We start from the raw sequence: 144,086 nt of genomic DNA on the forward strand, positions 1-144,086 counted from the left end.
TCAAATGCTTAGTGGATTTCAGCAGTGAAGGCTTTTTATTTGGGTGGGGGACCTTATTACTGATTCCATTTTATTGATCTTTGGTCTGTTTAGGGTTTTCTACACCATTTTAACCTCAGAAATTCTGTAATTTCTTCTAAGATATCAACTATGTTTAGCTATTCACAATTATCTCTCCATTTCTGCATATCAATTGTAACATCTCCTTTATTTCCTCTGATTCTGAGTACTGTTGTGCCCCCTTTCATACCCCCAGCTTGTTCATTTTACTTGCTTGTTAAACTATGTCTTCATTTGTTTCCGCTCTAATCTTTATTATTTCTTTCCCTTTACCAATCTGGAGATTGTTCTCTTTTAGTTACTTTAGGTGTAACAATTAGTTGAGATCTTTCATGACATAGATACTAGTCACTATAAACTCATTAGTACTATTTGTTTTAGTATGTGATTACCATTTTTGTTTTGTGAAATTTTAAATTTTCTTAATCTCTTCCTTAATCTCTTGGTTATAGTATAAATTCTTTAATTTCCATGTGCTTGTATAGTTTGTAACATTTTTGTTATTATCTCTAGTTTTATTTCATTATGGTTGACAAAGACATGACTTCCAACTTTTAAAGAAAATTTGCTGGCCATCTGTTTTGTAAACTACCATGTTATTTACTCTGAAGAATGTTTCGTGTTCTGCTGAGAACATGTATTCAGCAGGTTTTGGATGGAACAGTCTGTAAATGTGTTGTTTGGAGTGGTTTAACACTGTTTGGTGCATTTTGGTCTAAGTATTCTAGATTATTAAAAGTTCCCCTATTGTCTTTGGTGACCTATTTCCTTACTATTTATGTATCTGGATGTTCTGATACTGAATCCATTTATACTCATAGATACATTCGGGGTTATTTCCTCTCACCAAATTTATCCTTTTAGTATTTACAACTTTCTCACTCCTTGTGATTTTCTATTCTGAATCAGGTAGGTCCATTCTTGCTTTCTTTTTCTGTTCATATTGGACACTTTTTTCACCACCACCACCACCCTTCAGTTTCTGTCCTAAGTTTCTTAAGCAGTATATATTTGAATCTTGTGATTTTATCCACTAAACAACTTACATTTCATTATCAAGTCAGACTCTACTGTTGCTATTTTGTTTTCTAGTTGGGTAGTAGTTTCTATCTTCCTTCCTCACTTCTTTCCATAACCTTCCTGTGGTGAGGTCATTTTACTAAGGAAGGTATTTCGGATTCCTTGCTTCTTCTTGTTGGATTTTTTAATTTTTTGATATATGTGTGTAGTCGATTTTTACTTTATGGATAACATGACTTACAGAACTTTTAAAATTATAACCTATATTGAAACGATAGGAGCACAGCATCAGTTATTAAGGAAAAGAAACCCAGATACCATCAAAAAAAGTAACTTGGCTATCAAAGTGGCTATGGGTAAAGATGCTTGCTACCAAGCCTGATAACCTGAGTTCAAGTCCCAGGACTCACATGTAAAAAGAGAACTGCAAGTTGTTCTGACCCCAATGAATGTGCATGCACTCATACAAAACTACAAAGAAAATCTCTTCCATCCTTTGCTCCCCACATTTTGTATTTTTCATTTTTATGCATTACCTATTGCTTATTATCTTCAGTCTTCATACTTAAGTACGGTTTATATACCAAGATACTAGATTATTTTGAATGTCCAGACCCTTTTAAATTCTAACTCTTTAGCATCTTTCAGTATAACTTATTTGGGGACAGGCTAGGAATGCTAGTGACAAATTATAATTGGTGCCTGAGATTATTTTCCTTTCTTTCACTTATAAGATAGCTTTGTTAGGTGTAGTATTTAGTTTTTCCTTCACCAGGCTTTTTTTTTTTTTTTTTTTTTTTTTTTTGGTCATCTCTGCGTAATCATCCCAAATTTTTGGTAATATAAACTCCTAACGTCCCAATTGGCTTCATCCTTTCACACCATCCCCCTTCAATCTTAAAATATCCTATCTTCAAGTTGTTTTATATATTCTGCTGCCTGTTTTTATTGTTTAATCAAGTACAATTTTCTTGTGGTTCATTTACTTTAAAAATTGAAAGCTCACATTTATCAGTTGCTAAATGGTCATTTCTGATGCCCATTTTATTTATTAAAGTCATTCCAGAAAGTTCTTGATGTCTGTTGGCATGCAATGTCAGCCACATGTGAAAGATTGAGGCTTTCATTCTCATTTTAACAATCTGGTTTTATTTGTGCCTGTTGTTCAATTAGAAGCAGGCTAATTCTTTTTTTTTTCCTTTTATTTTATTTTACAATACCATTCAGTTCTACATATCAGCCACAGATTCCCTTGTTCTCCCCACTCCTGCTCCCCTCCCCTTCCCCCCAGCCCACCCCCCCATTCCCACCTCCTCCAGGGCAAAGCCTCCCAAGGAGGACTGAGATCAACCTGGTAGACCCAGTCCAGGCAGGTCCAGTTCCCTCCTCCCAGACTGAGCCAAGCGTCCCTGCATAAGACCCAGGTTTCAAACAGCCAACTCATGCAACAAGCACAGGACCCGGTATCACTGCCTCGATGCCTCCCAAACAGATCAAGCCAATCAACTGTTTCACCTATTCATAGGGCCTGATCCAGTTGGGGGCCCCTCAGCCTTTGGTTCATACTTCATGTGTTTCCATTCGTTTGGCTAATTGTCCCTGTGCTTTATCCAACCTTGGTTTCAACAATTCTTGCTCATATAAACCCTCCTCTTTCTCGCTAATTAGACTCCCGGAGCTCCACCCGGGGCCTAGCTGTGGATCTCCAGATTACTCAGTCCTTGGATGGGGTTTCTGGCACGACTATTAGGGTGTTTGGCCATCCCATCACTAGAGTAGGTCAGTTCCGGATGTCTCTTGACCATTGCCAGCAGTCTATTGTGGGACTCTCTAGCACTTTGTTTCAAGAAGCAGGCTAATTCTTAACTTGTAGTCACTTCTGCTGCTTCAGCACTAGCTGGTATCTTCAGTAGTTTTCAGTTGTCTCAAACCACCAGAGGCCATCTGGCGCTCCTTTGTTTCAAAGAGCAGTTATGGAATGTAACACAAATCTTAAAGGGTCTTAATTTAAAAAAAAAAAAAGTAGCCAGATATTGGGGTGAAAGCTGAAAGATCAGAGAAGCAGAACAAGCCACAGCCAACTTAGCTCACCAACTCCTCAGCCGATTCTGTTTCCATGAATCCTCGGACTGAAAGTCACCCTGGGGGTCTCAATTGAACTGCTGCTTAGTTCCTGTCTCCTCCTCACACCTTATATACCGTTCTCCACCCAGCCATGTCACTTCCTGGGATTAAAGGTGTGTGCGCTTTCCAAGCAAGCAAAGGCATCAGATCTCAAGTGCTGGGCTTAAAGGCGTGTGCCACCACTGCCTCAGTTCCCAGTGTAGCCTTGAACTCGGAGATCCAGACAGATCTCTGCCTCCCAAATAATAGGACTAAGGGTGTGTGCCACCACTGTCTGGCCTCTATGTCTAATCTAGTGGCTGGCTCTGTCCTCTGATGCTCAGATAAGTTTATTAGGGTACCCAATATACCACCACAATGGAATCATTCAGAATTAACTGAAAAGAACTCACCCCAAGCCTTTGTCTGAGGCTGGAGGTCAATGGTATCTCATTCGCCTGTGATGAGGCATTGTAATCCTTTCTCTGGGCCATATGTGGATGGATTAGCCCCAGACTCAACTTGCCTTTTTCTCCAAAGAACTAATCCACCTTGTACTATCAAGGATGGAGAGATATCAAACAATCCTATGGCCACCAACTCTACAATGCTCAGTCTGAGCACAAAGCCCATTGTCACAAGAGCATGAAGGTCAGCACCAATGTAAAAATTTTACTGAATGCCTTGGTCCTGTGGCATTCTCAACCCAAGAACAAAACCAGACATAGTGATGCTAGCCATAAAAATCCAACTGGCTGGGACATCTGATCCTCACACTGAGCTTGATAAACCTAGTCTGGATGCCAAATTCCAAGATTCAGGTATTTGGGACATCAACCTCTCCCCACTGAATGCTTTGCTAATAGCTAAACCACAAAGCCTTTCCCTGAGAGCTTGTTAATGTTTCCATTATTCCCTCAGGGTTAAGCAAACTTTCTGGACTCCATCCCCTGCCCCGTGGCCCCCCCTCCCCCGCCCCAACACATGTGAAACACTGAATTTCCTCTGCAAGAAACTTAACTTCTATTATAGGGTAATGAATTTCTCACTATACAAACAAAACCTTAATATTTAAGTCAAATCTCCGAGTTCATGGCCAGCCTGGTCTACCTAGTAATTTCCAGGACAGCCAAGGACACAAAGCGATTGTCTCAAAAGACAAAGAGCAACAAATGCTAGTTCTTAACAATTTAATGTCTAAAGTCTAGGCTAACTTCACTGACCAACCTATAACCTATACCCCATATAGGTCACAAAGCAGCTAGAAATCACCAAGCACCAGCAATATGTTTCTCCTGAAACAATACAAAAACCTTCACAACTCCTTCATCTGATGCCATTATATGCACACCCTGAATTCTCATTTGTTCTAGCTGTCAACTTGATACAAGGTATCTAAAAAGAGGGAACCTGAGTGAGAAAATACTCCCATTAGATTGGTCTGCAATAAAGTCTGAGGCATTAAACATTAAATTGGGAGAGCCCAGCCTAGTCTATTTTAGGAGGTACCACCCCTAGGTTAGGTGGTCCTAGGTTGTTTAAACAGGCTGAGCAAGTCATCAAGCAGCATTCTTCCATGGCCTGTTTCAAGTCCTGCTTTCATGTTCCTGATTTTACTCAGTGGTAGGTGGAGTAACATGAGAGTTTTCAGCTGAAATAAACCCACTTTTCTACTCAAATATTGTCATGGTCTCTATTACAGCAACAGAAAGCAAACTAAGGCTGTTCAACCTCCTTACCCCAAATGGTAATTGAACACATTACTAGTAGTCAAGTTACCCTGAGATCCCAGACTTGGCAAATAAAGAGGGGAAGTATTTTGCTTGTGCAAACTCAAAGATTCAAAGGTGTTAAGCAAATGTAAGCACATTTAGTCATACATAATACAAAGTTATACAAATGTTTACAAAATAGGAAACACTGACTATTGAATTACCTTTAGTAATCCATCTGTGAATAATGATATTAGTTACTAATGAAAAGTGAAGTTAATAAATCTTTAAAACAAATAATGATTTGGTGTCAGGTATAGTGGGGCACACTTGCAATCCTAACATTTGAGTAGTGGTATAGGTTCAAGGCCAGCCTACACAATACTGGGTGAGGTAGACACAGCACAAAATAGAAAAGCACAAGTTTTAAAGTATGTCATATTTTTATTGAAAATGCTAGTCTACTATCCTAACAACTATTTTCATTTATATTGTCAAGTTACACGCTGTATAATGAGCCATCCAATGCAACATTTCCCACACTATACAGGAAACATAAATTTTACATATTTACAGTATTAAAGCCAAATATCCAGTTGTGTTAAATGCTTTTTCAAATATAATACAGGAATAGCCAACCTCTCCGTGTCACAAAGAAAATTAAACAAAAGATGAATATGAAAACGCTGCTTTCCAAAACCTCCCACTGACCCAAATATAAGATACATAAACAGCTAAAGTTTACTTTGGAAATCTCAATTTCTCATTAGATGACTATAATGGACACTGGTGGCATGCTGCTGTTTACTAATCATCAGTGCAAACACTGTCTTCAGGATGCCTGCACTGTTTCCACTTACGAGAATACCTGCAGGAAGAACTCTCTTACACCAAGTCAAGGCAGAGAGGAAATGGTACGGTGGTATAATAAGGCCCTAAGAAAGGCAGCAGGTCGTATAGTTACCTCCTTGTGGGCAAAATCCCTGCCCTAAAACTATGCAACCTACTACCTCTTCCTAGGAACCCATTTTATTCTTGCTGGTCTTCTACGTGGCAGATGCTTCAAGCACGTTAACCCAGGCCTTTAAGTCGCTTCAAAATTCAACCACTTAAGACTTCTTTCACTGGTGTTCTTAAAAGTCCTTGGCCACCTGATCTTGGCAAAAGCCAAAAGGCATCAATTAAAAAAAAATCAAATTTAAGTTACAAAATTAAAATCCAATTAAATGAGGATTTAAAAAAAAAAAACAAGTCTAACACTTGGGCCACTGCATACTAGTCACTTACATTTAAAACAATTATCAAAATTCAAATAAAGTCTCACAAATGGCCTCTTGGTAACTAGAAAATTACCTGATAATATATATATAAATCTTGCTTGTAATCTATCAATTAAAACAAATGAACTTAAAGCTTGTCCCATATATAGGCCACATGCTTCTCACTTATAGTTAGCATCTCCATTGACCCAAGGAATTATTTCAATTTTTGATGCCTGAATTTAAACAGAAGCAAATTCTGGTCATGACTTTTGCCACTAGCAAAGACCAACTTTAAGAAATCATCTCTCCATAGTCACTTTTAAGTGGTTTTACAAAATACACCAGTTCTCCAAGTTCCATCTACTTGAAGGATGTTAGACCTCACACAATTAATAACAAAAATATAAAGTGCTGTCTCCAGGCACTTTATACTCCAGTATATTTCAAAACTATAAACTAGTAGATTTCCATGGTAGAAGGAGCAGAAAACCACAAAATTCCTCAGCTACTTGCAACACATCCAATGGGTCATACATATTGTCAATTTAAGATTAAGCAAAAAAGAATGTCTTAAACATTTCCACTTTTGGGGGAGCATTATTAAATTAGCTGTGTAAGTTCCCCTGCTCCTCAATGTTTTATACATCAAATTTAGAACAAAGACCAATTTTCCAAAGTGCCTGTCTACGCGATATATAAAAAGTTGGAGTCTGGTTCAGGATAATCACTTGGATTGAGCTTACTCAAAGGACAGTTTTGTTTCATGTAAAGATCATACTGACTATGGCACTGCTTTGCAGTTATAATCAGATATTATAATTGCTCATGCCTTCCACATTCTGCCTTTCCCCTACTTCACTCCAAATAATTTGAACAGCAAATACTTAAAACCTGGAGTTTTTTGGCTCTGCTTAAAAGGCCCCAGATAGTTTGATCACTAGAAAAAGTTGGGACATGAGCCCATTGATGGTGCTAACATTCAAATAACCTTTTCTAACACCCCTCTCATGTTTCCTTAAAGCTACAATTATGGACTTTGCCACCTGTGTTTTGGGTGATTCTTTTGTTTTGTGGGCAAAACCAAGGTATTAGCAGAGCAAGGGCAGAAGCCAGAGCCCCTCTTTCCTTTTTGTTGGCCAGTCAAGTCTATCCAAACCAACATACCAATAAAGTAGTATTAATACCTATAGCATTCTAAGTATGGAAATAAGCAACTTGATTTCAATCTAGCCCAGAAGTTCCCTTTCCAATTGCTATGTCCATTTACCCAAGACTTCTCTCCCTAGACACAAATGTAGAGCAATGAATCAATTCATTATCCCAAAAGGCCTGGTCCTAGATACTTACTTTCCCCATTCAGATATGTCTAAACTTCTTGAAACATGAACACTAAAAATATTACATGACAATGTTTATTGCACATTGAGGAAATTATCTGTAAAACAAAAAAGTCAAAATTCACCTAAGTTTTTTAATATCCTCTAGATAAAAACAATGCAGCAAGTCTACTCCTCAGGGAAGGCAATAGATTGTATAGTTATCTCCTGAACAGGGTAAAATCACTACCCCACAACTATACAATCTACTACCTCACTCTGATAGAGCAATTTTTTCTTCTTGAATAATCATCAATCTCTTTCAAGAAAGGTTAATTACATTATCAGCATCAATCAAAATTAAATCCTCATTTACACTGACATAGAAAACACGTAAGTAAAAATTTGTCCCATTCCCATTTTCTACTTGTTAATTTTTTTAATCACTAAAAGACATGCACATTATAAATAAATGCCTTTTAAGGCAAGTTACACTTTAAAAACACTACAGTTAGTTCTTGATCTTCTATAAAACCACACGAATGCAGACTTTTCCATCACCTTAGGAAAGACAGTAGATTGTATAGTTATCTCCCAGTGGTGGGTGTGACCCTAAAACTATACAACCTACTACCTCATCCCACAGTGAAGAGGACATCCACGGTGAATGTTGTAATCACAGTTGAGTTTGCCAGGAAGCCGTTCTCCTTCGTAATCCTGGTTCCCTGCGTAATGAGGAAAAAGAAATATGAAGTTTAAGTGAACACTGTTACATGTATGACCTATGTTGTAGTTTTATTATGACTTTATACAATACACTTGGGCATCTATAAACACCTAATTCAGTATGTTACAAGATCCAGAATGTCCCCAATTCAAAAGCCTAAAGTTTTCAAAGTACCAATATGAGGTCATCAAATGAAAAACTTTATAGCTGACCACATACATATGTGGTATCATAGCCAAAATATGGGCACGTTAAATATACATGAAATTATCTTTAAGCAGTAGATAAATGTGTTTGAGACATAAATGCATTGTGTTTAGACTTGGATTCCCTTCCCAAGATCTCATTATATATATGCAAATAATCTAAAAGACTTCAAGTAATAATCTAAAAAACCCTTCAAAGTCCCAAGTATCTCAGATAAAGAACCAGTTTTATCTGTCTTAGCAACTTTTGCTTTTTTCGCATAACTGCTACAAATAAAAAAAAGGCTTTAATACTTAAGCAGCTATTATAAAAGTTTCAGTAGGCACTAAATTAAACACTACAGATTTTGTAGTGGACTTAGTGAAGACTCATTTTATTACAAATATAAGCAAAAACATAATTTAATGTCATAAAAGTTTAAAGTTCAGAAATAAAGCCATATACTAGGTAGAGTCAACAGATTTTCAGTGAGAGTACCAAGGAGGCTGGGGCAGGAGGACTGCCACAAATGAGGCCAAATCAGGCTACAAAATAAAATTGCATCTCAAAAGCCAAAGCCAGGCAAGACTAGTCAATGGAGTAAGAACTGTCTTGCCAGTGCGGGGACAGTTACTTATCTAGAAGCAGAGATTAACCTGGACCCCTACCTACCACCACGTACAAAAGTAACAGCATTAAGTAATTTAATGAAAGGACAATTTTATTATTGCAAAGATATGGCTCATAAACAAATACCCAATAAGTACATAAAAAGATCCTCAACATCATTCATCAGTCATTAGGAAAATGCCTATCCAAAACACACCATCTCACATCCATTAAAGCTACTAATCAAAAGGAAATGAAGACTAGAGATATATAAGGAGTAAGGGCACCAATCGACAAGCCTGAAGACCTAAGTTCAATCCTCAGGATCCACATGGCTGAAGAACTGATTTCCACAAGACACAGACACACAGGCACACACACAAGCAGGCGCGCGCGCGCGCACACACACACACACACACACACACACGCACACGCACACACACACAACGTGTTTTTTTTTAAAATAACGTTACCAACAAGTGCTAGCAAGGATGTACATCAAGTGGAATCTTACAGACTTCTGTTGAGAATAGTGAAACGGCAAAGCTGCTTTTAAAAATTCACTAAAAATTTAAACTCTCATCAAATATCAAATTTTAGTATTGGTCCCAAGTTAGTGATCCTGAAATACTGCACCTAAATTCCTCCCCAATTTCCCAAATGATGACTGTGATTTAATACCAAAAAGATGATGCATGACCAGGGGCCTCCCTCCAGATTACTTTCAGAATGGGAGCTGGTCACCAGAAAAACCAAGGTCTTACAGAATCTGAACTTTCAGCCTCACTTCTCATACAAGGAAGGAAGCTGGAAAGTTAGTCACAAAATGGCCAGTGGTGTAAACCAATCATGCCTCTTAAGTAATGAACAACCTTAAAAGGGATGACATGTTTCAGAAAGCTTTCAGTCTAGAAACATCCTCATGCAAATATGGCTTCTGACCACCAGGACAAAAGCTCCAGCTAGAAACACTCTGGGCATCATCACTTTAAATATCTTTTAAGATAAATCAGTGATGGTTTAAGATATCTTACCTGAGTTCTAGGAATCATTATAGCAAATTATTGAGCTTCAGGAATGAGTTTTGGCAAGCCTGTGAATTCACAGCCAGAGTTTAAATTCAGGTAGGACCCTAACATACTAAAGTAGATTCTCAAGTGGGACAGGCAGTCTTATAGCAGCTGTATTAACCACAACTGGTGTTCAGAGTTAAGAGAATTGACTGTCAGTGTCAAAAAACAATGCCAAGTTGGTCAGAACTGATTTTTTAATGAGTAAAAACAGTTTACCATTAAGACCTAGCAATTTCCTTCCTAAGCATACACTTAAGAAAAGCAAGGCAAGGTGGTGGTGGCACACACCTTTAATCCCAGCACTTGGGAGGCAGAGGCAGGCGGATCTTTGTGAGTTCGAGGCCAGCCTAGTCTACAGAGCGAGATCCAGGAAAGGTGCAAAGCTACACAGAAGGGGGGGGGGCCCCCGCAACACAAAAATTCTATATACAAATGTTCAGAGCAGCATTCTTATTTGAAGTAACACCTCAAATTCTCCTAATCATTCTCTTCAAACTGAAACCTTGTACAATTAATTCAGCCTTTCAAGCTTCTCAGTTTTCCTAGTTGTAATATTAACACAATAAACAAAACAATCTATGAACAGAGGGAAATATTTACCACACACAAATTTCCATTATTTCTAAGGAAAAGTTGGTACTAAGTTTACCAGCTTGCCCCAAATTGGAGCAGAGCTCATTTCAATTCTACAAGGCCAAGATATGCATTTATAAACATATCTCTAGAAAAGTCAAACCCAGGGCTGGAGATAGCTTAGTGGTAAAGATTATTTGTTGTTCTTTCAGAGGACCTAGCACCTATATTGTGTGGCATACAACCACCTCTAACTCCTGGCTCCAGGGACTTAGAGGTCCTGAGCATGTACACACACATACATACATACAAATAAATCTTTAAAAAAATAAATAAATAAACAAAGCAAGCCAAGCCTCTGTAAAAAACAGCACCATCCCCCAGATCCAAGACTGTTCTCTGTTCCAAGTCCAACACTAACCTCCAACCAACTTCCTCATTTAAAGCATGCTTGGGGCTGGAGATGCAGTTCAATGGTAGAATATGTCTAGCATATTTCAAGACCCTGAGTTCAATCCTTCCCAACACTGCACAAAACAGTGTAAATTCTTATAACATAAAATGTTCTCTCTCCCTCCGTGTGTGTGTGTGTGTGTGTGTGTGTGTGTGTGTGTGTGAGAGTGCATGTGCATATGAGTGGTGCTGAAAAAACCCAGGACTTGCTAAGCAAGTGTTATAACATTTAGAAATACACTGAGCCCTAAAATGCATTATTCTTCAATCCTGATGAGTGCAGCATGCTTACTTTATACTGTTTCTTCAAGCCAATAATCAATTTAGTAATTGGAGACATTGCTTAGCAGTTAAGGGCACTTTCTTCTTTCTCGAAGAGAAAAAAAAAGTTCAATTCCCAGCATTCACAGAGGCTCAAAACCATCCTAACTCCAGTTCCAGAGGACTGAATGCTCTCTTCTGACCTCTGTAACACATGTGAGTGAACAACTCATGTACATAACCTAAAAACGTTATTTTTTAAAATTCACCAATTTTTATAAAGTATTTTTTAAAGTTGTGTTGAAACAAGGGGCACAGAAATCTACTACATGGAATCATATTTATTATAGTTATTTCCACCTTTCCCAACCCAACAGCAAGAAATATTTTTCTATCTTTTCTGTTATATGTGAGATAAGGTCTCACAGCTTAGGCCCAAAATTCATCAACAATCCTCCTGCTCCAGATTTCCAGTGCTGAGATTACAGGTGTGAGCCATCACTCAGCATCTATAATTCTAAACAGTTCTGACCCGTTTATACAAAAAATAATACTGTTCACAAATCAATATAAACCCTTAACTCCTGTATATAATTATAATCACAAACTGATTGTAGTAATAACTGTTCCCGGTCTGCTATTTAGAAATTCATTAGGGCAAACACTGGAAACTAAAATATAATCTAAAAGCTGAGGGGAAACAATCTTCAGTTCAAGCAAAGTTAGAGAAACAGTCGGGAAAACCCATCTTACTCCATATACAAATTAAAACAGCTGACAACTATGTAACACTTGCATACGGTGAGTCAGAAGTAACTTTGTAGTACATTAGGTTCTTGGTATTTTCTTGTGTCTACAGAGTAGCCCAGAAGGCTACTTTTTTGTATAAATTTTTCTTGGGCCCAACTTTCTTACAAGTAGAACAAAGTGTTTCCTCTAGTTGCACCTCCAGTTTCACTTACTTTTCATACACAATTCAAAATTAGAATACTAGCCACTTACAATTTCCCTCTATCTCAAATATTCAATTGAGTATGAATGAAACGAACTGCTGATGCTTCCTCAACATAACATTACTAAACAAACTCTCCAATGGTATTTTTGTTTTCCTTTCATAAAGCACTTTCATTATTTCTAGCAATGATAATTTATGAGCACTAAACTTTGATTTGATTCCTGTTTCTCTAATCAAAGTTAACCCAATTCCACGATCTCTACCACCCTATTAAATACACTGCACTAACGCCGAGGTTCATGTTAAGTTTTAAATAGCCAAGTATTTACTAGGTCACATTTCCCCAAAAGGACCATTTCCTTTCTTAGACATATGGCAAATATTTAAGACATTCTTTTTATTAAATCAATATAACTAATTAAATTCTGAAAACTGTTAAAAGGTAATCAATGCCAAGTCAATCCTCAGTGCTCCCTTTTAAGTTTCTCATTATAAAATGGAACATTAAGCCAAATCTTCTATCATACACAACCAAGTTCTATGTTATCCCTATATACCTAAATACACTCTGCTCTAAAGCCTAAACATTGTGCAGTTAGGGCAAGGTAGTGACTCCAACCTGGGTGACTCTAAAATCTTCTACCTTCCTTCCCTACATTCAAAAACTCTGCACAGTCACCATTATCTTTAACCTAATCCTAGTTATTTAATAGAGATCACAAAACTTGCTAAAATGAACTATTCTTAACAGACAATTCCTTCAGTCTAAATTCCTTTCTAGGCACTAGCCAATCACAGAAGCCAAAATAAAAGATATGGGGCTGGGCATGGTGGCACACACCTTTAATCCAGGAACTTAGGAAGCAGAGGCAAGAGAATTTGTGTTCCAGGCTAGCTAGGGATGCACAGAGCTGTCTCAAAACTAGATAAAAAAGAAAACAAGGTATGGAGATTCGATCAAGGTTTTGTCAATCTTTCCTTCCCAGGTCTTCAATGTACTATCACTTTACTGAAATATGCCAGGTGAAATCGAAAAGGGTAACAAAAAATGCTCCCAAACCATATCCACAATACTCATCAATTTAAAGCAAATTATCTAAAATGTCTCAAAATAGTCCTAGCAAAAGTAACAAAGGGATACCTTTCAGTTGCCTTAGAGAATATAAATCTATCTTGTATCTGGAAAAAGCCTTATCTGAGATAAGGCTGTGGACAGAAAACCTCTATCTATCTTTACAGCCATTTCCAGCTATCAAAATCTGATTTTTGAAAAGCAGCTAAACACATCACAGTTGCATTATTCATTAAGAAACAACTACTTATCAACAATACACATCTGAAACCTGAGCAACTCAAAATGATAGACGGTGCAACTAAAATATACTCCGGCTGTAAATGTGAAATACTAAGTACTAATAAAATACTTTATCTAGTTAATGAAGTCCACTCCTGAGTGATTACATAATGTATAGAACACCTACACAAGCAAAGATCACGTTAAGGATCTGGAGACCCCTCACTACTCTAGTCTTGAGATAATCTGAGGGCAAAAACAAGAAAAATTGACGATTAGCATTCTGAGAAGATCTTTTATAATGTAAATAAAAGTTTCTAAAGGCATTGATTGAAACACATGCTAGCCTTGAGTGGTAAAATATACTTACCAACTCATGCACACTTAAGTTAGGGTACAAATTTCACTGAATATGAACGACTATAGAGCGTTGTCACTAATACTCCTTGGAGACTAATGTTAGAGAGGAAATGTACCCTCCAGGAGGACATTAATCTTTCTTTGCTACACATAAATTGGTACTTTGCAAGTATACAAATGCATGCAGCTGAATTAGTTCGTTATTTCACGCTTTTCCAAAAAAAAAAAAATTCTGATCACACAGTAAAGTGATACAGGATTTGGAAAACTGGTATGGTTTTCCCCCATCTCCCTTTCTTTTGAAACAGGGTCTTATATAGCCCAGGCTATCCTGGAACCCTCTATGTAGTTAAGGATAACTTCTAACAATGCTGAGATTACAGGCACAAGCCACCATGCCTAACTACAGAGTTCTGGGGATAGAACCCAAGGCATCAGGAATACTTGGCACTCTACCAGCTGAGCTCCAGCTCTGTAGTCTTAAAAGAATTCTTTTAGCCGGGCAGCGGTGGCGGCACATGCCTTCAACCCCAGCACTCAAGAAGCAGAGGCAGGCCTATCTCTGTTGAGAACAAGGCCAGCCTGGTCTACAGAACTAGTTCCAAGACAGCCAGGGCTATGCAAAGACAAGAGAAACTCTGTGGTGGTCAGATTATTTTACAATTACTTTGTGTTGTGTCCACACCAATGCAGAGGTCAAAGGGTAACTTGCATGAGTCAGTTCTCTCCTTCCACCATGTGGGTAAGTGAGTCTCTGGGATCCAAACTCAGGTCACTGTCAGGCCTGTATCACTGTCTGTCTCCACTCCCTGGATTTGTGTTAACACCAATTAGTTTCCTTGATGGTGAGGGAGGGTTATTGGGGATACTCCCACGAACCTTATGTATTAAGATGAGACCCACTTAATTCACAACGACCAACTACACATTTAACTATTAAAAGCACTTATTTTATTAGTACTGGAAACCCAACCCACTAATTCAGGCATGCTAGACAAGCTTTCTACCACTGAGCAACAATTCCAGCCAAGACCATTTGTTCAATACTTCACTGTGAACTCAGTAAATTACTTGGGGGGGGGGGGGTTGAGACAGCGTTTCTGTGTAGCCCTAGCTGTCCTCAAACTCGGGGATCTGTATCCCTCTGCCTCCCGAGTGCTGAGATTAAAGGAGTGGGCCACCACCGCCCTACATGTTCTTTATAACTATGTTTTGCTTTCCTCTGCTTTTCCAACTTGCAAAATTACTGAGTCTCAGAGTCAGCACAACTTCAATTTACACTGAGGGAGGGCACAGTCTGTTTCAGGACTACAAAAGCTATCAATTTCTACAATAAAATTACCCATAAGGGTAAAATGCACACCCCACTTACCAAACTTTAAAAATATTTTTCAGTCTTGACTTTATTTGGAAGATTTCTATCCCTAATAGAGTTCTGACGTTTCCAAGTGATATTTTTAATTGTTAGACTCACAATATTCAAATTTTCCAAATTTCTACTGCTTTGGCTGAGACTAGAAAATAAAAGGAAGCCAGAATGCAGAAAAATCTGGATTAAACTGTGTTTTCTTATAAAGTTGCTTAACGTGACATTCATAAAAAATGAGAACGTTAACTGTTCTTTAAGAACAGGGTGCCAAGGCTGCAACATTTTTCAATAGTTAAAGAAATCTGTCATTATCTTTCTCCATTCTTAACTGTTTCTCAAGTTTTTCTTTCCCCTCTTTACCCTTGGACGACGATACTTTTCACACAAAAAGTTTGGAAGTACAATATACACGACCCCCTCTAACACAGACCCCACACTAGCAAGCTGGGTCCCCGAAGGGCACTGCTGGCCAAGGACATAAAGGTTAACGTTGCCTCCGCTAAAGAGCGCCGACAAGTTGATCAGCCAGCCTTCCGAGAGGCCCTCGGTCCCGGGAGTTTGCAGCCTCCCAGTCAAAAGGCCACACTCGTTTCCGGTGCCACCGAGCTGCAAATCTCCTGCCCCATGCCCTGGGATACAGTTTCCTCCCGCTCCCGGCTCCCCTCCCCCTTGCCAAGGACGGGCCGCCGCAGCGGACCTCCAGCCCCAGCAGCTGCTGCAGGCCGGCAGGCCGCAGTTGGCCGGGCGGAGAGCAGGGGCAAGCAGCCAGCGCTGGCTCGGGCGTCCCTCCCCGCCAGCGCCTTCCCGCCCCGTCCCTCCCTCCCCCCTCCCGCACTTCCTACCTTCCTTCATCCCAACCCCCAAAGCCAAGGTCTCCCCGGCCCACAAACCTGGTGGCGGAAGTGACGTCACGGGCCACGGCGCCGCCCGCAGCCAGTCACGCCACAGCGGGAGGCGGGCGCCGGCCTACCGGCGCGGGCCGGGGGGCGGGACTTCCGCCCGCCGCAAGTTTGATTGAAGCGGGAGGGGGAGGGGCGAGGTGAGGAATGTGAAGAATGACCCCCTCCCCCGCCCGGTCGCCGAGGAGCTGGGCGGGAAGCAGAGGGGGCTGGGGCAGGCCGGCGGCCACGCGGCACCCCTCCCCCGCCCGCGGCCCGCGGCCCCGGCGCGCCGCCAGCCCCGGGGACCCCCGCCTGCCCGCGGCGGCCGGGGCAGCCCACGGGTCCCGGGGTGCGGCGCGCCGGCCCACAAGTCTTCCCTCCTGCCCGCCCGCCCGCCCGCTGCCGCCGCGAGTCCGAGGGGGGGAAAATGGCGACGGCCCCGCGCTCGCCCTCTCGCCCGCGGTACCCACCTCAGGCTGGCGGAGAAGACCTCCGGCCGCCGCCGCCGCCGCCGCGGGAACGGTCCGGCCTTCCCCACCGCGGCCCGCCGCCGCCGCCGCGCCCGGAGAGCAGCGCGCGAGAACCCGGATGGAAGCGCGGGCGGGCGCCGCCTCGGCGGCCTGAGGGAAGGCTACGCGCGCGCCGGGAATCCGATGCGGGGGCGGGCGCCGCGGGCAGCGCGCGCTGCCCATTGGCGGGGGCTCTTGAGTGACGTGCGCCTCACCCTCTCGCTGCAGCCGGTCGGGGCTCACCCGGACCCCACTGGAGGGTGGCGGCGGCTGGGCCCGCCCCGCACTGGGCGGCCGCCGCGGAGAAGGCGGGGCGAGCCCGCCCCCCGTGACGGCTCCTCTCTCCCGACTGGAGAACCGGGAGAATAGCGAGGACCGGCCCCGCGGCCCCGCCCTCCGCGGTGATGGACAGGCCACATCACGTGGCCGCGGTTCGCTCGCCCGGCAGCGAGGCGGGAGGGGCCGGAGTGTCCCCGGCGGTTTTCACGTGCGCACACGGTGTTGGGTCCCCCAGAATCTTCCCTCTCGTCGGCCCGGAGGCCTGGGGCCGAAGCTGCCCTGTGCCTCAATTCACCCATCTGTCACATAAGTAGTTTTGTCACCTATAGTGTAACTTACCGATTTTATTATTTTTTCCATACCATGTATCGATTTTTTTTTTGTACTATTTTAAAGCAGTCCTTAATTATCCTGTTTTTAAATCAGTGCAAAAGTACTTCTCCATTCCTATTAAAACTTTCCATACTAGGACTTTAAAGTCTCAAGACCTGTGCTCTGTTTTTTACTAGTTTTAAAAGAAAAAAACAAAATGCAAGCACTTATCTGCCATACAGCCAGGGGACATCGCACTGTAGACTTCACTAATGTGCTTATATTATGAACTCAGACTGGCAGCTCTCCTTAGTCTCGTCCAAAGTAAATGGCAAAGGAGTTAAGATGGAGGGCTTTGGTCTATAGGAAACTAGAGGAGGGGAATGAACTTGAGCTTGTGGGGTGGGCAGGATTTGGGAGGGCTTCAACCCTCAGTGTGTATGTACTGTGAGAAAGAGGATGATAAAGAAAATATAAAAAATGATGGCGTAAACTGTTACCTTTATACAAAAATAGACTTCTCGCAGTTTTCCTTCATAGACATAGCTGTGTCTCTCGTGTGTGTGTGTGTGTGTGTGTGTGTGTGTGTGTGTGTGAAACAGAAACCTAGTTTGAAGGTGATAACAGACCCAAAATGCCTAAATGTAGCCATGTGACTGAAAATGGGTTAAGTTTCTGGTTTCTGTCCTAGGAGAGAGGGCTTTCCCTGGGCTTCTTGAGGGGCATTCCAGACTAAGGGAATCAGGATCTTAAAAACAGGAATAACCCATGGAGAAGCAACCCACTGGGCCCAGAATGAACTGGGTGCATACTGAGACCAAAGATGAACGAATTCCTGCTCTTGGAGTGAACGGCCCCGTGCCGATCCTTTGACCTCTCAGTTCCCACTCTACTTCGGGCAGATGGAGGCCCTCTCCAACTTTCTCAAACTAGACAAACAAATCAGCGTATGTAACCAAAACTATCAAAATAAAGCATACATACTTCTGGAAATGTTTTCTGGCCTCTGCCTCAGCCCTTCCCTTGTTAAATTTTCTTTGTCTTTGTGTCTTCTGTTCCCCTTTGGCTCTACATTCATTACATGGCTTCAAAATGATCAGTTTACCTCTTGAATTCCCTACTGTTCATAGGTTAGACTGCATCTTTATCCTGGCTGTAATGGGTCATTTTAATGTGTCAGTTTGAGCCACCATGTACCAAGATACCTTGTGAAATAATATTTCTGGATGTATCTATGAAGATGTTTCTAGAAGAGATTCTCATTTAAATTTGTAAACTGAGGAAAAACAGATGGCCTTCCTCAATGCGAGTTGGCCTCATCTAATCCATCCAAGGTTTGAAGAAACCAAAGTGGTACAGGGACACAGGTGGTTGAATTCTCTGCTTTCTGATTCCTAGGCCCTCAGATTACACCAGCAGCAGCTTTCCTAAGTTTCCAGCTTGCACATGGAAAATTATGGGACTTGGCCCAGCTAGATGGCTCAGCAGATAAAGACACTTGCCTCCAAGGCTGATGACTAAGTTCACTTCCCAGAATCGACATGGTAGAAGAGAACCGAGTCCTGCCAAGTTGTCCTCTGACCTCCACACAGACACTAACTGAATAAAGGAAAAAAATTTTTTTCAAGAAAATTGTACTTCATAACATTTGAGCCAACGATGAACATGCACATTTACATGTAGATGTTCTTTGGCTTGTGATCAAGTTTGGACCTAATAAACTACTGTTATAAGTTAAACCGTCATCGGTTGGGGGCATTGCGATTCTGCTTTCCTGGTGGATACTGACTAATACACTGGATCTTCTTTTGCAGTTTGCCTGGGCCCTCTTATGGCATGGCTTGGCTGACAAGAGAATGGTATCACACAGTGAGTGTTATCCACAACCTCAACCCACTCCATATGCCCATGACTCCTGAAGGGCCTGAAAAGCTACTTCACAACAGAAAGAAATTCCACGAAAACACCTCAGGCAAAGTGGGACACTTCTCTCCTCAGGATTGTCCTTGGGATGGGGTGGACATCTGTTATATTATCTATCTTACATTATCTTCCTCTACCAGTTTACAAATGGGTCACGGCCCAGGGTCCCATGTAGTTCCCAGAAATGCTTTGTTACTCTCAGGCAATGTTTTGAATCTATTTTAAATTGGCTGATAGCATTCAAAAGAATCAAGACATTAAATGTAAAAATATCTGGACTTCTTGGTTTTCTCAAAAAAAAAAAAAAAAGAATTGGAATCTCTGCATTCAGTCTGCATTCCAACATGCATTCTTTATGTGACACGTGAGCCATGCAACTTGTCAGTCACCTATGAGCCTGCTTCTTTTTTTTTTTTTTTTTTTTTTTTTTGAGACAGGGTTTCTCTGTGAAGCTTTGGAGCCTGTCCTGGAACTCACTCTGTAGCCCAGGCTGGCCTGGAACTCACAGAGATCCGCCTCCCTCTGCCCTCCGAGTGCTGGGATTAAAGGCGTGCGCCACCACCGCCCGGCGAGCCTGCTTCCTTTTTTATTACAAGCCTGGTCCTTGAAGTCACTGAATGATTCCTCTGGACTTAACGCACAGACTTGTCTTTGGGGGGTGGGGTTCCTGACCCATTTCAGTTGTGAGGTTTTGGTCTTAGCTATTAATTCTCTTGGCCTTCCCCACAGAGGTGCACGTTGGTGCAAGCTGAGCAGTCCCACCGAAGTCCTACAAAAGTACCTAGAGGAGGTCAGTTAGCGTCCCTTCCTGAGAGTGTATTGAAAGGGAACTAGGAGAAGAAAGCCCTGGAACTCAGCCCCAAAGCTGCAGTGACCGATTCGAGGAGGCCCATCTGCAGACAAGATACAAGCAGGAGGAGCAAGGGGACAGGGGACATGGCTCAGCGTGCAGAATGCTTGCCACACAAGCAAGAGGACATTAGTTCAGTCAGTCCTGGCACTCACATAAAAAGCCAAGTGTGGTACTCTGCTGGGGAGGACAGGAGAGGAGGATTCCTGGCCAGCCAGCCCAACAGAATCAGTGAGCTCCAGGTTCAGTGAGAGACCCTGTCTCAAAAAAAAAAGTGAAGAACAATTGAAGACACCTGACATTGACCTCTGACCTCCACCGGTATACACACATACACACGCACATGCTACACATGTATACACAGGTGTGTAGAAACAGCTGAAAGACTGAGAGAGGGGGTTGTAACAGAAGATGACTCCCGAGGTCACAGTGACGAACCAGCCTGCCTCCATCTTGGGTTTGAAAGCCATCTTATAGTAAAGACAAACTAGGTTCACTCCTGTTGATAATTAAATCTATTTCTCAAGGCTTGGGCTGTGCCCCACCTGTAACTTTAACTATAAATGGTTCTGCAGTGCCTGTTCCAAGAAACCACAAGCATGCCTTTGTTTCAGAAAGCTGCAATGACCATCTTGCAACCTTACTTTTGTTTCAAAAGGTTATTATGACTACCTTGTTATGTTCTGCTCCTTTAACCCTGCCTATTTTGCCTGCCAAATCACGCATTTGGAAAGCCCCTACACTTGAGCTATAAAACTCTTGTCTTCCTTGTGGTGATATATTGTGTACCCTAATAAAATTTGCCTGAAGATCAGAGAACAGAACAAGCCACTAGATTAAACATAGAGGCCAAACCCGTGGTAGCACACACCTTTAATCCTAGCACTTGGTAGGCAGAGATCCGTTTGGATCTCTGTGAGTTCAAAGCCACCCTGGATTACATGAGCTTGACTCAGTCTATGAGAGAAACAGAGCCAGGCAGTGGTGGCACATACCTTCAATCGCAGTACTTGAGATCTCCTGCCTTTGCTTGGGAAGCACACACACCTTTAATCCCGTGAAGTGACGGCCAAGTGGAGAAAGGTATACAAGGCATGAGGAGACAGGAACTAGGGTTTTTTTCAGGCTGAGGAATCCTAGAGGTAGTATGTGGCTTGCTTGTTCCTTTGCCTCTCTGATCTTTCAGCATTTACCCTAATATCTGGTTTTGGGGTTTTTATTAATAAGACCTTTTAACATTCGAGCTACACTTCCTCATGTCCAATGCTGATCTCTTTTAGGGAGAGACAGCCGGTGTACACGAATAAAAAAAATCTTGCTTTAATTAATTTGGCTGTGATGATTTGGGTCAGTAGTCTTTCTCCTCCAATCTTTGGGATTAACAACTGCACCTTTCCCCAGTGTCAGACACATTTCTCTATAGAAACTACATGGAGTTTCCATGAGTCATGCTCAATTGTTGTTTGTTTTGATTTTTTTTCGGGGGGGGGGGCTGCCACCCAGCTCCCAAATAAATCACACACATAGGCTTATTTTTACTTATAAATGCCTGGCCTTAGCTTGGCATTGCCTTAACTTTAAATCAGCCCCACTGCCTTTTGCCACTGGGCTTTTTCCATTCTCTTACTTCTGTAAATCTTACTCATACTCCGTGGCCTGCTGTGTAGGTAGCTCCCGATGTCCTCCTCCTCTGGCTCCTAGATTCTCCCAGAGTTCTTCTGTTTATCCTCTCTGCCTGCCAGCCCCATCTATTTCTCTCTCCTGCCTCATTATTGGCCTTTCAGTTCTTTATTAGACCATCAGGTGTTTTACACAGGCACAGTAACACAGCTTCACAGAGTTAAACAAATGCAACATAAACAAAAGTAACACTCCTTTCAATACTATTCCCCAACACCCAATGGTAAGGGAGTTAGGAGGAGGAGGGGCATAAGAAGATTAAGGATCCACATTTCCACCATCTAATAACTGTAGTTTGGGATATATTGTTGATTTCCTTAGACCTCAGATACTCTCATATTTACTTACTCCTGCATTGTGGGGTCCCCAAAATTCAGTTGGTGGAGTACTTGCCTAGCAGGCAGGAAGGTGAATCAATGAATAAAATCTACACCCCATAAACTGAACTAGATGGTGCACACCTTTAATCCCAGCACTTGGGAAAGTGGAGGCAGGATCAGGAGATTCAAGCCATCTTTGTTCAAGTTGAAGACCATCCTGGGATTCGTAATTCAATGTGTGTGCATAGTGGGCACTCACAACTACTGAATTTCATGGTAGTTGTTTAACAAAAACCGATAGACTGGAATTAAAGAATGAACTCCTCCGAAGAACTCTGGCAGTGTTCTTTAAGAGGATACAGGGGGTAGCCTAAAACTCAGGCCCAGGCCAGGTTGGATTTGCACATAGTTTGCCATTTAAAGAAGTGTGCCACCTTGGGCCTGTTATTTAAATTCACTGTCCTCTGAGTTTGCTTCTAGAAGATAAAAATAGGAGATAAACTTATCTTCTAGAAGATAAGTCTTAGTTCTTCAAGTTATTTCCAAAACTAAATTAAATCCTTAATAAAAATGTACCTAATGGTGCATAGTAAACATTCACTAAACTGCAGTTATTATTGTGATGGGAAAAAGAACAAGCTTCCCTTCAAGGAAAATAATGTCTATTGTAATTTTGTGTCTGCACTCCATTGAGTTAAAACGGGCATAGTAAGTAATCGGAGACCCTGTTATCCTGTGTAATTGCCCCAAGAACTCACCATGCCACCACTAGACCAGGTGGGCAGTGATGGATACTGCAGGTTGCAGAAGAATCAGGAGTCATAGTTACCTTTTTAGAGCTTTATTGGGAGAGAGAGAGAGAGAGAGAGAGAGAGAGAGAGAGAGAGAGAGAGAACAGATGGAAGGAGAGAGCAGAAAAGAGAATGCATAGAGGGCACACGTGCTTTTTAGGCTGGGACATTGCAGGCTGGTGATGTAATTAAGGACATAATCCTTACAAGCAGGCCCAGAATTTCCAGGGTATTGAAGCCTCTTTAAGAAGCAACAAGCCATGCTGAGTGTGGTGGCACATGCCTTTAATCTCAGCAGAGGCAGGAGGAGCTCTGTGAGTTCAAGTCAGCCCAGTCTATAGAGCCAGGGCTACACAAAGAAACACTGTGGTCTACAGAGCTACACCAAGAAACCCGCACAAAAACTCACCAAAAAAAAAAGGAGAAGGAGAAGAAGAGGAGGAGGAAGAGAAGGAGAAGAGGAGAAGGAGGAGGAGGAGGAGGAGGAGGAGGAGGAGGAGGAGGAGGAAGAGGAGGAGAAGAAGAAGAAGAAGAAGAAGAAGAAGAAGAAGAAGAAGAAGAAGAAGAAGAAGAAGAAGAAGAAGAAGAAGAAGGCGGCTTCTTAATAAGTAGGTTTCCCCTACAAAGGAAGAAGCCTTGGATATCAGTTACCAGATGGGTGACCCGCATGGAGAGAGAAATCACAGAAATCACAACGTGGAAGTATCCCCCTACCCCCACCCCCACTCCATGAAGTTGAAGTGTAGCTACTTTCTAATTGCAGCCAAAATAATCAAAGCTGTTGACATTCTGGGGCCCCAAACAGGACTTTACACCATGGACTCCATGGCCCCAAGCCCACTTCCCTTTGCAGAGGGCACCTTAGTGGAGGAAGCAGAGGAGGCAGAAGGTGGGCTCGGTAAGCCAGGCGGCTTCCTCGAACTTTGGCAGGGAGCCGGCACTGACAGGCACAGAACTTCCTCCAGCACTGCACGGCCCACCCACGCCCTTGCTCCCCCAGCCTGCTGCACAGGACTCCGGAAGCCCAGCCTCCTGGAGCCAGGCCCCGGTACTGGGTCCTGCACACACCGCGGCCGGACCTAATCAGTGGTGTCTGTTCCTATGGACACTTCAGGAGCCTCCTCCAGTCAGCCATGTCCTAGCGCAGTGGCTGTGCTGCGTTCCAGTGTTTCGGCACGGCCTCTTCATCTGCTGGAGAGCTGGCGCCAAGCCTGGAGGCGGCCAGCTGGAGCCGCTCCAACGAGGAGAGCTCCAGCTCCCACTCTTGCGAGGCAGCCCTCCCGCGCTGGATGCCCGTGAGCAACCATTTTGCCTGTGTCTCCAGTTCAGCACGTGTGGTGGTGGCTGGCTGGTAGAAAGTTCCAGACAAGCCTGTTTCTGCTGAAGGGAACAAGAGTATCTCCTTAGAAAAGATATCCAGGGAGATAGCAGGAGGCCACAGGCTTGCTTCTAGGATGGGAGGCCCAAGGCATGCAGGCACCGTTGGCCATCTGCCCAGGATCTATTTGTCAACTCTTTCCTACCCAAAGAGCCCTGATTCTTTGGGGGCAGCAATGTGGGTAGCTAAAAATATTACATTCATTTCCTGTTTCCTTTATAGTCGGGGTGCAATAGAAGCAGATGCAGACATCCTGGGATGGAGCTTCTAGGAACGCTCCTGAAAGCTGGTAGTGCCTCTGGGAGAAATGTGGACGGACCCCTGGCCTTCCTGGTCACCCATAGGACCTGTGGACCAGTTGCCTGTATGGGTCAGCAGTCTTTCTAACCTGTGGGATGATTAGAAGATGTTGAGACCCCAGGGTGGGGAGCATCTGGGTCCCCCAAGTCAACCACTGGAGACATTAAGTCAGAACAGCCAGCCCAACACACACTTCTTTTTTGAATCCCTGTCATTTACTTCTGCTGTAGCCAAATGCAGATCTTTACTGAAAGAATTCTTAACAGAAGAAATTACCAAAATATTTTGAAGAAGATGGAATCTCAGATATTCCCCGTGTAATATTCTACAACCAAAACAAAAACAATAACCAAGGTCTTCCACTCTGGGTTGTCTGTAGTCAACATCAGCCTGTCTGATCCAGTGGACCTGTGGTCTGGAGTTCAGAGGTCAGGCCTTCCCTACTGTGCCCAGCAAAGGCAGGGGAAGTACACCCAAGACAATCCATGTTGTGTCCTGAGGGGTCTGGCTTGTAGTGGCTGTGAGCCCTGCATTTCAGGTTCCTGCCTTGTGGAAAAGGGTTCCTGTATCTGAAGAGTAATAAATGAGATGGCGGATATGCAGACCCAGGGACTGAGCCCGGCACGCAGTAAGCACTTGAACCAATTCATCCCTTTGCCCTTCTGTGATTTTGCTTCCTTCTGGATAACAATGTGCTCTTTCATTTATCAGCAAGGAGATATGTTCTACTGCCCACAGTAGATCCATGAAGCTGGATATAGTATCCCATATCAAACTCTGTGTGGACTATGTTTTTCTTTCCTGTACTTACCAATGGTAAAGTTTTAATTCATAAAAAAGCATAATAAGATTAACAACAATAATAAAGTAAGACAATTCTAGCACTATGTACAAGCTATGAGAGGGCGGTCCCTCTTAAAATGCCCTATTGTATTCATTTTTCCAGTTCTTGGAATGATGGTTAATTATCTTGCAATGATAATTAAAGAAAGCACTTTGCAGCTTCTTATGGGGCCATCACTGAGTAAAATCAGGGTTTCCTGAACAATAAGTCCTGCAGTACCACAGCAGTCTGACTGATGGCTGAGGTGCTACAAAGGGACTAACAGGCAGATAGTATACACAGTGTGGCTACACAGGCAAAGGGATAATTCACATCCAGGGTGGTGTGGAATGCCCAACATGAACACGCTTCATGTCATCCAGAGTGATGCCCAATTTAAACTTACGAACTGTTTTAGGAATTTTTCCTTCAATATTTGCAGATTGCAGCTGAAACCATGGGAAACAAAACCAGAGAAAAGGGGAGATTAATGTATATGCATCCTATTATCTTGAAACCATACTGTGATTTCATTTGATGAGAATTTGAATCATAGTTCAAAATAGTATGAGAAGAATATTGTAATGTTCTATGTAAACTTTGACCTCACATGGGGAACAAGGGGAAGACCAGGTCTAAAATGCTTGCTGAGAACTCCAGCTCTGTAGTGAAGCAGAGTAAGCCCCATGGGAGCTACCACTGCGGTCAGGCCAGAGATGAGAGCAAGTCCTGAGAGGAAGCCCTAGCAACAGGGAAAAGAGGCAGTCTGGCAGCATCTACACTGATGTTGTCAGGACTCAGAGTGAACGCAGTGAGGGCCTAACCCATCTTGATCAGGAGCTCTGTCCTGGTCATGTGTATACTGAATCACCATCATAGAATATATGACCTGATAGGCCCACACAGGAAGGAAGGGAGGGAGGGAGGGAGGGAGGGAGGGAGGGAGGGAGGGAGGGAGGGAGGGAGGGAGAGAGGGAGGGAGGGAGGGAAAGAAAGAAGGAAAGCAGACAGGCAGGCTGGCTATACTTCATTTACTGATAATATATATGCTTGTTCAAGTTCAGTAAGCCGGATTCTTCACATCCCTTAAACTGTTTTTAAAACTGCCCTGTTAAGTAGAAATGATGTATGAGAGCCAAGAGTTTTAAAGCTCGTGTTGTTTTAAAATACATTTGTGCCAGGCAGTGGTGGTTCACACCTTTAATCCCAGCACTCTGGAGGCAGAGGCAGGCAGATCTCTGTGAGTGTGAGGCCAGCCTGGTCAACATGAGGAATTCCAGGATAGCCAGTGTAGCTGGAAGGTTTCTCCAGTCCCACACAGCCCCCACAGTCCAGACAAATCTCTCTCGGCATGGTCCTGCCGCTGCTTGGTCCCAAGTAAACACACAGAGGCTGATATTACTTACAAACTGTATGGTCTATGATAGGCTTCTTGCTAGCTAGCTCTTATGTCTTAAATTAATCCATTTCTATTAATCTATGCATTGTCACGTGCCTTTGTGGCTTCTCTTTCACATCTTGCTTCTCCTGGCAGCCGCTTCCAGCTTCACCCCTGACTCCACCTTTCTCCTTCCTGTCTCTCTCAGATTTCCCATCTGCCTCTAAGCTGCCTTGCCATAGGCCAAATCAGCTTATTTATTAACCAGTGGGAACAACATATATTCACAGCATACAGAAAGACGATCTCACAGCAAGCCAGGGCTGTTACACAGAGAAACCTGTCTCGAAAAAACAGAACAAACCAACCAACCAACCTCATTTGATGTTTTGAAAACATCACCACAAACTTAAAAACAGACATACATATCTTTTCCAAAAATGTCCCCACACTCTTTTAAAAAATTGTATGAGTGTTTGCCTACAAGTATAAGTGTATACCACATGCATGCTTGAGGCCCATGGAGGTCAGAAGACAGGGAATAAGATCCCCTGGAACTGGAGTTGTGAGCCACAGTGTGGGTACTGGGAATCAAACCCAGGTGTGGGTACCATGGGTACTGTGGGTGCTGGGAACCAAACCCAGGTGTCTTAGTTAGGGTTTCTATTGCTTTGAAGAGACACCATGACCACAGCAACTCTTAGAAAGGAAAACATTTCATTGGGGTGGCTTACAGTTCAGAGATTCAGTCCATTATCATCATGGTGGGGCATGGCATGGTAGACATGGTGCTGTTGAAGTAACTGAGAGCCCAACATCTTGAAGGCAACCGGAAATGGTTTGTGACACTGAGGGAAGCTTAAGCAAAGAGACCTCAAAGCCCGTCCCACAGTGACACACTTCCTCTAACCAGACCACACCCACTCCAACAAAGCCACACCTCCTAATAGTGACACACCCTATGAGATCATGGGGGCCAATTCCATTCATACTACACCAGATCTTCTGCAAGAGCAAGAGCTCTTAATGGCTGAGCCAACTCTCCAGCACCCCCTTTTATAACTTCCTCCTTCCTACCCATTCTCAACCTCCCCTCCCCTAGCATTCACACTTGTTCTTCCTCTAATTCAATATTACTTCACAGTTTCGGGAATTTATATTAGTAGAAATCCCACTCTTTTTTGTCTAGCTTCTTATACCCAGAAATTTTGAGATTAATAAAAGGTTCGTGTATGTATCAACTCATTTATCCATTCATCCAAATAGTTCTATTGTTTCCAGAGCACATTTTTATTATAAGATAGCAAACAACTACTTAAGCCAGTCCAAGAGATGCAGGCCTGTGGTCTTAATTACTCAGAAAGCTGAGAGGAGAAATAACAAGTTCAATTTCTGCCTGGGATAGAGTGAATTCAAGGCCAGTCAGAGCAACTGAATGAGACCCTGTCTCAAATTTGTAAAGCTAAGAGAGGGCTAGAATGTAGCCCAGTGGTATAAGACTTGCCAGTGGGTAAGGCCCTGGATTTGATCCCTAGCTTGACAAACAAAACAAAAACTTACTTTGGTTTGATCAAATTTGGTGTGTGTGTGTGTGGTTTTTTGTTATTGTTGTTTGCTTGTTATTGTTGTTGTTTTTTTTCAGAAATGATGTTATTGAAGAAACTTTTAGTTCTGACTTCTCTCACTATATTATTCTATTTCTTTTTCCTGCCTGATTGCATTGGCCAGACCATTAGTGAAATGCTGACTGGCCGGATGCTGACTGGATGAAAGCCAGCATCCAGTCTTCTTTCTGGTCTTAGATCAAGGAATTCAGTGTTTTAAGAGTAAGTGTGAGCTTTCTTATTGGTTTTCCTAGATGCCTTTTATCACATTTTTCCGTGGTATAATGAGAATTACATTTTTGATCTTTGTCTCTAGTTCCTGATCCAGAGCTCCTAAAAGCTTTGGGGTCCCCTGAGTGACTGTGACATCTTTTGTTATTTATAAGAAGTGCCTTTTCATTAAACCTGACTGAGCTATGAGGTGAGTCTTAGTGGGCCCCTGTCTTTTAAGGGTGGGGTTTCTATTGCTACAACAAAACACCATGACTAAAGCAACTTGGGCGGGAAAGGGTTTATCTGGTTTACACTTCCAAAGCACTATTCACCACCAAAGGAAGTCAGGACAGGAACTCAAACAGGGCAGGAACCTGGAGGCAGGAGCTGATGCAGAGGTCATGGAGGGATGCTATTTACTTGCTTGCTCTCCATGGCATGTTCAGCCTGCTCTCTTATAGAACCCAGGACCACCAGCCTAGGGATGGCACCACACACAATGGGCTGGGCCCTTCCCCATCAATCACTAATTAAGAAAATACCTTACAGGCTTGCCTACAGCCCCATCTTATGGAGGCATCTTCTTAATTGATGTTCCTTCCTCTCAGATGACTTTAGCTTGTGTCAAGTTGATATAAAGCAATGCAGCAGAACCTCTATATAGCTTCAGGATAAGGGCTGGTCACCAGAAAGCTACAGCTGGTAGGCTGGAACTTTCAGCATCACCCACCACTTTAACTTCCAGAGAGAGAGCAGAGAGGAGAGCTGGAGACTGAGTTTATCACCAGTGGATAATGATTTGATCAATCATTCCTACATAGCATAAGTCTCCATAAAATCCTCAAACAATCAGGTTTGGTAAACACTTCGTTTTGGAAAGGAAGCTGCAATTTCTTAATGTTTATGTCTCCTCAAAATCTGTACATTGAAACCTTAATGCTGGTCTTACAGAGTAGGTGAGGAAGTAATACCATGCCTTCAGCTTTCTGGACATCTGTGTGTATGCTTTGGTATTGCTTCTCCCTAAATGTTTGGTAGACTTCACCAGTGAAACTCTTCCCTGGTTTTCATTGTGAAATACACATACATACACACACACACACACACACACACACACACACACACACACACACATACACACATACACACACACACAAACACACACACATATATATATATATATATATATATATATATATATATATATATATTGACATGGTCTCATTATGTAGGTTAGGCTGGCCTGGAACTTGCTATGTAGACCAGGTTACCCTAAAATTCACAGAGATCTGCCTGCCTCTGCCTTCCAAATTCTAGAATTAAAGGCATGCACCGCCACACCCAGCTATGAAAAAAATTTTAACGGAAAAATCCACTTTACTAGGTAAATGACTATTATGGGTATTTATTTCTTTTTTTTTTTTTTTTTTTTTTTTTTTTTTTTTTTTTTTTTTTTTTTTGGTTTTTTCGAGACAGGGTTTCTCTTGTGTAGCTTTGCGCCTTTCCTGGAACTCACTTGGTAGCCCAGGCTGGCCTCGAACTCACAGAGATCCGCCTGGTTCTGCCTCCCGAGTGCTGGGATTAAAGGCGTGCGCCACCACCGCCCGGCTGGGTATTTATTTCTTAATGGAAAAAAATTTTTATAGTTTGCACCCTCCGCAGAATTTAATCTAATTCGTGATTTTTTGCATTTAGTTTATTTTTAAAGTGTTTTAAGATTTAAGTTGTTATTTATTTTATTGTTGTTGGTAGTGTAGTCCCCACAGTTCTAGGGGTGCAGGTGCCAGCAGCCATTAGAGGGCAGCTTTGTACGGTCAGTCCTCTCCTTGCGCCTTCCTGGAGCCATCTCGTGGGTGCTTCCTGAACTGTGTGTTTGATACTGAGGCCTTGGTTTCTTACTCACCTGACAAATGCCACTCAATAGGCGCCCGGAGGACTTTTGAGTCCATGTGATTACTGATCTAGCTAGCCCTGAGTTCTGTCACTTCGTCATCTGTTTTGATGGAGCTCATGCCTCTTGGTTCCTTTTTCCTTTTTAAAATCTTCCTCAGGGTTAACTGAGTGTTTGTTTATTTCGATTCCACTCAGTCTCATTATATATCATTGATCTACCCTGGTCCACCAGGTGACACCACACCTTTCCATGTGCAACATATGGCTTATGGTAGTGTGCTGATACATCACATGTCCAGGGCTTTGTTCTGTTACCATACATTTGCGTAACACAGTTTCTAAACTCCATCACAGGCTGTTGTCTTAAGCAGTCCGCTGGATATTTAAATGATATGAAAACAGTTTATTCATTCTGCTCCTAGTTTCCAGGCTGGTGCTCCCCATGTGTTGTGCAGATCCAGATTTCCTCCAACCAAAGGATGACTTCTGACTTTCTTGTCTGGCAGACCTGCTAGCAATGGATTCTTCCCGCTTTGTTTGTCTGAGAATGTTCTCTTCACTGCAGCATGAAATTCGAGTTAGAAATCCTCTTCTAATTCATGTTTTTATGATTTTTGTTTCATTGTTTTCTTATTTATATTGTTTCTAAGGAGAAATATGATACTTCCTTATGTTTGTTCCTCTGTGAGTGAAAAGCCTTCCTTTAGACAGAGGCAGACAGACAGACAGACACACACACACACACACACACACACACATACACATACACATACACACACACACACAGAGAGAGAGAGAGAGAGAGAGAGAGAGAGAGAGAGAGAATATGTCAAGCTTTAAAATCTCAAAATCTGCCCAATGGCATACGCCAGCCAGGCTCCACCTCCTAAAGGTGCCATAACCTTCCCAAACAGTGCCACCTGCTGGAGACTAAGTGTCCAAACACACAAGCCTGTGGGGGATATTTCATATTCAAACTACAACACCATATTTATGGATGTGAGTTTATGTTTTCATTAAATTTGGAAAAGTTGTTTTGTTTTGATTTGGCTTGGTTTGGTTTTTCAAGACAGGGCTTCTCTGTGTAGCCCTGGCTGTCCTGGAAGTCACTCTGCAGACCAGGCTGGCCTTGAACTCAGAGATTCACTCCAGAGTGTAAGTGCTGGGATTAAAGGCGTGAGCCAATACCACCCATTTTGGAAAGCTTTTTATTGCTTTGATATTAGAAGTTTATTTTGGTTTCTGTTCAATGACATGAAACTACATTGAGCAGCATTTACAAAGCTCAGTAAATATTACAAACTGAAAAATACTATATACTGAAAGTCATGTTTCATCAGAATATAGAATCTCAGTAGATATTATCCCACAGTAAGCTTTAAAAATAAATTGCCGGCCGGGCGGTGGTGGCGCATACCTTTAGTCCCAGCACTCAGGAGGCTGGGGCAGGTGGATCTCTGTGAGTGTGAGGCCAGCCTGGCCTACAGAAGTTCCAGGATAACCAAGTCTACACAAAGAAACCCTGTCTTACAAAACCAATAAATAAATATATAAAAATAAAAAATAGAGCTGGGCGGTGGTGGCGCACGCCTTTAATCCCAGCACTCGGGAGGCAGAGCCAGGCGGATCTCTGTGAGTTCGAGGCCAGCCTGGGCTACCAAGTGAGTCCCAGGAAAGGCGCAAAGCTACACAGAGAAACCCTGTCTCGAAAAACCAAAAAAAAAAAAAAAAAAAAAATGGAAAAATAAAAAATAGAATTAAACAATTATGATTAAGTTACAAAAGCATGAAAACGTAAGACATTGCTGAATGGTGGCAGTCTGCAAATTGGGCAAACACAAAGGAGACAGTTCCAACACTCAATCACTTATTTAACAAAGTAGTCTGGTGAATTAAACTAATTCCTATTTGGGCTGCTTCTGTTGGCATTTGCCTTATACAGGTGAGGCTCACAGTCTTTACAGGTGAGTTTCGAAATCAAAATATTTAAGAAACTCGTATCTGACTTGTGGAGCTGAGTGAACTGAGAGACACCCTTGGTCCTGGAGATTCAGTAATTAAATCTCAAATCTCTTTACAGAATTCTTTTTTTTTTTTTTTTTTTTTTTTTTACCCCGAGGAAAGGTTTCTCACTGTAACAGCCCTGGCTGTCCTGAAACTCCCTTTGGAAATCAGGCTGGCCTTGAAATTACAGAGATCCTCCTGCCTCTGCCTCCAGAGTGATGGGACAGACTAAAGACGTGCACCATCACCACCGGGCTTCTTTATAGAATTCTTAAAAGTTGATTCTTAACCTTTTCAGAGAACATCCTGGCAGAGCCATGGAGTGTGTTCTCCAGCAAACCCTCCTCCAAGTTCCCTGACTTACATCGTGTGATGTGGTCCAGCTTCCAGCACACACTAGGCATTATGTTCCAGCTTCCAGCACACACTAGGCATTATGTTCCAGCTTCCAGCACACACTAGGCATTATGTTCCAACTTCCAGCACATGCTGTGGGATGGTCTGTATGTCAAATTGCTCTGATTGGTCAATAAATAAAACACTGATTGGCCAATGGCTAGGCAGGAAGTATAGGCGGGACTAACAGAGTGGAGAAAAGAAAGAACAGGAAGGTGGAAGGAGTCACTGCCAGCCACCATGAGGACAAGCAGCATGTGAAGACGCTGGTAAGCCACGAGCCATGTGGCAAGGTATAGATTTATGGAAATGGATTAATTTAAGCTATAAGAACAGTTAGCAAGAAGCCTGCCATGGCCATACAGTTTGTAAGCAATATAAGTCTCTGTGTTTACTTGGTTGGGTCTGAGCGGCTGTGGGACTGGTGGGTGATAGAGATTTGTCCTGACTGTGGGCAAGGCAGGAAAACTCTAGCTACAAGCACACACTGGGCATTTTATATCAACCTATCCCAGAGAAGAAGATGGACAGCACCATTAGGACTTGAGGACGTACTGAGTCCTATCACCAAACGTCTCATTACAAACTATTGTGGGGCACTGAGAAGATGACTCAGTCAGTGAAGAGCTTGCCACATAAGCATGAAGATGTGAGTTCAAATCCCAGGACTCATACACATTTTTTAAAAAGTCCAGGTTATGGCACGCATCTTTAATCCCAGCACTCAGGAGGCAGAGGCAGGTGGAGCTCTGTGAGTTCAAGGTCAACCTGGTCTACAAAGTGAGTTCCAGGACAGTCAGGGCTACACAGAGAAACCCTGTCTCAAAAAAAAACCAAATGAACAAAAAGTTCCTATCTGGTGGTATGCTCCTATAACCCCAGCACTCAGATGATGAAGATAGAGAGTCCCTGGAGCTCATTGGGCAGCTAGTCTTGCTGAATGGGTCAACTGTGAGTTTAGTGAGACACCCTATCTCAAAAACTAAGGTGGCATGCGGTAGAGGAAGACCACCAGTGTCAGCCTCTGGCCTGCATATGTATGCACACATCCAAACATGTGCACATGTGTGCATCACAAACACACATGCATCCCACATACCATCATGAGGAAACACATCAGCATATATAACTGTCAGGTCTTACATTTGGAGAACTTTTGACCATATTTTTCTTTAAATAATCTTCTGTCAGTTCTATCTCTTCCTTCGGTGACTCCACATACCCTAATATTTGTTAAGAGGCAAAAAAGTTACAAGACATGAAGAGAAAGCAGATTATACACCCGTGTGTTTGGAACATTTGTAGTTATCACCCACAGCACCAGCGGTCTGCTCCAACAAAAACAAAACCCTTGTTTTCCTCCGTTTCATCCTGTGTAATTCTACTGTTAGATCTTCAAGTTCATTCTTCTTTTCTCTTACAGTAGCTGACCTGCTGTTAACCCCATCTGGCGTATTTTTCAAGACACTGTAGTTTTCATAAAAACAACAACAACAAAAAAAATAAACCTCAACCTAAATTTTTGGGAAGAGGGGCGTGGTAAGTAAGTAAGTATATCTGTAGTATATGTGTGTATGTTGTATATATATATGTGTGTGTGTGTGTGTGTGTGTGTATGTGGTATATGTGTGTATGTGTGTGCAGGTGTACTTGCCTATGTGTATATGTGCAAGGCTAGAACATATTGAGTATCTTGCCAGATCACTCTCCACCTTATTGAGACAGGATCTCTTACTAAATGTAGAGCTTTCCATCCATTCCAGCTAGACTGCTGACCACTGAGCCCTGGGATCTGCCTGTCTCTGCCCCACCCCCCGCATTGGCGTTACAGGCATATGCCATGGTTCCTGCCTTTCCTGTGGGTGCTGGGGAATCTTTCGGTTCTCATGCTTGCACAGTGAGCACGTCATCCACTTTACAAGCATCTCTCCAGCCTTCCACCTAGATAGTTATCTTTCATGTCTCCAGCTGCTGTTTAAAAATCTATGCAATACAATTGTGATAATTCTTAATTGTGTTATGTTTTATTTTCTTTATTGTGTGTATGTATGTGTGTGGGCACCTGTATGCCACGAGCACATGTGGAGATCAGAGGAAACATTGCAGTGTCTGTCCTCTCCATCATGGGTTCTGAGCACTCAGGTGGTCAGGCTTGATGGCAAGTGCCTCTGTCTGAGGAGCTAGCTCCCCAGCCGCCAGTTACAATTCTTAATGTCTTTGCCTGCGAATTCTACCATCTGTCCGTTCTGACTTGGATGTGAGCCTGTGGTTATTGTCCTCATGTTTCCCTACTTTGTAGCCTGCCTGATTGTCTTTGATTAGATGCCAGACACAGTAAATTTTACTCTGTTGGATGCTGGGTATTTTTACATTCCTACAAGCCTTACGTTTTGTTCTGGGATGCAGTTGAATGGCTTAGAAATGGTTTGTTAGGGGCAGAGCAATGGTCAGCACAGGGCAGATTATTTCCACTCCTGAAATAAGACCCAGCAAGTACTTCCCGGGGCTTTCCATTAACACTGGTGGGGCAGGCACAGCTCTAGGCCTGCTCCATCTTCTGTGTGCTCCCTTTCCTCACAGACCTGTGACAGAGCCACGGCACTCTGTGCGCTCTCTTCTCGCGGGACTCTTCCTGTGTGACCTAATGCTTTGGTCTCCCCAGACTCTCAGCTCTATCTCTGGAACTCAGAGAATCTGTCACACCTTTCACGAACTCCCTCTGTCAGTTCCAAGGCTGGAGAACTCTCTCGAGGTGACAAGGTGGAGAACTTGTACATCCGCCTTGTTTGATTTCTGTCTCAGGCACTGTCTTTGGTAAACACAGATCCAGTGCCTTTAAAAGTGTTGTTTGTTATGTTTTTTGCTATTGTTTCAAAAGGCAGAGGAAATCCAGTCCCTGTTACCCCAACCTGGATAGAAGAAGAGGTAATGTAACAGACTCCATTTCAACCGGCATTGTCTAGTACGGAAGAAAGATATACAGAGGTTGACACAGGTATTGCCAGCCCAGATTTTCTTTCCCAGTCGGGCCTGCTGTGCTGTGGTCTCATCAGCTTCCAGCCACCAGATCCTGCAGGCTCCCCCAACTATGCCCTCCCCAGCCACTTCCCCTCAGCACCTGCCCACTCCAGCCCCACATGGGTCCTTTTATGGACAGTGCTGGGTTTCTTGCAACCCAAATCCTCAACTTCTGCTTCCAGAAAACCCAGTGTATGCTGCTAACTCACAAATAGTCCTCTTGGCCCAGACAACATCCCCAGGACCTCTTCCCTGGCCATTCTATTAATATCATTGTCCATAAGAGCCAAAATTTTGTTTCCAAATGACCATCTAGTTTTTTAGTGTGTGTATTTGCACACATACATATATGTGATTTAGAAACTTTTGCTCTCTTGGCAAGTGTACCCCAAAATTAACCCTTAAAATATATACTGCAGGGGCTGGAGAGATGACTCAGCAGTTCAGAACCCTGGCTGCTCTTCCAGAGGACCCGGGTTCTATTCCCAGCACCCACATAGGGGCTCACAACCATTTGTAACTTCAGTTATACAATATCTGATGCCATCTTCTGGCCTCTGCAGGCACTGTACATACATGGTACACATACATGCAGGCCAAACACCCACACACATAAAATAACATAATTTTTTATTTTAAAAAATGTGTATTATAGAAAAAATATCAGGAATGAGGGGAATGGATCATAGGTGCTGAGACACGCCTTACTCATAAGATGCTAAATGCCATACTTCCAGTTTTCCAGACTTCCATATTCCCTCTGTGGGCACTGTGGATTCCCTCAGTCCCCAAAGCAACAGGACCAAGAGTGCATGTACTGAAACCTCCAACACTGTGAGCCAAAAAGTCTTCTCTTCTAGTAAGTTGGTTTTCTCAGGTCTTTTGTGATGTGTACTCTCTCCAGTGATGGAGAGTTCACACAGACAGATGGGACAAGGTCTGAGGAGCAGAGACCAGAAAAGAATCTGCTCCTACATGCCTCTGGGGGTGGGGTGGTGGAAACCAGGGTCTCTGACTTTCCTACATAGCACACGGCAGAAGTGCAAGTGTCTTCAGCATTACTCTGGTAGACCAGGATTGTCTCTAGGCTCTGTCTGCAGTAATGGCAGGAGAGCAGCAGAAGCAGGGCATGAATAGCATCCTGCATGGGACAGGTCAGTTCCATTCCAGTGGCCCAGTGGCCCAGTGGCCCCCATATGCTAACATGCCTGTTCTCCCAGCTTTGAGAACAGTCGAGGAATTCCACTCAGGGAGATAGGTCTTTGTAGAAGCCTGGAAAGAGCTTCAGACACTCCAGGGAGAGCCGGAACATGTCAGGGAGCCAGCCACCCAACCTAGCCCGCCACTCTTAGCTGAGGATGGGCCTCACCTTCTTAAGAAATGGAGAAAACAAATAACAAAACAAAATGAAACAGAATAGAAACAACAAGGCTATCAGGAAGAAACCACCTGAGCTCCCAAGTCTAAAATACTCACTTGCTGGGTGTTTTTCCTTCTTTCACTTCTTTACTTTCTTTGTTTCTTTTGTGTATCTGGAGGCCTGAAGACAGTCTTGGCTGTCCTTCCTCAGGTTTTACCCACCCCTCATTGGCCTAAGATTCCCCAAGTAGGCTAGACTGGCTGGCCAGTGGCTGCCTCTCCTCTCAGTGTAGGGTTACGACACAACAGGCTTTTTTCCCTTTTCTTTTCTTAACATAAGCTCTAAGGGTTGAACCCAGACTCTTATATCCTTATGCAAGCACTTTACCTACTGGGCCACCTCTCCAGTCCTTACCAGCTGGCTCTTTCGACAGCTTGTGGTCCCTTATAATCTAGACGATAAACATGGCTGGACATTTGCCCCTTCTGTGCACAGTCATTCCCACGTCTGCAGTAAGTTTGGAAAGGGAGACTCATGGAGAGTGGGCAGAAACCTCGGCTCCATGTTCCAGCTGCCATCTGCTGACTGGACCTGACCATCTTGGGCCAGGCGTCTCCAGCTCTCCTGTTTATTCACCCATGATCTGCAAAACATGGCCATCTTGGATCCCTTTTGGTTTCTAATTCTGTATAACTATGGTCCCTGGCTTGTTATTTTACCATTCCTAGCATCACTGTGTGTCTTATGTTCAAGAAGATCTTTGAACTATGGTAGCTGTCTTATGATTAAGAAGTCAAGCCCTGGGCTGGAGAGATGGCTCAGCGGTTAAGAGCACTGGCTGCTCTTCCAAAGGATCTAGGTTCAATTCCCAGCACCCACATGGCAGATCACACTTGTCTATAATCCAGCTTGAAGTGATTTAACAGTCTCATACAGACAGAAATGCAGGCAAAACACCAATGCACATACTATAAAAATAAGTAAATCATGAGGAGGAGGAAGAGGGGGAGGAGGAGGAGGAAAAGGAGGAGGAGGAGGAAGAGGAAGAAGAAGAAGAAGAAGAAGAAGAAGAAGAAGAAGAAGAAGAAGAAGAAGAAGAAGAAGAAGAAGAAGAAGAAGAAGAAGGGCCCCCAGATCTACCAAGATTGTAACCTTAACTGTGAGTCAGTGAGCTGAGGGAGAACTCTGGAGACTCCTTGCTAGAAACTTCCACAGTAAAGAGGCACATCTTTCTAGTTTAGGCCTTGGCAGTTCTTGTGTTCACTCTTGGCTGGTTCACAGGCTTAGTGAAGGACTTAGTGTTTGAGCAGAACTTGAAGGATGAGTCATGTTTGGACACGCAAATGTGAAGGGAGAAGGTGCCTATTCCAGGAGAGCAGTCATTAGTGTGCAGCAGAGGCATGTGACCCACCGTGAGGCCCCATTGAGAATGGAGAGTCCAGAAGAGAGCCTTGCCAAGGCTAGCAGTCAGGGCCAAAGACAGACACTTGCCTCAAAGACCCAAGCCCACAATGACAGTGAGAATGATCCTTTTTATAGAAACATGGATCCTGGGATAAGTCCAGGTTCTCATCTGCATTGCTGACCACTTATTGCCCACCCCCACCTGCCTCAGTGTGTCCCAGCCTTCCTAGGGCCTTATGATCACTCAGGTCCTGGAATACAGGACAACAAAATGAAGGCTGACCTCTGCATCCTTTGTCCTCAGCCTGCTGTGACACAACCCAGGACTGAGGAAAGCTGCCTTACAGGCCCTTGTGGGACTTTTTTGGATCATATTGATAGTCAGGGATGGACCTGGATTTACAGTTCAGTTTAGATCAGGGCTGTTCAAAGTAAAGTCCCTTTACTGTCCAAAGTAAAAGGCTAGTTTAAAACAAACATCTAACATAACACAGAGTGATATTTTTTATTTTGGGCATGTGTGTGTGTGTGTGTGTGTGTGTGTGTGTGTGTGTGTGTGTGTGTGTATGGACATGTTCATTATACATGCATGCATATATATGTACCAGGAGGTCTTTGACTTTGGATGTCTCCTATTTCTCTTCACATTATGAGACATGCTCATCCTGAAGCTTGGGAGTTGGCTAAACCCACTGGCCAGCACACTTTACTTACTGAGCCTTCTCTCCAGGCCCTGGTGTTTTTTGTTTTTGTTTTGTTTTTTTGGGTCTGGTTTTTGAGAGAGAATCTTGCTGTCTCTCCCAGGACAGGCTCAAACTTTCCATCTTCCTATCTCAGCATCCCAAGTTCTGGGATTACAGATGTGCACCACCACTCAAAATCCATGCTTTTCGCCGGGCGGTGGTGGCACACATCTTTAATCCCAGCACTCGGGAGGCAGAGCCAGGCAGATCTCTGTGAGTTCGAGGCCAGCCTGGGATACAGAGTGAGTTCCAGGAAAGGCGCCAAAGCTACACAGAGAAACCCTGCCTCAAAAAACCAAACCAAAACAAAAACAAACAAAAAACCCAAAACCATGCTTTTATAAGATGTAATCAAAAATAAATTAGGGGGAGTGTGTCCAACATACAACATATGTTTATGCAAAGGTATCTTCATGTAATGCATAAAATGAATGTATTCAATGATTTATAAATACATATATATTTAATGAAATAATATATTGAATGAAATTTTAAAATAAAATGCTGCAAAATAAAAAATAAACAAAAAGGATAACTAGAATACAAACCCAACTTTGAAATTATTCTAGCCATCAGACATTGTCAGATCGGTGCTGTTTCTAAATTCACATCCCACTGTCTACACCCTGTACTCCAAGGTGAGCATCCTTCGAGTACACTGGCCTGGCCTGTTTCACACCTATGTCCCCTGTGGGACACCATTCATGGGGCACTGGAATAGAGGCAAAGGGTTCTGCTCCTGCACAAACAATCACCTGCTGCTGTGTGCTCCAAGAGGGGAGGATAGATTGTGCTTTGTGACACGTTTCCTCTATGTGGCCCAGGCTAGCCCTGAACTCACAATCTTCCTGCCTCAGCCTCCCGAGTGCTGGAATTTCAGGAATGACAAACCATGTCAAACTGGACTGTACCGTGTAATAGAGCATGTCCCCCAGGGAACTGGAGAGCTGGGATGGAGGATCTTGACAGTTTTTTGAACTCCATTGGATGCTGAGCACTGCATTCAGCCTTCCTCTGGCACTGTCCCACTCATCACAGGGCCACCACATGAAACTGGCACCAATTTCCTTTCACTTCAGAAGACTTGCCAAATCTTCCGCTAGTGTAAGGAACCAGGACAGTGGCTCTGAGTGGTGGAGATGAGCAGGGATCTGGCTGGAGCCTGCTTTGGTACTTTTCAGGCAGTTCTGGAAACTCTGAGGCTTGAAGCGGGGAAGTGGTATGCCGAGACTTCAGCCTGTTCAGGGGCTGCACAGAGGGCTGGGGATGTAGCTCAGTTGATAGAGTGCTTGCCTTTCCAACACGAATAAACCCAGCATAGAGGGTGTCTCTGTGAGTCCCATACAAGACGGAGGCAGGGAGATTGGAAGTTCAAGATCATCCTTGGCTGTGTAGTGAATGCAAGGCCAACCTGAAATACATGAAGCCTTGGTCCCACCCAACCTGACAACAGATCTTTGAGCCTGGGCTGTGTTTAACAGCATATCTAGAATTGTGGAGGTCCCAGACTCTGTCTCGTGTGGAATGAGGGCATCTGGAGGTCAAGGTTTTGCTTTCACCTCTTGGTCAGAGCACAGACATCTGTCCTTTAGAGAGGCTGGTTTCCAGAAAGGACTCTAGACTTTTGAGGAAACGATGTGTATACGTTCCTACTATGCTGGAGGTCTCTGCCTGAGCCCAGGTGAGCAGCAGGAGCGCGGAGGTAAGGAACTGAAGCAATGTCTAGGGCCACCACAGTCCTGAGCCTTGGCTCTGTCTCGGAGGTTCGGAAGACTAAGGAATTTCACCAGCCTAGAGGGGCATGGTGGGGGGCCCTGAGACAATATCGGGTTGACTTAAACACTGAGATTAAAGACTTCCAACACTGGATTTTAAAAAAAAGGGGGGCTGGGCTTTAGTGGCGCATGCATTTTATGTCAGCATTCAGGAGGCAGAGGCAGGAAGACCTTTGTGAGTTTGAGGCTAGCCTGGGGTACATAGTAAAATTCTGTCTCAAAACAAACAACCTGGGAAATACGGATCTTGGACATTTGTCACCAGAATGTCCCTCTGTCTTCATTTGATTCTGAATCTCATCTTCTATGCAGGGACAGAGAATTATTTAGACTTCTCGGAACACAGGAACAAAGAGCGCACATTTAGTGTTCCCGTGTCCAGAAAGTGGGTCCTTCTGTCTCGTGAGCACAGCAGGCCCCTCCGTTGATTTGCCTGTGTTTCCGGGACTTGGCTTGGCATGTCCCAGGGTAAAGACCCATCCTGCCTGGGGCTGCTGTCTGTCCCCAAGTTCACCCCTCCTTTGTGGTGGGCTGCTCAAGGGCAGAAAGCGTTTCTGTGTCCCTAACCTGGAGGGGGGGTCTTCCTAACCCCCTCCAGGTTTACTTCCAGTGAGGCCTGAAGGAGCCGATGCTGCTTCAGACCCCGATGTGGAGCTCCAACAAAGGAAGGCCTTCTGAAGCCGCCACGGTCCTCATTAGCCCAAAGGTTTCTTTTTCAGGCAGCTTTTCCTCCATGACTCAGTTTCTGGGCCTCAGCCAGGAGGCCTTGTGTCGGAATTCCTGCGGAGGAGGCCTCGGGGCCTTGGCCTGACCTCCCTCCCAGGCCTGCAGAAGACAGTTCGCCTGTACCCTGTTTTCTTCCTCAGTGAGGTCGGGGAGTTGGCATTCTTGTGCCTTCAAATTAAAATGATGTCAACATTTTAAATCATCGACCCAAAGAAGAAAATCCGAAATGATGTGGCTATGGCAGCTCCCTCTCCTCTGTGTGTTTTAAATATAGAAAGCAGGAAGCCAGACATCTGGCAAGAGAGGTTGTGTGCAGAGTGTGTGGTGGCCAGAAAAACCGAGAAGAAGAAAAAGCATTAGTCAGAGTCTAGGAAAACCATGGTTTACTTTTACTAAGTAATATTTAGAGACAGGACTGCGGGAGGATGGAAGGCAGCTGTTACAGCTCTGACTGTTGTTTTCCAAAGTCAATCCTTCAGAAATTCTCAAGGAAGAAAAAAAATACCTTAAGAAATAAATTTCAACTTAAAGACATTTTAGAGTATAAAATGAAATAACCCAAGCCTCCTATTGCCAATATAGAGCAACTTGCAGAGGTCCCCTGGAAGTCCAGAATCGACAGGCACCCGAGTTCAGTTAGAAGGTCTACTGCTTTTTAACTTAGGAAAATAATAACAGGAGGCAATGGCTCGGTCAGGACGAAGCTCGCCGTGGAAGCGGAAGGGCTCAAGTTCAGATTTTCTAGCACCCACATTTACAACAACACAGGCCAGGCATCGTGTGGCTGTGACCCCAGTGCTTGGAGGCAGAGGCAGTAGGTTCCGGGGACTCAGAGGCCAACCAGTCTAGCCACATTCATGAGCTTCAGGTTTTCCGTGAGAGACCAGCCCCATCGTAAAAGATAAAGGGGAGAGTGATTCAGAAGACCCCCAGTATCAGCTTCTAGTTTCCACGCATACACTTGGGCATGTATGTACACACGGGGGAGGCAGGTGGGGGTGGCAACTTTAAAAAAATACCAAGAAGGATTCACCATACCAGGAATAACTAAAGATATAAGGAAACTTAAACTCTGATATTGCCAGTGGGAAGCACAATGACCCAATCACTCTGGAACATAGTCTTATAAGACATTAAAACACTTAAATGTGGAGCCACTGTGTGATCCAGCTATTCCTAGATATCTCTCCAAGAAGAAAACAAAACATGTACCTACAAAGACTTGAACACAAGTGCTCATGACATCAGGAACACCGGAAGCAACACCAATGTCACTCATGAGCAGGTGAGTGGATAAACTGTTATGGAATAAGCTGGGCATAGTGGCGCACGCCTTTAACCCCAGCACTTAGGAGGCAGAGGCAAGTGGATCTATGACGATTCAAGGCCAGCCTGGTCTACAGAGTGAGTTTTTAGGGCAGCCAGGGCTATAATATAGAGAGACTCTATTTGAAAAAAACTAAACCAAGGTGGAATCCACTGGGGACAATACCCTTCAGCAATAAAAGGGATAAGCTGCAGGTACCTACGATAACAGGAATGAACTTCAGCCGAATGATGAGATGGAAATCTGACAGAAAAAGAGAATGTTTTGTCTGATTCCATTTACGTAAAACTGCAGACAGTACACAGCCCTCCTAGCACAGAAGTCAGGTTTGTAGCTGCTTGGGCTGGGAGGGAGGTCTTGCTAAGGTGCTTCAGGAGAGTCCTGGAGACACCCAATGTGCTGACTGTGGTGTTGATTTCCAGGCTGTGTACTGTGCAAAGCTCACTGAATTAGGGTTAGAGATGTCGCTCCTTGAAAAATCACATGCTTGGTGTGCGGCAGGCCCTGAGCTGGATCCCTGGTACCACACACAAGAAAACCATACTGAATTGCCAAACATTGTGTGATAATTCTATCTAAATGAGTAATGTTTATAAATGAGGAAGAACATGTTCTATCCCAGGACCACACAGTAACAGTCTGGAAGGATCACTCAAAAGGTGCTGTTGGTCTAAGCCATGTCAGGTCCTTTCCCTTCCCATATACACTTGAAAATCAGTTTTCAACTTCTAGAAGAAAAGGCTGCTGGATTTTGCTTAGCACTATACTGGAATATAAATCAGCGAGGGTGTAACATTTTGATAATCTGGAGTCTTCCCACTTATATATAAATAAGGTATGTCTTTCACTTAGCTAATAGCTGTCTAATTTGTGTTGTGGTCTTTCATAGTTTCCAGTTACAGTCTGAGTAAGGTGAACCATGACCATCACCAAAGCATGCATGCCATCATTAACCTCATCTCCAGGACCTGGATATGACTTCATCTGATAAAAAAAAAGGGGGGGGGGAGGTCTGCAGATATAGTTAAGTATCTTGGGAGAATCATTCTGGGTTATCCAGATGGCACAAAGCCATAAAGTTCATATATGGATGGTGGTGGTGGCGAGACCAGGAGAGGGCCGGAACCAGGGAGAAGAGGGGCTGTGAAGGCTGCAGCTATGGAGACAGACTGGAGCTAATCAGTGTTTTAGCAGCAAGCCACACAGCACAGGCTCTTGGTTGCCAGTGATGGTGGAAGAGCATTCAAAGGGGCCGCAGCCCTCGTAACTGCTGGTCAGACTGCAGAACTGACAGCGTCAGTCCCGGCAAGTCACAGGTTTGACGGTTTGTTGCAGCTGCCCTGGCACTCCTACAACAGGCCATTCACACTCCTGGGCTTCGCGTCCTGTATCTTACCTGTCAGATGCCAGGACAAACGGCATGGCCTTTGCAATTTCAAGTTTGGATTGCTGGCATTTGTAAATACAATGGAAGGTTAGGCATGGTGGTGCCTCTGAATTCATGATGCTTAGGTGGTTTCAGGTCACCCTGGGCTATAGAGAGAGACACTCTCTAAAACCCAGAAAAACGAAGAGAAAACAAGGCGGTAAGAGAGATGAGGGAGAGGAAGAAGGAAGATGGGAGACAACTGATTTTTATATATTTCTTCCTCTCTGCTGAACTCAGTTCTTTTATTTATTTATTTATTTTCATTTGTGGAAACTAGATTCTTTTCCCATAAACTATATCTTGATTAATTTCCCCTCCTCCTCCTCCTCCTCCTCCTCCTCCTCCTCCTCCTCCTCCTCCTCCTCCCAGTCCCTCTCCTCTGCCCCCCTCCCCTCTGGATCCACTCCTTTTCTGTCTCTCATTAGAAGAGGCTTTGAGGAAATAATAACCAAACATGACAAAATGTAGTAAATAAAAATATATGTAAATAAATACCTATAAAATATAATAAGTTATTTTATAACAAAAACCACTGAAGCTGGACAAGGCAACCCCAAACCCATTTCTTAGTTATGTTTTGTTTTGTAGATCTTATCAAATTTTCGTGCGTGCGTGCGTGCGTGCGTGTGTGTGTGTGTGTGTGTGTGTGTGTGTGTGTGTGTTTACACCAGAGGCCAACATCAGGTGTCTTCATCCTTCATGCTCCACCTTATGTTTTTGAGGCAGGGTCCCTCACTGGATGCAGACAAATTCAGTGAGAGAAGCAAATGCTTTCTCTTTCCAAGCCCTTCCCTCCTCCTTTCTGCTCAGTCGCACTAGGTGGAATCTCCAACACAGCGTCTACTTGGTGTGGAGAGAGTGACATTCATGGTTTGTTCCGGGTCCTGTGGAAATGGCATGCAGTCTGTGAGGCACGCTATGTGAGACAGCGTTTCTGTAGATGTCCTCAGTGGGTTAAAAGGCTTTTTTCTAATTCAGGTTCACGGAGTTCAAGCTGAGAATGGCTGCTGGGTCTGCCTGGCACTTCTCCTGCATCTCTGGAGATGAGGCACCACTTCCTCCCTCTTCATCATCAATTAATCCCCCAAAGGACGGTCCCCGGGATTCTGCCTGTACACCTCTCCCTCCGAGATTCCCTGAGAACTCTCTCGAGGCAGTAAGCTGTGGCATTTGGATGTTTGTGGCCTTTCCTTGAATGAGGAGCAGGGTTTGAAATAGCACTTCTGGTAGTGTTGGTGTATGTAGTGTATACGCACATGTACCTGTATGTGCTTACGCATATGTGTGTGGGTGCTCGATGTGCATGTGTGTTTGCACATGTGTAGGTGTGTGTACATGCATGGGAGCATGTCTATGCACCTGTGTGCACATGTGATTATTTCCAGGAGGTACATCTGGTCTCCATTACTCTGTTTTGATTGGAAGAGGTTATAGATAGCTTTAAGTTTTACAAAATATGTGATAATGCTGCCTTTAAAAAGGTGTTATTTTATGTTATGTATATGAGTGTTTTGCTTGCATGTATGTCTGTGCACTTTGTGTGTGCCTGGTGTCCACAGAGTCCTGAAGACAGTACTAGCTAGAGTCCCTGGAACTGGAGTTATGAACAGTTAGGAATTGTTGTGAACTTCTATGTGAGTGCTGGGAATTAAATCCATGCCCTCTGGAAAAGCTCTAACCTCTGAGCCCTCTCACCAGCCCACATACGCCCTTTAAAGCTTTATATTATGAAACATTTCACACGCACACAAGTATCTCCATATCACCTTAATTGAAAAATAGTTCATCTATGGTCATTTTTGTTCCATCTGTAATTCTTCTCACTTGCTGATGGGCAGATCTTAAAGGGACACTTTAAAAAAATGATCACTAAGTACATGTATATGTGTGTGTCTGTGGACGAGCTTGTACACATGGGTTCAAGCCTACAGAGGCCAGAGGAAGATGCCAGATTGCCCTGGAGCTGTGGTTACAGGAAGTTATGAGCTGCCCCCTGAATTCAAGTCCCCTGCCAAGAACCACTCACCCATCTCTGTAGCACAAATTGTTAAACGGTCTTATTAATAAAAACAAACCCGGAGCCAGGTATTGGGGTGAACGCTGGAAGATCAGAGAAGCAGAACAAGCCACAGCCATCTCACTTTGCCAATTCCTCAGCTGATCCTGTTTCCTCAGACTGGAAGCCTCTGAGTCCTCATCCAAATGGATCTCAGCTGAACTGCTTCTTGAAAACCTGAAAGCTTAATCTGCCTAGTTTCTGGTTTTCACACCTTATATACCTTTCTGCTTTCTGCCATCACTTCCTGAGATTAAAGGCGTGTGTCATGATGCCTGGCTGTTTCCAGTGTGGCCTTGAACTCACAGAGATACAGACAGATATCCGTCTTTGGAATGCTAGGATTAAAGGCATGTGTGCCACCATTTTCTGGCCTCTATATCTAGTGGCTGTTCTGTTCTGACCCCAGATAAGTTTATTAGGGTGCACAATATTTTGGGGAACACAATATCACCACACATCTCTCCAGACCACAAGGACACTTTTTAACTTACTAGATAATTTCTTTGAATTGAAGGCATTGGTTAGGATGAAAGACCCTAACCCTTCAGGCTTACACCCCCCAAGCTCCAGGAAAATGAGGAACTAAAAATCTAGTTCCAAGGGCAAGCTGACTCAACCATTACTCAATCACCCCTGCCACAATGTAACAATGTAAAGAGATTTCTATTAAGAGATGCGCTCAACTGTGACTGGGATAGTTGCAAGTGTTCCAGGAAGGACCACTGTGACCTTTGTGTAAACTTCACTCCCGCCCTGATACCCCCTTGAGGTTTCGGGAAGAATGTGCATGCGGACGTGACTGTACCCACTCTGTGATCAGGCCATGATCTTGTGAAATTAGCCTCTAGACATAAATCAATTGAAACGAAATTGTATGGGAATTGTAATCTTATGGCTTTTGTGGGTTTTTCCTTTAAAAATATCCATGTGGCTGCAGTGGGCGCAACTCTTGCTCTCAGGGCAAGAGTAGCCCGACTGTACAGAGGCATCAATAAACCTCTTGCTGTTTGCATCAACTGGACCGGGTTCTTTGGGCACCCACCCGAGAAGGTAGTATCCTGGGTCTGGGGTCTATCAAGGAGTGGTGGCATCTGCCAGCAATGCCAGCTCTTGGGCAATGGAGGCAGGAGGATCAGGAGTTCAAGGTCATCCTCAGCTAGAAAATGAGTTTGAAGTGAGCCTGGGTTATGTTGAGACTCTATTTTAAAAACAAACAAACAAAAAACAAACTAAAAAATCCACAGCAAAAAAAAACTCAATGGAGTACTATTTTTTGAGAGAGAGAGAGAGAGAGAGAGAGAGAGAGAGAGAGAGAGAGAGAAAGAGAAGGTCTCACTCTGTAGTACAAGCTGGCCTTGAACTTATAGAGATCCACCTGCTTCCGCCTCTCAATTGCTGGGATTACAGACACGTGCCACCCTGTCTAGTTAAAATTTAAGACATTTGACATTTGTAAAGAAATAAGGTGGGAGGCAGGAGATGAGAGGAGAGGAGGATCTGTGGTTGGTATGTAAAATGATTAGAAAATTTCTTAATAATAAAAGGAAAAAAGAAAAAAGAAATAACTAAGATTGGGAGTAGTGACATGAGGATCTCTGTGAGTTCAAGGCCAACCTGGTCTACATAGCAAGCTCCAGGCCAGCCAGGACTACATAATGAGACATTGTCTCAAAAAAAAAAAAAACAAAAAAACAAAAAAAAAAAAAAAACCAAAAAACAAAAAACAAAAAAAAGGAAATAACTCAGTTGGTATTTCTAAAATATATAAATTTTGAGCCTGGAGAGATGGCTCAGTAGTTAAGAGCATTTCCTGCCCTTTCAGAGGACCTGGGTTTGGTTCCCAGCAACCACATCAGATGGCTCATCACCATCCAGCTCCAGAGGATCTGACACATTCTTCTGGCCTCCATAGGCACCTGCATATATGCAGTGGATATACACATTCTGAGGTATATAGACATACATATAAAAACTTGAAACTGTATATGAATTTGGGCCTGTGAGAAGGCTCAGCAGGTAGAAGTACCTGGTACGAAGTCCGATGGCCTGAATTTGATCCTCACTTCCCACATGGTGGAAAGGATGACTCCTGCAAGTTGTCACCTGACCTTCACGTGACCATGCCCCACCCCCTTACTAAAGATAATTAAAAATATATGCATTTAAAAAAATCTCAATGCTTCCCTGCATCTCCAGATCTACTGTGGACATTGCCATCAACATTTTATGATAGTTTATTCACATCAGGATCAAAACCAGGTCCACACAGGTTCTTTTCAATCCACAGATTCCTCTCCCATTTTCTCTTGTGATTTGTTCACTGAAGGAAATAGGTCCTTGGTCCTGTAGTTTCCCATTGCATGGATATCTACATATTGTCTCCAATACAATTTCCGTGACTCAGATATAGTATCTTCAGGAATTCATAATGTCCTTTTTGCATATGTATAGAATTTGTGCATGGGTGTGTGCACGTATGGAAGGGCTTGAGGTTATATTGGACCACCCCACCTTACATATTGAGGCAGGGGCTCTTCCCAAACCCAGAACTTTGTTTTGAGTAGCCACACTAGCCTGTTTGCTCTGGGGAACCTCCTGTCTCCATCTCCCAAAGAGCTAGGATTACAGGAGCCCCACCCCCACCCCCCCACCCCCCGACTCGAACACCCAAACCTAACAAGATGCTGACTTCCAGCACTAGGACACCTTCAGCAAATTGATGGCTAACAGGTTTTGTTTTCCTTGTAAATATTGGTCTTTTTGTCTGGTTGTCCAAAAATTTCCCTTTTCTCTTTAAAATCTGATAACTTTTCTAGACTATTACTCACTGTTAGTCAAATAGATTGATTTTTCTTATTTAAGTGGACTGATTTACAGTATATCTACAGTTTTAAGTCTTACTTCACAATTATGAATTTTTTTTAAAGTTAATGTATGTATGGTGTGTGTGTGTGTGTGTGTGTGTGTGTGTGTGTGTAGGCATGTGCATGCCATGGTGTGCATACACATGACCATCAGAGGACAGTATCTGGTGTTGTTCTATAGTCACTGTCCACCTTTTGTCTGACGGTCTCTTCCTGGCTTGGGAGTCACTAAGCGGGCTGGCTATGGAGATGCAGGGACCTGCCCACCCCTGCCTCCCCAGCACTAGGAGTAAAAGCACACGCCACCATGCCCAGCCTCAGGTCCTTGTGCGTGCACATCAAGCACGAAACGGAGCTGTCTCCCAAGCCCCAGATCTAGGACTTCAGACTCCTTCAAGCTATCTGTAAGGCTAACTTTGCCCTTTTCAATGCTCATGAATGTACCATGGAACTTTCCAGATGCAGCGTGACATGTGACACTATCACAGATTGCAGGAAAAGGCAGCTAGCTATGAGAATCCAGCTGTCTTTTCTTAAATAAGATACTTGGAAATTTTGTAAGTAATTCTGCTGTCAGCATTCCATCGCTGGGGAAAAATATCTGACAGGATCACTGTAAAGGAAGAAAGCTTTATGGACCCAAAGGTTGACAGTGCAGAGGTTTCCCTCTGTGGGGGCTCGGCCCCATTAGCTGGGTGTGTGGTAGCACAGTGCCCTGGTGGGAGTGGTGAAGGGGGGTCTGTTCGCCTTGTGAGCAGGATGTAGAGACCGAGGAAGTGGAGGCCGTCTAGAGTCCCAGTTATCGCTTCCAGAGCTATGGCCCCAATGCCCTAACTTCTTTCCACCAAGTCGCACCTCCTAAAAGTTCTCCACACCCCCAACAGTGCCACCACTAGGGAGGATGCTTGCAACGATGGCATCTCCACAACCATAGCCAGTGAGGGTGAGAAGTGGATGAGTGAGAGGCTGGAGGTGAACCTGAGCAGCAGTCTGGGGACTGAGGCATCCGGTTCCTTTCAAGCACTTAGGGCTAGGGACACAGTGCCTCGGGAGATCTCCGAAACCCTCCAGGACATCTTCCCTGGGTTTTGGTGAATGGTGCCAGGCTTCCTCTGGCCATACTGAGCTTCTTGTTAAGGGTGCCTGGCTTGAAGCTCTGTGTTCTGCTTCCCTCCTTCTCTCTTCTAAATTCTGTTTAGAAAAATCTCTCCCCTTGCTTTACTAAAAGCAGCTAAGAGAAGCCAGGCAGAATCTGGAACACTTTGGGGCTTGGAGATTTCTATGACAGAAGAAACCTGCTGAAAATACTAGTCTGTCAGCCTTTAGTTCTGACTCCTAGAAACTTTTTCTTTTTGTTGTTTTGTTTTTTGGTTTTTCGAGACAGAGTTTCTCTGTAGTTTTGGTGCCTGTTTTGGATCTCGCTCTGTAGACCAGGCTGGCCTCAAACTCACAGAGATCTGCATGGCTCTGCCTCCGGAGTGCTGGGATTAAAGGTGCACTGACTGGCTCTTTAGAAACTTTTAGAACAGACATGATGCTAAACGCTTTGCCACTTTGTAACAAGGATGGCCTTTCCCCTCATTTCCTTTAAAATGCTCCTTTACACCTGTGGCCCCTCCACATCAATCGGAGATCAAAAGCCTGTTGTTTTTTTTTATGTTGTTTTGTTTTTAATTTTTCTTTCTCTGTTTGAGGAAGTGTCTCTCAAGTGAATCCAGAGCTGCAGATACAGCTAGTTTGGCTAGCTAGCTTGGGTGGGTCCTGTCTCTACCCTCTGAGCACTGGAAACACAGGAGGACCTGCATGCCCACCTGAATTTATATGGGATTAGGGGACTTGAACTCTGGCCCTCGGGCTTATATGGCAAGTGCTTTAACCACTGGGTATTTCCCAGCCCCTGTCTTAAGAAGAACGTGAGAAAAATTCACAAGAAATCAAAGGGTAGAGGGCAGGAGAGATGGCTCAGCACTTAAGAATCTATACTGCAGCTTGGGAGATGGCTCTGTGGTTAAAAGCACTGACTGCTCTCTTCCAGAGGTCCTGAGTTCAATTCCCAGCAACCACATGGTGGCTCACAACCACCTGTATTGAGACCAGATGCCCTCTTCTGGCCTGCAGGGACACATGCAGGCAGAACACTGTATACATAATAAATAAATAAATAAATCTTTAAAAAAAAAAAAAAAGAATGTATACTGCTCTTATAGAGGACCTGTGTTTGGATTTCAGCACCCATGTAGTTAGTGGTTCACAACCTCCCGTAACTCCAATTCCAGGGGATCTGATGACTCTTCTTGCCTCTGCAGGTATTGAACTCATGTTCGCGCACGCACACACACACACACACACACACACACACACACACACACACACAACACACAAAATCTTGTATTAAAAAAAAATGTTAGGGGCACTTGCCTAGCATGTACACAGGCCTGGGCGAGCACAGTGCACATGGGGGCACAGTGCTCCATGCACTTGGGAGGTGTGGAGGGGAACTCCTGGGAAGAAGCTGTGTCTGCAGAGACTGACTGGACTACAGCGCTGTGGAGACTGGAAAGCTGCGTGTCCAGGGGTTAACGACTTTATCTTGGGCTAAGTTCTGGCCCTCGAGAACAGTCATTCCTTGTCCCACCTCTGCTGGAACTTAAATCTTGTAACTAACAGATAAAAGCCTTTTAGAAAACTATTAACTTAGCAGACCATGAGCTTGCACCAACCCAGAAGCTAAAGATGTCATCAGATAGCATCTTAGATCTATAGAAAATCTCCCCCATCTTGCTGAACCTGACTCTCTGAGGTACCCACCAATGTACTTTCAACTTGCCTTGATTTGTGAATTTCTTTGTTCTTTAAAATGATAAAACTTCATGCAACTGCTTCCACGCTGGGTCACAGAATTTGGAGTTCCATGTTAGTGACTCATGAACTGCCACTGAGACCTCTCCTCAGCCCTTCTCCCTCTCCTGAAGCCAGACCACAGGGGAGGCACGGCACACCTTCAGGCCCGTCTGTGTCTCCTCGCCTCTAAGGATCTCAGCATTTCTGGACAGACAGTTCACTGCAAACTGGCACAGATCCTAGAAACTTCAGCATCTGCCCTCTAGACTCCTATGCGTGCCTGTAACAACACGGCACATGCACATAAAACTGGGGAGCTGGTTGAAGACCTGACTAAGTAAATCAGCATAGAATTTGAGTTATGCAAAAAAACAAAACCAATTCTGCAGCAGGAACAGTAATTCTTCCCAGAGGGCAGTTAGCGAGTCTTAGAAGTAAGGGGGCCTGACAGAAAGGCCCTGCGTTCCTCTCTGGGTGAGGTCTGCTGGATGGAGACCACCAGCTAGTGCTGGCTCAGCCTTTTCCAGGCATGTGCTGTTGCCTCTGAAGTTAGGGAAAACAACGGGCACTCTCTCCTGGAATCTGGTGCCTGGGGGGCTCTGGGGTCAATGACTGGTGTCCTGAGGGTGCTCCAGACTGGGAAGGTCCACTGCAGGGTGGGCAGGGGTCCCAGTGGGGAGTCTGCCTGGCTTGTGTCTTCATCAAATGAACACCCTATGCTTTTCAGGGTGCTCAGAGGAGTGAGGCAGCGCCTGGCCACACACGTGAGGAGTTCTCAGTATGGCGTGCTCTCCGCTGCTTCTTCTTCAGCAGAGTTTGCACCCTTAAATCTTCTCCAACGTGTGAAAATTTCATCCTTTTGGCTAGAAAGAACTCGTTCGTCATTTAGATAAGGAAGGCTGGAATCTTGTCTGAGTGGATTTTTTTAACCATTTCTCTCAGAACCCACTCTCCAACCTGGTCACTCCAACTGAAGGTGAGCATGGCTAGCTAACTCAGCTACTCAATCAGTCAGGAGCCATGGCTTGCCAATACTCCGGCGTGTACACAGTGCCCAGGAACTTATGGTGAAGAAGCACACGTCCGGGTCAGTGGTTGTTCTTTTGACCTTTATTCAAATAAACACAATACCTGTACAGAGCCTGACTGTGTCTTCTCAGGCTGGTGTATTTGGATTTTCTGACATGCAGAGGCGTGGTCGCATGACTGTTCTAGAACTTAACCCAGTGCTCCAGCTGCACGGGTGCAGCTGGCTTTGAGCATGAGGGTGGCGAAGTTCCATGGCATCACCGCCCATTCGAGGCTGACAGAGATGAAGACAAACATTCTCTTTGAACGTCAGATTTCAGAACGTACCACAGGAGATAGAATGCAACCATTTCCTGCTGCTAGGCTAGGCACTTAAAAAGACATTTCCACACTGGGTAAGCCAGTTCATTAACAACTATTATATTTCATTTCCTAAGAAGAACATTCCGGGTGAAGAAAACTGTACTTAGCCTTTGCCATCAGAGTTGGTGAGACCAATGATTAAAATAGTTTTTGATATAATTCAGAAATGCATGAATTAGAGAAATTTCTGTTGTTCTAATTCAGTCTTGCTTCTTTCCAAAATTCCAAGAAGCTAAGAGTTACTTTAGTTTGAATTGGTCTGGTTGTCACCTCTATCAAGACACTCCTCTTTATGGCATGGGTTCTGCTGCTTCTATATATTAATTTAATGTAAATAAAGTAAGGCTTCAATTGCGGATTAATAGTTTAATCTAAAGGAACAAGTTTGAGCAGTCAACTGTTCTCATTTGAAGCTAGTTAAGGTGAATGCAACCTGGGGTCAAATTCAATTTAAAAATTACAGTCCTCAAAGGAAAACAGCAGCTAGTTTCAGGCCGAGGCAAGTGGGTTTGTGGAGGGTGGGGCACGGACAGCAGTGCCGGGCTCCTGGGGCAGACAGTGGCTGGCTTGACTTGCTCCAGCTCTGAGCTGCCTATGTAGAATGGCCACAGTGCCCCCAGAGAGCAGGGCTAGCGAGGAGCCTTCTCTCAGCACTGGGGTCCCTTCTGCACAATCCCCATGAGGACAAAGGCCAGTTCTGCTGCTTAGCAACTAACTGCCCACACTGGCCACTTCTGATCCCATTTCTCCGTAAAGAAGTGAACTGGCTCAGAAACAGCTCGGGGAAGTGGAATAAGGCCTCTGGGTTGAGGGCTCTCCTTCCTCGGACAGCCAAGAGAGAGGTTGTCTGGAAGCCTGACAAAGAGCAAGGCTACTTTCTACAAGTACAAAACCCCAACCTCTCCAGTCAGTCTATTAAAGTAAACTGAATCATTGGATCATTGAAAAATAATATACTTTGAAAGCCTTTGCCACATCTGTAAAAAAAGAAAAGAAAACCAAAAAGCTTCAAAGGTTTTAAAAATCCTTTAAAATGTATTAATAGCCTTCTTAGTAACAAATATAAAACAGTTTAAGACACTTGGTGACTTTCTTAGGTCATATTTCTGAAGGAGGGGGATACATATATGTCTTGTGGGTGGATACACAGTAAGATTTTGCTATTAAAGTTGTCTATTTAGTAGAAACTCCAGGAAGAGTTCTGTTAAGAAAATAACTGTTTTGGAAGGAAGAGTTGTGTTTTTTTCCTCCAAAACGTCAAAAAGAGTAAGGGCACAAATATATCAAACATAAAATATCAACACAACTATATTAATTCAATAAATAAATAAAGTGGCACCAACTTCATGGCAAGTTGTCAAGACACAGCTCAAGGATATTTTAAAATAAATAACTACTCAAGAAAGGAACCATTATTCTCAGCACAAGAGACACAGCATTGACAATGGAGTGTGGCAAGGAAGGGCAGTGCCAGCATGCCACGGCCACATGGGAACAGAAGTGTCACCCTTAGGTGGGATGGACCCTCAGGACAGATCCTTGTCCAGAGAGGAAAGCTTCAGGAGAGGCCAGGCCTAGGGCTGTCCTTTGCCATTTTTCTCTTTTCTTCCAATGTGTGCTTAAATATTTTCTTCAGGGTGTTGTAAACTATTGGTCCATTTTCAGAATCAAAATTAACCTGGTGACAAAGAAAATTCCTATTTAAGACACTGTAGCAAAAATTTTTAGCAAGTTTCTGTTTGTAAAGGAAAGAAGGATTTGGAGTCGGGGGTGGGGGGTGGCACATGCCTTTAATCCCAGCACTCAGGAGGCAGAGGCAGGTGGATCTCTGTGAGTTCAAGGCCAGCCTGGTCTACAGAGCAAGATCCAGGACAGGTACCAAAACTACACAGAGAAACCCTGTCTCAGGGGGGAAAACGGATTAGGAAAAAACTACAACAAAGATTTATATAGAAATACATAGAGTCACAAAACACACATGATGGGTTTCATACATTGGAACTGAAAGACTACGTTAGAGCTACCAATCACATCAATATCAAACCTTAGAGTGAAACTCGAGACTTTAGTGCCAAGAGTTGACTACAATCCACACAGCTGGCCAGCAAGGAAGGCAGCTGTGAGCATGAAGCTCAGAGTCACTGATGTTCAAGGGAAGTCTCCTTTCCAAAGGAAGCAGAGCAGCTGGTGTGTGGTGTCCAGAAGCCCCAGGGCCACTCTGGACTGCAGTCGGAAGACCTCAACAGTCTGGCTTCCCACCTTCTCTGTGGATCGCCATCCATCTTTTATGTAATGTCTGTGGTGGTGGTTCTCAACCTTCCTAACACTGAGACCCTTTAATATAGTTCCTCACGTTGTGGTTACCCCAACAATATTATTTATTAATATTATTTGCTACTTCATAACTGTAATTTCGCCACTGTTAGGAATCAAAATGTAAATATCTAATATGTGACCCTCAGAGGGATCATGACCCACAGACTGAGAACCACTGGTCCATGGGCTTCAATTTCCTCATGTGAAAATATAAACCCAATAATACCCACTGCCTTAACATTTCTTGGAGTTTAAATGGAATCTGGCACCTGCAAGTGTTTTGTACACATTAAAAACTTCAGTGAGATTGAGGGTCCCCTCTCTGCTGGAAGGCACTGTACACACTTGGGGCCTTCGCCATGCCTGTCATTTTCTGCTGAGGAGTGAGGACGACGGGGTGGGGACTAGAGCAGCCCTGCACTGTCCCCAGAGTGAGGTGTGTCCTACTGAAAAAGAACGATGATCTTGGTGCAGCTTCTTGCTGCCACAAATTGCTCCTTTTTAGACAAATTCTGACAAGGGAAAGGCTGCTTCCTTCATCAGCAGATGAGGGATCTGGGATGCTGCTCTATTTGGTTGTGAGGGTCTTGGTAGTGGCTCTCACAAGGCTCAGGGTCAGAAATAAACACCTGCATTTCTCCTGGAAGCATGTGCTTCATGTTTTTGTGGGTGCTGACCTGACAACTGTGGATGCTTACCTCTGCTTAAATGATTCTTTTTGAAATCCAAGGTGGATCTGTCTGGACAAGCAAATAGCCCTGCCTCCTAGGAGGGACAAGACTTAAAGCACTTGCTGAATACTCAGCTGCTTCTCTCTTTGCCTAAATAAAAGCTTTGTTCCCACACTACCCTTCAACAACCAGACAATTCAGCTTTTTCCTGACACCACTGTTAGGACACGCCCCAACTTCTTCTTAAAACACATGGGCACTAAGGGGAAACAGCGGAAAGTTTTACCTGAGAAGAGAAGGGACCCCTGGACCTGTGACTTACAGAGATGGTGTGACTGGTGTGGAGGACACAGGGACTCACCTTGGTGAAAGCTTTAATGGCATGGGAAAGGCAAGCTTCCTCCACCTCCACAGGAAGTGTTTGCAGGCTCACTATGCAATGCAGCACACAGAGGATGGTCTGGTACTGCCCCTGTTTTGTTTTTTTCCAGAAATAAAAAGAAATTAATTTTAAAGTACCTCAAAAAATCAACTCAAATAATTACAGAGGGAGCTGCTGGCTCTGACTTAGTCTCGAGCACTCGGTCAAGAATCTACTGGAGCAGATGAATATGGTATAGGAACTGCTCAGATGCGTCGGACAGAGCTGGCTGTTCTGTCGCCAGGTCTGATCAGGTACTCCTGAAGATTGGTTCTAAACCACATGCTTCTTCTGCAGTGCACGGAATGGACTTTATTTCCTACCATTTCTGGATATAATCACTCCAGCTTGATCAGCTGATGCTGTAGTGGAGTGTACAGCTTACTTGGGCACCAAGCAGCCAGTACTGTGTGGCCAGCTCACTGCAGATACTACCTGGGAAGGTGGGCAGATGAAGCCCCCAGTAGCAACCTGGATGTAAGGATGTATGTGGTGATATTTTATTTGCATGTTAATAAATACAGTTTGCCTGGAGATCAGAGTCATAGCCAGCCATAGACAGAAGTCAGACGGTGGCACACACCCTTAGTTTGATCACATGGCAGGCAGAGTCTCTGTGTGTTCAAGGACACAGCCAAGCGTGGTGACACACACCTTTAATCCCAGTGTCTATAGAGACCTGGAGGTCTCTATAGACAGGCAGTGAAAAGGAAGTGAGGTGGCTGGGTTAAGAGCCAATGAGAACAGCCAGGCAAAAAAGGCATAGGCTAGACAGGAAGAGGCTCTCTTGGGAAGCTATGGTGATATGGTGAGCTAAGGTTAGTTGGCGGCTATTGCTCTGATCTTGACAGCTTGCACCCTTGTATTTGGCTCTGTGTTTCTTATTTAATAAGACTGTTTAGAAATTTGTCTACAATTGGCGCCCAATGTGGGGCACAAACCCACAACCCTGAGATTAAGAGTCCCATGCTCTACTGAGCTATATAGACATATGCACACATATGTGTGCTTGTGATACATACATTCCCTTTAAAAAAATTCCAATGAGTATATATTCCAGTCTGCATCATAGTCACTGAGATGCTCATCCATTTATGAAAAAAATCATACCAGTTGGTTTTTTTGGGACAGAATCTCACTATGTAGACTGTCCTCAAACTCAGAGAAATGTGACTCCCTAGTGCTGGGATTAAAGGTGTGCACTACCACACCTGACAAAACACCATATTTTTAAGCCAAAATGAAATCCAAAATTTAATGATATTTACTATGTTAAGGTGTATATTGAAAGATTAAAAATGAAAGGTTGAAAGGATTTAATGACTCTCCCAGCATTCACATTGGAGAAATGATTCCTAAAGTATAATCACTTCGGTCTCCCAGGCTATGGATATCTTCCTTTTAGGGGTGGGCATTAGACCTAGGTCCTTGTACACAATATGCAATGACCTACCACAGAGCTACTTCCCCAGCTTGGTTTTGAGACTGTCTTGCTGCATATAAGATAACCTTGAATCCAGTATGTAGTCAAGGATGGCTTCAAATTTGTAAAACTACTTCTACCTCCTGAGTGCTGGGGTTACAAGTATTCACTGCCATTTCTATATGCTTATGTTGTGCATCAATTTCTCTGTAACTACAATGCTGCAGATCAAACCCAGGGCTTTGTACACACTAGGCTAGTCCTCTACCACCAAGCTACATCTCCAGCCCCAATTTCTCTTATCTTAGAAAAACTACTAAACTGGGGGACTGGAGTGATGGCTTAGTGGTTAGGAACATGTGCTGCTCTTGCAGAGGACCTGAGTTCAGTTCCCAGAACCCACACCAGGTGGTTCCCAAGGGCCTAGAACTTCAGCTCCAAGGGTATCGAATGCCCTCTTGTGTCTTCTTTGAGCATTGCACTCACATATACAAACACACGGAGACCACAGACACAAAATTAGGGGAAAAAGAAAAGAAAACCCACTAAAATAGACCTAAATACAATTTTCATTCCTCTTTTTTGCACATGTGTGAAACTTACATTGAGGGCCTAAATTAAACTCATTAGCTGGTCCAATAGCTACTTTACCTTCTCTAGTAAAAATAGGGCTTCACCAGCATCTGCTTGCCTGTCCACCAACATGTCCACATCCTCTTTGGTGATTACAGGCTCTTTCAGCTGCTCCACCCAAGACCACATCAAACTGCACAAGATGAAAGGGTCTCTCTCACCACAGATTCTTTCCCAGGCTCCCTCTCGGGAATTTAATTCTTTCTGCAAAGGAAGAGGGAGAGAGAGATGGACACGGGGAGAGGCAAGTGTATAGACCTAACTGGAGGATTCACAAGCGGCTGAAGAGTGAAGGCTGGGCTCTGAGGTGCAATCTGGACCATCCTCAAGGCCTGCACCTCTAGCTAGGGATGCCCAGCTAACACAGGAGCTTCTCGAAACTTCGTCTCATCCCTGCCACACACAGTGCAGGCTAACTACCAGGAGAAGGGCCACCGAAGCCAGCAGCCCTGTCTCTGAGTGAGGCCACAGATGGAGTTCAAGAGGCAGTCTTCTTTCTCAGACATCTGGTAAACAAAACAGAAATTTGGACTGCAAATGAGGTAAAATGGTAGATTAGAAATAGGGGACCATTTATAAGTTAATTTGGGGGTCTCAGCTAAACCTTTTAAACACACACACACACAGAGACAGAGAGACAGAGACAGAGAGACGGAGACAGACAGACAGACAGACAGACAGACAGAGACAGAGACAGAGAAAACTGCATGAGAGTTGGTAAATGTGGTGTGTGTTTTTCTAAAGTGCCTTTTAGAACCCTACTGATGACCCCTATAGATGAAGTACCAAGCCTGGCACCCTGTGATCTGGGACGGTGAAAACAAGTGGGAAACCTTGTGAACACTCCCAAATATCTGCAGACAGTTTAAGCACGAGCTTTCATTACTTCATTTATTTGTGTGTATTCATGTATGTGCCCATGTGCATGCATGTGCATGCCACCAGCATGTGTGTGTGGAGATGAGAAGACGACTTTGTGGAGCTGGTTTTCTCCTTCTATTATGTGAGTCCAGGAACCAGAACTCGGGCTTGGAGGGCCCATTTCTAATGACTCAGACTACTACCAGCCTCACACGAGAATTTAAGACTTCACCTCACAAAGATGAGTTAAGAAATTTCTGACAGGGATCAAATTTATGCTTTGGTAAATCAAATAAAACTTCTCAATGATACAAAACACAGTAGTTGTTAATATCCATTTATTTGCTCAGTAAATACTTGTAGCCTGTACCACAAAGTGGTTAGAAAAGTAACACAGGACTTAGTTCAGACTTTCACAGCACCCCACAGGGAGGCTCCTCACAGATAAACTCTGAGATGGAAACAGTAACCTGTGCATAGCTCAAAGCTAGAAAATGGCAGGGAGGTGTTCCACTGGCTTGCCTTACTGCCTGGGCCATGGGTTTCTCTTTATCACATAAATAAGCCCACACTTGGAGTTGTCTGTATTTCTACCTATCTGACATATTGTATACAGAAAAGGATAGCTTTTTATTGAATCTCATGGATCTATGAGGAGATAAACTGGGCAGAACAAAAACTGAGTGAAGTGAGTACTGTACCGTGATGCTTGACAAAGCTTCCCAGTGAGGCAGGCATGTGAGGAGAGCCTGTCTACACACTGCCACATGAACCATGGCCTCGAGTAAGCCACTTGACTTCTGGAGTCCTTAGTCCTCGCCTATGATACTGATTCATAAAAGTCACAGAGAGTCTATAAACAGTCCACTGTGTCTGGGGTGCTGAGAAAGGTACAAGGCATGCTCACCAACGGCCTAGCGCAGACATACGCAGCATCACACTATTTTCCCAGAGTACACCTGGCTTTTTTACTTACTCAAAGTCCTGAGATAAATCTAAGAAGGTAGAAGTTTCGTGGCTCCAGAAAATGCTTTTATACGTGCTACATGTAGAGACAGCCTGTCTCCAACCAAATGCGCATGTTTTTGTTGTTTGAGGCAGGGTCTCTATGTAGCCCTGCATGTCCTGGAACTATGTAGACCAGACTGGCACAGATTTGACTACTCCTGCCTCGAGTGCTTTGATTAAAGGTCTAGCTGACAGAGCTGGCCCAAACCTGCTTCTTCTCAGCTCATATGGGCACTTGGCTGAGGGACACGCAGGGCTCACCTGGGAGCGGCACCATGGCATTCTTAACCAAAGATCCCCTTACTTGTTAGCTCTCAACATACAATAATGCATGAGAAATATTGGCTGAGTGAATGAGAGACTTTTTTCAGTTTATAGAGGGGAATAAAGAAAATTTATCTGGAAGGAAAATAATGTTTGAGTTTTTATTAGGTTAGATACTCTTTTATTCAGTTCTCTCCTCTGTTGTACACTGTAAGTTGGTAAGAGCTCCTAACATCATTTCCTACCTCTGAAGATGTCCTAGCTTTTACAAGTTTTAGCTTCTTGGTTTTATAAATGGTGGCATATGGAAGAAAAGCAACTACTTTAATAGCATGACCTGAAGAGATGGCTCTCAGCTAACAGTATATACTTCCAAAGGACCTGAGTTCAGTTCCCAGCACTCACACCAGCTGTCTTAACAAATGCCTGCAATCTCAGCTCTGGGGATACCAGACACTCTCGTCTGATCTGAGGGCACCTACATGCCACTGTACATACCCCACCCTCCCACAAATACACATAATTATAATATAAAATAAAACCTTTCAAGTAATCCACAGAAGAGTATGGCTACCAATTCAGGATTTCTCTGAGTCAAAAAGCCCAAGACAGTCCCAGGCTGGGCCAGTTCCCCGTTTCTGCTGAGTTTCTAGGGGCCCATCTTTTCTCTAGACAGGTGCTCATCCCAGGTAGGAAAGTGCAGCCAAAGACTGTTGTCCTACTAGGAGGGAAACACCAAATAGGGAGTTCAATGTAAAACTTCACATTCTAAGTAAGAGCCAAGAAGTGGGTTTCGGAGTCCTCCTCTCAGATATGACAGATGCACACGGGTCATTTTCATTTGCCATCTCTAAGTCTGAAGTGACCCTACTGGAATGGGGCCATCAAGTCTGTGAGAGAGCAGGCCCAAGAAGGGAGGCCTGACTCACCCCTTGTACCAACAAGCTTTGGGAAGTAAATTTGTTTTCTTTCTATCACTAGGCCAGTGGTTCCCAAACTGTGGTTCCCTGTTCCAGGCCCTCAGTTAGAAAAACACCGCAGGCCAGTTCCTAACACCATCTGCTGTGGATGTGGCTGCCCCGAGAAGAGCGCTACCAACACAAACATCATGTGTGGAGCAAGCATCACACGAGGTGTGTTCTTGAACACAGAAATCTAGCTGCAGCTACACAACACCCTGGGTCGTTTCCACACCAGGTTCACACCACACTTGGGAAACTTCAAGTTCCTCTCTTCCCATTTCTGTAACAAAGAGTTTGGAAAAACATGTTACATATTTTTGGTCTAATGAAACCATTTCTATGCACACGCGTGCGTGCGTGCGTGCGTGCGTGCCTGCGTGTGTGTATGTGTGTGTGTGCTTGTGTGTGTTGTGTAATATATATATATATCCTCTCTATAAATATATATAAGTACATATATATATATATTAAATGGAATGCACATACCTGCCACATTTCCACTTTCCTTTTCACTTCCTCCTTTTCCACAAACTCATTTAAATTTGCAAGGGCTTTGGCTGCCAGTATTCGCCTAGCTTCGGCACTCAGTTCAGACTGCAAACCAGCATATGGCATGGCTTCCGACAGGTGTGTGCTGTCTTGGGTTTCCTGTCCTTGTGGGAGCTGTGCCTTAGGATTGGAGCCACAGTCTAGAGGGCTGCAGGGAGTCCTCCCTTCCTCCTGAACAGAGCCTGGAACCCAACCACCAGGAGCGTGACACTGGCAGTGGGTGACTTGCTCTGGATCCATATGGATACTTGCAAAGTTGGGGGGCATTGGTTCCCCAGAATTGTGTGAACAAGAAGTGCCCACAGAGAAGGTTCTGCTCCGCTGTACTTCCTTTGGGATGTCCTTCCTACAGAAAAGTGGTGATCCATCATCCTTGAGTCCTTCTAAGCCCCCATATTTTGGTTGCGTCCAGAAGGAAAATGTGCTGTGAACCAAGGCTTCCTTATTTAGGCCTAGCTCTGGAGTTGGTGGCATATAACAATGGCTGGTGTGCTTCTGATGCTGGAGGCTGTGGTCCAGCAAGTCCTGGGCAGGCACTGTCCAAGGTGTCTCCCCTTGCTCCAGGATAGCTTTGGCCCTCTTTAAGTCTGAGTCACTGTAGCTGAGCTGCCTTTTCAGATGTGTCAGGGGCTGAAGATTGTCAGCATTCCTCCTCTTCCAGAGGGGGTCAAAGTCACGCTCATTAGAAAGGATCCCATCCTGATTCTCAAACTCGGCCACCACTGCAGTGGGGTTAAACGGGTCGGGTGCGTCACTGTTCTGCCTCAGTAACTCTTGGTCCAGCTGCATCGTAACCATCTCAGACACAGTCTTTTCGATCTCAGCAGAGAGTTCAGGTCCTTCCAACGTGCTCTTCGTTACTACTGGCCTGTTCTCAGCCAAGTCAAGCAGCAGCTTGCAAACGAGGTGGATGATCTTTGGCACATATTTCAGAAGTCGTGCCTCATAACCATGAAGCAGATGCCGCTGGCGAATCAGGTACTGGGCTAAGGTAACAGCATGTGCTTTGGGATCGCAGCAAGAAAAAATATTACGGAGTGGAGCCAGGAACTGAGTGAATTCCCGTACACAGAGCAGCTGCCCTCTGGTTTGTATGGAATTGGGGCGTTTCGCCCGCACAAATATAATTGCTTGGTCAGCAGTCATTCTTGTTGCAAAAACTAAATAACATGCTATTAGAACACCTACACAGTAAAGAAGATTAATATGAGAAAAGACTCGTTCATGTATCAGTCTTTGATGATTTAAGACTTGAATACTGTTAAGAAATCATATAAACACAAACACATTTGAAGGATAGTAATAATGACACCTGCCAGTTTTCTGTTGCTGTTTTTTTAATACAGAATCTCATGTAACCTAACCTGCCCTGGAACTCTGTATACAGACAAGAATGACATTGAACTCTTGATCCTCTGGCCTCCACTTTCCAAGTGCTAGTATTACAAGTGTGCAGTACAGGCTGGTTTTATATAGTACTGGATATCAAACCCAGGACCTCGTGTATGCTAGGCAAGCATTCTACCACCCCTCAAGCATTTATTACTGCAAAGACTTTTATAGGTCTTTGTGGCAGTTCCTTCCGGTGACTGAGTCAGCTTTGCACCCCAGATGAGCTAGCACACAGCTGGCAGATGAAGGGGGGCTGAGGTGGAGTCAGTACGGCTGGCAGGTTAGGGGGTGCTGAAGTGAGGAGGGCTGAAGAAGTGAGCTGAAGGCCTGGTCTAGCCTCCTCCTGCCTAACTCTGGCATGGAAGGAAGCCAAACCCTGCTTCTGTGTTCTGGGTAAACTGCTCTTGATGTTTCCATCTAATCTACCACCCACTCTGCCCTTCGCACTTCCTGCTCCGTCATCTCTGCCATCCACTGCCAGAACATTCTTGCTGAGCCCTCCCCCATACTGGCAAAGTTTTGCTTTGGGATTATTACATTCATAGAGTCTACTTCTCTGCCTGACAATTCTTCTAAACTATGCCTACACTAATCTGTGTTTTTTTTTCCAGACCACGATGTAACTCTGTTACATAAGCAAATGCTATTAAGGATGTCAGCTGCAATAGTATGATGACTTTTTTTTCACTAGTTATTGGTAAGAATTCATAATCAATTAATTATAATACAATAGTCAACAAATCTTAATGTAAAAGGCAAATCAAAGATACCCACACAATTCCAAAATTTGTGAACATCTAGTTATGAAATCAGAACCTCTAAGAACTACATGCCTCCAGTTTGCAGCGAATACAATATAGCCTTTTTCATGGGGACATAGATCTTTAGTATAAGGAGAAGTATCTGCAGAGATATAACGTATGCAATGTCCAGCCGAGCAGTTATGGTGCACACCTTTAATCCCAGCACTTGGAAGGCAAAGGCAGGCGGATCTCTGTGAGTTCAAGGCCAGCCTGGTCTACAAAGCTAGTTCTAGGACAGCTAAGGCTATACAAAGAAACCCTGTCCTGAAAAATAAAACAAAACAAAAAAGGAAAGAAAAAAGAAAAACAGTATTTAAAAAAATACTATTTATCAACATGAGATGCTCCATTTAAATAAGCTGATCATTTAAATAGTTTTAGAAACATGTTTAAACACAATGAGTTTTCAGCTCTAAATTATTCAGAAATACTCTTATCAGTACATGGTTATTATACAGTTTTAGGACGCGTCAAATATCTTTTATTTCTTTAATTCCAAAGCTCTGTTATGATTCTAAAAACTATTTCTCTTTAGACTTAGGAAATCTCATTCCTACATATTTAACTATGCCCACACTACAATATGACTTCCTAAAGGTTACCTGTCCGCCCAAGGCCTGCATGGCAGTGGACAGCCACCTTCCCCTCCTGTAAGGCAAATGTCATCACCTTTACCATGTCTAAGATGGCAGTGAGGGATGCCACACCATAATCCTTCCATCCGAAGTTGTAGAAATAAACTAGACAGTGAAAGAGAAAAAGAAAACCAAAATTAATATGCATAAAACCCTGCAAGGACAGTTGAAGAAAATGAGTTACAAGGCACGAGATTCCACTGACTAGGCAGGTTACAATAGTAGGCCTTTTTATTTGTTTTTTTTATTTCTGGAGACAGGGTCTCACAGTGTAGCCCTGGCTCGCCTGAAGCTTGATATGCAAACTGGGATGGTCTTGAACTCACAGAAATCTGCCTGCCTCTGCTTCCTGAGTGCTGAGATTGTGTGCCACCATGCCCATATAACAGCATTTTTATATTTCTAGTAAGTTTAACTTAACATTTCTTACAAGCACATTCTTTATCGCCTAATACATTTTCTGTTGAAGTGCAGATGGAAAGAATTATAACAGAATAGAATTAAAAATTAAGGTGGAGGTAAGTAATGTGTATTCTTGTTTAAGAATAGAAATTCTCTAAAAGACTAATAAATGGCTAAATAGTTTTATATAGATATGTAGATATAGATAAATAGATATAGATGAGTTCTCTACTTAAGTGTGACTAGAAAAAAAAAAAAAAGCTAGACATAAGCCTCTTGAGAACATGTTCCCAGAACACATGCTCGTCTTGCTCAGCCTGGTTGGAATAACTCCGCTGAGTGGTCTCTTCTCCAAAGCTCCTGTGATGAGCTCTGGGCTGGCCACGAGGACATAGGCTTGTGGGGACAAAAATTATTCAACTTCCAATCCTCACTGGAATGTCTAAGCTATGGGGTCTCAGACAAGCTGATAACTCTCTAAGTTTAAGCTGAGTTGCACAATCGTGTTAAAGAGAAAATGAGGCCGTCATGTCTGACATGGTACAGGCGCTAACTGAAAAAAGCCTTTTTACTGCAGGGTCTCCTCCCAGCCCCTCCTAGAGGAAAAAGAAACCCTGTACTCACAATAGCAACATCAAAGAAAGGCAGCATCATTTTAAGTGAAATTAGAAGCCCCACTACTACGCAGATTCTATTGATAAGTAAATAAGTATTACCTCTTTAACCTAAGAGCCTGGAAGACAAAAGTGTCTAAGTATTATCCTTGATAATTCAGTGTGGGATAATGCAGGGTGGGAAGGAACTTACTGCCAGCCTCCATGAATGCTTCAGGAAGATACGTGAAACCACTTTCTTGTTCCAGAGAGTTCCCACAGCTGGCATGCTCACCAGGGCGCTGCAGGTTGATGATTGTTTTTATGCCATGACTTAACAGAAAAAGAGCAATCAGTTATAAGGACCTGGAGTCATGAGAAACAGGATTTTAGCATTAGTAAGACATTATTAAAGTCAGCTCTTTACTCCCTGTTTTTTTTTTCTTTTAAGTGAAGTCCTTTTCACTTGATGCCATAATCAGTTAAAGAAAAGCATGTTGAGTGTGTTCACTACCACTGTGAATGCTGCAGTACTTACCCAAGGAACTGCTCGATGATCTGATACTTCTCCAGCAGCTCAGAGGATGGACGAGCCATGGCCAGGATACTGTCAGTGACCCTGAAGATGGATATAGGACTGCTGAGATACACAAAACTCAGAGCATTCTACCTGATAGGATCAGCAACTTTATCATTTCAACAACTTCTATATTCTTTCATAATTCTGCCTCATAATTAGAACTCTGAGAAACCTTGTAGCTCCTTGAATCCCCAGGAAAAAATTTCAAGACCTAAGTTATTTATGGATTCTGACAAAACATCTGCAAGGACTCTAAAGAGATTCCAGTGGACATAAAGGGGACCTTCACCTTGTGACAAAGTGGCCAGTCAACTAAACAGAGGACAACTGGGAGGCTGGCATTGGACACCCGTTATCCGAGGTGTGAAATGGGGTAATAATGCCAGACATACATAGGACTGGGGTGAGAATTCACTATGATGTGGATGTACAAATATAGCAAAAATCCTAGCCTGTGGCTATAAATACTGAGGTGCTGCAATTAAGCAAAGAAAGAAGGTGGGGGTTTAGAGTCAGTTGGGCCTGACTTCAAATGCTGTTTTGTTTTTCTGCTTTCTATCTATGAGGCAAATGAACTCATCTCTCTGGACTACCAAGAAAATGGCATTAACAACTCACAGTGTTTTATGAAAATTGGTGATAATTTGAAAGCACCTAGTAGCAAAGTGCCTTGTCCTACAATTAAATGTTTATGAATGAATCTATGAACAGAACAGAGTGAGTCAATGAACAGTTGGCCATAAAGAGCCTGCCACTCGTTAGACTTCCAGCTTTACTCTGTCCAAGTTTGTCATCGGGAAGACGGTAAAAGGTATGGAAGGCAGTCTACTGCAAGGTGTGACTCACAGGAGTCTCAGAGGAGCAGCAAAGCCATCAAGCTGGCAGGCAAGCATCTAAAGACAGCATCCCCCTCAGGAGCAAGGGTAGGCAGAACAGGGGCTCCGAGAGACTTGAGATGGGATCTGACATAAGAGCAGCAGAGCTGGGAAGGGCTCGCACGGCTGGCTGACAACTAGGCAAAGTGTCCGTGTGAGCTATGCCACACTGGACGTCTGCTTGTCTGACCGACTCTGACTCAGGAGCGTTGGTTTCCTCATGCCATTAGTGTCACTAGGCTTGCCTATGACTCATACCGACCACTAACGACAGTGGGCCTCAGACTGTGTCACTGCAGGGATACCGGAAACGCAGCACAAGAGTAGAGACAGCAAGTCAAAGAAGTGGTCAGGAAACATCCGATTTTAAAATGGATTCTTCCTGCATAAAATAATTCACGAGGAAAGCCCTTTTAAACAGTAAATTCTAAGTGTGTTCCAAATAGGATTTTGTTTTTTGAGACAGGGTCTCACTGTGTAGCCCTGGCTGTCCTGGAACTCACAATGTAAACCAGGCTGGCCTTGAGCTCACAGAGATCTACATGCCTCTGTTCCCTGTGTCCTGGGATTAAAGGCAGGCACCACTATGCCCAGCTCAAATACGATTACCAGTATTTTGAGACCACAAATACATACCTGACTAGCTCACTACTATAATAAAGGCAGTATGACTTAAGAGTAGAATCAATTGTGCTTAAACACAGAAGCAATGCCAGCATCTCACGGTTGCCTGCTCGACTGGCAGCCAGCACCAGTTATGCCAAGAGACTAGAGTCTATTTCACAGTAACAGACAAATGATGTGAATGCTGAACTAACTGCACAGATCTGAGGACTACACATGGACCATGTAATTTTCCCAAACATATAGCTGAACAATTTTACTATTTTCATCAATTTCTGAAATTTAAGAACTACCTAATTACCCACTAACTTAAGATACTTCATGCATATCATTTCACTTAATGTAAAGGCTTTGAGCTTAATTATTTCCATTTTGCAAATGAGAAACTAAGGTTGAGTAGGTAGTATCCCACAGACGGCCTCCTGGCAAACCCAGGGGTGGTTGCAAGGTCCCCTGAATTCAAGGCCCATGTCTCCTTTACACTGCCTGCCTGCTGGCTCCCAGCATTCCTGCTTCCTTCACCTACAGAGCTGTGCTAGACCCAGAGCCATACTTACCAGGATGAGTAAACGCCCTTGATGGCTTGCTCCTGATCACTCCAGCGGGCTGGGTTCTCATACTTACAGGCTCTCCCACCACACGCCATGGAACATGCCATGTGCCCAGGGATAACATGCCGTAAACGTTCTCCCACCTTTGTGTACTTTGGCGTTGGGCGTTCCGAAGTTTCTAGAACATATACAAGGAAAGTAAGGTTCAAGATTCTATCCTCCCAATAGAATGTTACATGGGAAACAGTTTCATTTTTCCTCAGGATTATAGATGTGAGCCAGTGTAAGTGCCTTCATCTAATATTACAAAAGCTTTCACATGCAACAATTTCTACATATTATATTGGTAATGAGAAGAAAATGCAAAAGCTCATCTTTTTCAAGAGGATGAATTTTGTCCAAAACTATACTTTTAACAACAACAAAAATGCCATAAATTATTCCATCATTTTATCTCCTCTTCCATACCCATTAGGTCTCAGCATGCGCAGAGTAAAAAGCATGAACAGAATTAACTGTCAACGTTCTAAAAGTACAGACACAACTGCAGGTTTTTCCCATTCCTAAAGCTTAGATACAAAGGGTAGCAAATTATAAGAAAGAGTTTTACTTTTTCTCTCGGGAAAAGTTGGATTCCCCTCCGGACGGCTTACAGAAGACACAGCCACCATCACCTGGAGAGAAGATGAGGACAGCAGCTTGGTGGCAGAGCCAGAGCCACGGCGGGCTTGCTGCAGCCTCAGGACCGGGTCAGAAGTGGAGTGGCGGCGGCCCTGCAGAAAGGCGCTGAGGAAGTGCACAGCCGAAGGCCTCCGGGAAGGGTCCTGCACCTGCATGGCGCTGGCTGGGGCAGGCAAGAGCTGGAGGAGGCAGAAGCCAGCTCTGGCTTGCTCACTGAGGAGCTACACTGAGACACAGGCATCGTTCTGTATGATCTAAGAGCTTTTCAGGATAGGCTGACTCGTTTCCATAGTGACCAACAAAGAAACTACTGATTCCCACTTAGATGTGAACAGGCAAAAATCCTACACGAATAGATTGTGTTTTGGACAAATTGTTCAAATACAGAGAAGAATAATATGCATTTAAAGTAAACTGTTCTTACATTGAGATTATTTTGTTTTTTAAATACACTTAAAGATCTAAGTCCTCAAAGAATAACTTCCAAAATACTGTAATGAGTTTTAAAATGTTTCTTGTTTTTTGTTGTTGTTGTTGTTTTTTTTCAACACTGCCTCTTACATACATTAAAAAACTTAAATTGTCTTGTGCCTTTCATAGCTGGTCTCATACTTTTCTTTGGAACAGGACAAAGAAAAAAGTTTGTTGTAATTAGCAGTATATGCTAGGATGCTACAACATTATTAAAGGATCATTCAATTTTTTCAGAACCAAGTACCTTCCTATATTTTCTTGATAGAACTACTAAAGAAACACTTGAATGGAACAAATAAAGACATTTTAGAGCTAAGAAGACAGTTTCATATTTTTACTTTCAGAGGTGAAAACTCAATTCTTGGTTCTATGCTGTTGGAAACAACTTAGCTGTGAGTAAAAGTAACTATGAGCAGCCATGCCTTTCCAAAGTTCAAAACTGTAATTCTTTGCCTCCCGTTGCTATGGGAGGAAAAAAAAAAAAACAGCTTCTAAGTCTCCACGGAGGCATTTGAATAAAATTCTCTAAAGTATCACATTTTTAAAGGAACTGGATGAGGGGGAGGTGGCAGTTTGAGAATAAAGGATATAAAGAAAACAGAAACTCAACAACTGCAAAGCTCTTATTGTCCGCCTCCTCCCTCGCTAATGTCAGGCTGTGCCCGCGCTTTCTCCCCTGCACTCTTGGCACAAATGGTATTTCAGTGGTGTGCGGATGGGAACATAACTACTGCTGTAGATTAGGCTGATCTACGCTGTTCAATTTCCACCCTCATATCCCTGGCATCACGCACTTTTGTGAAATAAGACGGAGACAGAGGAGTCTAATTTGACATTCCAATTGCTACTTTATCTGTAGTATCACACAGAAATGGAAAAGTTCCCCCCCACACACACACACCCCAATTCAGAAAGCAGCTACTCTGCCTGAAAGAACGACCTGAGAAAGATTCTAGCCCAGGCCCACTTGACGCTTAGAATGATACAGAGCAGTTTTACACGGGTTTACATGAGAAGAGAGCACAGAAGATACCGAAGAGAGCAAGAAGGGACCTAAAGGCAGGGGGCCCTAAGTGCTGTGTGCTTGCTACTCTGGTGACAGAGTCTGCGAAGACTTTTAACACCGCACAGCTGGCAGCACATGTGGAGTCTGAAAGAGACAAAGTATGGGAAGCTCCCTGTAGCCTGATAAAGACAGTGGCTGTGGATGGAGGACATGTCAAGGGGTGGACTATGGCACCAACGTGATGCTGGGAGTTCAGCTCAAGTGGCCAGCAGATCGCACCACTGGTTCCCACAGAGCCCATGCACAGGGGGTGTGAGAAACCCGCAAGCTCTGTGGCAGGCACAGATATTTAAGGCAACAGGGAGGAGGTGTCAGTCAGTGATTCCAGAAAACGGAAGGATGCACTGAAGGATGTCTACAGAGGGAACTCAAATGTGGCTCTGCTCTCAACTGTACTAAAATTCCAAAGAAACCTAATGTGGGGGACTTATTTGGACTAAGCTAAGGAAGGTTTAAGTATCACCTCAAAAATAACTTCTGCTATAAAATCCTAAGAACTGAGCTAACTTCAAACACAAAAACAGCACACAACTGAGCTGACTGAACATGTTAGCATAGTGACCCTGTGTCAGGCAGGGCCTAAGGAAGTGTAGCCTGGTGCAAACAAGGACTGGACAGGCAAATGTAGCCCCTCCCTCCACAGCCAACACAGCTCCAAGGATACATCCTGCATCCACCTGGCAGGCAAACTGGAACTGTGCCCACCTCTTCACGAAAGACAGGTACCCTAGCCTTTGCTTTATTGCTCATTTGAAGGGATCCTCAAAAACTACACCTTGGCTGAGTACCCAATTCACAGTCAATCTTCTTTCAAAAATAAACTCAGCATTAAAAAGGACTGGCTGGTCTTCCAGAGGACCCAGGTTCAATTTTCAGTACCTATATGGTAACTCACAATCCAGGGGATCTGATGACTTCTGGTCTCCATGGACACCTGGCATGCATGTGGTGCAAAGTCATACATGAAGGCAAAATACCCAAACACATAAAAACATTTAAGAAAGAATTTAAGTTTTATTTATATCAGAGGGCTTTACAACTGGCATACAACCTTTAGTCTCCAACACGCTAGCTTGGTTTCCTTCTCCAATGTGCTCATAGAGTTAAGGGTTTTCCAGGGTTATTTACTTAGAGGACTGTGTGTAGCCCTTACTGACCTAGAACTTGCTATGTAGACCAGGCTGAACTGAACTCACAGAGATCCCTTCTGAGTACTGGAATTAGGGGTGTGGACCACTACTCTGAGCCTTTTTTGTATTTACAGCTTCAGTGCACACACGTTTTCCTGCTTTTTCCAATCAAGACAGGGACATCTACCTTTAGTCTTAAATTTGAATCTAATAAAGCACAATGACTATGAAAACTCATTTTGCTAATACACCACAAAATTTATCTAATTCCTTAGTTGTCGGACATTCAGGGCATTATCAATGGTTTTTATTTTAAAAATAAGATACTAACCTTTTTTTAAGACCAAAATCTTTATTTTAATATTTTAGGGAAGATATGACTCACGAGTAAAATTAATGTTCAAATTGCAATTTTATTTAGTGGAGTCTTTACATGTTTAAAAATTAAGTATAAATAAACAGAAAGAGGGAACATGTTCAGCAACTCCACTCAGGATTCAGGGACCCTGTGAGGCTGGGTTGGAACCAGGATTTTATGTGTGTGTATAGGTGTGTATGTGTGTGTGTATACATATGTATATGTACATACACACATACAAATATAAATAAGCACAAATGTTGATACATGATAGGTACAGTTATCCACATATGAACATGCACTCACTCTTCAACTATGACAACCAAGAAGACCTTGTGGAAAATAACAGGATAGTAACAAACACATACAAGCAGACATTGGTTTTTAAGCTCAATTTTTCTAGCAATAAATACTACAGTTTCATGGCTGTAATCCTGATGAAATGGACATACTCAAATTGAGAGGATTTGGTAACATAACACAACTTGCTTATCTTCTTCAGAAGTACCTGAGGTCATCAGAGTCCAGGACAGTCTGGATTGTGTTCTGGTGTGAAACACGTGAAGTAAACGGGAGAGTAAATACTGTGTGTGACCCAGACTTGGCTCTTGGACTGTCAGCCACAATCTGCGAATCTCAAGGGAAGCTGACGAGCAGAAGAAAGGCCGTGATAGTTCAGTCTACTTTGCTGATGTGGGGAGTGTGGAGAATATCTTTGTGGGAGTAATAGAGAATCATGTCTGCAACTCACACCCAAACAGTTCAAGAAAAACATCTCTCTGTTGTACTTGCAAGTTTCAGATTGCTTCAAAATGAAAACAAATCCTCTAAAAGATATTCAATAATTAAAACCAAAGGGTCTCAGCAAATAAGAGAACTGTAGAGTTTACTTTAAAAGGGTCATCAGAGACCTCTGCAAGAACAATTGCCGTGGACACCAGCAACAGATGCCCGAGCTGACCTGAGACTGAACAAGCGACAGAAATGGCAGCTACAATCAGAGGGGTTTTTTTTTTGTTGTTGTTTTGTTTTTTAAAGATTTAGCTGTGACAGGAAGAGAAGGGCCTCAGATGAGTTATAGTGAGAGGTCTAGAAACAATCACATGTAGCAGGAATATGAGAAGTCCTGGCTTCAGATATTTGAAACCATTTCAAGTTTAAGGAATGTTTTTTGTTTTGTTTGGTGAGGATGAATTAGAATTGATACTTACTGAGAAACAGATCTGACCCGGCATCGGCAAACACTCTGAACCAATGGCTGAACAGCGGTGCTCTGTAGGAAGCGGGCCTGTCAGAGAGAGGAGACTGAAGCCGCAGTCAGCACCACCTGGATGTGCCCATGTGTGGCCCCGAGAACGTGAGCGGGTGGACCACTGTCTCCCCGGGACCTCTTATGGGTTTGTCTGACAGGAAACAGCCCTTGCTGAAATCCTGGACATAAGAAAATGACCAGCGCGATACCACTAAATTCAGGAACAAGACAAGGCTGTCCACTCTCCCCATATTTATTCAATATAGTACTAGAAGTTCTAGCTAGAGCAATAAGACAACAAAAGGAGATCAAAGGGATACAAATTGGCAAGGAAGAAGTCAAACTTTCACTATTTGCAGATGATATGATAGTATACATAAGTGACCCCAAAAACTCTACCAGGGAACTTCTACAGCTGATAAACTCCTTCAGTAAAGTGGCAGGATACAAGATCAACTCAAAAAAATCAGTAGCCCTCCTATACACAAATGATAAAAGGGCTGAGAAAGAAGTCAGAGAAACAGCACCCTTTACAATAGCCACAAATAATATAAAATACCTTGGGATAACACTAACTAAACAAGTGAAAGACCTTTTTGATAAGAACTTTAAATCTCTAAAGAAAGAAATTGAAGAAGATATCAGAAAATGGAAGGATCTCCCATGCTCATGGATAGGTAGGATTAACATAGTAAAAATGGCAATCTTACCAAAAGCAATCTACAGATTCAATGCAATCCCCATCAAAATCCCAACACAATCTTCACAGACTTGGAAAGAAAAATACTCAACTTTATATGGAAAAACAAAAGACCCAGGATAGCTAAAAGAATCCTATACGATAAAGCAACCCTTGGAGGCATCACCATCCCTGACCTCAAACTCTACTATAGAGCTATAGTAATAAAAACAGCTTGGTACTGGTATAAAAACCGACATACGGACCAATGGAATCGAATTGAAGACCCTGACATTAATCCATGCACATATGAACACCTGGTTTTTGACAAAGGAGCCAAAACTATACAATGGAACAAAGAAAGTATCTTCAACAAATGGTGCTGGCATAACTGGATGTCAATATGTAAAAGATTACAAATAGATCCATATCTGTCACCATGCACAAAACTCAAGTCCAAGTGGATCAAAGACCTAAACATAAATCCAGTTACACTAAACTTAATAGAAAAGAAGATAGGAAGCACTCTTGAACGCATTGGCACTGGAGACCATTTCCTAAATAAAACACCGACAGCACAGACCCTGAGCACAACCATTAATAAATGGGACCTCTCAAAACTGAGAAGCTTTTGCAGGGCAAAAGACACAGTCAATAAGACAAAAAGACAGCCAACATATTGGGAAAAGATCTTCACCAACCCCACATCTGACAGAGGATTGATCTCCACAATATATAAAGAACTCAAGAAACTAGACATCAAAGCACTGAACAGTCCAATTAAAAAATGGGCTAAAGAGCTAAACAGAGAATTCACAAAACAAGAACTACAAATGGCTGAAAGACATTTAAAGAAATGCTCAACATCCTTAATCATCAGAGAAATGCAAATCAAAACGACTCTGAGATACCACCTTACACCTGTTAGAATGGCTAAGATCAAAAACACCAATGACAACCAATGTTGGAGAGGATGTGGAGCAAAGGGAACACTCCTCCACTGTTGGTGGGAATGTAAACTTGTACAACCACTGTGGAAATCAGTATGGCGGTTTCTCAGAAAATTAGGAATCGAACTACCTCAAGACCCAGCCATCCCACTCTTGGGCATATACCCAAAGAATGCTGATACATACCATAAAGATACATGCTCAGCTATGTTCATAGCAGCACTATTTGTAATAGCCAGAACCTGGAAACAACCTAGATGCCCATCAACGGAAGAATGGATGAAAAAAATGTGGTACATATACACAATGGAGTACTACTCAGCAGAGAAAAACAATGAAAGCATTAAATTTGCAGGCAAATGGGTGGAACTAGAAAAAATCATCCTGAATGAGGTAACCCAAACCCAGAAAGACAGTTATGGTATGTACTCACTCATTGGTGGATTCTAGATATAAAATGAACAATCAGACCACAACCCATAGAACCATAGAGGCTATATATATAGCATGGAGGTCCCTAGGACGACTGTGGCATATAATAAATTTCAGTTTTACTCAATTATTGAAAAAAAAATAGCCAAATGAATGGAAACACATGAACTATGAACCAAAGGCTGAGGGGCTCCCAGCTGGATCAGGCCCTCTGAATAGGTGAGACAGTTGATTGGCTTGATCAATTTGTGAGGCATCTAGGCAGTGGGACCAAGTCCTGTGCTCATTCCATGAGTTGGCTGTTTGAAACCAGGAACTTATGCAGGGACACTTGGCTTAGTCTGGGAGGAAGGGACTGGACCTCCCTGGACTGAGTCTACCAAGTTGATCACAGTCCTTAGGGGAGGACTTGTCCTGGAGGAGGTGGGAATGGAGGGTGGGCTGGGGGTAAGGGGAGGGCGTGGGAGGGGGGAGAATAGGGGAACCCATGGCTGATATGTAGAACTGAATGGTATTGTAAAATAAAAAATATATATCACAAAAAAAAAAAAATGACCAGCTTGGAGTACTAGGCCTGGCCCCGGATGCTTGGGACTTGAACTACCTACAGGAACAAGTGAAGAAGAAAAGGCCCAGTACTCACTTGGTAGTGCTTAGTCAGCTTGTTGCTTTAATTGTGCTTATCAAGAGAATGTATACTTTTGCATTTTGTATAAAATATCTCATTTTACTCCTTATTACTCTCAAGTTTGGTTCTGCCTAGCTGCAAACAGGCAGTGGCTACAAGGCTCTTAGCTGAGACGCTGGCACACATTTCTCCACACTCTTATGCAGTGGCTGTGGTAGAAGCCCAGAGGCACAGGGTGGTCCTGTGGGTTACATCTGGCACTGTTTCCTGCTTTTTCTTGCAGCTGGTCTTCCTTTTCTTTTTGTTCTCTGAGACAGGGTTTCTCTGTGTAGTCTTGGCTGTCCTGGATCTCACTCTGTAGCCCAGGCTTGCCTTAAACTCACAAAGATCCGCCTGCCTCTGCCTCCTGAGTGCTGGGATTAAAGGCGTGCACCACCAACCACCCAGCACCAGTTTTTGAGGGTTTGCTCTGTAAAAACCTCTTCATCTGTTAAGCATCTGTAGAAAGCATGGCCTTTCAAAACATTACTCTTACCCTAAAATATTTCCATGTAGCTGGGCAGTGGTGGTCCACCCTTTTAATCCCAGTACTTGGGAGGCAGAGGCATGCAGATCTCTGAGTCTGAGGATAGCCTGGTCTGCAGAGAGTTCCAGGACAGCCAGGGCTACACAGAGAAACCCTGTCTCAAAAAAACCAAAAATAAATAAATAAAATAAAATCCATGTTATGTAAGACATGAGATGGGAACTGAATTAGCTTACTGATTCTGTTCCCTAAAAACGTGGTTTTTGGGTTAATGCTTGTATACAGCATAAAGACAGGCCCAACATCATTCCTTCACAGTGATAAGTCTGTGTTTCTTTTCTTTTTTACATTTTTAATGATTTATTTATTCATTTTATGTGCATTAGTGTTTTGGTGCATGTATATCTGTATGAAGGTGTCAGATTCCCTAGAACTGGAGTTACAGAGAGTTGTGAACTGTCATGTGGGGTGCTGGGAATTGAACCCGGGTCTTCTGGGAGAGCAGCCAGTGCTCTCAATACCGCTGAGCCACCTCTCCAGCCCCTAAGCCTGTGTTTTTGTTATCCTTTGTTGAAGACTGCCATTGTCCTGCTGAACAGTCTTGCTACACTTATTGAAAATTATTTGAGGACTGGGGAGTGACAGAGTATTTGCCTAACATACTTGAGGTCCTGAGTTTAATCCCCACCACAACCAAGTATAACAGACTGGGAGATGGCTCAGTTGGTAAAAGCACTTGCCACACTAAGCCTGACGGCCCGCACAAGTTGTCCTCTGACCTCCATGAATGAATACACAGACACAAATGAATGCCATAAATCTTTTTCAAGAAAAAGATAATCATTATGTGCAGAGATTCCTTCTGGGCTCTTCATTCGATTACACTATACAGTTGTCTTTATTTTGATTAATGTAGCTTTGCATAAAAGTTTTTAAATTAGGAAATAAATCCTTTTCATTATTTTTCAAGGTTATTTTGCCTGTTTGGAGGTCTTTGAGACTCTGCTTCAACTTTGGATGGATTCTTCTTCTCCATGCCTAGTGGGTTTTAATAGGGATTGTGCCGAACCTGTAGATCCTGTTCGACTGCACTGACATCTTAATACCACGGTCTCTGGTTCATGAACACACTCAGTCTTTGCACTGCATCTGGCTCCGTACTCATCTCTTCTGTTCCCAGTGCAGCATGCTGAGAGTATCAAGGCCCAAACTGCCCCCACTCTACTTCATTTGTAGTGGCGTCCTATCTCAGGAGAGCCATGAATATCAGACATAGGAAAGTATTAAAATAAGCAAATCAAAACTCAGAAGTGCAGATGTACAGAAATAACCGAATATATTTACTATGGAACTCAACAGCAGACATAAACCCAGAAATTAGAGAACTTGATGACAGAAATTATATACATGGAAGAACAAAGAGAAAAAGGAATTTAAAAAATGTGGTCAGCAACATATATGCAAAGAATGTACCAGGAGACTAGGGAAAATAGTAGAAGAGGAAAAAAGAAAAGAATGAAGAAATGATGGCTTCCAACACCCCAGGCATGATGAAGGGTGTGATAAACACACTGAAGGAGCTCAGCAGGCTCCCAGTGCTAAAACCCACGGCTCCACACCCAGACACGGCCTGTAAGACATCTTAAGATAAACATTCTACTCCTCACCTACAAGAAACCCCCTATAAACTAACATCTAACTTCTTACTAGGAACAATGGAGGCCTCAAATAGAGGGGCACATGTTCAAATTGCTAAAAATAAAACACTTAAAAATCTTACAAGATCATCTTTCAAAAATGAAGTGAAATACAGGCAATCTCAGATAAATATTAACAGAATTTGCTGTGTGGCAGGCCCATTTAGGAGGGTCTAGAAGTTCTTTGTGTTGAAAGCAGGTTACCCAAGCCGGTAATGAGAGGTTAGTGAGACAGAAACGACAAGTCACAGCACATAGTATAAATGTTTCTCTCTCTCTCTCTCTCTCTCTCTCTCTCTCTCTCTCTCTCTCTCTCTCTCTCTCTTTCTCTCTCTCTCTCTCTCCTTAGTTTAAAAGGACTATATAAAACAACATGCATGTAATTGCATTCACTGTTGGTCATAAAGCAGAGAAAGGTGACTTAGGTGACTAGCACAGAAGTGGGTAAGAACAGAAACAATACCCAAATGATGAAGTGACACGGAAACACAACACTTACACGGAAGAGAACGAGAGAGAGCAAAAAGAAAAGGTGGATATAGTAAACTAGAGTCCCAAAGAACTCTTACAACAGACACAACTCAACAACACAAGACCAACAGACCAACTTCAAAATGGACCAAGAATTTGAATAGGCATTTCCCCCAGGAAGAGAAAGAAGTAGCCAACATGTATTTGAAATGACATTCAACATCATTAGTCAGTAGGGAAATGCAAATCAAAAATGTTTATTTGGTGGCTATAATTCTTCAAAATGTTAGACACACAGTTACCACATGAACTCTTAATTCCACTCCAAGGTTTGTGCCCAGGAACAATTAAAAAAAATACACCCACAGAAAAATGTGTACACAAATATTTGTAACAACATTTACTCATAGCGCCAAAGAAGAAACAACCCAAGTGTCCTCAACCCAAATGGATTAATTAACTGCTATATCCATGTAATAGAATATTACTCAGTACTAAAGAGGATCAAATACTATTGTGCTTGAATGAGGTTGAAGATTGATAATAGTATTTTTTAAATGCAGATATAAAACAGCACCTACTGTTATTTTATTTATGCTAAATACAAAAATCTATTGGCAAATCTATAGGGATAGAAAGATTAGTGATTTCAGGGACCAGGGACAGTAGAATGGGAGTCAGCTTCTAGTTTCTACAAGATTTCTTTCTGGTCTGATGAATTGTTCTTTATGTCTACAATAACATCTAATGACTTCTTTAAAAGGGTGAAGGTTTGCCGGGCGGTGGTGGCACACGCCTTTAATCCCAGCACTCGGGAGGCAGAGCCAGGCGGATCTCTGTGAGTTCGAGGCCAGCCTGGGCTACCAAGTGAGCTCCAGGAAAGGCGCAAAGCTACACAGAGAAACCCTGTCTCGAAAAACCACAAAAAAAAAAAAAAAAAAAAAAAAAAGGGTGAAGGTTTGATATGCAAATTCTATACTAATAATTTTTAATAGCAAGTGATTTGAATGGGAATTTCTCCCAAACAGATACAGAAATGATCAACAAATAGATGAAAAGATGTATATCACTACCAGTCATTAGGAAAATGTTTATAGAAACTACAAGGAACTATCTCTTCACACCTTCCAGGATGGCTATAATTGAACAGTCATGATGAGCTCTAAGTGCTTATGATAATAGACAGACAGGGAGCTCCTTCCTGACTGCCAGTGGGAATATAAGATGGAACAACCTCTGTGGAAAACAGTCCGGCAGCTCCTTAAATGATGAAATAAAGTGGTCGTATGAACCAGCCCTTGACTCCTAGGTATAAATCCAAGTAAGTGAAGACAGTCTATTCACAGCTCTGTACAGTCAGTCAGCACTTACAACAGCCAAAACATGGTAACAACCCAAACATTCATCAACTGGTACATTTAAAATATGGTATTATCTATGCAACCAGAGATCCTAAGTACTGACATGGGCAGCCCAAAGAACTTGGAATATCATCAAGCCAAGTGAAATTAGTAAATCACTAGACCATATAGTGTATGATTCTGTTGAAAACAAAATGTCCAGGGAAGGGAAATGTGTAGAAACAGAAAGTTGACTGGTGGTTCTTAGGGTTGCTGTGGAGATGGGGGTAGTGACCACCATATTTTCTTTTACTCCAGTTTCAGAGGGGACAAACAGAAAGCTCTTCATCCCCCCAACATCCCAACCCTGAAGAAAAGGAGGTGGACTTGACCCAATCAGCTGTATCAGAAGGGCGAACAAGAGCAAATCTATCAGGGGTGCAGAGGATTCATCAGAGAATGACGAATGGTTTTCTGCACCTGTTTGAAGGAAGGATGTGGTACTTTGAGTTGTCTGCTGGGGTTGAAATGATAAGCTGGGTAGAGATGTTTTCCCATCCTTACCAAGCCCAAGTGGTCAATGCTGCAAATTCTCCTGCCAAGCAGTGTCTTAGGGGCCACGCTAACTTTGCAGCAGCAAGTCCCAGTGGGAGCAAGTCCCAATGGGAGCCTGATGTGCAGCTAGTTAATACGAGGTTTGCCACCCTCCCACATCATTTCTCAGCAGAGCCTCCATCCTCACCAGCATCAAGAAGACTGAAGAAAGCAGTGCAAATTACGGCTGGCCAGTATTCTCCGTTCCCCAAACGTTGGTCTAGTGAGGCCTAGTAGGGAGACGGACCTACACCTTCCCCTGGTAAAAACAGACTGAACAATGAAGCCTGAAACAGGGCTCGTTCACACTGCTGCCTCCAGTGTCAATGGAGCCCATCAGTGAGAAGCAGGGAGGTGTGATGTATGGTGGTCTGCATTCCCTTTCCCAACCCCTGGTGTTGGTGGGATGTAGTGGGGAGCTGAGCCCCCAGCTCTACATGGTATCCATTAGAACAGAAGAAGGTGGGAACGTGACCCACAGGGCACAGCAGGGAAAGAGGTTCAACCACAACTGCAGCAAAGCATGAGTCACCTCCCATCTACCCCGGAGGGCAGCGGGGCCCAGAGCACCATTTCATTTCTCACAGAGCTAATATTACACGATTCAAAGGCAACCTGACCACGCAAGGCACTGCTCCACTTCTCCCATGAAGGTGTCGACAGAGCAGTGGAAAGCTGCACTTCCACCCCACCCGCATGCCATGGGGCTGTATGGGGAGCAGTCTGCCAGTGGGAGGCTGAGCAGACACAGCTCACATGTATCTGGAGCTGACTGCCCAGAAGGAGACTGCTGATAAGTAAGACAAAACAAAAAGCAGGGTCCAAAAATCTGTCATAAATCATTTGTCACACCAAGAGTTAAGAAAATCACAACTTGAATGAGAAGAAATGATCAGCAGATATGAAACATTGAAAGTCTCAATAAGGACTATAATTATAATGTGCCTTGGCACTAATTTTTAAAAGAACTGGAAGCTTAGAATATTCTCTGAACAAAAAAAAAAAAAGAAGAAGAATTGAACTAGAAATCCTTAACAGAAAGATAACAGGAGAAAAAAAACTCTAAAGACTTTGAAATTAAGTATCAAAGGTATAAACTAATTTGTGGGTTAAAGAGAAAGTCTCAAAGGAAATTACATAACACAGAGAATTGAATCAAAATGAAAATGGAACATACTGAATGACATGGGACAGTAATAAAAGAAACTTACACCACTTTAAAGAAGAAAGATCTCAAATCAATCCAAGCTCCAAGCACAGTAACAAGAAAGGTCAGAGAAACAAGAACACAAACAGAAACCTGGAGCAAGCATTGGAAGCACAAGAATAAGGGCGGACATCAAAAGAACTCTAAACAGGAACAGTGGCAGCTTTCTACTGATTATGGAAAAACTAATTGATGTAACTGGTAAACTTCCCAAAAAAGCTGACACAAAGTCCAAAGATAAAAACACAAGAGGATGAGCTGTCACTCAATCAGGTGCTCATTCACATGCTGTGGGATGGTCTGTATGTCAAATTGCTCTGATTGGTCAATAAATAAAACAATGATTGGCCAGTGGCTAGGCAGGAAGTATAGGCGGGACTAACAGAGAGGAGAAAAGAAAGAACAGGAAGGCAGAAGGAGTCACTGCCAGCCACCGCCAGGACAAGCAGCACGTAAAAATGCCGGTAAGCCATGAGCCACGTGGCAAGGTATAGATTTATGGAAATGGATTAATTTAAGCTATAAGAACAGTTAGCAAGAAGCCTGCCACGGCCATACAGTTTGTAAGCAATATAAGTCTCTGTGTTTAGTTGGTTGGGTCTGAGCGCTGTGGGACTGGCGGGTGACAAAGATTTGTCCTGACTATGGGCAAGGCAGGAAAACTCTAGCTACATTCACATGTGCCCAACCTTCTGATATTGTGACACAATGGCATATATGAAATTCACAGTTCACACTCAGAACTGTGCAAGCAAGTTACAAACAACAACAACAACACATACACACACAGAAAACTTGATAAGTTTACAATGTTGTGTTAGTCCACATTCTTAGCTATTCTTGGCTATATTTCACCTGAGTCATGGGCTGGACACACCTGAAAGGATGATATGGATCTAATAAGAACAACCTCATGCTCATAAATTTGACAACTTAGAAGAAATACACAACTTCTTAAAGACTGCAAACTACCAAGACTTAACATGAGAAGACCCAGATACTCCTACAGAAATAAAGAAACCTAGTTCATAAATAAGAAAGTCCTGTAAAAGAAATCTCTAGGCTTACATGACTACTGGAGAATGCTGGCAAATATTTAAAGAAGAGAGAGTAGCAATCTCACATAAAATACCTTCTAGGTATAAGTGGGGGGACATATACCAACCCTCTTTTATAAAGCTAAAGTTTTTATACCAACCCTCTTTTATAAAGCTAGAGTTTTTCTGAAACAAAGATAGTACAAAGAAGATAAAATATTTTTTAAAACTGTATTTAATGCCTCTTTTGAATTTAGGTAAAAAAATTCAATAAAATATTAGCAAACAAAATCCAGCAATACATCATAATAGCATTACTTACCATCACTTAATAGGACTTATTCCAAGTATCTAAGGCTGTTTAGACAATCAAAAATCAAGATAGGGCTAGGGAGAGAATTTAGTCAATGAAGTGCTTTGCTGTGCAAGCATGAGAACTTAGTGGGATCCCAGTACCCACATAAAAATCTAGGCATAGTGGTTGTAATCCCAGAGCTGAGGAAGGGGAAATGGGCAGAGCCTAATCCACTGGACAAGTGCCAAGACCCTGTCTCAAAAGCAGGCAAACAAACAATATCTAAAACAGATGACAGCTAAGGAAAGACACACAAGCATGACTTCTGAGCACCACATATACCTACTCACACAACACCCCCAACATAATTTACCATATTCACTAGCTAGAGAAAAAATTACATGGTTCTATCAGTTGACACATGAACAGTACTTGGCAAAATCCAACACCTATACCTGATGCTAACAGAAAAACAAAAAGCCCATCAAGCAGGAGACCATATGCTCTCCCAAAGAGCAATAAGAGGTCATGGTATCTGTTTTCTATTCTGCTGCTTTTGTGCTTGGGAGTTCTAGGCGTGAATGATAAACATAAAAACACATACAAGCGTACAGATTGGGGAGGAAGAATTCAACTGTCCTTATCTCTGGACAACATCAGCATTTATACAGAAAACCACAAGGGATCTCAAAACTTCTCAGAATTGGTGTGTTCAATCAAGGTTGTAGGATAAGGACAGGACAATATACAAAAATTCACTGCATTTCTGCAAACAAACAGAATAATATGAGAAAATGGTAACTAAAGGTACACCACCAGTCCAAACACTCCAAACAGATCACTCAAGTACAAACTTCTAAAAAAAAATGTATGGATCTATAGGTTGAAAGATTTGAAATTCTGATAAAAATCAAGATTAAATAAATGAAGAGACAATATGATTATGGGTTGAGTAAAGATGGGCAAGCTCTTTAATTTCATTTATATAATTTAATTCTTAACAAACTTCCAGCAGGTTTTTTTTGTTGACATATACAAGCTTATTTAAAATTTATTGGGAAAGTCACAGATCATAGCTACAATAATATTTAAAAAGGAAACGAAGTGCAAAGAGTCACTCTACAGTGATCACAACATGATGGCATTGCTTGGGGGTTAGACGGAAGATCAATTGAGACAGAAAAGAGAAACCACACACACACACACACACACACACACACACACACACACACACACACACACACCCCTCAGGACAATGGGACAGATGAGTTCTTAAGACTTAACTCCAGGAAAATTCAGAGAAGGGAAACTGAACTTCATGAGGACTAAGAGCTGCTGTCGTCACAGAACGCAAGCACATGGCCAGCACGGTATAAGGGCCAAGTGGAGATGCCATGTTTTGAACTCTTGGTCTGCAGCCAATGGCCATATTTTGGGAGGTTGTGAAATGTTGGGAGGTTTGCCCAGCTGGAGGAAGTAGGTCCGTAGGATGTGCCTCTGTAATGCTGGGTTCCTATTCTGCCCTTCCTTTCTCTGCTTTCTGATGCAGTTAAGAAAAGAACAGCTCTCTTCTGCCACACATTCCCACCATGCGATGTCTGTCCAAAGACCTGGGACCAAGCAACCGCGGACTGAATCCTCTGAAACTGTCAATTAAAACGAACCCTTCCTCCCTTAAGTTGTTTTAACTTAACAATTGAATTAGAAAGTGGATAAAAGACATCACAGACTTAAGCAAAGGAGGATAAACACATGACAGAGAAGCACATAAACAAATGACAGTTACAATCATTAGCCAAGATGGATTAGCCTCCCTCAGTTCTTTACCAGGTCAAAGCTAAATGCAATCTGAATAGAGAACTACAAATACAGAGGGGCTGGAGCTTAGTTCAGTGGCAGAGCGCTCACACAGCATGCACAAGGCCTGCATTTGTTCCCCAGCACCACTAAAACAAAACACCACAAAGAAGTGTCTCTCCACCCACTAGAACAGCTCAATAATGACAACACCTAAAACCGATGAAGACACAGAGACCTTGAACACTAGACACTGATGAAAAGGAAGTAAAATGGGGCAGCCAAGATAACTCAGTGAGGAAAGGCGGTCACTGCCATGACTACTGACAACCTGAGTACCATCCTGGGACCACATAACCGCAGCAAGAACTGACTTCAGCACGGTGTCCTCTGATCTCTACATGAGTTCAGCGCGCGCGCACACACAGAGAAGGGGGCAGCATTAAATAAAAGATATTAAAATGGGTATGTATATTGTGTGTGTGTGTGTGTGTATGTGTGTGTGTGGGTGTGGGTGTTTCTATATTCTTTAACTTTGGCTAAGGTGGCTTGGGAACCTTGCCATGGCAACTGCAGTGGGCGTACCCAGTTTTTTTGGGGGGGAAGATTTATTTTATTTTAAATTGTGTGTGTGAGTGCATGAACGCACATACACACATTAGTGCAAGTGCCTACAGAGGGCGTAAGAGGGCATCAGATCCCTTTGACCTGGAGTTACAGGTCATTATGAACCTATTGATGTGGCTGCTGGAACTCAATTCACATCCTTTGGAAGAGCAGCAAGTGCTTTTAACTGCTGAGCCATCTCTCCCACTTCAGATTTAGGTTTTTAAAAGGGCCATTCCCCACTAAAATGAACTAAGACTTCTTGGAAAAAGATCTGCTTTCAAAGCTAGGACAAAAATGGATGAAAACGAGCTAGAAGATCTTTGTGTCTTAGGAATGGTGGAGACACAGCAAAAAGTTTGACAGGGCTCTGAATGGCTGAAATAGAAAAGCTGGAACATCAAGACAAATAGGAAGACCAGATTCCATTGAACAAAATACGAATCCACACTGAAATAACTGAGCCAACAAAGAAGAGAAAATTGTTCCTTACAGTATAATGCCACTTAACAGTTTCTATCACGTAACGACTCAGGAAGAAACATCAATAGGTGCTATAACACTACAGAGTCAAAGGTGATATGGAACAGGATGTTACACAGCTTCAAAGCATCTTTCTATGAGATATTAATTATGAATGGAGAAAGAATAATTTATACTGGATAAATCTTGGCAGATACCAGCTTACTGATATGATCAAACTTAACATTACCAGTGATAAAGCAAAATGACATCTTGGGTCATCTGAGGGCCACTTCTGTGAGGCTTCCAACAAAACTGCATAACCTCAGAGGTACCATTAGTAGAGAGCAGACAGTCCAGAACTGAACACATGCTACACTATAATTCAGCCATGATAGTAAACAAACTAAGGTCATAAGAAAAGGTCTAAGGTCATTGAAAGAGATTTAAAAATCATAACAAGGCCAGGACATTATGGTGAATGCCTGTAATCAAGCACTTGAGAGATCAAGGCAGGAGGATCAACATGAGTTCAAGCCAGGCTTAAGAAACAGTTTGAGACCAGCCAGGACTACATGGGAAGACCTCGTCTCAAAAAAAAGACCCTTTTGCTATTAAAGGATATTATAGGAACAGCTGACAAAATTTGAATGGCACCTGCAGGCAAACAGAAGACTGTGACTGTGTGACTGTGTGACTGTGTGACGTGTGTGTGTGTGTGTGTGTGTGTGTGTGTGTGTGTGTGTGTGTGTGTGTGCGTGCGCGCGCGCTTACCATTTAGGCTAAGCTAGGCTTAGGCTAGGCCGGCCAGCCAGACCCCAGGAACCCCATCTCTCCTCTCTGGTGCTGGAACTACAACTGTGAATCACTATATCTGGCTTCTTTTTTCTATCCTGGGAGCTGGAGATTGAACTGAGGTCCTCACACCTGCACAGCAAATGCTTTATCACAGAGCCGTCCCCTCAGCCTCTTCGTGGATGCTTTTCATCCAACTTCTAAGTCTCATACAGTTTTTTTTTTTTTTTTCAAAGCATCACAAAAAAGAAGAGCATGGAAATCTAATGGAGGAATATTGCATTACTCTGTAATATTCTAGTCAACTAAAAAATAATTCTGATTTGCCTCTATAGTCATAAGAATACCTAATAGACATAATAGGCAAGATTGTGGCAAACTCTATGAAGCCAAAACCCCAATTTTTTTAACCAATAAACTATTAATAAAAAAATGACATAAGTGAAATTCAAGATTAAAATAGATTTAATATACATAACAAAAAGTGACAACATATTGACACCTTTTGGATCCTGATATAAATGATACATAAATACATTTATATGGGACACAGCTATGAGACAATGAGAAATTTGAACACTATTTAGCCAGTGGATGATGCTGTGAATTAGTATTTTCGTTATGGCAGACAGGTAGGTAATGACTGAATAAAGTGACATCTACTGTGAGTACAGGGAAGTGAGCAGAGGCAGTGAGTGACAGGGGCTGAAGCTGGTGGCTGTGTGCACTTAAGGGGTGCAAAGACCTTTGTTTCACTCCTTGTACTTTGGTGAGCTCTGAAATTCTCCCTAACGAAAGGATATTTCTTGTTTCTAAGTAGTAGAACCAAGATTTAAATCCAGGTTTGTCTCATTATAAAGCTAGTTTTCGATGAATTTTCTACTTTGTCCTCTAAAAGTTAAGTATTTTACTTATGTACCTGGACATTAAACTTTCCTATGATTCATTAGCCAACATTCAAAAAATTATTCTCCACCCCAAAATATAATAAAATATAACTGACTACCTTTAATGAGATATAATTTTTAGAAATTAGATATTAAGTAAATTTTCCAGATTTTTTCTAGTTAAAAATTAGCTGTACTTAGAGAAAAATAGTAATAAATTATTCAATTAAAAATTCAAAAAATCAGCTTCTCTGGTATATCACAATGGTCTCCTTCGCTGGGCATCTGGGAGTGTGCAGCGGGTTTTGGGTGTCCCCGAAACCTGGGGTGACTGGATTCAGCAGGTGGAGCCTAGCTGTCCCCTGTGTAGCGTTTACCCTATCTCAAAGCTGACAGGACCCCTCCAGAAAAACCCCACTAGAAAAACACCCTGATGAAGGGAGGAGGGGGGAGGCTTTGCTGTCTGGGGTGATACTGAGGGGATACTCTACAAGGGAGCACAGGGTAGACACTCACTGCATTTGCTTTCTTAGCACTTCTCTCTAAGGCCAAGGAAATCAGCGGTAAGAACCGGCACCTAAAGTGCCCACAAACGGCAGTTACCAGTACTAGTTCCTCTAAAGCCAGACACGTCGGACAGATAGAGGATCGACAAGGTGGGATTCAGCCACTGAGAAACACTCTTTCTCTTGATGTGAGAGAGGGCCCTCCTAGAGTGGACAGATTCCAGTAAGAACACAATGAACTGAGAGCTGATTGTTCCCGGCATCACTGAACGCAACAGTTGCAGTGGGCGCCTCCTCCTTTACTTTCCTATCATCTCATCCACACAGCCAGAGGAAATCTGTTATTCAACAACAATAAACTGAACGTGTACAGTTAGAAAATCCTATAAGTTACTACCAAGAAAATGATCAACATTTCTTATGGCTATCACTTGTGATGGCAACAAGGCCCACATTACAGTTGGGATCTTCCTTCTCTCTCTCTCTCTCTCTCTCTCTCTCTCTCTCTCTCTCTCTCTCTCTCTCTCTCTCTCTCTCTCTCTCTCTCTCCCTCCCTCCCTCCCTCCCTCCCTCCCTCCCTCCCTCCCTCCCTCCCTCCCTCCCTCCCTCCCCCGAGATGGGGTTTCTCTGTGTAGTGTGTAGCTTTGGTGCCTTCTCTGGAACTCACTCTGTAGCCCAGGTTGGCCTCGAACTCACAGAGATCCGCCTGCCTCTGCCTCCCGCAGATTGGGATTAAAGGCGTGCGCCACCACCAGCCAGCTTATGGTTGGAATCTTAAATGCCCCTCACGGGCCCCTATGCTCAAAGCTTGGTCATCAGTCCATGGTGCTACTGAAGGGCAGTGGAACCTTGAAGAGGTGGGTTCTAGTGGAAGTCAGTCACCGTGAGCATGCCCTTAAGAGAAACACCGGGACTCTGACCTTTCCTGTCTTTCCAGGCCAGTGAGCAGTTTCCTTGTCATATATTTCTGTCATGGTGTTTGGAATGGGCCAGCTGGTCATGGACTGAAACTTTCAAAGCCATGAGCCAAATAACCATTTTCTCTTTTGGATTAATTCAAATTTTATTAATGTTCTGTTTACTTATGTTGGGTAGGTACAGAAACAAGGCGCTCAAAGGACAATTTGCAGGAGTTGGTTCTGGGGTCAAATTCAGGTACCCGGAACTGGTGGCAAGTGCCTTTATCCACTGAGTCATCATCTCACTGGACCCTAAATCAATTTTTTTCCTAGGTATTTTGCCACAGCAATGGAAAACTGCTTAACACAACCAACAAAGCCAGAGTAGACTCATGTCATCCATTTCCTAGATCAGAACTGCAAAAGGATGAGAGGCAGGTACAGCTACAGGAGTGTAAATTATGGCATGCTTTCTTGTCTGGGTGTCATAGAAAAATCCATACAAAAACTCTGGCAGAGCAGGGCCTGCGTCCTCTTGAATATGCTTTGACAGTACCTCTTGCATGTAACTGAAGGAAAAGGAAATAAACGGCTGGCTCACACGTAGGCGTCTGATGGTAGGAACAAATGTGTAAACTCAGTTTAAGATAATAATGGAGGAGACAAACACTGCTTCCAACATCTCTATTTCAAAAGGCCAAGAGCATTTCTCGGGGTTTTGTAATGGAATTCTACCAGGCCAAACGGTGAGACAGAGAGAAAGGATGTAAACAGCACCTGCACCTGGGCTGCTGAAGTGCAGACTAGAGCTTTTTCTTTCAGATACCTTCCACAATTACTTTTGCTATGAGTTTCCACAGACACAAAGTACACTAAAGAGATGATTACCATCCATATTTGCAGCATATCCACTGTCATTCGCCAAAGTGGAATATGGTTTTTCATTCTGCGGCAAGACTCCTGCAGCCATAGTTGTCTGTTGGAAAATTGAAAAAAGAGATTATTACTGAGCTAATCATGTTAGACATCTGCTGCCCAATATGGCAGTCATTAACTACATGGTCCTTTCTTCTTTCCCTTCTCTGTGTGACTGAACTCAGTATTCTACTACTGAGCTGCATCCCCAGATTACTATTTTAAAACTTAGGACAAAGAAGGGTAAACTAAAGTTGGGTATGGTGGCGTACGCCTTTAATCCCAGCACTGGGGAGGTAGAGGCAGGTAGAGCTCTCTGAGTTCAAGGCCAGCCTGAGTTCTAAGGTTCTGTGAGTTCCAGGACAGCCAGGACTATGTGGAGAGACCCTGTCTCAAGAAAAAAGATAGTGTAAACTATCTCACTAATACCTTTTTATAACCGAGGTTGTCCTTTGACCTCTACATGTGCCCTAACATGCACACATCTGTACTCTCGCGTACCCACAGCACACACATCATACACAGATACAAAAAATAAATAAATAAATAAAGGCAAATCAGATGCTAGTACTGTACAGAAATTCTTGCATTTTAGTTACAATTATTATAATGTTAAACTGTTGAAACCTTTTCTTTGTCACATTTAACTTAATGCTTTATGTTCTGAATTTATACTGAAAATTCACACAAAAATGAAGATGCAATACTGCCTATATCTGATTTCTGTGCCCTATTTTTCTACTCACAATCATGTACTTGAGTACATTTTGACTCCTTGGGAAGAAAAAAATACTCTAGCAAGAAGAGGGTATTTTTGTTTTTTAGAATGCAGTATTTCCCATCATAGTGGCTTTTAAAGCACAGTCCCCCTTCTCCACATGTTCAGTGTACTAGCTACACATCTCTGGTTGTCATCATTGTTACATGTGTGGCTAGGACAGCACACAGACTTGTGTCCTCAAAAGGGCCAACCACACAAGGGAGGCAGACAGGAGGATCTCAAATCTGAGGCTACAAAGTGAGGCACCGTCTCAAAACCAGAAAACACAACTCCAACCAACCAACCAACCAACCAGCCAACCAGCCAACCAAAACTCTTGGCTGGACTGTAGCACTAAGATCTGAGCTCTGGCAGCACACATCTCTGTCGATACAGGGTACTGACTGGGGACACAGCTTGGTGCTAGTGCTCTTGCTCAGCATGCTGGAGGCTGGCTTCAATCCCTCTCATTGCAAAAAGGCTCCACCAAAACAAAACAAACAGTAAAGAAGAATTGAAAGTCTGATGCTTTCATTACTGTCTAATAACTCGAGTTACACCTTCAATTCTCACAAGTCTGAAATATGTAATAAAAAGTCCATTTGAGAAACAGACTGAGACTTTCAATACCTGACAACAAAATCAGCTCTCCTTGCATCTGCTCAGCCTACAGCACGCTGCTATGCAGAACCCGTTCTCACTGCGGCTGTCAATCTGCCCTGATCTGGGAATATGGTTGCCTCAGTTTCTCCGCTTTAGAAATCAAAGCTTTCCTCTTTGCCCACGTACCTGCAGCCCCTCCCTCGTTTCCCCTTTTGGGCCCCATCTCATCCACCTTTCTCAAGGAAATCCTGGTTACCTTTCCAGCAGGTCTTGACTTATTAAAGGAGTTCATTGGATTCCTTAGAAATTTTCTTTGAAATGTTTGCAGGGGCTGCTCCCTGGCCTTGACTTTGGGCTGGTTTAGATGCACTGCCAAGGCTAACCTTCCTATGGATTTGCCCCAGGTGTCCAGAGTCCTTCCCACTCTAGCTGACAGAGAACTACTTGGGACAAGTTCCCTGACTTCTTGCATTTTCCTGGTCTCAAATGGGTTGTACAGATCAGTACTCACCAGACTCTGCAGTTCAGCAAAGCTCTGAGGATGTTCTCTGGTGGGTCTTCCTCCCCTCTCTCAGAGACCTTACCTATGCAAATCCTAGCTACTTTGGTTCCACTGAGTTCAGCCCTCTGTGCATCTCTGGGAAGGCCTGGTCCCTCTCTAAGCCCAAGTCAGGAAGGCAGCTGGTGCAACCTTAAAGTCACCGTGCTTACATCTTTAAGAGACTGAAGCCATGGCTGCCTGCTTTCCAATCATTTTTTATAAGGTTGTCTAAAATTTGAGTTAAGTTAAGATGATACATTTGCCTTATTTATGTGTTAGGAGTAGAAATCTCTCCACTTATCTCTGAAACAATGTCTACTGTATGCTTCTTTGCATAGAAACACAGTAGTTATACATAATTGCTGATAAAAAAAGTCAAGATTTAAATATATTATAAAGTCAAAGTTCTGTGTTTAAATCTTAATTATCCAACTACCATTTATATGAACTGGTTTAAGCTTTGATTTCTCTTGCAAAATGAGGATTATATATGTACTTTCATAGGTTGTAAGGAAGAGAAAGATTGTGTGTATGTGCATGTGTAAACATGTCTAAAGCAATGCCTGACACAGAGTAAATGCTTGTTATTTTACTTGCAAATCAATACTGTAATTTTTGTCCATTCCCTTCCTAGGTTATAGTCACTTCATTTTGCTCCTACCTTAAAGTTTGTAAGAGATTCTCTGCATTACCTGTCTAATTGTCCTGCTCATAGTCAGTAACAGCTGAGCTTCCAAGAAGTCTTAAGAAAACATTAGCTCCATTCACAACTAATTTATTCATATGCCTAGCTACAGAACAAGGAGAGTTTCAGTTTTAATCCTGACATTTCACTCTGTGATCGCACATTATGTAACTCCACTTCCTGACTCAATGACAAGTGTTTTGCTCACTCTATCCTACAGCAGTTCTTTTATCCCTAAAAGCCTCCCCCATGACTCAAATGTTTGGAATTAGTCACACATTTCACTAATTAGTGCCTACTACTTAAAACTTGAGTACAGTGGTGAACTATTACTCATGCGGCTAAGGAGAACAGTCAGGAAGTAATGTTCTACTTCCTAATGAATTCACTTCCTAGAGACTAGGCTGTGAGCTACTGAAGAACCTCAGCTCTCTCTTCTATTTTCTGGATGCATTGGTGTTTTGCGGATTCCTTAGTAAGAATTTGTGAGGTGCTTTGCTGAGCAAAGGCTCTAAGCTTTCCCTGATGTTCCCAGCTCAAGCACTACACTTTGGAAATGTATCACGGTCACCTGGGTACCTGTGGAAGGACAGATCCCTTCTTGTGCCCATTTCCAAAGTCTTTGAGTTCTGGAGCAGCACAACACTCATGTATTACCAATTTACACTCTTGGTCATTCTGATGTGTGAGGTCTTGTGTCCACTCTTATGGGCAACAGTGTCAGTATGGTAAGATTCCAGACAATAACCACAGAAGCTCAAGAATGGGAATGAATTTATCCGAGCCATGTAAACATTATGGTGCTCAAATGGAAGCATATTTTATGCCCATTCATAACATGATAATAACCAAATGATATTAGCTCACTCCATGTCAGAAACGATACCGATTCCTTTATGTATTTTTATCTCATATAATCCTTATCACACCCTATTACATGAGATATCACAGTTACTCTCCTTTTAATAGGCTTTTATTTTTTACATTTATTTAGTGTGTATGCACAGCACACACATGGAGGTCAGAGGACAACTTTGTAGTGTTGGTTCTCTCCTTCTATCATGTGGATCCCAGGGATTAAACTTAGGTTGTCAAGCTTAGTAGCAAGTGCTTTTGCCCATGAACCATCTTGCCACCATCTGGACTTAATTATTTTTAGATTTATTTATTTTAAAGTTTATGTAATGTGTTTGTGCCTTAGTATATATGCACCACATGTATGCAGGGGCCCATAGAGGACAGGTGAGGGTGTTGGATCCTCTGGAACTATAGCTGTGGGCAATTGTGAACTGTCACGTGGGAGCTGGGAACTAAAACCTGGTCCTCTGCAAGAGCCATCTCTCCAGACCTGACAATGTTTTTAGAGCAGTTTCAGGCATACAGAAAAATAATTAAAGTAAGAAATTTTCCCATCTGCCCCCGGGCCCTTTTCTACTTCCCAATACAGCATCTCATATGACCGACATTAATCTACAGAGTAGGACAGTTGTGACTACAACTAGTGAGCCTAAACTGACACATCACTATCACCCAAAGTCCCTAGCTCACGCTAAGCTTCTCTTTTGCTGTTGTGCATTCTATAAGGTTTAAAAATCCACCCTTATAATACTCTACAGGGTAGTTTACGCTTTTAAAAATCCTCATATGCTCTTCCTATTCAACCGTCCCTTTCCCAGGTTCCAGCAACCACTAAATTTCCTACTACTCTCCAGTTTTGCCTTTTCCAAAATGCTAGGCTCACACACAGTGGGAAGCCTCTGCAATAGACTCCAGCACTTATAAATGTGCACTTAAGGTTCCTCCCTGCTTTTCATGGTCTGAAGACTCATTTATTTTGGTCATGGAGTAATGTATTAGTTACCTTTCCAGTGCCTTGATAACACACCATGACTAAGGCAATGTATGTAAGAGTCTGGTTTATGGTTTCAGGGGGATAAGAGTTGATGATGGCAGAGCCTAGACATAGCAGCAGACGCAGGAAGCTGAGGTTCACACCTTGGGCGGCAGCAAGACACAGAGAGAACATGCAAGAGTGTGAGTCTTTAAACTCCGGAGACCTGCCTCCAGCGACATACTTTCTCCAGGGAGGCCAAACCTCCTAAACCTACCAGCCGGGGACCTAGTATTCAAACATCGGAGCCTATGGGGGATGTTCCCACTCAAACCACCACAGTCCACTCCCTGTTCCACCCCCAAGGTTCCTGGCCATGCACCTTGAACTCCTGACCCTCAATCTCTGCCTCCCAAGTACTAGGATCACAAGTACATGCTACCATGCCTAGCATGTCACTCTACTTCCAAAAACCCTCCACATAACCCACCTTAAAATTTAAATCATCCTCACTTATTAATAGGCTCATGATGAAGATATTCTAGAATACTATAGCATTTACTTATAGAAAAGACATTTTCTGAGGAGGGTCTGCTTTGCCAGCATCTGCACTTCTAGAACCCAGCATACAGTAAGGACTCGGGATTAGAGGAGTGAACAAAAGAACATGCAGTAATGGTACCCGCTACCACCACTAAATTAAGAATCTCCATTTTCCATAAAGTAGGAGCTGGAATCATGTCTCACTTGTCTCAGCAGCACCAAGAGCAGAGCTGTGTGACAGAACAATGAAAATGTAGGGAACAGCATCATAATCTTCTCCGATGTTTTCCTGAACATAGTTAGGTCTCTAATTTCTGGTAAATCTTTCATCTGACAAATTTGTGGTTTTTTTCTAATTCCTTAAGGGATTGAATCTGTTTTCTTCTCAGCCCCAGCCCATATTTCCTCCCTGTTAAGATCCTTCCCCAAAAGCCAATTACATATTTTACTCACATCTCCTTATCCTGTAGGGCTGAGTAAAGGTTTACCTAGGTCTATGTAGGCTCAGACACTATTAAAGCAGCCTTCTATAGTCCTCAGGGGCAGGACTGAAGGCCTTCTTAAAAATATAATCTATCTGGCAGTTTAGTATTAACTTCACTGGCTTCTGTGATCTCACACTTTAACTACACCTTAGGGAAGACTGCAAGGCTCCCAGGAGGCGGCAAGTCACACACCACGGAAAACAACGCTTCAGGACACTCCTATTTCATCATTTAGAGAAAGATGCTGCTGGAGTCATAGTCTTCTGAAAACACTTCATGACAAAACAAATGAGGTGCACTGGTAGCCTAGCTACAGCTGTTCCTTATCCCTACCTTTCCCTGCTAGTAACTACGCCTGGCAAGTTACCCTCCAGGTCTGACCCAATCTCAGATGAAGGCACAGACACTTCATCAAGATGGACAGTTCCCACTTCAACACCCATCAGAATGATCTGGTGGGCTGGGGATTATGGCTCAGGAGTAGCATATGTCTTACACAACCGTCAGTATCACAAATAAAAAAGAAACTAGTTAAATGGTATAAAAACCCAGTTTGCCTGCCTCCACCCTCATTTCAGACTCAGAACATCACGAGGCTGAGAATCTTACTTGTAACTGGCCCCCATGTGATGCTCGCACACTCAGAACCACTCTACTAGGTAAGCAGTCTACACAGACCTAACAGCAGGTGTTTAAGAGTGTGTCATGGAGGACTGCTTTCTGAATTTCTTGAGCTGTCAACATTAAACATCTTTTTACAGTTTCTGAGCCAATCCTCATAATATCATGGAATATACTGAGAAGCCCCATATCCTCAATTAAATCAGGAAACTGGATATATTCCTGGGTGAGACTTGGGTATTAATGTTCTTACCAAGTTTCTATCTTAAACCAAATTTCCTGAAATTAGGAAATTGCTATCAGGCTGATGTCAGTAAAACCAGGCTGCTCAAAACATGGGCTACTTTTTGGCTAAGTACCAGATACTGTGGTGATATTTTATTTGTACTGAAATGTTATTTTAATTTTATGTTAATAAATAAAGTTGCCCTGGGGTCAGAGCTATTAGAGCCATAGTGAGAGCGTGGTGGTTAGAAGAGCTAGGTAGATTTCTGTGTGTTCAGGGATACAGCCAGTATTGGAGACATACGCCTTTAAGACCTGGAGGGCGGTACTTACAGGCAGTGATGAGGCAGTCATGTGGTTGGGTTTACAACCAATGAGAAGGCAGAACAGAAAGATTATTTAAACAGGGACACAGGAAGTACCTCCCTCTCTCGGGGAAGCTAGGAGCACTGCAGGAGGTAAGATTTTATCTCTGAGCTCTGACCTCTCGGCTTTTCTCTTTTACCTTGGCTCTGTGTTTCTTATTTTAATAAGACCATTGGTTACATCTACATCTGGCGCCCAACGTGACAAGAATCCATTAAAAACTGCTTGGGGCCGGCTCCCTAGCCGGAGCAGCCGGCTCCCTAGCCCCGGCCCAGGTCTGCTTGGGCTCAGGCTGGACTGTGAGCTGCTTGCTTAAAGCCAGTGCTACAAACAGCTCAGGCCTGCCCTGCTAAACAGGGCCCCTGCCTGTAAAGCCAAGCCTTGACTCGGCTCAAGAGGGAACAAGTGGCTGGCTCTAAGCTTTAGCCAGCTACCCCTTCGCTTTCACTTTCACTTTCACTTTCACTTTCGCTTTCTCTCTTGCTTTCTCTCTGTCTCTCTGTTTCTGTCTCTCTCTCTCTCTCTCTCTCTCTCTCTCTCTCTCTCTCTGGATTCACACCTAGGACACTAGGTGGCTCTTTTGAAATTCGCTCGGATTTCTACTGTTCTACGCAGATTTGGTAAGTCATAAAGGAAAAAATGGGTTTTCTGTGTACATTGGAAGAAAATTGGGTTTTGTTTGAAATTTTAGGCAGTCTGACAATGGAACAACTATATGAAAAGATTAGTATTATGGGAATTATGCAGTTTATCACCATGCTTATTCTCATTTTACTATTTAAAAAGATAGTCGATTTAAGTGCCAGGATAACAGCTTTAGAAAAACCTGTTAATTTTAACAGTGAAGTTGGTTCAAGTTTGGATCATAAGGTTACAGAAAGAAAGCCTGTTTTCACACAGTCATCCTTAATTTATCCTGTAACCGTACAGCAGATGCCTGATCAAATGGCTACACAAAATATCTGGGCTCCAATTGAACTGATGGATTTTAAAAGGTTTAAGGAGGCAATAGTATCTTATGGCATGCATTCTCCATATGTAAAGCAAATGTTAAACTCTTGGTCAACATATAATAGGATTATACCACAGGACTGGCGGGACCTTGCACAAGCTGTTCTGGAACCCAGCCAGAGAATTCAATTTCTAACATGGTTTAAGGAGGAAGCTAGAAACGTAGAAACACAATGGAGGGATAAAGGAATACAAGTTTGTCAGGATCAGCTTATTGGAGAAGGCCAATATGCTTCAATACAAACACAATGTTTATATGATGTTCAAACCGTAATTTTATGTCGAATGGCAGCCTTGAATGCATGGGACAGAGTTGATGAACCAGGAAAAAAACCTGAGTCATTCACAAAGGTTATGCAAGGCCCTAAAGAATCTTTCACAGATTTTTTAGAAAGACTGGCTTCAGCAGTAAACAGAATGGTCTCAGGATCAGAAGCTAGTAAGGCAATAATTGAAGCTTTGGCATTTGAGAATGCGAATGCAGCATGCAAAAGAATAATCAGGCCGTTAAGGGCAAGATCTGCACCTTTGGAAGATTGGATTAGAGAAACAATTAATGTTGAGGTTGATGAGCATGATACGTGGGTAGGAGAAGTAATTTCAAAAGGTTTGAGGAGTGTTAGATGTTTTGGGTGTGGAAAGCAAGGACATTTTAAAAGGGACTGTAAACAGGTCATTCCTAGAAGCAATGTTTCTTCAAGGAACAATGGCAACAGAATGCCCCTTCCTTCTGGAGTATGCAGAAGGTGTGGTAAGGGAAAACACTGGACCAACGAATGTAGATCAACAAAGGACAGACAGGGTAATCCTTTGCCTCAGTTTTCGGGAAACTCCCGGAGGGGCCTCATGCAGGCCCCCATAGCAAAACCAGTTCAAACCTTTCCTGCAGCTGTAGAGGAAATCCCTGCTCTGAGCGATTAAATAACCAAATGACTATTGGAATAAATCATGCTGGTCAGGATGATGAAAAAGAGAGAATAGAAAATTCAGGAGAAAACATAAAGAAAATTTTTTGGCAAACTTCTATTAATGAACAGAGACCAAAATTAACGATAAAAATAAATGGTGTTTTGTTGTCTGGTCTGGTAGACACAGGTGCGGACATTACCATAATTGCACCAGAATTTTGGCATCCAGCTTGGCCTCTTCAGGAGGTAAACGTTCAACTGTTAGGAATTGGGACATTATCTGGAGTGAAACAGAGTGCAAGATGGCTGGAATGTATAGGTCCAGAAGGACAGAGAGGAAAATTAAAACCATATGTCGCTAACATAGCTATGAACCTGTGGGGTCGAGACTTGTTGCAACAATGGAATACTCAGATTAAAATCCCTCCAATCTCAGAAACAAATCATAAACTAGCACATGTTTCTGAGAGAAATATTAGAAGGCATTATTTTGAGTGGTCACCAGCCATCCATATTATACAAGAACAGGGCACAACAACTGATAATCTTCCAAAAATACCAACAGCTCTACCTTTAAAATGGTTAACAGACAAGCCTGTATGGGTTCAGCAATGGCCTTTAACAACAGAGAAACTCCAGGCTTTAGAAGAGCTGGTAGAAGAACAGTTAAATGCTCAGCATATTGAACAGTCAACCAGCCCTTGGAATTCTCCTGTATTTGTTATTAAAAAGAAATCTGGTAAATGGAGAATGGTAACAGACCTTAGAGCAATTAACAAAGTAATTCAGCCGATGGGCTCTCTACAATCTGGAATTCCTTTGCCTACTCTGTTACCAAAAGGATGGCCTCTCATAGTTATTGATTTAAAAGACTGTTTCTTTTCAATACCCTTACAAGAAAAGGACAAAGAAAGATTTGCTTTCACAGTGCCTACTTATAATAATTCTCAACCGGTTAAAAGATTTCAATGGAGGGTCCTCCCACAGGGAATGTTAAATAGCCCAACTCTGTGCCAATATTTTGTACAACAGCCATTGGAAGTGATACGTAAAAAATTTCCTAAATCTATAATTTATCATTATATGGATGATATTTTACTAGCTGACTCAAATGCAGATACTTTAGAAAGAATGTTTGAAGAAGTAAAGAAAATTTTGCCTTGCTGGGGATTACAAATTGCTCCTGAAAAAATACAAAGAGGAGATTCTATTAATTATTTAGGATATAAAATAGAGCTACAAAAAATTAGACCCCAAAAGGTGCAAATTAGGAGAGATAGACTACAGACTCTTAATGACTTTCAAAGATTATTTGGAGATATTTCTCATCTACGAACTATTGTTGGGGTAAAAAATGATGAACTGACTAATTTGTTCAAAACCTTAGAAGGTGACAAGGACTTAAATAGTCCAAGAGAATTATCACCTGAAGCTGAGAAAGAATTGGCCTTGGTAGAAAAGAAAGTACATGAAGGGCACGTGGATCGTATTGATCCAAAGCTGGATTGCATTTTGGTTATTTTACCTTCTAGGCATTCCCCTACTGGAATATTAATGCAGAGGGAAGATATTATATTGGAATGGATATTTTTACCAAATAAACCAAATAAAAAATTAAAAACTTATGGGGAAAAAATCTCTGACTTGATTTGGAAAGGAAAATTGAGACTTCGTCAGTTAGCAGGAATAGACCCAGCAGAAATTGTCGTACCTTTAACTAAGGAGGACATTGAAAAATTATGGACAGAAAGTGAACCTTGGCAAAGAGCTTGCAGTAATTTTTTGGGAGAAATTAACAGCAAATATCCCAAAAGCAACAGAATTGATTTTATAAAGAGAGCTGATTGGATCTTGCCTCGAATTGTACGGCAAAAACCCATATCTGGAGTTCGTACATTTTATACAGATGCCAACAAACAAGGAAAGGCAGGTTACAAATCAGAAAATTTAAGTAAAGTGGTACAAAGTCCTTATAATTCAGTGCAAAAATCAGAATTGTATGCTATTCTGTTGGTATTAATGGATTTTTCAGAACCTCTCAACATAGTAACTGACTCTCAGTATGCTGAAAGAGTGGTATTACATATTGAGACTGCAGAATTTATCCCTGATGCTTCAGAATTAACTTCACTATTTATTCAATTACAAGATACAATCAGGAAAAGGAGTCATCCTTTATATATAACTCACATTCGATCTCATACTGGTCTGCCAGGCCCTCTAGCACAAGGCAATGATGAGATTGATAAATTATTGGTAGGAAATGTGCTGGAGGCCTCAGAATTTCATAAAAAACATCACGTCAATAGTAAAGGTTTAAAAAAGGATTTTCCCATAACCTGGCAACAAGCCAAAGAAATAGTAAAGAAATGTCCTACTTGTTCCTTCTATAATCAAACACCATTACCAGCAGGATGTAACCCAAAGGGTACTCAGAGGAATGAAATCTGGCAGATGGACGTGTTTCACTTTGCAGAATTTGGAAAACTGAAATATGTACACCACACTATCGATACTTATTCAGGATTTCAATGGGCAACTGCTTTGAGTTCTGAAAAAGCTGATTCTGTAATCACTCATTTGCTAGAAGTTATGGCCATTATGGGTATACCTGCACAAATCAAAACTGACAATGCTCCATCATATGTCTCTGTTAAAATGAAACAGTTTTTTGCTTATTACAATATAAAGCATATTACAGGTATACCACATAATCCTACAGGTCAAGCAGTTATAGAAAGGTCAAACAGAACTCTAAAGGATATGCTAAATAAACAGAAAGGAGTAACAAAAACCCCCAGAAATAGACTGCATAATGCTCTATTAACTTTGAATTTTCTGAATGCCAATGAGAAAGGAACAACAGCTGCAGAGAGACATTGGGTAATAGAAAAAACTACAGAATTAAATCAGCCTATATACTTTAAGGATGTGCTGACCTCAGAATGGAAGCCAGGGTATGTATTACGTTGGGGACGAGGTTTTGCTTTTGTTTTTACAGGAGAAGATAAGCTGTGGATACCATCAAAATTGATAAAGGTTCGATTTGAACAAGAAAAACCTCTTAATTAGAGGAGGTGATAGTTCATCAACCAGCATGAACATCCAATTTAAACTAACTTGTACCTGTAACACATGTCTTTTCATTTAATCAGATAATAACTTGCCAAAAAGGAACATCCCCAAAATTAGTCTTGGGGGAAGGTTTTTGTTTTTGTCTTTTAGGAGAATGAAGGTTAAGGAATCTGAAGGACACAAGACAAATGAGACAACTGAAGAAAAGGGACAAATCATCTATCCCAGGAAACAGAGTATATTGGAGTATATGGCATATGGGTATATATTATCTAAAAAATTTTATGTCTTCTTAAATGTTTGTTTCTGCTTTTCTCTAAAGATTTAACACTATTGGTTTTCTAATAGTCCCAGTTCAATTAAAATTTAAAGCTGACTTTGGAGTTGGAGAATGGCTCTCTCCTTCTTCAAACTCAAGCATGTTGTTAAAAGGAAAATGCAAACTCCCTGTATTATGCCAGAAAGAGCCATTTTCTGCTATGGGACAGGACAAAAGCCAAATTAATTAAGGGACTATTCTATTACTAATCTCAACTCTTTGATTCTATTCTGATTCTTTAAACTTTTCTTAAAGTATAAATTTTATATCAAAATTTACAAGATTAATAGATACATATACATTTTAAACTTTGTTAAGATATGAATGGTCATATAGAGTACTAACTAATTCTAAAAAAAAAAAAAAAAGGCTTCAATTAGCTGCATATATATGTCTTTGTGTTCGAGTCTCTTATCAGTTTTCTGCAGGAAATCACGGCCAGGCCTAACATCAACTGAAGTCTCAGGAAAGAAGATGGGGCCCCACAACAACAACAACAACAACAATTCCACGTGGACAATAATAATATCACTGAACTGACAAACATCATCTACAGATCAGCTTTGAACTACAAGGTGCTCAGAGCAATTTTGAGATGACTAGCTGAGATGATCCAGTCTCAAAGACTACTTGAATAAGGACTTGAGATAAACCCTGAACTTTGGCATTATACACAGACTGGATAATAATGAAGGATATAGTTACCTTTCCTAGAATTTGACAATTAACTTAAATTTTTCTTTCAGGATAAAGATAACTTCGCCCATACCCAGCAGGAAGCAATTTTAAGAATGACGCCCACATTCCCAAAGAGGTGGTGTGGGGCGGGTGGTTTTTTTTTGGTTCTTTTTAATGGGTTTTGGGTCTGGGATAATTTTCATTATTTAGGGGGGTAGGTTACAAGTTGTCAAGGGTTAGGAAAAAGGCTAAGCAAAGGAGATTAGATTTAAGGTTCTTGTTTAAAAAAAAAAAAGAAAGAAAGAAAGAAAAGAAAAGAAAAAGACAATTACTAGTTTTAAATACTTTACATTATTACCAACTATTAGGATATAAAGAAATGAAAGTAGTTAGACATTACAATAGAAATTGTAGTCATATTAGATATGTTTTAAAAATTGAGCAGATATATTTTAGACAGGTCATCTTCAAACCCTTCAGAGATCTACAGAATATGGCATTTAAAATGTTTTAATAACTTAGAAATTTTTCTTTTTTGAGACATGTCAGCTCCTGGCAGTACCAATCTACTTCAGAGAAAATATGGGCATTGAAGAAACTGCATATGGAGTTAATTTTCATTGTGGCAAAAGTTAGCCACTGGACAACAAAGTATCCTCGTATCAACAGGACAAAATGGACAGACAGAACACGAAACAAAGGACTACCGATTCTTGCCAAAACAAGTGTGGTTATGGCTTTATCAAAAGGCATCTTCTGAGGCCAGGACAATATGGCACCATCCCTGAAGTCGCCTTCACAATCTGGAAAAGGTACAGTGCCCTTTTCTTTGAAGGCAGCTGAACAGGCAGTGGGCCGATGGCTTCTGTTGTGCAATGGAACAGCAACTGAAAGCTCACGCCTCTCAATAGTAGACTGGCATTTAATAGAGGGATGTGGAGAAGGGCATGCTTAGATGAAGCCATATATACACAGCCAAGAAGAATGGACAGCTGAATTCAAAAACCATCAACAATTTCCAGAATTTAAAATCCTGAATCATGACATGACACTAGTGGAATTCAGGTGTTTCTGGTACATGGACTGCTCTCACCCAGTGTGAGGTTGAACTGTTGACCTTGTGTACAACCTACTTCACAAATGAGTCTGTCAGATACGCTAAGCCTATAGGCTGAAGATGATGCCCCAACACTGTGGAGAAACCTCAGGTGACTGTCCAGGCAGCTGGCTGTTTCTGTCAACTCACAAAATTTTTGGAAGTTGCTTTTGTGCACTTCCTGTTTTTATTTTTGTTAGCTAATATTATTTCCTTCTTGGGTCTCTGAGGGAGTTGAAGATTAGTTAGTTATAGTTGAAGATTAATTAGGATAGAAAGTGAATTAGATACATTTTGGACTTACTAAAATAGGATAGATAAGGGAATTATTTTCTCTGATTTGTCAAATACAAATGGACTAGACATCGTTTAGGTATTTGTTACTTGTATATATTGTATATAGTTATTGTACTTTTGTATATAGTTTTTCTTTTGTTAGTTATAACCTTTTGCCTTTTTTCTTTTTATTAAAATAGAAAAGGGGAAATGTGGTGATATTTTATTTGTACTGAAATGTTATTTTAATTTTATGTTAATAAATAAAGTTGCCCTGGGGTCAGAGCTATTAGAGCCATAGTGAGAGCGTGGTGGTTAGAAGAGCTAGGTAGATTTCTGTGTGTTCAGGGATACAGCCAGTATTGGAGACATACGCCTTTAAGACCTGGAGGGCGGTACTTACAGGCAGTGATGAGGCAGTCATGTGGTTGGGTTTACAACCAATGAGAAGGCAGAACAGAAAGATTATTTAAACAGGGACACAGGAAGTACCTCCCTCTCTCGGGGAAGCTAGGAGCACTGCAGGAGGTAAGATTTTATCTCTGAGCTCTGACCTCTCGGCTTTTCTCTTTTACCTTGGCTCTGTGTTTCTTATTTTAATAAGACCATTGGTTACATCTACAAGATACCATACCTCTTTGAACACCATTATGTGAACTGCTATCATGTTCATTATTCAGATAATCCTTTTAATATATAGTGATATATATATATATACTTATGTAACATATATATATATATATCTTTACATACTTGGTGATATTAAACTTTTTTCTTTTTTTTTTTTTTTTTTTTTTGGGTTTTTCGAGACAGGGTTTCTCTGTGTAGCTTTGCGCCTTTCCTGGAGCTCACTTGGTAGCCCAGGCTGGCCTCGAACTCACAGAGATCCGCCTGGCTCTGCCTCCCGAGTGCTGGGATTAAAGGCGTGCGCCACCACCGCCCGGCAAAACTTTTTTCAATCAACTAGGGTTCATCATGAAAAGCTTAACATGGCTCATTATTTGCTTTATTTGTGACTACTCATTTCTAGACTAGAAAGGATTGAAGACTGTTTACCACTTTAATTCCTGACAAGAAAATATGTGAAATACATTACAAGTGCTTGGGCTACAAGTCTGGGTGACTTAAAAATATGGCAGGAATGTTTTCCTAGGGCTTCCCAGAATGAGGTCAAACCTTCCACAGCAAGACACATAGGACAACTGCTTTAAGCTGAGCTCATATACTAGCCTTTCCTTCTTCCTGAGGACATGGTAAAAGAGTGTTGCAGAATTTTTTTAAAGACTAAGCACACACTGGGGGCTACAGAGTTTTCTGCTCTTCCAGACGACCCAAGTTCAGTTCCCTGCACCCACATTAGGCAGCTCACAACTGCCTGTAGCTCCAGCTTCAGGGAATCCAATGCTCTCTTCTGGTTTCCATGGGCACTTGCACACATGACATAAACTCACAGACAGGCAGGCAGACATGCACACACATGCATGCACACATATACTCTCGTGTGCACACACACACCAAGATAAATATACACCCTTTTTAAAGTAAGCAAGAGTAGGCCAACTATCTTAGCAAGCTTCTGGAGGGCAGAAAGCATTTGAATATGAAGGGACAACGGAAATCAAGCAGAGGGCTTCGGTCCAGAATGCAACCATGAAAGTTACTGACTTATGTTTCATCAAAAAAGATGGTACTTGAGCCAGGTGTGGTGGCACATACCTTCAATCTCAGCATTCAGAAGGCCAAAGCAGGCAGATCTTTATGAGTTCAAGACCAGCCTGGTCTACATAGCAAGTTCCAGGTCAGGGAGGGCTGCATAATGGGACCTTGTCTAAGAGAAAGGAAGAAAAAGAAAGAAAGAGAGAGGGAGGGAGGGAGAAAAAAAGAAAAGATGAAAGGCCAGTGAAATAGCTCAGTGAGTAAAGACGCTTGTGCACATGCCTGGTGACCCGAGTTTATCCCAGGAATCCACAGAAATGCTGAAAGAGAGAACTGACTCCATAAAGCCGTCCTCTGACCTCCCCGTGTGCACTAGGGCACACGTGCCTCTCCTGCTCCCCACATCACCCACACATTCACACTCTGAATAAGACTTTTTAAAAGATGACATCAGAGCTGGGCAATCATGACGCACACGCCTTTAATCCCAGCACCTAGGAGGCAGAGGCAGGCAGATCTCTGAGTTTGAGGCCAGCCAGATCTACACAGAGAGTTCCATGACAGCCAGGACTACCCAGGGAAACCCTGTCTCAAAAAAACATAAAATAAAAATGAATAAATAAAAGATGAAGTCAAAATAGAATGGGATGACCATTTTTCAGTGTTAAAAAAAACAGATGGCCAACTAAAAATTTTATGTTCAGCTAAACACTCTTTCAAATGCAAAGAAATCTATACATTTTCGGGCTAAAACAAAGCAGAACAAAGCCTGAGAGAAAATTTTGCTGGCAGATCTGACCTTTAATCCCAGCACTCGGGAGGCAGAGCCAGGCGGATCTCTGTGAGTTCGAGGCCAGCCTGGGCTACCAAGTGAGCTCCAGGAAAGGCGCAAAGCTACACAGAGAAACCCTGTCTCGAAAAACCAAAAAAAAAAAAAAAAAAAAAAGAAATGCCAGTCTCTCAAATTGAAATAAAAGGTCACTAAAGGGTTAACTCTCAAATCTACATGAAAAAGCAAAGAACACCAAGAAAGGTAATTTTAGATGCAATTCTTTTTTTTAACCAGTTCTTAAAGACATCCACATGAAGTAATAACAATAAAAATGAATTGGTAATGTTACATCATGTAAAGATGTACTTTATGATAATAACAGTATAAATAAGGGGGAGGAAAAGAGAAGTACACTGGAGAAAACTTTCACATAGCACTGAAATTAAATTAGTATTAATGTAAACCAGGATGTCTTCAAATAAGAAGCTAAATGTACTTTCCAGAACAAGCACTAAAAATTTATTCAAAAGAGAGAAAAAGAACAAGGAAATCAAAAGGGCCTGAAAAAAATCTAAAAGAAGGCAGGACTCAAGGAACAAATGAATACAAAATACATAAGGCATATAAAAGAGAGAAACAGCAGCCATAGTTCTGATTTATCAATAATTATAATAAATGTAAATGGATCACACATCTAATCCAAAAGCAGTGATGGATATAAAGTAAAAGATTCAACTATATGTTGCCTATACATTATCAGTACCAGGAATAAAAGATGGGTTATCATTACTAACCCCGAAGACATCAAAAGACAATAAAGGAAAACTAGAAAGCAGTATCGATCTACAGATATTGTCATTTGAATAGAACTCAGTGAATTCCTTGAAGAACACAACTACCAAAACTCACTTAAAGAGATATAGATAATATCAATGTCATGGTACCTGAAAAAGAAATTGACTTAGCAAACATCTGACCACATCAGTCCTCCCCTCCCCAATACCAGACTCAAATGATTTCACTAGCAAACTCTATCAAGCACTTAGGACAAAATAATGTGTATATACCAAAACTACATAAAGAATAGTCTAAATCTAAGAAAACTGTTTGTTTTGCTTTTAATCACAGCTAACATCATCCTTAATACTGAGAAACTCAGTGTTTTCCTAAGATCACAGGAATGAAGAATATCCTCTATCACTGTTTGTATTCACCCTCATACTTGAACACACAGCTTTAAATTGGCTGTCTCCATCAAATCCCTCTCCTAATTGCTCAGGGAACTGAGTGAACATAGGGAGGAGGCAGAGTGTAAGAGCCAGAGGGGATGGTCTCTGATTCTTGTACCTGCCCTTGGGGCTCTTTTCCTCCTGTTGGGTTGCCTTGTCCAGCTTCAATGTGAAGTTTTTGTTTCATCTTATTATATCTTATTTTGTTGTTATCTCCTAGAAGCCTGTTCTTTTCTAGTGAGAAACAGAAAAGGAGTGAATCCAGAGAGGAGAGGGGCGATGGACTGGGAGGAGTAGAGGGAGGGGCTGTAGATCTGTAATCAAGATATATTATATGAGAAAAGAACCTATTTTCGATAAATGAAAAAAAGTTTCAAACTTCTGTTCAGTCAAAGATGTTAAGAGAATGAGAAGAAACAGACTAGAAGAAAATATCTGTAAATTACACAGTGATAAAGGCCATGCATCCAATTTATACAATTTACACAAACAAGTTAATTTAAAACACTATTGTCTTTGTTGTAAAAAGTAAACTGTTAATAATTAGAATATTTTTAATTAAGAAAACTTGAGTAAATGGTAGCATAGACTGGGTGTAGTGTACCTGTCTATGATCCCAGCACTCATGAGGCAGAGGCAGGAGAATTGCAAGTTCAAGGCCAGCATGAGCAACATAGCAAGAATTAAAAAAAAAAAAAAAAAAAAAAAAACAAAAAAAAAACCCTATTTTAAAAAATTATCACATGCAATACTCACAGAATACAAATAAGTTACATTTTTAATCAGACTAATACATAATGACCTGGAAATTTGGCTGCAACAAGTTAAAAGGTAAAAATCAAGTTGCAGTACAATGATTTTTCACATAACTATATGAAAAAAAATTGCAAAACAATAGAAAATGCCATTTGTATTACTAGATGGGGAACAATGACAACAGTTTTTGAGGGACTTAGGTTCAGAACAAAGACAGAATATATCACACTGTATTCCCTTCACACATTACTGCACTCTTTGACCTTAAATCACAAACAAAATTTTGATATAAAAAAGATGAGAAAAATAAGAACAAAGTAGAATCAAATATATGTATGAATATACAAAAATGAAGTTCATCAGTACTAGGAATGCTGTTGTGTGACCAAAATGAAAGAGCTGTTTATTTGAGCAGCATGGGAAAATCCTACAAAAAAGTTGTCTCTGATCTCTACATGTGTTCTGGGATTGTACTAAGTGAAAATTCTAGTGTGTGTGTGTGTGTGTGTGTGTGTGTGTGTGTGTGTGTGTATACATATGTGTGTATGTATATATGAATAACATTTATAGACTCTCTGGAAAAGACAAAAACTACACAGACAGAAAACTGGCCAGTTTCTGCAAGGGTTTTCAGGACGGAGGGCTGACCAATTACAGCACAGATTATTTTCAGGACTAATAAACTATTTTATCTATCAGTGTCAATATAAATATATGTTATCTACTTATGAAGAACCATGTTTTTTTTTGTTTTGTTTTTGTTTTCTTTTCTCTTTTTTTTTTTTTTTTTTGAGCTGAGGATCAAACCCAGGGCCTTGTACTTGCTAGGCAAATGCTCTACCACTGAGCTAAATCCCCAACCCCAAACCATGGGTTTTCATAACACAAATAATATCTACTAACATTTTTTAAAATCCAAGATTTAAAAAAAAAAAAATCAACCAAGAGGGGGATGGGTTTCAGCACAGACCTCAGACTAAGGCAAAGGAATTTAACTACATTACAAAAGCAGGACAGAACCTCACAGAGGAGATGGGAAGAAAGTTCCAAGTACCTTTGGAAACGAACGGAAACAGAGAGAAAGAACTATCCATACACACTGGGTAATGTTTCTTATGGAGGTCACATTAGCAATCCTAGTATAGTTCATGGACACCGACTAGAAAATATCCATGAAGAGATGCTGAATGTAGGAGCAACACTGACTGTGAACTAGGAAGTTATAGGTAAATGAGGAAGAAGTGAGCCTTCTGCATAAGTATCTGCATTAGTCTGGCACACTGTGGGAATTCCTGGTAAGCTTAACAGAATAGTCTCATCTTATCTACAAGGACATGTTTCAAGGCTCCTTAGTGAATGTCTGAAACCGTGAATGGTAACAACTACAGGTGCCCTCTGCTCTTTTTAATGCATACACACTTACTATGGAATACTTTATAAAATGAACAAAATAAGAGATTAACAATAACTAATAAAATAGAACAATTATATTAATATACTGCTAATAGTTAGGTAGCTGTCTGAAAATACCTTATTATATTCTATCTACTGTGTGAGATGATACAATACCTACACGATTAGATGAAGTGAGGGGAAGGACACAGGCACTGTGGTAAGCCATTAGCCTGCTACACAAAGGTACACATGCATTGTTATATAATTGAACACAGCATTGTGACAGCCTATGAATAAGTGACTAATGAGTGGGTAGCATTCACAGCATGAGTACACTGGACAAAGGAATGACTCATGTCCAGGGCAGGACAGAGTGGAGGGGGCAAGGCTGCACCATGTCGCTCAGAATGGCATGCAATTTAAAACTTACACATTTTTTACCTCTGGAATTTTCCACTTCATATTTCAAACTATGGTTAACTAGATAACTGAAGCCATGGAAAATGAAACCACAAACAACGGGAAATCACTGCAATACAGGCATGTATGTTTTTACAAGTCAATATATATCCTACTAATAATATAAAGTATATATACTTTATAACTCTGGTCCCAGATGGATACCTGAAAGTAATGAAACCCTAACTGTGATGAGCACATCAGAGCAAATCTGGTTTCTTTTTTTTTTTTTTTTTTTTTTTGGTTTTTTTATTATTATTATTATTATTATTATTATTATTATTATTTTATAACACCATTCAGTTCAACATAATAGCCACAGAATCCCCTGTTCTCCCCCTCTCGCCCACCCCTCCCCCCAGCCCACCCCCCATTCCCACCTCCTCCAGATCAAGGTCTCCCCCGAGGACCGGGGTTGACCTGGTAGACTCAGTCCAGGCAGGTCCATTCCCCCCTCCCAGACCGAGCCAAGTGTCCCTGCATAAGTCCCAGGATTCAAACAGCCAACTCATGCAACGAGCCCAGGACCTGGCACCAATGCACAGCTGCCTCCCAAACAGATCAAGCCAAATGACTGTCTCACCCGTTCAGGTGGCCTGATCCAGTTGGGGGCCCCTCAGCCTTTGGTTCATAGATCCTGTGCTTCCATTCATTTGGTTATTTGTCCCGGTGCTTTATCCAACCTTGGCTTCAACAATTCTCGCTCATATAAATCCTCTTCTTACTCACTAATTAGACTCCCAGTGCTCCACCAGGGGCCCAGCCGTGGATGTCTGCCTTCAGATTCCTCAGTCCTTGGATGGGGTTTATGGCACCACTATTTGGGTGTCTGGCCATCCCATCACCAGAGTAGGTCAGTTCCTGCCGTCTCGCGACCATTGCCAGCAGTCTTTTGAGGGGGTATCTTTGTGAATCTCCGTGGGCCTCCCTAGCTCTCTGCTTCCTCCCCTTCTCACCTTCTCATGTGGTCTTCATTTACCATGGTCTCCTATTCCTTGTTCTCCCTCTCTTTTCTTGATCCAGCTAGGATCTCCCACTCTTTCCCTCGACTGTCGCCCTTCATTGTTCCCACTCATGACCAGGCTATTCATGTAGATCTTGTCCATTTCTCCGTGTCTTTTTTTGGGGTCCCGTTTTCCAGGTAGCCTCACTGGTGATGTGAGTAGCAGTCTAGTCATCCTTGTTCCACATCTAGCATCTTCCTATGAGTGAGTACATACCATATTTGTCTTTCTGAGTCTGGGTTACCTCACTCAGGATGATTTTTTCTAGATCCATCCATTTGCCTGCAAACCGTGTGATGTCGTTGTTTTTCTCTGCTGAGTAGTATTCCATTGTGTATATGTGCCACAATTTATTTATCCATTCTTCAGTTGAAGGGCATCTAGGTTGTTTCCAGGTTTTGGCTATTACAAACAATGCTGATATGAACATAGCTGAGCAAGTGCTCTTGTGGTATGATTGAGCATTTCTTGGGTATATGCCCAGGAGTGGTATAGCTGGATCTTGGGGGAGATTGATTCCCAATTTTCTAAGAAAGCGCCATATTGATTTCCAAAGTGGTTGTACAAGCTTGCATTCCCACCAGCAGTGGAGGAGAGTTCCCCTAGTTCCACATCCTCTCCAGCATAAAGTGTCTTCAGTGTTTTTGATCTTAGCCACTCTGACAGGCGTAAGGTGGTATCTCAGAGTTGTCTTGATTTGCATTTCCCTGATGATTAGGGAAGTTGAGCAATTCCTTAAATGTCTTTCAGCCATTTGGGATTCCTCTGTTGAGAATTCTCTGTTTAGTTCTAAAGCCCATTTCTCAATTGGACTGTTGGTCCTTAAAAATATGGAACGCTTCACGAATTTGCGTGTCATCCTTGCGCAGGGGCCATGCTAATCTTCTCTGTATCGTTCCAATTTTAGTATATGTGCTGCCGAAGCTAGCACGCAAATCTGGTTTCTAATACCATTCTCCAACAATGGGGCCCAGGGACCCTTGCTGAAATGACTTGTTTTAGGGCTAGAGCAGAGAATAGTCAAGATGAGCCTAGATCATCCTGTAGTGCTACAAAGCAGAGGAGGGCTCAAAACTCTGGCAGACAAGAATGTCAAAGGAAGAGAGGCCGAAGCAAGCACTCCTGATGGCAGGCACAGCTGGGCAGGCCGCGGGAAGGACTGAGCAGTGCAACACTGCCATCCCTGGCCAGCAGCAGCAACAACCCCACATGCACAGTAGTCACCTCAGGCCACTCAGCCACTTCCTGCACCTTTTCTAACTTGAGAACATAAAATTATGTCACTGGGCAGGTTAATTTTCCAAAGTAGGAAAACAGCACACACACAAACATGGGTCAAAAAGGACATCGACACACCAGTACATGTTCAGAGAGAAAGAGGCCACGTGACAGGCACACATGAGCCAAGTCCACCTGATAAGTACAAACATCATGAGATGCAGGATGGTGGGGTGCAAGGATGAATAAAATAGTCTGTGCTTTAAAAAGGAAGTGCTTAGTAAAAGGGATGAGAGACTATACCCCCGGATTAATGAATGTAGACATTCAAAGGGCTGCTGTAAGCAAGAGAAATAAGATTTGAGTATGATCTCAAGAATCAACAAGAATTAAGGGTAGTCTATAACAGGCTGCACTGGGTGCTAAGATCTCCACATGCCCAACACAGAATTGACTCTGTGCCAGGAAATATGTCATGTTGTAACCTATGTGTGTGCAGATACATGTGCCAAGGCACGTGATGGCGGTCAGAAAACAAACAAACTTAGGGATGATGCCCTGCTTTCCGCCTTGTTGGAGAAGGTCCTTTGTCTGCTGCTGGTTATGCCGGCCTGGCCCACCTGTGAGCTCCCATGGCTGTCTTGTCTCCCCTCCTACCTGCGGCAGGAGCACTGACATTCCTAAAGTCATCGCCACCTCATCCACTTACCTGAGACCAGGGACCCACACCAGAGCCTCAGGCTTACACGGCAGGCCCTTTACCCACAAAGCCTTCTCCTCAGCCCTCATCTTAAGTTACACAATAAAAGAACATTTTATCTATAATTTGACATCACCTAGGAAAGTCAATGTTCTAAAAATAAACATTTAGAAGTCTAAATTTTAATACAGAGAAATAGTTGAACTTTATTTCTGTGTTCATTAATTTGAGGAGTTTATCTGTCAAGGAGGTTTGTATTGATCTAAGTAATAATCACTAAGAAACAGAAATGGGAGGTATGGGCTAAGAGTACAATTCGTCTCCATGTTTATATCAATTTAAATGATCATGGGCATTTATCCTTTAAAAATTCACAAATCATGAGTAACATTCTGCTATTTTCTGTATTTTGAACCATGGAATCATCTGTGTCAGATAAAAGAGAAGGATCTAAATGAGAATACGTTTCCCATGTGCATCAGGAAGAACACAGTAATCGCAGAGAAAGGCCCTGCCCTGTGGTCCTTCACATCTGTTTCTAAGAAGCTTCTGCTCAAAGGAAAGCAAACCCTTGACTAAAGTCAGGACTCTGCACAGTTCTTACCTCGCAGTCAGGCTAGGATGGTGGCACCATAGGACCTTTATGAATTAGGTACACAGACTCATGACTGAAACTTACCCAGCTACTGGATAGAAAGACAGACACAGCAGCCGATTAATAAATAGTGTTCAATAGGACATAGAGAAGGTAAGCTTGTTCAAATAGGCCACTGACTCAAAGAACCAGAAAAATGAGAAGCATTCAGGAAATAACAACAATAATGATGAACTATCTAATTAGGACAATCAGCATATAGGAAACCTCATGTAAGAGGAACTGGGAAAGATATGTGCTGGCATTTACTATGGCATACTATTTTGGCAATATGCTAACATATGAAAAATCAATGTACAATGGTACAAAAAAAATACAGAAGTCAAAGGAAGTCGAGTGTAAAGTCTCTACGCAGAAGGTAAACATAAATGTGCATAGGAAAGGCCTGGCCATGCAGCAGTCCAGGCCTTTTACAGCTGCACACACCCTCACCTGTGCTCTTTCTGCCTTCTGCAGAAAGATGGATGAGACCACATCCATGCTCTGGCTGTACCTCTTTCTCCTGCGTGCTGAACCCCAGCTCTGAGGAGCAACAGCTGATTCTGAGGTCTGAGCTAACCCTCCTTCCCTCCACCCCCAGCCTGAGGCCATGGGAGCAGCTTTCTCCCTTGGATTCTGAGGACTGGGAATCAGGGCCTGGAGCTGAGCAATAGCAGGTCTGCAGTAACCATAAACTCAGGCCCAAGACCTGAAATTGGCCACAGCAGGGGCTGGGCAGGCAGGAAACACCTCCGAGCTGCCACAGCTTGGAAATGCCAGGGAGGGCCTTCTTTCTTCCTTTGCTCTGGCTGCCAGGCTTGGCCCTGCCCTGTGCCACCTCCTGAGTCATGCACCCACCCAGCCTGGGGCTGGACCCACATAAGCCAAAGACAGTATGGAGTGCTGTGGGATGGTCTGTATGTCAAATTGCTCTGATTGGTCAATAAATAAAACACTGATTGGCCAGTGGCCAGGCAGGAAGTAGGTGGGACAAGGAGAGAAGAGAGTTCTGGGAAGCGGAAGGCTGAGGCAGAGAGACACTGCCAGCCGCCATGACAAGCAGCATGTGGAGACACCGGTAATCCACCAGCCACGTGGCAAGGTATAGATTTATGGAAGTGGATTAATTTAAGATATAAGAACAGTTAGCAAGAAGCCTGCCACGGCCATACAGTTTGTAAGCAATATAAGTCTCTGTTTTTACTTGGTTGGGTCTGAGTGGCTGTGGGACTGGCGGGTGACAAAGATTTGTCCTGACTGTGGGCAAGGCAGGAAAACTCTAGCTACAATGGAGGCTACCTGTATGGAAGTGGGCAGGCTCCTCTACCTCTCCTCTCTGGACGGGTGCTGCCTGCTTAAACAATTTAGACAAGATTCAGAGCTGACATTTCAGACTGCTGTTTTTCACCTGTGGATTTAACATTCGTGTTTTTTAAGTCACAACTTCGATATAATGTTACTTAATGTTTGGAAAAGCCAATTCTCCTTTTAAATTTATCTTACTAATTGACACTGATGAAGCAACAACCTGTAGCCTATAACTAAGCCTGGATTACTATGAAAATGGGGCAGTCTGATGCTACCCCATCCTCAACACCTGTGTTCAATCAACCACTCAGGAATTCACAAAAAAAGAAAAAGGAAAGAAAAACCTTTTTTCTTACATTTCTACATTTTACACTATATAATTTTTTATATTTTATTATTTTGTTAAGATGATTGAAATAATTTATTAAAGTTAGTCATCTTTCTTCAAAGGCTCATGATGGCCTGGATATCTGTAGATATCCAAAGACAATCCATTCTTAGACTCCGTTAAAAATATTTAGTGGCTGGGAGCATGGCTCACTGATACAGTACTTGTCTAACAGGTCCCAGGCCCTGGATTTGGTTCCTAGCATGGAGGTGTGGGTGGAGAAAAGGATAATATAGTCAACATATGTATATTCAATTCACATAATGAGGGTGGTAGTTTAAAAACTGCAAGAAGTCGCCGGGCATTGGTGGTGCAGGCCTTTAATCCCAGCACTCGGGAGGCAGAGGGAGGCAGTTCTCTGTGAGTTTGAGGCCAACCTGGGCTACAGAGTGAGTTCCAGGAAAGACGCAAAGCTACACACAGGAACCCTGTCTCAAAAAAAACAAAAACAAAACAAACAAACAAAAAAACCTGCAAGAAGTCAATGTTTTAGACTGTGCTCTTGTACTAGGCCCAAATGGTCACTTGTGCTAGATGTTAGATTATCAAACAAAACTTGTAAAGAACCAGTCCTCCAAATAGGAGATCAACAACAGCCAATCAGAAGGAATTCAGATGGTCTGAAATGGCAAGACACAGAAAATCGAATTCTAAACCTGCAAGTTACCTGCAGCCACCCCTAAGGACCAATCTGGGGTCCGCTCCTTGCTCTTCTTGCTCTGCCCATAAAGCTTACCTCTTCCACTAGCTTTAGCTATAGGGGCACCTTTCCAATAAACTGGAACTTCCAGATTCGTCAAGTTCTACAAGGACCAACTACACCTGGAAGAAAACTACAGTGCAGACTATGTTTCTGACTAAATCTTCCTTCGGGGATGCTGCCAACAGAACCCCACTCTCCTGGGACTAGGAACGTGGAAATGAGTCAGGAATTAATGAAAGAAAAAGAGCAGAGGCTTTTGTTCCTGGGTCAGCAGTTTAGGTTTCTGAATTTGTAACTTATCACAAGATTCTTCTAGTCCCAATTCTAGTAACAAAATAGCCGTTTAAAAAGAACTAGAGTCATGTGAGTAAAGAACATGCTTATTTACCATGTATCATCATATTAAAAAATATGTCACAAAATACAATACACAGGCTGGCAAAATGGCTCAATGGTGTAAAAACGGTCGCCTCTGAAGTCTGCTGACCTAAGTTCCATCCCTGGATCCCACCACAGAAGGAGAGAAACAACCCCTAAAAGTTGTTCTCTGATCTAACACGTGCACCCACACTTCTATATACACACTACAATAATAATAATAATAACACAGTTCACACACACAGTACAGAGTATGTTCTCAGTTCTACATAGGACACAAACAAGAGTGGAAGAATACACACCAAAGAATTAAGAATAAATTATAGATTTGTATAATAATTAAATAATAATTAAAGTATTATATTATACTTTATACTTCTTAGGAATCAGTATTGGGAACAAAATAAAAAACAGAGCCACAACACAAGTTTTTAAAAACAGGTAATTAAAGTAAATAAATAAATAAATAAATAAATAAATAAATAAATAAATAAATAAATAAAAACAGGTAATTAATCCCTAAAACAGAAGACTCAAAGCAGTGGAGAAATGTAAAATCTCTAGAACCACATATTAAAAATAAATAATAAATAAATAAAAACTATCAAAGGCTGTCTTTGCAAAGCTGTGAATCTAAATGCAAATTGTTTCCATGAGCAAGTGACATCAGAGTCCTTCTTAAATACATAGGAATTTGCTATAGAAGTCTGTAGTAGGCATGCTTAAACCATTACAGTATCTGGTACAAAGCACTCAAAATCTTTTGATGAAGGAATGTTCTGAACTCAGATATACGGGAGGCAAGTTGGTTTAAGGGGGTAATGTCCTAAATCACAAGATGGAACAGGTGTGTGGAGAACAATGTTACTTGAACTATAATAGAAATAACTCAGATAAAAAAATGACATTGTTTCCTACCCGTGACTGTGGGTCCTCTCTTAATTTGTGGTGGCCAGCTCCCTTTGCTATATAAGCATTATAGCATCCAGACATTAAGTCTGGTCTAGAGACTCATGCTTACTCATTCTCAGGAAGATCCAAAGCAGAGCTCTTTCTCAGGGGAAGGACGGCAGCGGCAGCGGGTGGTAAGAAGGTGGTCTCTGCTTTTGCCTCTGCTTTCTGATCTCTGGGCTTTTAACTCTGCATTTGGCTCTGTGTTCTTATTTAATAAAAACGTTCAGAATTACATCTACCAAAAAGAAAAAAAAATCCAAAGCAGAGACAGTATTTTGTAGCAGCCAGAACCAGGCTGTGTAGACCTGCCACTCAAAATAGTTCTTACCTAAATTACCATTCTTTGAGATCCATTCACCCCCGTCATAATGCACTTGGTATTCACAGTATCCACTTAGTATTCACTGATTAGTTTGAAATCAGTCTGTCAGAGCCATCTGCACTCCCAAGCTCCTTCTAGCACTGTTCACAACAGACTCCTCCATACTGCTTACATCACAACTGGGGGGGGGGGGAGCGTTGGACCTGGGGGGCAGGTTTTGGTTTGGAAAAAGGGTTGAAATGTGCTTTTAAGAGAACAGTGATTTGAAGTTTATCCTCAGAATAATTTTCAGAATTTTTTTTTCCAGATTTGGGATTGTGAAGTTCAAGCTCATCTCTGAGAATTTTCTAAATTTTGTGAACCTGAGTAATTTGTGTGATATCAGAGATGTCACTAACAAAGACACAGCAATATAAAGACCATGAACATCATTTTGTTAGACTGGTGGTATTATGGGTAAATTGTGGTTTTTAAACTTTTCTTCATAGGGTTTAACTGTGATTCACATTGACTTTAAAATAAATACCCTGTTTTGTATTGTTTTAAATATATTCAATAGCACTCAAGGAAGGTCATACAAAAAGTGAGAAAGCAAATTCAAATTGTCAGGACTTTCTCCAAAAGGAGAGCTATCAACGGTGTTCCATCATAACCCTTGGATTCCACCAACAAAGGATTTTCTTCAGAAGAAAATCATCCTCTTGAAGAGAAAATGATTTTCTTTAGAAGAAAATCATCCTCTTGAAGAGAAAATGGAAGCCGTGCTTGAGATGGGAAATTTGAGTCTCCAGGACACAACCCTATGAAAGCATTGGAATCAGGTGAGGAATTAGTTATTGCTAAAGTGGACTAAGGGTTACCAAATGAGAATCATCTGAGGCTTTCTGCAAACTTCAGGCTGGCCCTAGTTTTCCAGCAATGCCTGGGTAGCCATGCTCTTTAAAAAGCCCCAGGTAGAATTCCTGGGTACTTGGCCACAGCTGAACAGGAGATCCAAAACCACGTTATGCTGGGTGAGTGGTTTGGGGGCCATACAATCGTATTTAAATCCTGTTTCTTTCAGTTAATAGCTCTGATTGTGGCGAGTCACCCAAGCCTTCCACTCTCTCATAGAAAAACAACAAAAAACTAGAATGACACTTTGTTGTTGGAATCAAATAAGATTGTGCTATGTGGATGTCTACTTGTGCACACAGCTTAAAAGCGCCCTCCACAATAATGACATCTCAGGTTCTTCAGGCTCTCAGTCAGTGTATGATTGTGTTCATTAGCATAGACAACTCTTGCAGAATATTTGATCAGCGATTTCCCTAAAGTACTGTTTCTCAAGCCCCCCACCCCACCCCCACCCCGGGCCTTTCTTTCTTTACTATATTCTCTTTTCCATTAAAATGTAATACCACAAGTACTGTGTATCAATGTTGCAATTCTCTGAAAGGCCACAAACCCTGTATTATATAAGACTTCACACGCACACGCAGACACGCGCGCGCGCACACACACATCATCATCAATGTTGAGAATGCATGTCAGAGAGAAAAGTGCCCTGGACGAGGTCAAGGGACTCATTTACTAGCAGAAATAGGTCTGAATTAGAGATCACAAAGTGCTAGTCTGATACCAGCTTGTGACTGTCTTGCTTGGTGTATTTTCAATTAAAAAAAAATTAGTTACCGATATTTTCTAATCAAGAGATTTCAACTAAAACACCCAGGCATCCAACTGCTCACGAGACATCGGAGTGTCGCCCCACAGAGCAGGACAGAAAGGGACCCGGCAGCCCTGCGGCCCTGGCCCCCGCCCCGCCCCTAGGGATGCTCCTACAAAACGCCTCCCTCAATAACCCGCCGCCTAAGGACAACCGTCTGGGGACCGCTCGGCGGGCGCCTAACTGGCTGCAGGTTCCGAACCTCTTGGCGCGCTTCGCTCTCCGGCTTCGGAGCCCTGGAGCCGGCGGGTCGGGCTCGCACGTCAGGGCCGGGAGGCCCAAGCACTGCTGGGGTTCGGCGGCTCCGGCCTGCCCGCAGCCCTGCTCCCGCGCCCCGCCTGCCGGGCCGGGCCTCCCCGCCGGGCGCGCCACTAGCAGCAGGACCGACTCCCCGCCGGGCGCGCCACACAACGTCTCCCCGGGGCGCGCGCACGGGCCACTCCGCGGCCCGGCCGCCGCCGCCGAGGACGCCGCGTCACCCGCGCTGCCTTGCGCGCGCCCGACCCGCCGGCCAATAGCCAGAGTCACTCTGTGCACGTGACGTGCACCAGCCAATGGCGACTGGAGGCGGCCCGTGACGCAAGGGATGGCGCCTAGGGGTTTCGAACCTGCGCGCGCGCGCGCGCGGCTGGGAGGCCCATCTCGGGATGTGTGGTCCCGCGGTGGTCCCGCGGCCGGTGCGCGGAAAGCCGGAGGACTTTCAGGGCCCTGAGGGAGACCCTGCAAGATAGGGGCACCGACTCCCCACCAGCGCCGACCGATGCAGTCGCAGGTGAGGAGGGAGGAGCGAGGACAGCGCTGGAGCTTCGCTGACAGATCCACGTGTTCCGTCGCAGCACCCAGCGAAGGAAAGCCCATACTGTGCATCCAATGTCTCTAATGTGCAAAATTAATATAATGAAAGCATTGACTTGCACTGTGATAGTTTAAATATAAATTTCTGCTCTAGAACTGTACTAATAGGGGAAATTGAATTAAGGTGAGAAAAAAAAGAAAAAGGAGAGCAAGGGCTGTCAAAAAAAAAAAAAAAAATGGTTTCCCAGCTGTCTGGTGAAACAGCTGTGCCTGCAACGATCCACTCTGCTAAAGAATTCCTGACTGCCACAGTATCTGCTTCTGTAAACATGCTTTAACGACAGTGGAAATTTCCCCTCGGTGTCGTGAAACACAGACCATCTGCAAATGGTCAGTTAGGCATCAGTGTAAAGCCAACAGCGCTGTCGCAGCTGAAAGACCAATGCTGAAAACCCATAAATACTATATGAAACCCGCCCCAGAGGCTTGCTAATAAAGATGAGTTCTCCTGCTTTCAAAGAGTTGTTTGGTTCTTGGCTGGTCAATTTTGCGTAATACCAGAGCCGCTTCCTTCTTTTCTCTGGCAGTTCTTAGCCTCCCTTTGTCCAAACCTTCCCAGCACCCTAGCCTCTTGTGACTCCAGGTCTGGAGAAATCCACCCAGGAGTGGAACCCATGGACGAGAACAAGGCCCCTGCAGTTAACAGTGGCTGACTTGTAACAGGAACCCCAGGTTCCAGAATTCTGACCTGAACCCATAGGCACGCCCCTGTTCTCATAAAAGAGTTGCCTGTACCCAGGGAGCCAAACGTTCTGCTTCGTCACCCTTAAAAAATGGCTTCCTTCCAATTTGTGTCATGGGTAAAAATGGTAGATGGAGCATCAATCACTATGTCCTTATTTTAATAAAGAAGGACCTTTCTAGAAGCCCACCCAACAACTTAACCATATTATAGATCTTATATACTCAGACTCAGTAACAGCCTCATGTAGTTGAGAAATGTCTTTGAGATGCACGTTGCTGTGCTGAAGGCGATCCCACACCTAAAAAGGGAAGGATGAATCTGGATAGGCATCTAGCAGCTTCTACTCCATCTTTGGTATCAAACTCTACAAGAAGTTGCATTAACTCACACAGCTCAGTAGAAATAAGTCTTTCTAGTGCAGAATAGTTTGCTAGGCAAATGTATGCTCTGTGGTGCCCTGTGCTAAGTGCTTTACATATATTTTTCTATTTCATGCTGTCACTTCCTTCGTGGTACCCGTGACACTGATGGATGAAAACAGTGACAAGCTAGGATGCAGAGAGGCTTTAGGTATACTAAATGACTGGTCTGGTTTGAATGAGTTGTACAGTGTTGCACGCACATAAACCTAAGGAATATTGTATACTCAGTTAACAACATTCACTCTGTCTAAACTTAACAAGAATGGACAATGCCAGACAATGGTGGCACAACACCTTTAGCCCCAGCACTACGGAGACAGAGGCAGGCAGATCCCTTTGAGTTCAAGCCCAGCCTGGTCTACAGAGTGAGTTCTAAGATAGACTACACAGAGAAACCCTGTCTTAAAAAAAAAAAAAAAATCAACCAACAAGGAAAAAATATCACCTTGTAGCCCAGGAAGCAGGTCTCATATGCATATATAATACAAAAGAGATTTTCACATTAAATTATCAATGCAGTGTTTGGAAAACAAACATTTTTGATCAAATGGAAAGTAAGAATCAAAATTGACGTGGTAATTCTTATTACTATCCAAAGTTACAAATAGTGCCTATGTTTAGGGTTTTTAAGAAGCAGCAGGACTGGTTTTATGTTTTAATAAACAATGCCTATTACATACTTATGCTACATTATAAAATCAACAATTGGTCTTTGAGGAAACCAACAGGTATACAGATAGTATGAACATGTGGAGATTATTTGTGTATAGGATGTGTGGATGAGAGGGGATCCATTCAAGGGAGGAAGAAAAGAGACTTATCGGACAAGACTTGCTAGGGAACGATAACTGAGCTAACTCTCCATGCACACTTGAAAGGATCTAGTCAGGAAGAGGATGATAGTTCAAGTACTGAGCTGAGTTATTATCAAAGGATACCATATATGACTCATGGATGTAAACAAGAGCGCAGACTAGCAAACTGAGGGGTAAGCTGTATGCTGTCACAACAGCTGTACATTGTCCTCCTGGGGATTTGTATTCTTTGGCCACTAGCATCCATTCTCTCCCTTGCTTTGGGGGGATTACTTCCTGTGTGCAGTCTTTTGTAGCAGTATGATGCTCTGTGCCCCCAATCAATGGATGGGTAAATGACTAGGTAGGGCAAATCACATTATTTGCTAAGAGAAAATAGTGGGATAGGAGATGAGAACTGTTTAAATATGCTGTTGTGTAGCAGCAGTTTCTTACAAATTGAAGCATCCTAGAGAGATGTTGATTAAGACTCAGGGAGTAAACAAAATGTCTAAGACCTAGGAAGTAAATAACTGAAAATTCTCAAGTTCCTGAAACTTACAGGATCCACAAAGGTCCTCATGGTTATATCAGCAGTAAGGACTACTGGCAAGAATAGACTTTCTAGTCTGTAGAGTTGACTGCAAGTCATGCCAGGTACTTTGGGGAGTTGTCACCATGCTGAGGGGTATGGGAGAGACTTGTTTGATTTTTTTCAAGACAAGGTTTTCTGTGTAGCCCTGGCTGTCCTTGAACTCTATCTGTAGAACAAGCTGGCCTCAAACTCAGAGATCTGCCTGCCTCTGGCTCCCTAGAGTTGGGAATTAAAGTTGTGTCCACTGTCCAAACTTTTTATTGCTTTGATATCATGTAATCTTGCCTCCAATGCAGCTAACTGCTGTGGGATGGTCTGTATGTCAAATTTCTCTGATTGGTCAATAAATAAAACACTGATTGGCCAGTGGCCAGGCAGGAAGTAGGTGGGACAAGGAGAGAGGAGAATTGTGGGAAGCAGAAGGCTGAGGCGGAGAGACACTGCAGCCGCCGCCATGACCAGCAGCATGTGAAGACGCCGGTAAGCCACTAGCCACATGGCAAGGTATAGATTTATAGAAATGGATTAATTTAAGCTATAAGAACAGTTAGCAAGAAGCCTGCCACGGCCATACAGTTTGTATGCAATATAAGTCTCTGTGTTTACTTGGTTGGGTCTGAGTGGCTGTGGGATTGGCAGGTGACAAAGATTTGTCCTGACTGTGGGCAAGGCAGGAAAACTCTAGCTACAAATGGCGCCCAACGTGTTGGCAAAAGTTTCTACCTAAAACCTGAGAAAAGATTCTAAAACAGAGCTAAAAACAGCTTCCTAATTGTCTCTCTCAAATGAGCAGCAGCTGCCGGTTTGAGTTACTGGCGGGTTCCTGGCATGTGTGCTTGACCTGCAGTATGGCAGGAATGAGGCCTCTGCGAGTGGCACATTAAGCTGCATGGTGGATTTAGCCTTTGCTAGTACAAAACAAAAAGAGGTTTCTGAGCTACACGCTGCTTTGATAAGAAGCATAGACCCACTATTTCTGAGAGTTGATGGCTCCCAGAGCTGGCGGAAAACGTACCACCGCCATGTTGGGAAGCTGAAGTGGGCGGACCCAGCAGCCACAGTGCTAAGAAGGCTGCAGTTTAAAGCAATAGGCTCAAGGAAATATAAAACATAAGCCACATAAAGATGGCTACACACAGAGAATCTGGATTATGTTCTCTTTGATATTCGTAACTGAAGAAAAACATTTGATTGCAAAAGCTGTTGAGTTATGCCAAAATGTATATTTTAAAGGTAACTTGACTTCAAAATTTGGCTATAAGGATATGTTGCTTTGGAAAAGAGGCTCTGCTTTTGTTTCTACAGAAAGCCAGAGGCTATGGATTTGTTCCAGATTAAGATACATCAGGTTTGACCAGCCAAGACCACCTGAAAGGTCTCCGATGACACCATGGCCCAGATGATCCAACATCCAGAATTGTTTCAAGGCAACTGGCTCAGACGATACAGTCTCACGGACTACTCCATGATCCTAAAATTTTCTTTGTGTCCCCATAAGATACAGCGCCCCCCTCCAGCAGGAAGTAGTAAGAGAAGCTACGCCCAAATTCCCAAATATACCAAGCTGACTTTGGAGATGTGTAAAAGTTAAAACCTTCCTTTTAAAAAAAAGAAAGGGGAAGTGCTGTGGGATGATCTGTATGTCAAATTGCTCTGATTGGTCAATAAATAAAACACTGATTGGCCAGTGGCCAGGCAGGAAGTAGGTGGGACAAGGAGAGAGGAGAATTGTGGGAAGCAGAAGGCTGAGGCGGAGAGACACTGCAGCCGCCGCCATGACCAGCAGCATGTGAAGACGCCGGTAAGCCACTAGCCACGTGGCAAGGTATAGATTTATAGAAATGGATTAATTTAAGCTATAAGAACAGTTAGCAAGAAGCCTGCCACGGCCATACAGTTTGTATGCAATATAAGTCTCTGTGTTTACTTGGTTGGGTCTGAGCGGCTGTGGGATTGGCGGGTGACAAAGATTTGTCCTGACTGTGGGCAAGGCAGGAAAACTCTAGCTACAGCTAACTGTAACAGACTAAACGCTGAGGACAACTTCTGGTAAGTTTCTACCCATCTCAGAAGGGATACCTCCCCAACCATCCCACAGACAAGGAGCTGAATATGGGGTAATCAAGAATGACTACATCCACCTCTCACAGTGACTGTGAAACCCCCCTGGGGTGATCAAAGATGACGACATCTACCTCTCACAGTGACTGTGATAGCCCCTTCCATGGGCTAGCTATAGCTGAACACATAAATGTGAGAACAAAGATGCCGAGTCCCACACCCTGCAGGTTCACCACCACCCCACCCCTGCAAAGGCTGAGATCAGCAATGCTGCTACATCTGTGTGATTAGCATGGTGCATGTTACTGGCCATGTTATTGACCAGCAGGTTAACCAATCGAGTCAGACAAATGGGGGGCTTCAAAGCATGACTACTCCTCCTCTTGAGTGAGCAGCATGTAAACTGCATGTGATTATCTCCCTGGTGGGGCCAGAAGACAGAGAGTGCCTGGGGATCCTCTATTGGCTCAGTGTGCAGGATTCTCCAAGAATTAACCCATCTCAACAGAAATGACCTCGGTCCTCATTCAGTTTCTATAAGAAATCCTATAAAAAGCCCTTACACAAACAGTTCTTTTCCCCCCCCTCTCTTTGGACACTGACTTAGTCACTACAAAGAAGCACCATGACCACAGCACCTTTTCTGTTTGTTTTTTCGAGGCAGGGCTCTCTGTGTGACAGCCTTAGCTGTCCTAGAACTCACTCTGTAGACCATGCTGGCTTCAAACTCACAGAGATCCACCTGCCCCTACTCATAAGTGCTGGGATTAAAGGCGTGCGCCACCACCGCCCGGCTGGGAGCCATTCTTATTAAAACCACCACAAGCCCCCTCTGGAGCTTTGCTTACTTTCTGCAATAGCTCTTTCTTTTTCAGGCTTTCTGTCTATAATACAAACTCCTTTAAAACACCCTTCATGTCTTTCATTCTATAAGTTTGAGAGACCAGATCTCAGAGTCAGGGGCAGAAGAGGTGGCTCAGAGATTAAGAACACTTGTTGCTCTTGCAGAGGACCTGGATTCAATTCCTGGCACACACATGGCAGCTCCCAACCAGCTGTGACTCCAGTTCCAAAGGATCTGACACCTTCAGACCTCCAAAGGCACTAGGCATACAGGTGGTACACATATATACCTGCAGGCAAAGCACTCATATACATAAAATAAATAAATTTAAATTTAAATTTAAAAAGGAACTCAGGATCATTGGCTCAGTTTGTTTGTAAAACTGAGTGTCCAGCACCCTAACTACCGAAGTAAGCCCACCCAAGGTGAGACAGTCTCCTTCTCACTGAAAGACACTCATTTTCTCTGGTTTCATTGATTCCCCCTGCCTCTACTTCTGGAGTGCTGGAATTATAGGCATCCACCAGTGCACCTGACTTTCAACCTTTATTTCAGGCTTTCACATTTTCTTAAGGACACCTCCCACTAAAACTATACGAACATGTTACATTCACAAAGTTTCTTCTAACATTTCATGATAGTTTTATTTTTTTCTAACTTTTAAGATTTTTAGTCAAGCAGTTGATATTGTTACAGCTCAACTCCCTTGCAATGTATTCAATAGACCTATTTATATTTAATTATTCTAGAATTACTGTGTTGTAAGTTACATTGATTAAGGTTTAGTGGCTGTGAGAAGTGGATTTTCTACTTTTTTCTACCTCTTTTTCTATTTATTTTATATGCATGAGTGTTTTTGCTTACATGTATGTATATGAACCATGTGCACACAGTGTGCTCAGAGGCCAAAAGAGGCAAACATAGGATCCCCTGGGACTGGAGTTACAGTTGACTGTGAGCTGTCATGTGATGCTGAGACTTGAATCTGGGTCCACTGGGAGAGCAGTCACTACTAGTCTTAACAACTTAGCCATCTCTCCAGTCCCCTTTTAACTATTACAAATGGATAACTCTAGAACTGTTTTTAAAATGAGTGTCTTGTTGGGCTGGCAAGATTGCTCAATAGGTCAAAATGTCTCCTGCTGAGCCTGACAGACTGAGTTTGATCCCAGAACCCACAAGGTGGAAGGAGAGAGCTGACTCCTGTAGGTTGTCTTCACACACACACACACACACACTGTGACACATGCATATGCACACACATACACATTCACACTAGATAAAATGAGTGTCTTGTCACAGATTTGTGGGAAATGAGAACTGTGGGATATTTTCTTCATCTTGGGGTTCTCTTAAGTAATTTTTAAAACCAGTAATGTCTTCCTGAGACTTTTATGGACGTGTTTAACTTCTACCACAAAAATGTTATCTAACAGGTCTTTATACAAAATTGTCAAAAGGCAATAAATCAGCCTTATTGACCAGGAGGAGATGCCCTCAACTAAGAGGGCAAATGAGCTTGCCACAGTACAATTAATTACCTTCCAAATCATATACTGAGGCCCAGGGTACCCAGGCTTCTGATGAGAGAGTGGAACAGTTCCTCACTGCAAATGGGCCACTGAAGAGGAGAAGGAGTAGGGGCCAAGACAGCTCAGGCTGGGCTGGCACGGAGGTCTCTGAGCATGCTCGTCTACCCCAGTGAATTCAGAGGAAAGATTCTGGTCATCCGAGAGCATGGGAGCGTTGGTGAGTTCAATATCTCTTCAAGAGCAAATATGTGAGGACGACATCAGAGTCACTGTCCGGGATGCCCAGGGCATGGTTCCTAGTGCCTAGTTCAGTGTGGATTGCCGGGAAATATTTGTTTCTTCCTGTTTTCTTCCGACCCGTCTTCTTTGTCAACATCTCCATCATCCAGCACAGTGACTGGCAAATAATAAACACCTTAAGAATGTTTTAGAAATGGTTTCATATTTAGGTTTCAATACTACATGGCTGAAGAAATGTATAAGTATTCAAGAGGGGATTTAGCTATGTATTGTGTAGGTTTTTTTAAAACTCTTTTGAGGGCCCACCACCCAGCTCCCAAATACATACATGGAGACTTATTCTTACTTATGAATGCCTGGCCTTAGCTAGGCTTGTTTCTTGCCAGCTTTTCTAACTTAAATTAAGCCATTTCTCCTCTTCTACATTTTGCCTCTGGGCTTTTTACCATTCTTTATTCTATATCTTTTCTTTCCTTCTTACTCTGTGGGCACCTGGCCTCTGTCGTTGTCGTCCTCCTCTCCTTTTCTCGCTCCTCCCTCTCTGCTCTTCTCCCAAGCCAAGATTTCTCCTCCTATTTATTCTCTTTGCCTGGCAGCCCCGCCTATCCCTCTCCTGCCTAGCTATTGGTCGTTCAGCTCTTTATTAGACCAATCAGGTGTTTAGATAGGCAGAGGCACCAGCTTCACAGAGTTAAACAAATGCAATGTAAAAGAATGTGACCCGATTTTTCCCCTGTGCTGCACTGCGGCCTTTCTCTTTCTCTTCCAGTCCCAGGCACTTCGGGAGCCGCAGGTTACCGTCCCGACATGGACAAGTCCAAGAAGCACACCACACACAACCAATCCCGAAAATGGCACAGAAATGGTATCAAGAAACCCTGGTCACAAAGACACGAATCTCTTAAGGAGGTGGACCCCAAGTTCCTGAGGAACATGCGCTTTGCCAAGAAGCACAACAAGAAAGGCCTGAAGAAGATGCAGGCCAACAACGCAAAGGCAGTGAGTGCACGTGCAGAGGCCATCAGGGCCCTGGTGAAGCCCAAGGCGGTGAAGCCCAAGGCGCCAAAGGGCCCCAGCCGCAAGCTCAGCCGTCTCGCTTTCATTGCTCACCCCAAGCTCGGGAAGCGGATTAGAAGCTACATGGCCAAGGGTCGTAGGCTCTGCCAACCAAAGTCCAAGGCTCAAACCAAGGCAGAGGCCTCAGCTCCAGCTCAGGCTCCCAAAAGTGCCCAGGGCCCTGTGAAGGCCCCATAGAAAAGGTTTCCATCTGCCAGACAGATGGACTGGTGTGACACACCTACACACTGTTTGCAGATGATCAGGACCCCATGCTGTTTTTACAAATCAACTTGAGGCAGGATCTGTAAGAGGGAAAAAAAATGTGACCCATCTTTGCATCATTAAACCAATGTTCCACAGCATAGACGAATGTAACACGTCTCAACTATTCCACAGCAGTGTTGTATCAGTTGCTGTTGCTATCACGAAACATCTGAAGAAAGGTTTATCTTGGCCTATGGTTTGAGGGCTCAGTTTACCGCCGTGTGGAAGCTGTGGCCGCAGAAACGTTGGGGCAGCATCTGCAGGCAGGAAGGAGAGAGAGAGCAGTGGTGGCGGGCGGGGTGGGGGTGGGGGGTGGGGAGGGTGGGGGGGGAGGGTTGGTGCTGGTTTTTTTCTTTTTATTCAGTTGGGGACACCAGCCCGTTCAATGTCTTCACCATGCTTAGAGTGAGTCTTTCTACTTCAATTAGCCTCATCCAAAAAAATTTCTCACAGGCATTCCTTACCTCCCAGAGGTTGGTTTCCATGGTGATTGGAAATCCCATCAAATTGACAATCAAGATGAACCCTTACCTATGGGTGATCACAGCAGCCCACTTGTTGGATGTGTTCTACACTAAGAACATTGTACATTTCTTCAAGCTTCATGGTCCCCTACAAAGTCTAACTTTTTTTTTAAAGGACTAATTTTATTTAGGTGCCGGCCAGTGTGTAAATATATACATACGTGCACCAGAGGAGGGCTTCAGAGCTGGAGCTGGAGTTGTGAGCAGCCTGACACGGGTACTAGGAACCAAACTCCTGTCTCGTCTTCTACAAGAAGAACAAGGCCTCTTAACTGCGGAGCCACCTCTCTAGTTAACTTTATCCTCACCATTTCTCCCTCCCTTCTCTTCCTTTCTATCACCATGTTGCCTAGGCTAGTGTCTAGTTCATGAGCCTACAGGACCTCCGGCCTCAGCTTCTGAAGCGGCACCATGCCCATCCCTGTTCATTGTTCATTGTTCAGTGAACAGAAGCTTAAAGAGATAGAAGGACCCCACGTGACACAGTTAGTAAGTGGAGGAAATAAAGGGCTAAACCCCTGAGCTGAGTGGCGACCATGTCCAAGTCAATTTTCAGCATTACATTTTAGCCTCTTAAAAGTCCACAAATCACCCAGCAGACCTCCAGTCATTCATTGTATTGTCATGAGCACACTCAGGGCATTTCAAGTGGATGTTTATCTTCTAAAGTGGACGAGACCCAGACCCACAGATTGTGCAAGCTGGCATGAGCCAGGGAGAGCTCATTAACCTCCTTGACTGCCATCAGCTCCAATCCCCAGAGAAGAAAGACAGCAGACCGAGTGCCACTCATTTATTGCCTCAGTTGTGTGACTATTTTTACATTTCTATACTATTCATATCCTTCTTCTCATTGACACTTACAAAGCCCCACGGAGTAGTTATTCCTACTCTACACATGAAATACCAGCTTAGTGATTCATGATTTGTCCAGGTGCAGAGAGAGGGAGAGAGAAAGCTGATGTTACATCAACACCTGTGTGATTTCAGAGCCCTTGTGTGGTAGGCAGGATTCTGTCTTCCAAGATTTCCCACCCCACCGCTTCCATGTTCGCATCCCATATGATCCTTGAGACGATGAATTTGACAGAATTCACTATCATTTCTTTGATAGTAAATGTGACATGGCACAATTAATGTTAAGAAAGGGAAACTAGGGGGCTGGAGAGATGGCTCAGTGGTTAAGAGAACTGGCTACCCTTGCAGAGGACCCGGGTTTGATCCCTCCACCCATACCGTGGCTCACACCCACTTGTAACTCCTGTTCAGGGAATCTGCCCTCCACAGGAACCAGGCACACAAGTGGCAAACAGACATACAGACAGACAAAACATTCATACAATAAAAATAAGCAAAGATATAATTGTTTTAAAAAGAAAGAAATGATCAGGGTGAGCATGACATAATCATCTGAAACTTTCAACAGTAGAGAGACCTCTGGCTGGTAGTGGCAGCAAGGATTGGAGGGTCAACGAACAAAAGAGTCTGCCCCTGTTTGTGCCTTTGAAATGGAGAGGGCCCTGAAGAGCTGAGAGCAATCCTTGGCTAAAGGCCAGCAAGAAAACAGGACCTCCAACTGAAAGGAGCCAAATCCTGCCAGCCAGCCTGAGCTTGGATCCTCCCCAAAGCCTCCAGGTGGAAAGGGCCTCCCTGACATTTTGATTCACTTAAGTCAGACCTGGACTGAAGAACTGTGAGCTAATACGTGATTGCTGTTTAAGCCTCTAAATTTGAAATAATTTACGCAGTGACAGAAAACCAGTACCCCTGGCTTTTCTTGTAAAATCTTAGGACTTGGAACAAGTCTTTCCCTTTTTCTGGTTCTATTTTTCACATAATTTCTGTATTGTTTTTTAGGTCCTTTCTAGCTTAGATAATACTGAAATTTTGTGTGTGTATGTGTGTGTGTGTGTGTGTGTGTGTATGTGTGTATACATGCTGAGATTTTGTGTGTGTGTGTGTATGTGTGTATACATGCTGAGATTTTGTGTGTGTGTGTGTGTATGTGTGTATACATGCTGAGATTTTGTGTGTGTGTGTGTATGTGTGTATACATGCTGAGATTTTGTGTGTGTGTGTTGCACGCGTACAGGGGAAGCTAGAGGTTAACCTCGGTTGTTGTTGTTGTTGTTGTCGTTTTTGTTCTTGTTTTTGGTTTTTCGAGACATGGTTTCTCTGTGTAGTTTTGGTGCCTGTCGTGGATCTCGCTCTGTAGACCAGGCTGGACTCGAACTCACAGAGATCCGCCTGGCTCTGCTTCCCGAGTGCTGGGATTAAAGGCGTGCGCCGCCGCCGCCGCCGCCGCCGCCGCCGCCGCCGCCGCCGCCGCCGCCACCACCACCACCACCACCACCCGGCTTGCTGTTGTTTTAAGACAAGGTCTCTCACTGGCCTAGAACGTGCCCTTTAACCTAGGCTGGCTGGCCAGTGAGCCCCAGGGCTCCACCTGTCTCCACCTCTCCGTGCTGGTTTCACAGTGTGCGCCACCAGGCCCAGTTTTCTGCTTTTGTCTTTGCTTTTCATGAGTTCTAGGGATCGATCTCAGGTTCCTCACGCTTGCATGCAAGCACTCTACCAGCTCAGCTATCTCACTATCCCCAGTTCTAAGATTCTTTAAAGTGTCATGTTTTAGTCTCAGGGACCATAGCAGAAGAGGAGGCAGAAAGACTGTAAGGGCCGGAAGCTGGGGAGAACCAGAGCTACAGTGTCTTCAGAACACAGCAGAACTGCTGCATCATGAACTCACAACTATGGTTGCCTGCACCAGATCAAGCCAGTGAACATTCTAGCATTGAGAAGGAAGGGGTTCATGAGCCCCTCCCTCTAACTGAAGAGTTACGGACAGCTGGTAGCTTCTGGGGAGGGTTAGCCCATTTTATTTACAGTTTGGTCGCTGATTGGTTGCCATACTTCAGTGGATGTCCCCATATCTAAGTGTATATGAGCAGCACAAATTGATAGATGGTTAGAAAACAATAAAGAGCATAAAGTTGGGTGGAGATAGGAAAGTGGGAGTGAGTCAGGGAGGAGGGCGAGAGGGAAGCGGGGTGAATATGATCACAATACATTATATGAAATTCTCAAGGAATTAATAAAAATATCTTAAGTGCCTTACTTTTGCAAAGATTGAAAGAAAACAACACATCTGAAATCAATATGCAAATGAATGGCCTATAACCCGATAGTGCCAGCGGATGGCCTCATGAGCTCTCATTTGGCAGTTCCCTATGAAAAGCAATATGATATTTTAGGGCGTCGTGCTATGGATTTTGAGAATGAAGAATTTCTGATTCCAGACTCCCTGAGGGACATCAGCAGCTCTCCCATGGAGAATACAGTGAGGCAGGGAAAGGGGGCTCCTGAGTGTACTGAGGCCTCTGCTGGAGCATATGTAGGGTCTGTGTCCACATAGACGGTGATTACAGAGTGGCTTCTGAAGCCCAGAGGAGGGAGCTCATCAGAGGCTGTAACACTCGGGCTGATTGAAGCGAGGCGTTTGCCAGGCCATTGGCGTCAGAGCAGTCCATGCAGTCAACAGCACACAGGAAGGCACGAGGCAGGAGCATGTCACCTGTACAGGTGACCCCTCCGGGGCCTAAAGCCCATGGGTATTCAGTACGTTGGAAGAGAATGCTTCAGAAATGTTTGGGTGGTAAATGAAGAGAGGATCTGAAAACAGCACTCCTCTGTACCAGACACTGTCTCTAATTTCAAGCCTGTGTAACCCAGTCCTCTTCGCCCTTTATTTAATCTTGTGCACAGCTCCTCAGAAGGAAAATATCGCTGAGCTTTGCTTTCTGGGGTTAGGATTCCCTTGGTTACTGAAAAATCGATACTAGATTGGCTCTCCACTTCTCGGGCTTCCTGACTGTTTCTCCCACCTGCTACCCAGTGCAAGATCCTTTAAGTCTCTCGTGAGGAGTCAGACTCACTCACTCAAGGGCTGGTGAGATGGGTCAAATGGTAGAAGCGTCCACTGCCAAGTCTGAAGACCTGAGCTCAGTCTCTGGAACTCACATAGTAGAAGGTGAGAGTCAGCTCTACAAGGGGTCCTCTGACCTCCCCACACACCAAACAAACAAACAAACAAACAGATGTAATAGAAAATGTAAGGGGTCTGGTGACATGGTTCAGTGAGCAGGAGTGATTGCCCCCAAGCCTGGACCTCAGTGTGAACCCCAGAGCCCGCAGAGAGGAGAGAACTGACTCCCACAGGTTTTCCTCTGACCTGCACATGTGCACAAAACTTTAAAAAAAAAAAAAAGTAACTTAATGCCAGGCCTGCTGGCACACACTTTTAATCCAAGCACTCAGGAGGCAAAGGCAGGCAGATTTCTGAGTTCAAGGCCAACTTGGTCTACAGAACAAGCTCCAGAACAGCCAGGGCTACACAGAGAAACCCTGGAGAGAGAGAGAGAGAGAGAGAGAGAGAGAGAGAGAGAGAGAGAGAGAGAGAGAGAGAGAGAGAGAGAGAGAGAGAGAATTAACTTAAAAATGACTTTGTTCCAAATTTTAAATGTGCTATGAGTTACAGACTCACAGTGCTGAATCAGGAGTCGCCAGGTTGCAGGCTCCTTGAACATGGGAACCTGCTGCTCCCGTCTTGATATTATTTAAAGCACTCAGTGCCATTCTCTCCACAGCAAGTGCTTAGTACTGAGTGAAACTTAATTGAGAAAAGCTGAGATTAACATCAAATAAAAAGAAACAGATTATAGTACATCTTCCTGGTCAGCTGTGCTCACACAAGAATGCCACACTTGCGGCTCTGTTTCTAGACAGAAGTCATTTTGCCACCAGAGGACAGCTACCAGGAGGAGACCCTGGTTGCTCTAGATGGCCGCTCTCTAAGATGATGGCTATGTTGTCTTAACAATTATTATCTAATAATAATTGCTAATCTCCAATCATTGTGCCAGATGATGCACGCTCCACCACAGTAAAGTGTCGGGTAAGATACTTAACCTGAGTAGTTGTGGGTTAAACTGTCATATGTTTTTTTTGATAGGATGAATTTCTTTTTTCCTGAATCTTCTGAGTCTAGAAGAATCTTGAGAGATTACCTATGTGTCTGCTGTGTAGTCTACAATTAATCTAGTCATCGAACAAATGTGTGTTGAATACCTGCCATGGCTTCACTCATTGAAGTGGTTTGTAGGTTTGAACTGCAAAAAAATAACAATGTGGCTCTTTTATGTATGAATCTAGGAGACAGAAGTCCCATAAGAAGGGGCTGGAGAGACGGTTCAGTGTTTAAGAGCACTGGCTGCTCTTCCAGAGGACCTAGGTTTCATTCCTAGCACCCACATGGTGGCTCACAACTGTGTTGAAACTCCAGTTCCAGGGGATCTGACACCTTCTTCTGAACTCCGAGGACACCAAGCATGCAAGTAATACACAGACACATATGTAGGCAAAACACCCATACACATAAGATAAAATATAAATAAATTTTAAATAAATTAATTTCTTAAATACAACATAGTAGCTGGGTGCGGTAGCACACACATTTGATCCCAGCACTTCGCAGGCAGAGGCAGGCAGATCTCTGTGAGTTCGAGGCCAGCCTGGTCTACATAGTGAGTTCCAGGACAACCAGAGCTACATAGTGAGACCCTGTCTCTCTATGTGTATGTGTATGTACGTGTCTATGTGTATGTACGTGTGTGTGTATGTATGTATATACATATATACATACATACATACATACATATATATATATATATATATATATATATATATATATATATTATAGCTGAGGACTAGGTGTTCTGGTGATGTACACTATGAGAACAAGCCTAGTCCAGGGAGGTGAGATTCTCTGGGGAAATAGTAAGTTAGGTGATAAAGTAAATGTGAGTTAGAAAGGGGACAGAGGGAGGAAAAAGTGAAAAAGATCCCAGGTCAAAGTAATAATGATAAATGTAAAATGTTCTTAAGAACTTGAGAAATCCAGGACTGAGTTCCTAAAAGAAGGATATTCTATCTGAATGACAAGAGTCGTGAGCTATCCTTCTTGGACCAACTGCATTCTTGTCTGAGAACAGCACCATCTTGTGGCGTGTGGCTGTCAGTGCAGATGTACCAACAGACCTTAGATGCCATCTCTGCGGTGTGAAGTATTCAATCCACTGGCTTCCAACTTTGAGTGCCGTTGACCATCTGCCTCCTTATGGATCCATATTTTGCACAGCATGTGTCAAAATGCACAGTTTATCTCTTTTTTTCCTAACTTGGTTAATAAGCCAATATGGTTTCATTTAAAAGGAAATACATTGTTCTCATGGTTAACCTTGTAAATCACCTTATTCTCTCTTTTATAAAGTCATAGTTGCTTCTGGCATTATTTCCTCTTCTGAAAATGAGCCTGATAAGTAGGTACTTAAAAAATATTCCTTGCTTAGTCTTTTAATGAGAAAAGGTTTGTTTTATTAAAGTTGCTGATTCTCCATTCTTATCTTTGAGAACCCAGTACAAATCCAAGCTAGACTAAGAAGTTTAACCGTAATTGTGTTCAACTTTTATATCATAGAGATGGAGAGTAAGACCCAAGAAGAAGGAAAAGGCAAACCTCGTTTCTGTTCTCGATGTCAAACTGTATGCTGGCATATTTGTAGTCATAATAGAGAAGCAATTAGAAGAGATAAAACTGGGTCCTTCTGGGCATGGAAAGGAGCCCAGGATGTCACGACAACAGTGGACAAGAAGGAGAAGACCATGTGATGGGATCAGAGAGGCAGGCTAAGGTCTCCATCATGAAGGCCCCTGGGCCACATTAACTCTCTTGATCTCTTCTCAGACCACGGGAAAACAGTAAAGAATGGAAGTTATTCTTTAAAACCTGGAAATCTCTTGACAGCTCAAGTTTTTAATGCCCATGTGTGAGAGTCAAATCATGGGTTTAAAGTAGCATCATCATGCAGGCTAACAACGAGACTTTATTTCCAGTGAGGACCAGAACCTGAGGAGACAAGATTTTAAGTTGAATGTGGAAGGAAATCCTCAAACAAGTGTTACGTGATCTTGGACACAAGGATATTAATGCTTCTGTATCCTTGAAAAACATCCCTAGGCTACAGTTTCCTTAGGAGTGATCATTACCTCAGGGTTTTGGAGCATGATTTTATGCAAAATGAAGGTTTAAATGAAGGTTTAAATACAGAATCCTTACAAAGTAATTTAGCCAGGGCCAGGCGGTGGTAGCGCACGCCTTTAATCCCAGCACTCGGGAGGCAGAGGCAGGCGGATATCTGTGAGTTCGAGGCCAGCCTGGGCTACCAAGTGAGTCCCAGGAAAGGTGCAAAACTACACAGAGAAACCCTGTCTCGAAAAATAAAAAAAATAAAAAATAAAAAATAAAAGTAATTTAGCCATTGCAATTCCTTGTTTGACTGGAAGTGAGGGTGTGAAGTTTGAAAACCTATAGACATACAGTATCCTTTATTTTTTTATTTTAATTTTTAAAATGCGTGTGTGGGAGTGTATGTGTGTGCACTTGTCTGTGGCGGTCAGGGTCAGACTGGCGGTCTTCTTTGGTCACTTCCAATCTTGCTCTTTGAAGCAGTGTTTCTTACTGAACTGGGGGGCACTGTTTTGGCTAGGAGGGCTACCCAGGAAGCTCCAGGCTTCTACATGTCTCTGTCCCCACTGCTGGGATTACAGATACTTTTTATACATGTTCTGGGGATCTGAACTCAAGTCCTCATACTCATGTGACAAGTTCTTCACTGATTAAGCTGTCTCCCTAGCCCTGGGATGCAAAGTATCTTTCATACTAGCGGTAAGTCAATGATCTCAATAATATAAGAATAGTTTTATATTTATCCACCCAAGGTCACCAGGACTCTAAAACTCTATATTCAAGTCTGTTAGATACCTCTACCTATCCCACAGGTACCTCCCAAGGCAGTGTGTAAACTGTTTTAACATCCTGGAACTCAGCCCTTGGACCCCAGACTGCATCTTCTAGCTGAGTACATTTAAACACTGCTGTTGATCCCTTAGCTTCATTAAGAACCTTCGGGTCATCTTCCATCCTTTCCTCCCTGCTTCCTGACCACCTGGCTTGTAGACCTCCTCAGAACCATTTGAGTTAGCATGATATTTCCACTTCTGTTATAATTGCCATTTCAGACCCTGATGAGGTCACTGTACCTGCCTGCACAAGCCCTCTGCCTAGCCTTGATTGTTTCTCGTCTATCTAACACACAAGCTAACTTTCTAAATAAGAGCCTGATCAGACCCCTCACTCTTCGGGTGTTTTTATTTCTTCCCACAACAAGTCTAAACTCCTTAGGATGGTCTCAAGGGGCTTCGTGGTCTTGCTCATGAGCTCTCTTCCCAGCTCCACGTCCCCCAGTCCTTAAACCTAGCTGCACAGACTTCGGCCACTTTCTCAGAGAAACCAAGTCCTCCTTTGCCAGGCTCCTCTTCTGTCTAGAATGCACCTTTTCCTCTCTACATCCTTTATGATGTCACAGAGTTGCTAATTCTTCCAGGAAGCTGTTTCCCAGCCTTAGCTCCAACCCGAGTTAAACGCCCATCCTAAAAGAAGATTATATAATTGCACTTTGCAGTTTATAATGCACTTTTACATAATAATGATTTAGTTTCTTCCAAAATGGTAGGTGTACATCCACTTCATAGATAAGGATCAGGGAAATTAACCTCCAAGATCAGTCAGCTGGATGTCTGATGGGTGATGGTGTTCTGTATGCTATGAATGTATTGTTCTCATTGGTTGACAAATAAAATGTTGATTGGCCATTAGCTCAGGCTTATTATTGACTAGTCTGTGGGGCTGGACAGGACCAGAAAAAAACTTCAGCTACAGATGTCAAAGAAGAGAACCTTGGTACCTTTATACCTATTGGAACCAAATCAGAGAGCAGACGGTGCCCGCTCCAAGTGGTGACATACCGCCCCAAGTCCAGAAATGATCCTTGTCTTTCACATCCCTACCCCTTCACTCTGATCAGCATAGCAGGAAGCCACCTTCTGTAGCTCAGCACTTTAGGCTGTGGAAATGTATTTTTAAATGTTGAAAATGTCATTTTCCTGACATTTCTGAAAGGGCTTCCAGAAGTGAAAGCCAATTAGGCAATGACTTTGTTGATTAATTCATCACGCAATTAATGTAGAAAGGACACTTTGAAATAGTCAGATGAAAGACCTGGATAAGGGCAGTCAGAGCAGAACACTTCCTTGATGTTCCAGGCTCTGGGGGTGTGGGCTGTTGAGAACAGAAACCCTGGTTGATGGGCAGCAGGAGTTCTCGTGGAGAACGAAAACAGAGCTCCCATCTGCCCCTGGGCCTCTGACACAGCAGAAACAGTGGTGTTGGTGTGTTGGTGGCAAGTGGAACCGCTGTGAGCCTCTGGCACTCAGCAGGGCAGTTACAGGACAGCCACAGTTCTGGGCTTATGGAGCGGGCAAGTTTTGGAAACTCTTTGGCTTGCTGCCTGATCTCCACAGAGGCTGAATGCCTTAACCATGGAATGTGAGGTAGCCATGTGACCAAAGCTTTCTATCACAAAATGGCGTTGTTTGCCAACTTACTCTTAACATTGGGTGGAGCAACAGCAATCTGTCATCAAATAAAGTCATAGTTTCATTTCTATGGATGTGATAAGATGCAAGTTTTATGATAAAAAAGCAAGTTTGAGGGAAAAGGCTTTATTTTAGCTCACGGTTCCAGTCTGTAAGGCATCATTGCAGGAAGTCAAGGCAGGAACCCAAATCAACTAGTCATATCCACAGTCAATAGCAAAAAGAAAGGAAAGCATGCATGTTTACATTTCAACTAGCTTTCTCTACTCTTCTACAGTCCAAAGACCCAAACCAAGGAACGATGCTGCCCATTTTCAGGCTGGGTCTTCACTTAAGGCAATCAAAACAATCCCCCATTGATGGCAAGTTGACAATTAAAACTAACGATCACACTGGCAATGGTGTACAGGAAGCCAACCTGGCGATCTTGGGAGGTGAAGTAGCTTAAGCAGGTGACTTAGGCTCTGTCAACACCAACTGCCTTCTCCCTCCCGATATGGGTCTTTGGACCTGCCATGCTCCTTCCAGTGGATTAGCTGAGGGAGAATTGAAGCCTGTTCTGTTTTACTGTCCACAAAAGAATAGCTACAGCACTATAGTCCATTCTTTCAAGGTTGTGTTGCTTTGCTCTCTTACATTCCCCTGCCCCAGAGCTTAGGCTCAAGCCTGGGGCTCTGCATATGCCAGGCAAGGGAATCTCCCACTGACTGCATCCCCAGACCTTCTCTCTGTCCCTTATTATTGCCTTCCTTCTACTTTAGACTTCCTTTTATCTTTCTCTCTTTTTTTTCTAATCTGCTTGTAAAAACTTGGAGCATTGGTTTTAGATGTTTATTCTTTTCCTAGGAAGTCATTCAGTGCTCTAAGCACCTTCCTAAGCACTGCTTTGGGTACACCTAACTTCATTCATGTATGTGTTTTGGTGTATGTATTTTGATGTGCTAGGGATCGAACCTAGGACCTCTCATACTAGGCAAATGTTCTGTACTCCACAAAGTTTAGTATGTGTTGTTTTCACGTTGTCTAATTTCCATTGTGTGGGATTTTCCCCAACCACTTTTCTGTGGTTGATTTAGAATTTAATTTAGCTGTGGTCAGACACCATGCTCTAAATGACTAGAATTTTTAAAAATATTTTGACACTTGGTGTTCTATACAGCATTTAGTCTATGTGCACTCGAATATAAAGTATACATTGCTATTGTTGAGTAAATATTCTATAAATGTCAGTTTAGTCAGGTTGGCTAGTAGTGGTGTTCAAGTATTCAATATCCAATTTTCTTTTGGTATGCACATGTATTGTGTATGTACAGGTGCACATGTGTTTACATGGCTACATGTGCACGCATATGCAGGCGGAAGCCAAGGTCAACCTCAGATATTGTTCCTTAGAACCGTCCACCTTGGTGTGTGTGTTTGTGTGTGTGTGTGTGTGTGTGTGTTACATGTGTGCACATGTCTATGAAGATGCATGAGTACATAGACATACAGAAGATGTAGGCTGATGTCAAATACCTTCCTTTATCACTCACTATCCACCTTTTTTTTTTTTTAGTCAATATCTTTCACTAAACATGAAGCTCACTGATGAGCTCACTGGCCAGATACCAGACTAGTTGGCCTGTGAGCTCCAGGAATCCTCCTGTCTCCCCCACCCTGGCCCTGGGAGTCCACATGCACAATGCCATGCTCAGCTTTTCTCCTGGGTGCTGGGGATCCAAACTCAGGTCCCCAAGGTTACTCAGTAAGCCATCTCCCAGCTCAACCTTGGTTTTTGAGACAGATCTTTCTCTAGGACCTGGAGTTCACTGCTTAAGCTGTGCTGGCCGACTGGATCCTCCGTTCTCTTCCACTCAGGTGTTGGGATTATCAGTACGGGTGGCCATGACTGGCTTTTGACATGGATCCAGCAAGCACTTTACCAAATGAATTATCTTTACAGCCCTAACATTCAATATGCTTACCAATTTGTATTTTCTTTTGACAAACTTGTTCTATCAATTGATCTGAGCAGCTGAGATTTAAATTTCCAGTTATACGGGATGTTTTTCTTTTTCTCTACTTTGCTCTGGAGTTTGTGTTGGATCTTTTTTTTAAAAAAAAAAAAATAACTACTAATGTATCTATGTTTTTCGATCCACAAGAGTTTGTTGTAGAAAGCATATAGTTGAGTTTTGTCTAATTATTTATGCATATTTCTATTTTTGCCTTTTAGTGTGAGTGTTTAAACCACTTACATGTAATGTAATTCTCTTTGTGGTTAGATTTCAATCTACTGTGTTAATTTTTTAATAATCTTTAAGGAGTTATTTTTCTTCTATGTGTACAGATGTTTTACCTACCTGTGTATCTGTGTACTACGTGTATGCATTGCCCACTAAGGCCAGAAGAGAGTGTTGGAGACTCTGGAACTGGACTTAGAGATGGTTGTGAGCTACCAAATGGGTGTGAGAAACCCAACCCTGGTTCTCTGCAAGAGCAACAAGTGCTCTTAACTGCTGAGCCCGCTCTGCAGGATCAAGTCTACAGAATTACTTTTAAAATGTAGGTTTTGTTCCTCTTTTTCTTCTTCATAGCATTTTTTGGGAAGTAGCTATTTTCATGATTTATTTTTTTCACCTAAACAAGTTCTGCTTGAGTATTTAAAATATTTTCTACTTTACCTTATAATATTTTTATTTATAGCCTTTATCGTGCTTATAAGATTTCCAATAGTTGTTTTAGCATTCCTGTCTGCTAATTTTATTTCCTCTTGCTATTTTTCAGTCTGTTTTCATTAACTGATTTTTTTGTTGTTGTTTCTTGGCTCAGTTACAGCTCTTTTTTTATTGTTTCTCTGCATACCCAGTAATTTGCAACTGGATATTGGCTATTTAAGTTCCATGCTATTCAGTTCTAAACATTATTATATTATTTAGAGACTATTCCATTCGTCTGGCTACAAGTAGTTTATCTACAGAACAGTTTGATTCTTTTGATACTTGATGTCAGTGCCATAATTTTGTTTTGTTTATTTTGTTTGTTTTTCAAGACAGGGTTTCTCTGTGTAGTGTTGGCTGTCCTGGAACTCACTCTGTAGACCTCTAACTCAGAGATCCACCTGCCTCTGCCTCCCAAGTGCTGGGGTTAAAGGTGTGCACCATCACTGCTTGGCCCATAATTTTGGTTTTAAAGTGACTCCAGAGCAGCTCATATCCTAGGAAATTTCGACCTACTTCTAAGCGTGACTCTGGCGTGTGGCCTTCTGCCCAATCCTGCATGTTACCAGGTGGCTGGACTCCAACTCCTTCAACCATAGGCCCCTGAAGGACTTGTTCCGACAAGAAGCTGTGAGTCCTTCCACAATTCTAGACCTCTTTCTTTGCAGCACAACTTTTTTTGTCCTAAAATTTCCAGTCTTCTCAATACCCCCAGACCCTCCTTTCTCTGTCCTCATTCAGTGAGCACGCATGTCCTGTGCTCCACCGCCTTGGAACTGATTCAGGCAGGCAGTGCGGCCTTGGCCTTGGTCCTAAAGCTGCTGTTTCCCCACTGTGTTTCAGACCTGTCTCTGACTCCTCCCCTCAGTCCCGCTTTCCTGTCCCTCCCCGTCCTCCTCACTCCTCCTCCCAGGAGCACTACTTCTGTCTTCAGCCAGTCCTCACATTCACTGGTGTCTCAACTCACATCCCAAGATCAACTGGCAACTCTGAAAGGCTGGCTCATTACCAATGGATAGAGTGAGTAGTGCTGGCAGCTTTAACAAATAAGCCCTGGTCCCTGTAGCTAAATTCAGTGACTTGGGGTTCAGATTCCTTCCCCTCAGATCTTCCCCACCCTGTGTCTGGGCAATGGGAGGCGATGACAGGCTCAATGGTGTTCATTGGGTTAATGTTAAATTCCACTTCAGGGTTTGGGAGACGGCTCAGACAATAAAGTGAGGGCCTGAGTTCATATCCTCAGCACCCACATAAGAGCCGGGCGCCACGGTACACATGGTACCCCAGAAGTGGAGGGCAGAGAC

At 42.9% G+C, this 144,086-nt stretch overlaps 1 protein-coding gene, 1 non-coding gene and 1 pseudogene across 6 annotated transcripts; 1 reads left to right on the top strand and 2 right to left on the bottom strand.

Annotated features, from left to right (window-relative positions):
• Positions 1-53,501: 53,501 nt before the first annotated feature.
• On the bottom strand, positions 53,502-121,099 carry Ptpdc1 (protein tyrosine phosphatase domain containing 1). Of its 5 annotated transcripts, XM_076573273.1 has the most exons (11): positions 120,862-120,996; positions 91,026-91,113; positions 69,979-70,042; positions 69,375-69,546; positions 67,277-67,357; positions 66,953-67,071; positions 65,711-65,848; positions 62,851-64,097; positions 59,288-59,473; positions 57,154-57,264; positions 53,502-55,483 (listed from the first exon to the last, which is right to left on the bottom strand). In XM_076573273.1, the coding sequence occupies exons 2-11, from the start codon at positions 91,080-91,082 to the stop codon at positions 55,364-55,366; spliced, it is 2,295 nt and encodes a 764-aa protein (XP_076429388.1). In that variant the 5' UTR covers positions 91,083-91,113; positions 120,862-120,996; the 3' UTR covers positions 53,502-55,363. The 5 variants fall into 5 exon arrangements, with proteins under 5 accessions (XP_076429388.1, XP_006992357.1, XP_015841387.1 ...); XM_006992295.4 differs by lacking the exon at positions 69,979-70,042 and having other exon boundaries at positions 120,862-121,099; XM_015985901.3 differs by lacking the exons at positions 91,026-91,113; positions 120,862-120,996 and having other exon boundaries at positions 69,979-70,288.
• LOC121829942 (U6 spliceosomal RNA) lies at positions 113,171-113,277 on the bottom strand. Its single transcript, XR_006072981.2, has one exon. It is a non-coding gene; the product is annotated as a U6 spliceosomal RNA (small nuclear RNA).
• An 8,395-nt stretch (positions 121,100-129,494) lies between the features above and the next one.
• LOC102924697 (large ribosomal subunit protein eL29 pseudogene) lies at positions 129,495-129,956 on the top strand (annotated as a pseudogene).
• Positions 129,957-144,086: the final 14,130 nt, after the last annotated feature.

Source organism: Peromyscus maniculatus, chromosome 5, assembly GCF_049852395.1.
Source record: "Peromyscus maniculatus bairdii isolate BWxNUB_F1_BW_parent chromosome 5, HU_Pman_BW_mat_3.1, whole genome shotgun sequence".
Classification (NCBI taxonomy): domain Eukaryota; kingdom Metazoa; phylum Chordata; class Mammalia; order Rodentia; family Cricetidae; genus Peromyscus; species Peromyscus maniculatus.

Coding starts and splice junctions, on each gene's coding strand:
- Ptpdc1 (XM_015985901.3), bottom strand. CDS start 70,204: ATGCAGGTGCAGGACCCTTCCCGGAGGCCTTCGGCTGTGCACTTCCTC. Junction 65,849..66,952: donor AGCATTCATGGAGGCTGGCA/GTAAGTTCCTTC, acceptor TTCACTGTCTAG/TTTATTTCTACAACTTCGGA. Junction 57,265..59,287: donor CCCTATTTTTACTAGAGAAG/GTAAAGTAGCTA, acceptor AAAACAAAACAG/GGGCAGTACCAGACCATCCT.